Below are 123,201 nucleotides of genomic sequence, written 5' to 3' on the forward strand. Positions count from 1 at the left end.
AAATACAGGGAGTATCATTCAAGCATCAATGTGGATCCTTTCTCTTTTGCAATGGAACAAAATTGCATTAAGTTTGGCTAGTATAGTGCACTGCAGCACAGGTGGGTTGCAAAAGTACATTGGGGTACTATTCATAATGAATGGCATTGCAGCGCACCACATTTAGCATACATTATCGCAGTGCATTAATGTGTATGTGAATAAGATGTAACAAGCAGGTCCTTTATACCCCTTTACACTGTTTATGATGCTATATATATTCACTGTAAACCCTACTGTAATATGCTTTGTGGCATGAAAGAAAAGGTATAAAAATAAAGATAATACCAATAACCTAAATCCTATCATAGACATTCTGTGTCTCATTTTTTCAATCAATTATTTTTAGTGTACGTGTAGCGCTCACCCCCGAAGGAGACGCTGATTAGTTTGGGATCGGTTTACTGAGTTACCTTCTTGACTTGGTCTATGGGTGATTTCTGTAAGTGTGAATAAAGAGCAAGTGTCCAGACATCAATTCAGTTTTCAATGCTTTATTCCAAGGCCCAAAACGGCCAACATCAACATGGCACACGACAGAGAAAGGTTGATGAGCGTAGAGAAACTTTAGTATCAGGCCTTGGATAAGAAGAGAGAGCAAGCCTGCTCTCAGCAATGATATAGCTCAATTTGTCGCCACCCCCATCAGGGTGGGTAAAGTGCCCCCAGACAGGCGGCTATCTCAGGCCTGGGAGCCGGAGCGTCACTTGCGGATCACTGGGAGGAAACAGACCTCTGCCACAGGCCTGACAACTTGGGATTTGTGAGATCAATTTGAGCAAATCCTCCCAGTTAGTTCAATCAGTGTCACCCACTGACAGCTTGAGCATACCTGTCATATGGTGTGGTGACCGGATCCCCGATGGTTCATCTAGGCCTCCTGGACAACCTCTAGTTCTAGGTTCCCCCAAGCCGATCCCCCATCGAAGCCCCCCTGAAAAAATAATTCCTATCCCCTCCCTTACAAAACCTCTAAAACACTGCACCTTGTATGAGACTATAGTGCACCCCTCGCAAATATAGCCAAGGGGCGGACAACACAATGCCCACAGGGGACTAAACCCACCCTACCCAATATAAAACATGCCCTTAAAAATGTCTCTAAGCCAATTTGTCAAGAACCCCCATATAATGTTCCTAAAACGGGGCAGGAATCAACTTTGAAAATTCAAAGGACATATTTTACACTACCCCGTAATGTTCCATCATGGGGTAGTGTAACATATGTCCTTTGAATTTTCAAAGTTGATTACATACAGGGTGCAGTGTTTTAGAGGTTTTGTAAGGGAGGGTATAGGAATTATTTTTTCAGGGGGGCTTGGAAATGTGGGGATTTTGGGGACTGTGCTAGTAAAATAGAGAGAGAAAATAACCGCTCAGAAGTCTTCAAAGAACCTCCTCACTGGAACCAAACCATGGGTGCCGGCAATGCAATAGTGACGCAAAAATACAAAGTAAACTTGGACAGCCGCAGTCCAAAAATGTTCTTTTAATTAAAATTGATCACAAAATAAACATGCCACAGCAAAAAAATTGGAACAAAAGCTAACGTTTCGCACTGTAGCTTCAGTGCTTAGTCATAGCTGTGACTAAGCACTGAAGATACAGTGCGAAACGTTAGCTTTTGTTCCAATTATTTTGCTGTGGCATCGATTTTAATTAAAATACATTTTTTGGAGTGTGGCTGTCCAAGTTTCCTTCGTATCTTTGTGCTAGAAAAATGTTGTATACATTTGTGATATATAAATACATTTTTCAGGGGGGCTTGGATATGTGTTGTAGATAAAAGTTACAATAGAACTGGCAAAATTCATGACCAGAGCACATCACAGTTGAAGACATTTACTTTAATTGCCATAGACACAACATTTACTAATAAAATACATGAAGTAAAAACTGTGTTCACCTGGGACCTTACTTCCAACTAAAAATTGTTACACTTGAGAACTTTTCTATATGTGTTTTTTCTGGTGTTTTGCTGATCTGCATATAAAACATATGCCAGTAGCATAGCTACAAACCCCCAAAAAATGCGGGCGCACATATTTTTGATGTGCATCCAAGAAATATTGTATATACAGGAAGATTTATTATTTTTATGTACATTTATGTATTATTATGTTTAGCTAGCTTCAAATTGAAATTCACCAGTCTATTTATTGTGCCACAACCCAACAGCTTTTGAACAGAATACAGCGGTCAACACCAGTTACACTGCAAACACATTTGGCATAAAATATTTAGAAAACATAATTTGACACTGACGGCTCTGTTGAGTAAAGGGAACCTGTGGTTCCTGCTGAAGGCTTTGTGGCAAAAAAAATGTGTAATGAAACTAGTCAGAACTTAAAGAAGAAGTTTGAGGTATGTAAAAAAAACAAGCATACATACTCACTTCAATGCTGGTAAAAACGAGCAATGAGTGAGTGTGGGCCCCTCTTCCCGTACCAGACCACATGCCTTTCAACTTTGGGGTTGTGCATTAGAAAAGCCTTGCACCTTGCTTAGTGCCTTTTGTTACAATATTGAGGGACAAGTGCCTAATCCCACCTACACTTTCCCAAAATAGGAGCTGGGTGTAATGGGGGGGGGGGTGGTTAATACAAATGTGATATATGTTTTAACCACCTCCCGCACGCCGTATTGTAAAAAGGTGCAAGGTGGCTATCTTGTTCTGGGACAACATCAGATGAGGTTATGCCATTTTCGCCGCTCTTGGGACATGTTACATCACCAATCTCATGAGGCTCTTTATGTTCAGCTGTGTACAATCACAGCTGATCACATATAAACAAGGAAATGCCAGTTATCAGCATTCCTCTCCTCAAACTAACAGCGTGTGAGGTGAGGAGAGCTGATCAGCGACATTTCCTCACAGGGAAGATCTGCACAGATAATCAGAGCACTGATCATAAGGGCAGCCACAACAGTGCCCAACAGCGATGCCAATCAGTGCCAAGCAATGATGCCAATCAGTGCCCATTAGTGATGCCTGTCAGTGCTGCTTTTCAGTGCCAATCAGTGCCACCCATCAATGCTGTCAATCAGTGCCCATAAGTGCCACCTATCAGTGCCCATAAATGCCACCTACCAGTGCCCATCAGTGCTGCATATTAGTGCTTTCTCATCAGTGACCCTCTGTGCTGTCTCACCAGTGCCCATCAGTGCTGCCTCATCAGTGCCGTCCTATCAGTGCCCATCAGTGAAGACGAAAAATTACTTATTTACAACATTTTATAACAGAAAATAAGAAATTTTTTTTTTTTTTTTTTTTTTTACGTCTTTTAATTTTTTTTTTGCAAAAAAATAAAAACCCAGTGGTGATTAAATACCACCAAAAGAAAGCTCTGTCTGTCTCAATAAAATGATAACAAATTTGGTTTGGGTACAGCATTGCATGATGCAATTGTCATTCAAAATGTGACAGCGCTGAAAGCTGAAAATTGGTCTGGGCAGGTGAAAGTGCACAGCATTGAAGTGGTTAATGTCCGCAGAAGTAACTCCACATCAATCTTGCCATTAAGCAATATAAATCCAGCGTCTGTTATGGGCGATGAACTGCCCCCTGCGGACGTGTACACACTGCACTCCCATACCTAAATGACAGAATTCCTGTCTGAGGAACAGGAAACTGAAAGCTGGGAATCATGGGTGATGTCATTGACCAAATTGACATCACATTATAGATCATTTTACAAATTTTCTCTGCATTCCTAGAACATGCAGTAGAAAAGGGCCTAGAAGATGATAGGCTCAGCGATGGCATGCAATGCCAAGCTGCTGCTAACAAAGCAAACGGAATATTGACATGCATTAAAAAGGGGATTAACTCCAGAGATAAAAACGATAATTCTCCCACTCTACAAGACTCTGGTCCAGCCAAACCTAGATTATGCTGTCCAGTTCTGGACACCAGTCCTCAGGAAGGATGTACTGGAAATGGGGAGAGTACAGAGAAGGGCAACAAAGCTAATAAAGGGACTGCAGGATATTAGTTTTGAATAGAGTTGAGCTTTATGTTCGAGTTGAACATGAGTTTGACTTGAACATTGGATGTTCGCCTGATCGGCGAACAGCGAACAATTTGGGGGGGTTCGCGGGAAAAATTTGAAAAGCTGCGGAACTCCCTTTAAAAGTCTATGGGAGAAATTAAAAGTGCTAATTTTAAAGGTTAATATGCAAGTTATTGCCATAAAAAGTGTTTGGGGAACTGGGTCCTGCCCCAGGGGACATGTATCAATGCAAAAAATAGATTTTTTTTAATACAGCTTACCTGTAAAATCCTTTTCTTGGGAATACAAAATGGAGAGTACCTCAGTTTTGTAGCAAAGCAATAAGTGTTCCACATTAACCAGTGATGTATTCAGAAGAAAATTATTTTACAGGTAAGCTGTATTAAAAAATCCTATTTTCTTGATCATACATCACGGGGCACAGAGCCTTAATTACTTAATGGGATGTCCCATAGCAATGCTAAAATTTGAGGGGAGGGAGACACAAATCAGAATAAGACCACCATCGAGCCAGAGGATCTATACTGCTGCCTACAGCACACTACGCTCGAAGGCGACATCCTCGTAACCCTTTTACATCTACCTGATAGAATTTGGTAAATGTATGGAATGAAGACCAAGTAGCAGCCTTACAAATCTGAGCCATGGAGGCCTGGTGATGCACTGCCCATGAAACACCAACTGCTCTAGTCGAGTGCACTTTCACCTGAAAAGGAAGGATCTTCTTTTCTAAATCATAGGCCTGAATAATGACTTGTCGAATCAACCTTGCAATAGTGGATTTTGACACTGCCTGGCCCCTCTTTGGGCCTTATGGCAGAATGAACAGACAATCAGTCTTCCTTATCTGAGCCGTAGCTTGCAGATAAACCCTTACCGCTCTTACAATATCTAAAGAGTGTAGACTCTCTTACTCCACAGACTGCGGATTTGGAAAAAAAGACGGTAGGACTACAGGGAGTGCAGAATTATTAGGCAAGTTGTATTTTTGAGGATTAATTTTATTATTGAACAACAACCATGTTCTCAATGAACCCAAAAAACTCATTAATATCAAAGCTGAATATTTTTGGAAGTAGTTTTTAGTTTGTATTTAGTTTTAGCTATTTTAGGGGGATATCTGTGTGTGCATGTGACTATTACTGTGCATAATTATTAGGCAACTTAACAAAAAACAAATAGATACCCATTTCAATTATTTATTTTTACCAGTGAAACCAATATAACATCTCAACATTCACAAATATACATTTCTGACATTCAAAAACAAAACAAAAACAAATCAGTGACCAATATAGCCACCTTTCTTTGCAAGGATACTCAAAAGCCTGCCATCCATGGATTCTGTCAGTGTTTTGATCTGTTCACCATCAACATTGCGTGCAGCAGCAACCGCAGCCTCCCAGACACTGTTCAGAGAGGTGTACTGTTTTCCCTCCTTGTAAATCTCACATTTGATGATGGACCACAGGTTCTCAATGGGGTTCAGATCAGGTGAACAAGGAGGCCATGTCATTAGTTTTTCTTCTTTTATACCCTTTCTTGCCAGCCACGCTGTGGAGTACTTGGACGCGTGTGATGGAGCATTGTCCTGCATGAAAATCATGTTTTTCTTGAAGGACGCAGACTTCTTCCTGTACCACTGCTTGAAGAAGGTGTCTTCCAGAAACTGGCAGTAGGACTGGGAGTTGAGCTTGACTCCATCCTCAACCCGAAAAGGCCCCACAAGCTCATCTTTGATGATACCAGCCCAAACCAGTACTCCACCTCCACCTTGCTGGCGTCTGAGTCGGACTGGAGCTCTCTGCCCTTTACCAATCCAGCCACGGGCCCATCCATCTGGCCCATCAAGACTCACTCTCATTTCAGCAGTCCATAAAACCTTAGAAAAATCAGTCTTGAGATATTTCTTGGCCCAGTCTTGACGTTTCAGCTTGTGTGTCTTGTTCAGTGGTGGTCGTCTTTCAGCCTTTCTTACCTTGGCCATGTCTCTGAGTATTGCACACCTTGTGCTTTTGGGCACTCCAGTGATGTTGCAGCTCTGAAATATGGCCAAACTGGTGGCAAGTGGCATCTTGGCAGCTGCACGCTTGACTTTTCTCAGTTCATGGGCAGTTATTTTGCGCCTTGGTTTTTCCACACGCTTCTTGCGACCCTGTTGACTATTTTGAATGAAACGCTTGATTGTTCGATGATCACGCTTCAGAAGCTTTGCCATTTTAAGAGTGCTGCATCCCTCTGCAAGATATCTCACTATTTTTGACTTTTCTGAGCCTGTCAAGTCCTTCTTTTGACCCATTTTGCCAAAGGAAAGGAAGTTGCCTAATAATTATGCACACCTGATATAGGGTGTTGATGTCATTAGACCACACCCCTTCTCATTACAGAGATGCACATCACCTAATATGCTTAATTGGTAGTAGGCTTTGGAGCCTATACAGCTTGGAGTAAGACAACATGCATAAAGAGGATGATGTGGTCAAAATACTCATTTGCCTAATAATTCTGCACTCCCTGTATATCTTGGTTCAGATGAAAACCTGAAACCACCTTAGGTAAGAAATTCGGGTGAGGCCGTAGCACCACCATGTCTTCATGAATAATCATATACTGTTCTTTACACGAAAGAGCCGCCAATTCCGAGATTCTTCTAGCCAGGGATATGGCTACAAGAAAAAACAGTTTCCGTGTCAACAGATTTAGAGGGCACATGGGAGACTTAATCGGCGGATTTAACTGCAGTGCACCGTAAACAAAGGCTCTAACTAGGGAATGAGAGGCAAGCGATCTTTGAAAAAATATCGTCAAAGCCAAGATCTGGCCCTTGATAGTGCTCAAGGCCAACCTCATATCTAAGCTCAACTGAAGAAAGGCAAGAATCCTATTAATGGCAAACTTCCTAGGATGTCACTTTCTGGGTTCACACCAGGAAACATATGCCTTCCAAATTCTGTAGTAGATGAGCCTGGAGGCCGGCTTCCTAGCATTAACCAGGGTGGATAGGACTGGCCCTGAGAGCCCACGTTTCCTCAGAATGTGGGTCTCAACAGCCAAACCATTAAATTTAGACTTTGTAAGGCAGGATGGAATATTGGACCCTGCGATAGTAGGTCTGGGCATAATGGAAGAATCCAAGGTCTTTCTCCTGCCATCCTTACGACTTCTGCATACCAGGGTCTCCTTAGCCAAGCCGGGGCGACCAAAATCACTGACTTTCCTTCCTTCTTGACTCTCTGAAGGAATCATGGGAGGAGCGGTACTGGAGGGAATGCATAAATCAGGAAATACCAATACCATGAGATTGTCAGGGCATCTGAGCCTTGAGCATAGGGATCTCTTGTTCTTGACACAAAACTGTCCAGTTTTGCGTTGAACCTGGAAGCCAACAGGTCCACATCTGGGGTTCCCCATTTTTGACATATGATTTGAAACATGGTGGGGTGTAGAGACCATTCTCCTGGACTCAGTTGCTGGCAGCTTAAAAAATCCGCTTGCCAATTTTCTACCCCTGGAATGAAGATCGCAGATAGGCAAGGAATATGCCTTTCTGCCCAGGCCAAGAAGTGATTCACCTCTTTTTGGGCATCCAGACTTCTGGTGCCTCCTTGGTGATTGATATAGGCTACGGCCGTAGCATTGTCGGACTGAACCCGAACAGGCCAGCCTTGCAGTCTGCAAGACCAGACTTTTACGGCCAAATGAATTGCCCGAATCTCCAGAATGTTGATGGGTAGGAGCTTTTCAGCCCCAGACCACTTCCCCTGGGCAGATGCTTCTTCTAGCACTGCCCCCCAGCCCAGAAGGCTGGCATCTGTGGTTACCACTTTCCAGGTAACTGGAGTGAAGGATTTCCCTTTTGACAGATTTTGGGGGAGCAACCACCAATTGAGGCTCTGGCGAACCCCTGGAGATAAGATCATAGGAAGATCCAGGGTCTGAACATCTTTGTTCCAAGCTGACAGAATTCTGCCCTGTAACGGTCTTGAGTGAAACTGGGCGTAATTTCCCAACAATCTCATGCATAGACGAATGGAAGGCCCTATTTGTGCCTTTACCACTCGGACCAAGTCTCCTATGGCTTTTGCCTTTGGCTTGGGAAGGAATACCTTGCTTAGGAACATGTCTACAATCATGCCCAAGTACTCTAGCCTTTTTTGAGGCTGCAAGGAAGATTTCTCCAGATTGAGGACCCAGCCTAGGTCCTCTAAATATTCCACTGTGCTGTGCACATTGTGGCCCAAACGTGCGGCGGACTGATCTATGATCAACAGATCGTCCAGGTAGGCTGTTATCGCTATGCCTCGTGCCCTTAGCCTTGCCAGGGCCAGTATTTTCGTGAACACTCGAGGTGCTGTAGCCAGCCCGAAAGGAAGGGCCACAAACTGAAAGTGGCACTGATCCACCGCAAACCTTAGAAATCTTTGGTGAGCGGTAAATATGGGTACATGCAGACATGCATCTCTAATGTCTATTGATGCCAGGAATTCTCCTCCCGGAAGGGTGGAAACAACTGAATGAACAGACTCCATGCGGAAGGAGCGAATGTTCAGAAACTGATTCAGACTCTTTAGATCTAGAATAGGTCTGACATCCCCGTTTTGTTTTGGAACCGTAAACAGGTTTGAATAGAATCCTGACCCCTGATCCTCTGGGGCTAACTCCAAGATCACCCCTTGGGACAACTGGTGTTCCAAGGCCAACAGTAGAGTCCTTCTTTTTTCTGGATCTTTGGTAATTCTTGATCACAGAAACCGGGTGGCGGAAGTTCTAGCTTGTAGCCTGAGGACACTGTGGCGATGACCCACTTGCCTGAACCTCGTTCCGCCAGGCGTTTGCAAAATGCAGCAGCCTTCCCCCCACTCGGCCGAGCGGGGGCATCCCTTCATAGGGAAGCTTTGGGGGTCTGTTTAGACTTTGAACCCCAAGTTCTTTTCTGCCCTTGGGCCTGGCTCTGGGCTTTACCTCTAGTGTTAGACTGGGGCGGCCGTTGCCACAGCCTGCAGACTGAGTTTCCAGGGACTGAAGAAAGAGTATGTTTAAATGAAGGACACTTACTCTTACTTTTAACCGGCAATAGAGTAGACTTGAATCTTTTGGATGTATTTATCCAGATCATCTCCAAACAGGCATTCTCCCCCATAGGGGAACGATGCCAAGTATTTCTTGCAGGAAGCTTCGGCCTCCCAATGTTTTAACCAAAGGGACCTGCGCATATGTACCTGTAGGAGATTCAAGGAAGATGCTTGTTGAACAGAGTCCATAATCAAATCAATCGCAAAGCACAAGGCCTTAGGAAGGTCTTTATAAACCTCAATCTCCTCTCAAGGGAGAAGGTTAATCATCTGCTTAATTTGTTCTTTACATCTCTACATAATATTGCACCTGCATCTTTAGCGACTCAGAAGTCACAGGAAACCTCTCATCCTCTGAGTCCTCAGACTGCACATGATCCTCATCTCCTGAGAGGGATTTTTCACTCTCAGAAGGCTCATCTGAAAAGAGCCAGAGCAGATGAAGGGGATCTACCGGTTTCTGCTATTTTACAAGGAGGTTGCGACAATATTAGCAATCCTTCCTTCTAGGCCATCCATAGCAACTTTTAAAGTGTCCTCAGTGACGTATACAGGTGCCATAGGAAAAGCTGCAAAACCAGATAGGGTCTCATCCTGTGAGGCTGCTATCAGGCTAACAGAGGGGGATGGTAAACTGCAGGCAAGCTCAGAATCCTTAGCCGTACGTGGGGATTTTCTGGTGCCTTTTTTCTTCGCCCTAGACCCTCTTTTAGGCGACATAGTCCTTACTGCAAAGCAAAGGTACTATCCATAAATATAAATGCAATCACTGTTGTACTATAGTCTTACAATACACAAAAAATATCAGCTCACTGCACAACCTGATGCAGAGTCAGAGTTTTAGGTTTGCCTGTTTTAATCCACAGGGATGCTTACAGCCCACAGCTCTGTGTCCATGCCGCTTACAGAAGGCTCTGGCGTGCTGGGCTTACAAAAAAAATTATCTTCTTACCTGATCCACGTTGCAGGAAAGCTAAAAAAAGTACTTCCAGCTTTAATCCATCACGGCGGGCAAGTTGTGCCAACCTCATATCTGGACCTATAAAAGACTCTGCCAGAAACTTTTCGTGCCACGGATGTATTAGTATACCAAAGTCTGGATCCCAGAGCCCAGACCTCCACAGAGAGACATTACAGGCAAACCTTGTTCCTTCTTACACGAGGCCCGGGTACCCAACCATCTTAGGACTTTGATATCAGCCCGAGGAATGAATCCGGTTATAGCTCCTAGGTCTCCGCAGCCAGACCATCAAAAGAGCATTTTTCTTCTCAGCACATGTTGAACGTGACCAACCACCTTAACACTGGTGAAAAAACTGAGGTACTCTTCATTTGTGAGGGGTTAGGGAGGAACTAATTTTTAATTGGGTTTGCTAGTGTCCAATCACCTGTGGTGACTACATAACCCATTAAGTAATTAAGGCTCTGTGTCCTGTGATGTATGATCAAGAAAGTCATTTAAAACTACTCGCGACTATTCATAAATTGTCGGGTCCCGGCAATACAGATCAAAGTCATTGAAAAAAACGTCAGGGGTCCCCCCACAGTCCATTATCAGGCCCTTTGGGTCTGGTATGAATAATAAGGGGAACCCCAAACCAAAAAAAGCGTGGAGGTCCCCCCCAAATATCAGGCCCCTCAGGTCTGGTATGGATTTTAACGGGGAACTCTGCACCAAAAAAAAATGGTGTGGGGTCCCCCCAAAAATCCATACCAGACCCTTTTTTGAGCATGCAACCTGGCAGGCCACAAGAAAAGAGGGGGGACGAGAGAGCACCCCCCCCTCCTGAACCCGAACCAGGCCACGTGCCCTTAAAATGGGGAGGATGTCCCCATGTTGATGGGGACAAGGGCCTCATCCCCACAATCCTCGAAATCCCCACAACCCCCAAAACCACCAGGCAAGGGTTGTGGGCATGAGGCTCTTGTCCCCATCAACAGCGACAATGGGGACAATCTCCCAATGTTAAGGGCATGTGGCCTGGTACGGTTCAGGAGGGGGGGGGGCGCTCTCTCGTCCCCCCCTCTTTTCATGCGGCCTGCCAGAAAAACTTTTTTTTGCATTGGTACATGTCCATGACCCAGATCCCCAAACACTTTAATGACAATAACTTGCATATTAACCTTTAAAATTAGCACTTTTGATTTTTCATGTTCCATAGACTTTCGTGTCCCATAGACTTTAACAGTGTTCGCATGTTCGAACAAATTTTTTTGCATCTTCTGGTGCGAACCGAACCGGGGAGTGTTCGGCTCATTATGAAGAAAGGTTGCGAGCACTGAACTCTCTCTGGAGAAGAGACACTTGAGAGGGGATATGATTTCAATTTACAAATACCATTCTGGTGACCCCACAATAGGCATAAAACTTTTTTGCAGAAGGGAGTTTAATAAGACACGTGGGCACTTTAAAAGAAAAGAGGTTTAACCTTAAACTGCGTAGAGAGTTCTTTACTGTAAGAGCGGCAAGGATGTGGAATTCTTTTCCACATGCAGTGGTTTCAGCAGGGGGCATCGATAGTTTCAAAAAACTATTAGATATGCACCTGAACGACCGAAACATACAGGGATATACAATTTAATACTGACCTATAATCACACACATAGGTTGGACCTTTCAACCTCACCTACTATGTAACTATGTAACTATGGGCCAGATCCACAACGAGCGGCCGTAACTTAACTTTTCCTATTTAAGTTACACCGCCGCAAAATCTCTACCTAAGTGCCCGATCCACAAAGCACTTACCTAGAAATTTGCAGCGGTGTAACTTAAATTCGTCCGGCGCAAGGCTGGCCCAATCTAATGGGGCGAGTCCCATTTAAATTAGGCGCGCTCCCGCGCCGGACGTACTGGGCATGCTCCCGACGCGATTTTCCCGACGTGCTTTGCGCAGAGTTACGTTGCGCCGAGTTTTGTGAATGGCGCCGGGTAAAAAAAGTTGCGTCGGGAAAAAAAAGAGATGCGGCGGGAAAAAAAAAAATTAAAAAAAATTTGACAGTGTCACGGGAAAGAAGGGTATACTTTTACAAGGTGTACTAACTTTACACTTTGTAAAAGGTACCCTATCTTTGCGTTTGCAAACTAACAATTTACGGAGACTTCACGAAGGGAAACCGCTTCGTGGATCTCCGTAAGTGCTAATTTGCATACCCGAAGCGGAATTTCGACGAGAAATGCCCCCAGCGGCGGCCGCGGTACTGCATCCTAAGATCCGACAGTGTAAAACTATTACACCTGCCGGATCTTAGGGATATCTATGCCTAACTGATTCTGTGAATCAGTCGCATAGATAGAAACAGGGATACGACGGCGTATCAGTAGATACGCCGGCGTATCCCTTTTGTGGATCTGGCCGCATGTATCTATCTAGGCTATTTTTAACTTTGTAATGTACACCTATTTTGGGGGGAAAAAAAGTTTCAAAACTATTATAGCAGGGGTAGGCAACCTTAGAGAGATGGAGATCTACTTAAACAAAACTGATGAAGTCAAAGATCACCATTCACGCCAGAACGCAATGCCAGAAAGACATGTTCCATGTGTTTCCAGCATCGTATTTAAAACGCACTGCCTTTGTGATCTATAGCGGGTGATGATACATGGTTAACCCCAAATGTAGATTCCAAACAAAGTGGACATAAAAAAAAGTATTACAAGAGAATGCAGGGTTTGGGAGTGCGTTTCATTCAGAATGCAAGGTTCAAGCGTGCGTTACACTCAGAATGCAGGGATCAGGAGTGCGTTGCGCTTAGACTGCAGGGATCAGGAGTATGTTACACTCAGAAAGCAGGGATTGGGGGAGTGATGTGAAGGGTGATAGAGAACACTGTGGTAGTGTACGGTTGTAAGAGCCAGTTCACACAAGAACCCAATGCCAAAAAGGCATGTTCCATGTGTTTCCCGCACCGTGTTCAAAATGCACTGCCTTTGTGATCTACTGCGCATGATTATATATTGTTAATCCCACATGTAGATCCCTAACATAGTTGACATAGAAAAAAAAATATTACTTCCGCTCAGAAAGTCTCCAGATACGTAGAGGAACTAGGCAGGGGTGCCCCCTCTCCCCTTTAATATTTGCCTTGGCGATAGAGCCCTTGGCGGCCCTGATTAGGGCTAGCCCTGACATCAAAGGTTTAGAGGTGGCTTCTACTACCCATAAAGTCTGCTTATTCGCAGATGATGCGCTTCTATTTGTCACCTCTCCCCGCACAACTCTCCCGAACCTTATCCAAATCATGGAAAAGTTTGCAGGTATCTCTGGTTTAGAAGTGAACAAAGCCAAATCAAAGGCCCTCAATGTATCTCTTCCCTCCTCGGAAGTTGTCCATCTACAAGAATATTTTCCTTTTACTTGGTCCACCACATCTCTTCCATACCTGGGTATACAGCTCCCATCTGATCCGTCCTCTCTTTACAGGTCTAATTACCTTCCTATGCTGTCACACTTAACTTCTCTCTTGGATTCCTGGAAACCACTCTGCGTTTCCTGGTTAGGACGTGTAGCAGCCGTCAAGATGTCCCTACTCCCAAAACTTTTATATTTATATAGAGTCCTCCCGATTTCTGTCCCCTCTTACTTTCACCGTGTTATCCAATCCAGGGTTTTTAAATATATCTGGGGCCCCATAAAACCCCGAGTTTCTAGATCTGTTCTCCTTCGTAATAAACCTAGTGGAGGTTTGGGGATCCCCAATTTTGCCCGCTATTACCAGGCCGCTCAGCTTTCTCAGATCACACTTTATCACGCTTTATCGGAAACTCCAATATGGGTCAGTTTAGAGGCCGTGGATATTTTCCCTTTGTCAGTGTCTAATCTCCTCTGGTTGCCTCCGTTGGCCCGAGGCCCTATCATAAACCCGGTTACGCGCCACTCACTCAAGCTCTGGGACAGTTTATCTGTACGTTTTCATCTGTTGTCTTCCCATGCCCCGTTACTTTCCTTCCTAGGTCACCCGCTTTTTTATCCTGCCTACGCGGAGCCTGAGTCTTTCCGGCTCTGGCGTCAGGCAGGGTTATACCGGATAGGTGATCTTCTCACAGGCACTACTATCAAATCCTTCACGGATCTACAGACCCAGGCCAAACTTCCTTCCGGGGAATGTTTTCGTTACCTTCAGATAACTCATTTTGTACGTTCAGTAATTGGTGGTTGCTCCTCCCTGGACAGCATGTCCTTTTATGAAAATATTTGTAAGTCGGACCCCCATGCCCCTGGTGTTATCTCTCGAATTTACAGTCACCTCACCACTTCCTTGAATGATCTCCCCCTGTATGCTGCACAGTGGTCTAAGGACCTTCAGATTACACTGGATAGGGAGGACTGGACCGAAATTTGGACCCGCACAAAATCCTCTTCCCAGAATATTGTGGCCCTCGAGGCCAACTACAAGGTCCTCATGCGGTGGTACTTGGTCCCCGCAAGGATTTCTAAATTTTTGCCAAATTATCCGCCCATTTGCTTCCGGGGATGCGGAGGAAGGGGAACACATGAACATATTTGGTGGTCATGCCCGGTAGTGCAACGGTTTTGGGTATTAATATTCCGTATGGCCTCCACCCTCCTCAATGACGAACTTCTTCCTGATCCATCCCTAGCTCTCTTAAATCATGTGCAACAGGACTACACTAGAGCCCAAATTAGGCTTTTATTACAATTGACCACTGCTGCTAAACAATCTATAGCCAGGGCCTGGAAGACCCCAAATATACACATGGCGGAAGTAAAAAACAGGGTGACCCAAGCTATGATACATAGTAAAATAGAGGCTACAATTTTGTATCGAATGGCCCAACACGACAAAACCTGGACCCCCTGGGTGGAACACTTTCTTCCTCCAGACTTTGACACTGCTTTGCTGGTGACGTAGTCATCCGGGGAACGAGAAGAGTTGTAACAGCATAACTAAAACATAACCAGGAACCTTGACCTATTACACTACATCCTTCCGGGGTCCGTGCGACCCGGCCGACTCTCTTCCTTTATCCTTCTCTATCTTTACTTATTCTCTCTTTTGTCCTCCTTTTCCCTTTCGTTCCTTTTCTCTCTCTCCTTTCCCCTTCCCTTTTTACATTTTATTTTGCCTGAAATGCCCTAAGTGAATCCGTTCTGGCACACCAACAGACTAGTGCCTGGATTTATTTTACGGCCTTTCCCTTGTTTGACTACTGAGTACTCTTCCTAAATGTATGTTGATAACGGATTGGCACTCTTACCCTTTCCAATGTTCTCTTTATACGTTTTCTGATGTTGGACCTATGGTCTATCTATTTTGCTTCAATGTATCTAACATTCCATGATCTGACTGTTTGCTGTTCATGGCTTGTATACTGCACTCTTGTTAATATGGTTTTATTTGTCTCACTAAGTCTGTACCATGACATTCTTCTTGATATGACAATCTGAAAATACCTGTTTTGTACTCTGTGTGTGACTACTCAATAAAAATTTGAAAAGAAAAAAAAATATTACAAGAGAGTGTAGTGTTTGGGAGTGCGTTTCACTCAGAATGTAGGGTTCAAGAGTGTGTTACGCTCAGAATGCAGGGTTAAGGAGTGCGTTACGTTCAGAAAGCAGGGTTAAGGAGTGGGTTGCGTTTAGAATGCAGGGTTAAGGAGCGTGTTGCGCTCAGAATGTAGGGATCAGGAGTGCGTTGCACTCAAAATGTAAGAATTAGGAGTGCATTTCACTCAGAATGCAGGGATTAGGAGTGCGTTGCACTCAGAATGCAGGGATCAGTAGTGCAATACGCGTTTAGAATTCAGGGATCAGTAGTGCGTTGTGTTCAGAATGCAGGGATCAGGAGTGCATTGCGCTCAGACTGCAGGGATCAGGAGTGCGTTACACTCAGAAAGCAGGGATTGGGGAGATGGGGTGATGTGAAGGGTGGTAGAGGACCTGCTATGGGGGTGATCCCAGTGTCCACCCCCCCCCCCACACACACACAGTAGTGTCCTCTCCCCCCACCCATTGCAGTGTTCCACAGCATCCCATCTGTGCACACATGAGACCGACAGGCAACACAGTTCTAGACAGGGAGCAGGAGCTGGCCGAGTGACTTTTTATATTAACAACCTGTTGATTGGTTGCTTAGGACCTAGCAACCAACCACCTGTGGGTTATCTAGAAAAGTTAAATTGGCCAGCTCCTCTCCTGCCCTCCGTCCTGAGCTGTGCTGCCCCTCGCTCTCCGCTGTTTACTGATGACAGCAGCAGAGAAGGCTGGAGGGGAGATATAGAGGACTGAAGGAGCGGTGGAGGAGGCTGAGGGCAGAGAGAGGACCGGCAGCTAGCAGTAGGAGGCGGGGGTCAGCGTCAAAGACCAGTTCCCGGTCTATCTATCACCTACCCATGGCCGACGGGTTGCTGACCCCTGTATTAGAGGATAGTGTGCCCAGTCATTTGACTAACTTTTGTGAGAATAATGTGCTTTGCAACTTCCATAATTTTTTTTACAATGATTTTTTATTAGAGTAGAGAAATAAACAAAAAATAAAGTACTTATCTGTACAAATATATGTGAAACAATGGCGTTACAAAGAAGATCATGTCACAACTATACCATATCATAGTAACAGTCTTCGACCTTCTCCACCCAGAGGGACAACATAGAGACCTATGAAAAAGCAAGGAGTGCAGCAGTCTAGGTAGTCCGTTTGCTGTAAGCATAGTAATGTTGATACAAAAATGTTTTGGCAATTCAGGATTATTATGCATATAGGGTTCCAAAATGGGAAAGAAGGAAGGGGGGAGAGAATACCGTAAAGGGACTTCCATATAATAGAACCAAATTTGCCAATTCTAATCCAGGTTGTTGTCCAGGCGCACGCGCATGCGCACGTGTGCGTGCCAGGCGTGGATTAGCAGTTCTCTTACACAGACATTTGCTCTAAGAAGGAAGTTGGTTACAATGTTTCATGTTGTTACAAACTTGGCAGACTGCCCAGATTTTTTCTTTACACACACAGAAGTTTATCCCTTTGATCTAAGAACGAAGCATTAGTTACAATGTTTCTGGTTAAAAACTTGTCAGACTGCCCGGATATTTTCTTTTGACAGCTGAGTGATCAGATAAAAGTCTCTCCACTTGTTATAGGAAAGAATCGGCAAACCCTGCATTGGAGATCGTCAGGGAGTTGAATCGCGATCACGATTTTTTAGGCTCCATGTACAAGGGACGTTTTTACAACTGCTCCTGAACGATTTAACTTGACAGATAGTAACCCACGTTTAAAACGGCCGTTTAGCTACATTTACATGCTGCATTTAGCTGCGTTTAGCCGCGTTTGCGTCTAGAAGCATTTGAAAAAAATATGTTTTTTTTTTGTTAAAACTAAAAACGTCTGTAAACAAAACGCTGCTAAATGTGATTTGCGCTTAGCCACGTTTGGCGCTTCAACTGCCCCTAAACACAGCTTCTGGACGCATTTTTTTGGGTTCAAGAAAAAGCCTCTAAACACAACTGCCTAGAAACGACTATAAATGACCCTGTGTACATGTACTGATAAGATAACATAGAGGAAAGTTCAGGAGCAGTTGAAAAACAATGCCCAACTGCTCCTTAACGTTTGTTTACCAGTAGCAGTGTACATGAGGCCTTAACGATTAATTGTGCATCTCTAGAAATGCTGCTTGGGCTCCTGTGTCTCTTTTATTGGACCCCCCAAAGCATGCAGGAACCTTAAACCTTTGTGTGAGCCTAAATTATACTGGCAGTGAGCTGCAGGTTAGTTTTCTGTATATCGGGGTTATGGACTGATTTTATTAGCTATGCTGAAGGAAAGATTTTTTTGTTTTGCTGTTTTGATCAATAAAATATAGTTTTCTTTCACAAAGTTGGCTGCTGGTGATCCGGAAACCCCACATTATCACAGTATGTATGCCATATTTAGTATATCTCAAACACCTCTATCAATATATCAACTGCATTCTGGTTAACAAAGGAAAATGAAAAGGGAAGTGATATAAATGATAACATGTATATTTGCCTTTACATGTTAAGAGCCCCTTTATTGGCTTTACACATTATCTTTCTTTTATTTCACAAGGGCAGACGAGGAAAAACATTTGCCGCAGAAGAAATCCATCATGAGAACTGTCCTTAGCCTACTTCTGATTGCAGCTTTTCTACAGACCTGTTTAAGTAAGTTTTCATTTACCTTACCTAATGGGAACAGTGCATGTACAATGTATAGAATATTCATTTAATTACCAATTTAATGGCTTGTATAGATGGGGAAATACTGAGTGCTTTTCATTCATTTTCTTTTTTCAAGCAAAGAAAACTTTCAGCAAATATAAAAAATACCTGTTGATCTGACCAGAAATGCAGTATCCTTGCCACTTCCTGTGAGCTGCACCAAAGAATATCTTCCCTCCTAGCTACCTTTTGCAAACCTCTAATTAGCCTGATCCCCATGTAGTGGAGATGAAGAGATATGGACAGGTTTGTCGTTTATATCAAGTGAACAGCCTGGGGTGACAGCAATAGATACATTGGAGAATAGCCTCCCAGGGACAGGAAGTGTAATGCCTCGTACACACGATCAGAATTTCCGATGGCCTAAAATCCGATGGATTTTTTCGTCGGAATTTCTTTCAAGCTGTCTTGAATACACACTGTCAGACCAAATTCTGACCGTCCAAAACACGGTGCTTCCGAGCATGCGTCGACTTGATTCTGAGCATGCGTGGGCTTTTTCTCCGTTGGTGTTCCACACAGACGATAGCAATTTTCGATAGGAATTTTTTTCATCGGAAAAAAAATAAAACATGTTCTATTTCTAAACTCCGACGAAAATTTTTGGTTATTTTTACCAAAGATATGTAGCAGTATAAATTTTGGCTCAAATTTTTGAACAAAAATTACTTATTTGCAAAATGTTATAATAGAAACTAACAAAAAAAGTATTTATTTTTTTTAAAAATTCGCTCTTTTTTTACTTATATCAGGGGGGGGGGGGGCCAGTGGTGATTAAATAACACCAAAAGAAAGCTCTATTTGTTTGAAAAAAATTATAAAAATTTAGTTTGGGTACAGTGTTGCATGACTGAGTAATTGTCATTCAAAGTGTGAGAGCATTGAAAGCTGAAAATTGGTCTGGGCAGGAAGGGGGCGAAAGTGCCCGGTATTGAAGTGGTTAAAAAATACCTGCATTCTTTCCTAAATGTACATAATATTACTGAATACTAATATTTCTAGGTAAAGTTGATCCAGGGAATATCCGACTGCCTCTCGGGGTATCAGAAAGGAATTATTATTTTCTTCCCCTGCTGTAGTAAATTGGATCATGATTTGCTGGGGTTTTTCACCTTCCTCTGGATCAACTGTGGGTATAGGATTGTGTATATGGAATTGTACGTTTTTTTTTTCTTTTTTTTTCTTTTATTAGTTGAACTAGATGGATTTGTGTATTTTTTCAACCTGATTACTGTATTTATTGGCGTATAACACTCACTTTTTTACCCTAAAAATAGAGGGTAAACTGTGCCTGCGTGTTATACGCAGGGGGCTGTGGAAAGTTTTTTTCCTGAAACTTCCCTTTTAGGCCTCATTTCCATGGACATTTTAACAGTCGCTTTTTTTAGCGTTTTTTACAGCTTAAAAACGCCCGTCCATGTTATTCTATGGCTTCATGCGCACATAGGCGTTTTTGAGCTGCAAATGGCATAGGCGTTTTTGAGCTGTAAAAAAAAAAACAGGACCAGGGCGTTCTGTGGCGCCGACGCCAGAGCTGTAAAAACGCCAGACATTAAAAAACGCTAAAAAACGCTAAAAATCGCTACCGCAGCGTTTTTGAGCTCCAGCGTTTTATCAGCAAAAATGTCATTGGTCACTGTAGCCTCTGTAAACACAGGTAATTCACAGCCATGTGCTTGTGGGTATAGCACAGAGAAGAGAGAACTAACTAAGATGGCAATGGCAAGTTCTGTATCCCAACTTTCTCTAATCACTGCTGTTCAAGCACATCCTGAACTGTGGGATGTGGCACATGCTCTTCATGGAGATTATATTAGGAAGGTGAAGGCATGTGGATAATCCACAACTTGTGGCAGGTGACGTGGCCAGTTGACGTGGCAGGTGACGTGGCCAGTGGACAATCCACAACTTGTGGCAGGTGACGTGGCCAGTTGACGTGGCAGGTGACGTGGCCAGTGGACAACCCACAACTTGTGGCAGGTGACGTGGCCAGTTGACGTGGCAGGTGACGTGGCAAGTGGACAATCCGCAGCTTGTGGCAGGTGATGTGGCAAGTGACACGCTAAATACAAGTACACTGCTGCTCTTTTAGCTGGGTCTTATGATGTTTCACTGAAATTTGGTAGTGTATATAGCCTAACGCTAGCGCTAAAAAATTCCAAAAAAACGCGCAAAAACACTAATGCAAAACGTGGCAAAAATCGCGTTTTTTAACGCTGATTTTTCCAGGAGTCCTACCTAGCTTTAGAGCTCGTTTTTAAAAACGTCCATGGAAATGAGGCCTTAAAGTTGGGGTGCGTGTTATACGCCTGTGCGTGTTATACGCCAATAAATACGGTAACTATGTAACTATGTAAGAAGATTGGATTTTATACCGAGTTGCTGGACCTTTGTGTGTATTCTACCTCTGTTTTTGGGGTGGACCCATATATGTTATTATTCCATTTTTTAAATTGCCATTTAATGTTATACAAAAAGCATGTGTAAACTTGAAATTTCACTGCGTTAAATGTGAGATTTAAAAGCCCACAATTAGATTATAGTATTGTTGTAAACAATCTAGCATTGTCATAATTATCTGTACGTATAAAATCTGAACTGTCCATTATTTCTGTGGAGTTGTCCATATAATAGAAGTTGTGGTTAGGAGAACTAAGAGAAGCTCAGCTCTTTCATGTGCACACTTTAATTCATAAATGGTGATCAGTAATAACTCTTTTGTCTAGATGTCTGTTCTGGAATTATAGGAGGAAGAGAAGCAAAGCCACACTCCAGACCTTACATGGCCATAGTACATTCTGGGAAATTCTGTGGAGGCATTTTAATTAAAGATGACTGGATTCTAACTGCTGCCCATTGTATTTTGTAAGTATTCCTTTGTTTGCTAGTAAGATAATATATCTGTAAATATAAAGTGCAACTTGTAGTGGTTGCAGGACACACAGACACAAGATAATGTATAGTGGGGGTCAGTAACATGTAGATCGCGGTCTGGGCCTGCTGACCCACCATGTAAAGTTAGAGCTGTAGTAGGGAGCAAGAGCCGCATAAGCCGATGTCTAGTCTCTAGTCCCATGTGGAGTGATACCAACTGCACTCCATCTCCCAGCTAGTGGTCTCCAGAGTGGTGCCAGCAGGAAAGAAGAGATCTTCAGATCAGTGTGAAGCAATACATCGGGCATAATAGAATAGGGCTGCTTTCACACGAATGCGCTGTGGATTACCCATACTGAGGGTGCAGCGCAGTGTATCTGCAGCTTTTTCTGTTTTCTGCTCTTATGCGTACACACGGTCGGATTTTCCGACAAGAAAAGTCAGATGTGAGCTTTTGGTCGGAAATTCCAACCAAGTGAAGGCTCTATCGGACTTTTCCTGTCAGAATTTCCGCCAACAAAAAATAAACAGCATTGAACTTCATTTTCTCAGCTCATCGTAGTGTAGTAGTGTTGTACGTCACCGTGTTCTTGATGGTCGAAAGTTCAGAGAACTTTTGTGTGACCGTGTGTCTGCAAGCCAAGCTTGAACGGGATTCCGTCGGAAAAACCATCCAAGGTTTTTCAACGGAAAATCCTATGGTGTGTACGCGGCATTAACCATAGAATTCTATTATATCCTGTAGGTTTGGTGCACTTTCTGAATGCAGGAGTTTTGGTGCACTTTCAGAAAGTACACCACACCTGCAATATATAATACAAGTCTATGGCAAAGCATAGCTAATACAGAAAAGTCGCAGATGCAATGTGCTGCACCCGCGGTACAGGTAAACTGAAGCATATTAGTGTAAAAACAGCCTTATAGGGGGTCAGAACAGTAAGGATTTGTTTACATTTGCAGCTTGGGGGGTAAAACCCCATAGTTAAGATGTGTTTTTACCACCCCTGTCCCAACCACACTCCCTTTATCTGCGCTGCCAAGGGGTGTACACATGTCGCAGTCACAGCAGGAGTTATATGTCCTGTCATGGTTGGTGGGTGTAACACCTACCAAGCATGAGCCATTTAAGTGAATGAAGCCGCTCTGCAAGTGCCCTGCAATTTTGTGCAGTACAGCAAACAAGGGGTTAAAGCAGGCAGTGCTGTGTTGCCTTTTCACCAGTTGTGAGAGACACAAGACTCTGGTCTGGAACAACAGATGTTTATTTCAGGTCACTGTACACTGCAACATACATCTCAGGACAGTACATCTTATTATGCTTCCTTACATGTGCTCTCTAAGATGGCTACTATGCCCCTTGATCCTTGTCATCACTCCTGGGTGGAGCCAGCCTTAAAGTGACAGTACACATGGAACCCTTCAGGTATAACACCTTCCATCCATCTCTAAAAAAGACAAAAAAAAAATCACAACAAAATGAGAAAAGGCACAAGACATTAACTAATAATTGTCCAATAACAGTCCTCCAAACACAGGAGATGCACAGGATTTTTCCCGCATCCAGATGGGAGACCAAGCATCCATGGACAGCTGTGGGGATCAAATGGCATTGGATCACTTCCATCGGCCGCGTCGAAAGTCTCGGAGCTGAGTTCAAAAGTTCAGAGTCCCTCCAATCATCAGTCCCGGTGCATCCTGATCCGCTGCGAGCAGATCCTTGAGCCACTGGTGGTTCAGTGGGCATCAGGGATTCGGGCAGTTGAGAACAAGGATGCAGTTGGTCCGCATAACGTCTGCATATGGAACCATCTTCCAGGCGGACCTTGTACATCTTGGGTCCCAAAGTCTCTGCAATGACAGCAGGAAGCCAACAGGTGTTGGAAGCCCCTTAAGATCGGGCCCATATCTTTTGTTGGGCTGTGAATTGGAGTAGCTCATCATGTTTGACAATCTTGTCTTGGGACTGCAGTACATGTTCCTGAACTGTTTGAGGGCAGAGCATATCCAAAACAGTCCATGGCTGCCGACCCAGAAGGAGTTCAGCTGGACTTTTCCCAGTGGTTGTAAGTGGTGTGTTTCTGTATAAGCAGAAAGGAAGGAGTCCAGCTGCTGGGGTGACAGGGACTGTTGATTGGATTTTGAAAATTTGGGTTTTTTAGGGAAACAAGTATTGGTAATAAAGCATCAATGGAGAGGAGACACCTTTTTCCCATATTAACTCTAAAGCCCTGTACACACGATCGGATATCTGATGGAATCTAATCTGATGGATTTTTTTCATCGGATATTCGATGAAGCTGACTTTCATCAGTCTTGCCTACACACCATCAGTCAAAAATCTGACCGTGTCCAACGTGGTGACGTAAAACACTACGACGTGCTGAGAAAAATTAAGTTCAATGCTTCAGAGCGTGCGTCGACTTGATTCTGAGCATGCGTGTATTTTTGACCGATGGACTTCCACACAGGTGATAGTTTTTTTCTATTGTTTTTTTATCCATAGGACAATTTTAAAACATGTTCTATTTTTTTTCACCGATGGAAAACAAACCAATGGGGCCCACACACGATCGGTTTGTCCGATGAAAACGGTCCGTTTTCATCAGACAAACCGATCGTGTGTACTTCCTATTGTCTCCCTCCATTTGTAAGTAGGAGTCGTTTGAAAGTCGGATATTTGAAAGTAGGTGCCTGCCCTATGTACTCTGCAGAAATTTGGTGTTGCCACAACACTGTAATCCCTCACAGTTACTCTTGGTGGTCACTGGAATGCCCTGCTGTGAACCATTATATCAAGCATTGTAATTACATGCCCCTTTTGAACAGGGGCAGAAAAATTGGGCCTTTGGTGGTGGTGGTGCCACAACACTGTAAGTCCTCACAGTTACTCTTGGTGGGCGCTGGAATGGGCCCTGCTGTGAAATATTAGATCAAGAATTGTAATTACATGCCCCTATTGAACAGGGGCAGAAAAGTTGGGCCTTAGGCACTGGTGCTGGTGCCACAACACTGCAACCCCTCACAGATACTCTAGTTGGAGCGCAGGAATGAGCCCGCTGCAAAGTATTGCATCAAAAATTGTAATTACACGCCCCTGTTAAACAGGGGCAGAAAAATTGGGCCTTAGCCACTGGTGCCACAACACTGTAACCCCTCACAGATACTCTAGTTGGAGCGCAGGAATGAGCCCGCTGCAAAGTATTGCATCAAAAAATGTTAATTACACGACCCTGCTAAACAGGGGCAGAAAAATTGGGCCTTAGGCACTGGTGCTGGTGCCACAACACTGCAACCCCTCACAGATACTCTAGTTGGAGCGCAGAAATTAGCCCATTGCAAAGTATTGCATCAAAAATTTTAATTACACGCCCCTGTTAAACAGGGGCAGAAAAATTGGGCCTTAGCCACTGGTGGCGGTGCCCAGAACCAACAATGTTCTTACAAGCTATCAGCAAGATCATTGAGGAGGAAAAGGATATTCACTCAGAATAACAGGATAGTCACTCAGCAACAGCATAGGCAGTCTTGAAGGGATCTGACATTTCAAAAAAAATATTCAGTTACATCAGCATCAGGTGCTTGGTAGCTGGTGGTGATCCAAGCCTGATTCATTTTTATGAAGGTCAGTCGATCGACTGAGTCGGTGGAGAGGTGCACCCTGTGATCGGTTACAAAGCCTTCAGCAGCACTGAATGTGCATTCTGAAAGAACGCTGGATGCAGGACAAGCCAGTAGCTCAATTGTGTACTGTGCAAGCTCTTGCCAGTGATCCATCCTCAAGACCTAGTAAGCCAGAGGATTTTCGGTGGGAAAGGTGTCCAAGTCTGATCTTGCCCCTAGGTATTCCCGCACCATGTAAAACAGACGCTGGCGATGGTTGCTGGAACCGGTCATACCTTGGGGCTGCGGACTAAAAAATTGTCTGAACGCATCGCTCAGACGGCCACCTTCTCCACCGCTCCTTCTGTGACTGACCGAAGCTTCAGCAACACGTTGTCCAGGACCAGGATTTTGTAACCTCCCGGGCTCTGGAAACGCCTCCCGAAGATGTTTCATCCTCTGCTCCCTCTGCGATGACTGGATAAGGTCCGCAACCTTACCCTTGTAACATGGATCAAGGAGGGTTGCCAGCCAGTAATGATCTCTCTCCGTGATACCACAAATACAAGGATCCTTTCACAGGCTTTGTAGGATTAGGGAGGCCATGTAGCATAGGTTTGCTGAGGCATTCCCTTGAAAACTGCTGCTGATGCTGAGTGCTAGGCTCCACCTCCATGCTGACACAATCCTCTTTCTCATCCTCTTCCTGTGTGATCGGTAGGCCCGCAGGAACACTGTCTGGATAAAGGGGGCCTTGAGAGGTAAGTAAGTCCTCTTCCTCCCTCTGTTCTGCCTCAAGTGCCCTGTCCATTATTCCATGCAGCATGTGCTCCAAAGGGTGGACAAGAGGGACAGTATCACTGATGCATGCACTGTCACTGCTCACCATCCTCTTGGCCTCCTCAAATGGTGACAGGACAGTGCATGCATCCCTGATCATGACCCACTGGTTCGGCAAAAAAAACAAGCTCCCCTGACCCTGTCTTGGTGCCATAGGTACTCGCACAGGTACTAATTGATGGCCCTCTGCCGCTGCAGCATGGCCAACGTTGAGTTCCACCTGATAGGCATGTCACAAATTAAGCAGTTCTTGGGCAGGTTGAATTCCTTTTGGAGGTCAGCCAGCCGAGAACTGGCATTATATGACCGGTGAAAGTGCACACAGACTTTCCTGGCCTGCCTCAGGACATCCTGTAAGCCTGGGTACCTGCCCAAGAACCGCTGCACCACCAAGTTAAGGATGTGAGCCAAACAGGGCACATGGGTTAGCTGTCCCTGTCAGAGGACAGAGAGGACATTGGTGCCATTGTCGCAAACCACCATTCCTGGCTTAAGCTGGCGTGGCGTCAACCACCTCTGAGCCTGCCTCTGCAAAGCTGACAGAATCTCTGCCCCAGTGTGGCTCCTGTCCCCCAAGCACACCAGCTCAAGCACTTTATGGCATCTTTTTGCCTGCGTACTTGCCTAGCCCCTTGAACCCCTACGGAGCACCCCTGGTTCCGAGGACAAATCAGCAGAGGAAGAGGCCATAGGGAAGAAGAGGAGGGGGTGGAGGAGAGGGATGTGTCAGAATCACCTCTAGTACCATTTTGGAGGCGTGGTGGTGGAACAACCTCCAACACTACTGCACCCTGTCCTGCATCTTTCCCAGCTGCCAGCAGAGTCACCCAGTGCGCCATGAAAGATAGGCAACGTCCCTGTCCATGCCTGCTGGACCATGAGTCAGCGATATGCACCCTTACCGCTGACCAGCGGGGCCAAGACATTGCCTTCCACATGCCGGTAGAGAGCTGGAATCGCCTTCCGTGAAAAAAGTGGCGTTTTGGAACCTGCCACTGAGGTACCACACATTCCACAAACTCACAGAAGGGGCAGAGTCTACCAACTGAAAAGGCAGCAGTTGAAGTGCTAGCAATTTAGCCAAGCTAGCATTCAACCACTGGGCATGTGGATGGCTGGGAGCAAATTTCTTTCGCCGGTGTAGTAACTGGGGCAGGGAAATTTGCCTGGTACACTCGGACGTTGGTGTACTGATAGCAGATTGCCCGCAAGTACTTGGCAGTGGCACACCTAATTCTACAGCTTCATGCCTTTCAGTGCAGGTTTCTGAGAGGACTGAAGGTATAGTGGGGTTGGAGATCTTAGCTGATGAGGAGCAAGGAGAGGTCCGCTTTGTTCTTTGGTGTGGGTCTTTTATGTACGCTTGCCAAGGGACTGCATGGCAGGTCGACATATGTCTGGTCAAGCATGTTGTGCCCAATTGGCTGGTGTTTTGACCACGCTTGATACGCTTCAGACATATGTTGCAAATAGCAATGGTGCGATCTGCTACACACATCTGAAAAGAGGCCCACACCAAAGAACTTTTAGAAAAACGTAGAGTCAGCAGCGCCCTGCACATGCAGAGCTCTGCGGTGTGATGCAGTCAGTTGGCTGCCCTTAAGCTGACCCCTGGAGGGCACCATGCCTCATTGGAGATGTGCCTCCTCCTCCCTCCTATCAGGCACCCATGTAGCGTCAGTGACCTCATCATCCTCTCCCTCCTCATCACTGGAGCAAACCTGGCAGTATGCTGCAGCTGGAGGAACATGAATGCCAGTTTGTTGTCCTTCTTGGGCTCACGCTACTGCCTTCCTCAAGCTAGGAACCATCATCGGAGCCTTCAAAACACTGCGCATCCTCCTGCAGCATGTACCCAACACTGTGGTCGAACAGTTCGGGGGACTCCTCCGTGCATGATAGTCGGGCTATGGAAGGACTAACTGATGACCTCGAGCCGATGAAATAGGCCGCTTTGGCACCTGCATTGGCAGCCAAGGTAGCCTGGGTGACAGAGGATGAGGAGGATGAGAACGGCTTGGTCATCCACTCTACCAACTCCTCTGCATGTTGCGGCTCAACACGGTCAGCTGCCGAAAAAAAGGAAAATCGTGTCACACGGCCACGTGCTAATGAGGATGCACCGTGTCCACGACCAGCACTGTTGCCTCTAGACACAGAGACTGCTTGCCGTCTTTTATTGGCCTGTGAGTGTCTGCCTCTCCTTGTTGGCCTTCCAGACATACTGTATTTGATGTATTGGAATAGGTACACAAGGAATGGCCTGCAGTCAGCTTTACCTGCACACTGTGCCCAGTATACAGTACACTGACTTAATATACTGCAGCTTAGCTCAATCAAATGCATGCCTGTATTATTAGGAAGAGAACAGGAATGGTCTGCAGTCAGCTTTACCTGTAGACTGTGCCCAGTATACAGTACACTGACCTAATATACTGCAGCTTGGCTCAATCAACTGCATGCCTGTATTATTAGGAAGAGAACAGGAATGGTCTGCAGTCAGCTTTACCTGTAGACTGTGCCCAGTATACAGTACACTGACCTAATATACTGCAGCTTGGCTCAATCAACTGCCTGCCTGTATTATTAGGAAAAGAACAGGGATGATCTGCAGTCAGCTTTACCTGCACACTGTGCCCAGTATACAGTACACTGACTTAATATACTGCAGCTTAGCTCAATCAACAGCCTGCCTGTATTATTAGGAAGAGAACAGGGTTGGTCTGCAGTCAGCTTTACCTGCACACTGTGCCCAGTATATAGTACACTGACTTAATATACTGCAGCAAGAATAACAGGAAGCCTCTGAAGTGAGATCTAGCTAAACTGAATACAGTGTGTATATATATATATATATATATACACACACACACACACAACGCCTGGGATGCATATATATACTAAATACACTGACATCAGCTACCTGAATCGCCTGCCTGCTCTATCTAACTGAAATTAAATGAGACTCTGACTCTATCTCTCTCACAACGCCGCAACACACTACACAAGGCTGACGCGCAGGCGACCTTATATAGTGTGGGGAGTGTACTTAGTCCCCCTGAGCCATGATTGGCCAGAGGCATCATGTCTTTGGCCAACTATGGCTCTCTGTGCTGATGGTGCTGTGATTGGCCAAAGCATGCGGGTCATAGTGCATGCTTGGCCAATTATCAGCCAGCAATGCACTGCGATGACGCAGTGAATTATGGGCCGTGACGCGCAACTTGAATTTGGCGCAAACAGCCCATAAAGTTAGATCTCATAAATGATCGAACAGCCGATGTTCGAGTCAAACTCATGTTCAACTCGAAAATGGAAAAGCTCATCCCTAGCATCCACTTTAATCAAAAAGGTGTGTCCTCTGATCGGGCCTGCAAAGTCCAAGTGTAGGCGAGACCAAGGAACCGTGGGCCAGGGCTGGACGCACCCTCGAGGAAGGTCTAGGTCTGGCCACCACACATTTGTTTCATATGTGTGCCCCCCGGAATGACCAGTATGTAGCAAGTCCAGAATGTGTCTCCAGAGGGTCTGTGGAATGATCACTCGGTCTCCGCATAAACACAGTTTCCAGCCACAGTTAATTCCATACGCCTACGGAAATAATGTTCATAATCCTGTGTGACGGTTGCAGGCCAACCGTACCGTACCCAGGAGAGTATTGTTTTCAGGAAGGTATCATTGGCTGTATGGGCTGCTATCTCCCCAGAAGACAAGAAGGACAGGCTGGTGTAACAACAACTATTGAGGAGAAGAGTCCATTGACCTCCCTGTCAGTCAGGACATTGCGTCCGCATCAGCATTGACATCATGACTGCGATACTGGATTTTGTAGCTGTATACTCCCAAGAATAGGGCATAGCATTGGAGGCAGGCCGCAGTAGTCTGAGAGATGTAGGGATAGAGTATTACCACGCTACCAAAGAAATAGGGAAAGGAGAGAGGGGGAGGTGGAAGAGGAGTACTGCTGCAACACTAAAGGTGTATCAAACCCTAAATAAATGTGATGAATATGTAGCTCTGCGCTGTATGAAATAAAAGGTGATTATAACTAATATGTGAACATCCAAAACAAATAAAACACTTGTTGGGGATGATAATGCAAATGACATCCAATCCAAAATCACAATGGATACAAAGTGCTAAGTGAAACTGAATAAAAACTTGCGCTGCTATACGAAGTCCCAGAAGCAGGAAAAAACACACATAGGTGATAATAGTGAACTAAAATATAACATCAGTGTCCATGCAAAAACAGCAAAAACAAATGCTGCTTAAAAAAATCAATCAAAATGAAGTGCTGGCGCTTGTGCCAAAATATTCAGCGTGAAGGTTGTGCAGGAAAGAATTCCAATTTTCTTTTTGAAGGTAGTGAGGGTGTCCCCTTACCTTACTACTGTAAGGTAACAGCATGTACAGTATATTACAGCCAAACATGTTCCCGTTGTTTCCAAATGTAGTATGTCCCAGTGAGCTGCAATCTCTATTTATGGATAGAGTCCCTCTCAGACGTCATGTCCAATGGATAACAATGACCCTCACCCAGTGAGATAAAAGCGCCAATAGTGCAGTATCGTTTAAAAGGTTTTTAATGTTAAAAAAACACACACTATGGTACTCACATAGATGCAATGTAAACAGGCATAAAAACAGGTGGCAAGTTCGCAAGCGTCACGTCCGGTACCTCTTAGTGGACTCTGATTTAATCTGTTCGATTATGAAACTGCTGCTCCTGTGTCTACATCCATCTTGAGTTTCTTTCCCTCAATGGTTACCTCTACAGTCATTGCAGAGGGTGCTGAATGCATATAATGTATGTCTAATCTGTGGAGCACTTCCTCATCCTCTGACTCAGATGATGATGTATATCTTCCCACCATATGTCTTTGTTTTGGGGTTCAGAGGTTTATCTCGCACCTTCTTGCTATGGCACACTCGTCTAAGATGGCCTGTTATACCGCAATTATGACAGGTCTGATGCTTAAACCGGAGGACTTTGTGGTCATGGTCTGTTTTCCCACAACGGTAGCAAGCTGACTCCCGGCTTGGTGGGGGTCTGTATTTCCAGTTTGCGGCAGTTGGCTTGACTGCTGTTCTGAAAACTTCCTGTTTCACCTCTTCCCTTCTGCCCTGGTTCAATTCCTCTGTATATTTCACAGCCATTTTTATCACTGAAGCTATCTCAATTGCCTTTGTAAGGGTAAGGTCTTTCTCTGTTAACAGTCTCTTTTGGCTGGACTCACAATTCAGTCCCATGACAAACTTATCTTTCAGTGCAGTAGGTAGGTACTCCCCAAAAGAACAGGTAGAGGCTAGTCTGCGAAGGGCGAGCATATAAGCTTTAAAGGGGTTGTAAAGGTTAAAAAAAATCCCGAAATAGCTTCCTTTACCTTAGTGCAGTCCTCCTTCACTGACCTCATCCTTCGATTTTGCTTTTAAATGTCCTTATTTCTTCTGAGAAATCCTCACTTCCTGTTCTTCTGTCTGTAACTACACACAGTAAGATGAGGCTTTCTCCCTGGTGTGGAGAAAGCCTCTTGAGGGTGAAGGGAGCGAGCAGGAAGGTCAGGATGCTCTCTACTTTGCAGATAGAGAAAGGAGCTGTGTGTTAGTGGGCATCCTGACACTGCGCTAAGGTAAAGGAAGCTATTTAGGGAACATTATTTTTACCTTTACAACCCCTTTCATTTCCTCACCTGGCTGCTCCTTCTTCTGATAAAAACGAAAACTTTCTGAAATCTCTAGTGGTTTAGGCTGGAAGTGATCCTCCAATAGTGTCTGGAGCTCTACCAATGTCTTAGTTGCTGGTTTTACAGGGGAAAGCAGATCCCTAAGAATGTCATATGTCTTAGCACCAACCAGTGTCAGAAATACTGCTACTTGCCTTTCACCTGGGATGGCATTTGCACTGAAATATTGTTCCAGTCTCTCAACCCAGGAACTCCAGGATGTCTGTTCTCCATCAAACTCACTTAATGTCCCGATTAATGCCATTTTCCTGCTGGGCTCTGTGATTGCTTTTATCCAGGTGACAATTCACAATGTCTTTGTCTCTCTCTCAGACTGATAGACACTTTGTAAATCCCATCCTCGTCGCCACTGTCACATGCTCTGAGTTGTGAGGGACACAAGACTCTGGTCTGGAACAACGAATGTTTACTTCAGGTCACTGTACACTGCAACATACATCTCAGGACAGTACATCTTATTATGCTTCTTTACATGTGCTCTCTAAGATGGCTACTATGCCCCTTAACCCTTGTCATCACTCCTGGGTGGAGCCAGCCTTAAAGTGACAGTACATGTGGAACCCTTCAGGTATAACAGTCCCTGCAGAAGCATGCATTTGCTGGGAGCTTGCAGGGTGGCCCCATTTACTCGAATGGGTCGCTAATGGCAGGTGGTAGCACCCACTAAAAGCAACAGGGGGTTTCATTCCTGCTGTGGCAGGTGTACAACTTTTGGCTGCTGCCTCAGCAGCTAAAGGGTGTACGTGTGAATGAGCCCTAAGGGTGCTGCTGCCAAATGCAACTAAGGGCTCATTCACCAGTACAGCAGGCACTACTGCTCCTCTGAAAAGTGATCTGAGTGTGTTTGACAGGTGGAGAGGAGGCGATATGTTGCCTCCTCACTACTACTACTACTGATTTAAACCTATAAATGCAATGCATGATTGCAACACAGAAGTGTAGCGGTACCCCTGTAGGGGCTGCTAAGTGTTGCGGCCCACCTGTCACCCAGCCCAGCATTCACTTCCCAGACACTCCAAAACAATGAACAGTCCAATAGCTTTGTTTTGTGTTTTTATTGAAGGATTAGAATTTGGATGTGATTAAGGAATTCATGGGATGCCCTGAAAGATTTGCATAGCTTGGGACAAATTACATACACTCCTCTTCCTCCAGTACAATTCTTACTGCAGACTATTCCTTCCTCTTCCTCCAGCAAAACTCTTCAGGCACAGCTAGCACATGGTTAGGCCTGACACTGACTTCGGCCAGGCCCTAGCAGCAGCCTTTTACAGGCAGGGCCCCTCTGGAGTGGCTCAGAGTAGACTGATGATTCACAGACAGCTTCATCTTTCGGTTACCTCCCTGCTGCTTCTAGAGGCTTCTAGAAGGAAAATAAGAGAGGTGGGGCTGTCTGAGGTGTATCAGGGAGCCCTAGCCAATCCCCAACTAGGATTGGCAGGGACAGGCCTCCTTGAAATTCCTAGGGTCAGCCCAGTTGGGAGGAGTTGTCGGGTGGAAGAACTGGGAGATGTAGTACTAGACTGTCAGGGCCTTTGAGGAAGCTCCCTATTCTGGGGGGGCGACCTTGGGCCTGGGGCTCGGAGCTGGACAGGGGTGTCTTGGACAGTGGAAAGTACTGCCGGGCAAGTCTCCAGGAGGGATCCACCAGGTGTTGGTGGGTGACACACAGCCAGGAATGCTGGGGAGGCATGTCAGAGCGGATTGGGAGGATGCAATCTGAGATGGATGTAGAGCCAGTGAGAACTGTGGTGTCATGGGCAGTAGAGACCAGCAGCTGCAGCCAAAAGGGCTGCAAGAGCCTGGAGAGGGCTGACTGAGATCAGTAGTCCACCTAGGACAACCACCTAGGACAGCTAGCAACAGAACTTTCTATTCTTTGCTATACCAGATCAAAACAAGCAGGCCTAGCTTACTGCTAGACCTGACTAAATGTACCTGTATAACCTATAGCACCTATATAAAGTAGAGGATGCTACAGTATTAAGACAATTAGAGGTTTAAATCAGGTGTGGGGAGGCTACACTGTGCGATACTGTGCCCAGTGATCTTTGGCTTCTCCCATGTTGTTCAGGTAGATCTCCAGCTCTTTAAGGTTGCCTGCCCCTGATGTATAGGATAACAACATCTTTATCTGATCGGCCGGCAGATTGGCTGCATTAGGTACAAAATCCATGCTTAAGTGCAAATATACAAATATTTAGAAGGGTGTATAGGAGGGTTCTTTTGCATGAAAATCAGGGTGAATGAGACTTACTATTGTGTTAACACAACGACTAAACTTATGGGTTGCCTATTGCTAATTTATTAATTTGTACGTTTCACAATTTCAAGATGTGAAAGACCTGGCTTTCTGGAGTAATATTATAAATATCACTATTACGCTAAACATTATAAAATTATGACAGCGTAGGCCATCTATACCTGACGTATACACACCTATATAATTTTTTAGACAAGGTATGCTTGGGTTTGCTATCTTCTATTACATGTGAAGCTCATATTTCTAACCTCTTATTTCCAGAACTGAAAATAAAACCACAGTGACCCTGGGTGCACATTACGGAGACCAGGGATCTCATTTACAGATTATTGATGTAAAAAGATCTATCACACATGAGCATTTTAACTGGACAAACTACCATAATGACATTCAGCTTTTGCAGGTATGATCTGTCTATCTATTTATCTCAATCTCATTGTCGGTCTGCCCATCTATATATATACTATTTTAACAGCGATGGCATGCATGCATAGTTTAGTCTCTATAGTCCCCTATAACAGCAGAGTGTCTAGCTCCGATTTACTACTTTCATAAAACAGTTAAAAACACAAACAGCTACTTGTAATTATCCTCAAACAACATCCCTCCCAGTGTAGTCAATGGTAGCTCTTGTAACTCAGGTTGCCAGCTGTAGGGATACAAGGACAAAGTAGAAATGGAGAACCCTGGTAGCAATTAGGGACCTCCCCACAATATCCGGGTCTTCCAAAGAAGCTGCATGCAATTTGACTGCTCACACACTGGTTCTGGAGAGCCTCCTCTTGCCCAGCTACCTCTTCATCAGGTATGTCCTCTCTCAGAGCTGCTGAGGGAGAAAAGCTGAAAAACGTTTTATCCCTGGTTGTGTTCAGGAACCCAGGGAGTTGTGGGCAATGGAGTTAAAAGGGGCCTTCGCCTGCATTTGAGCATGGTCAGTGAATGGTCACTTAGCTACACCGTAATTATTTTTTTATTAATACCTATCATTGATGAGTGATTCATTTATTTTACCAGGTAGAATCACCCCCTAGAGTATGCATACCAAATCATAGCCCTTTATAAAACAGAGCAACTTCATTGTATGATTTACCATTATAAAGAGAGTCCTAGAGCCGAGAGGGAAACGATAGGAGGAGGGACAGCATGACAGGGTGGGACCGCAGGAAGGAAGATAGTTTCTAGCAGTGGCCGCTTTAAGGCAGTAGGAGGGGCTGTGGGGGAAAAAAGAGCGGCGCCGCTTTAAGGGAGAGGAGCAGCCTGGGGGAAAAGGAGGGGCTGGCTAACACTAGCCTGGAGGGAGGAAGTGACTTAGCGTCACTCCTCCATTTTAGCTGAAAGGGGAAACGTACCACCCACCCTCCCATGTGGTAGGCGAGCGGAAGGGGGTGTTTGGGGCTTCTGGAGAGGAAAAAGGCAGGAAGTTTTATTACAAACGGTTGTACCCATAGGTGATATGGGGGATACGGGTACCTTTCGGTCAACGCGGGTTGACCAGAAAGGAGTTAACGTGTAGGTCACTGTGGACAGGGGTACTGCCTCTGTGTCTGGGGTTTGCGACTGAGGCCGAAGTTAAAACAGTTATTGTCCCAGTGGCCAATTGGAGTTGTGGTATTTCAGACCACCAGGTAGTTTAAAGTTGTGTAAAAGTTATTTTTTGAAAAATGGTTATTTATGTTAAATAAAATAGGCCGTAAGGCCAACTTTACTCCACACTGGTGTCAGTCGTTAAGTTTGGTAATGTGGGAAAGGGTAGCAGTTATAAAAGGGGTGGTTTATAATGGAAAGTTGATCCTTAACATGTCATGGTCAGAGCTATTATGTCATAACTTATTTTGTTCATTGATTTCAGCTGGCAAATAAGGCAAAGCTGGGAAAATATGTCAATTACACAGTATTGCCAAAGACATATGAAGATGTTGCAGATGGAACAGTCTGTGAAACTGCTGGCTGGGGGAAAACTGAACATAGCAGACCGGCTGATAAGTTAATGGAAGTCAATGTCACCATTCTAGACAGAAAGCAATGTAGCAGGAAATGGAAAAAGTATCAAATAACTAATGAAATGCTGTGTACCATTGTAGGGCCTGAAAGGAAAGATGTTCGCAAGGTAAATCTAATTATTTATATTCATATAATGACCCAACTCAGTGCTAAAGACATACAATACCCCAGAAATATTAATACAATGTGCAATATATCTCTGCAGCCTTCAATTCAATATACACAAAATATGTACCACAATATAATAATAAAAAACGCGCTGCAAATTTAGGGCCAGATCCACATAGAAATAGATCGGCGCAGGGTATGTGAGATACGCTACGCCGATGTAACTTACTTTTGGCTGCTTTGAATCCACAAAGAATTTGTGCCGTAAGTTACGGTGGCGTAGTGTATCTCTGGCGGCGGAATTCAAATCGGTGATTAGGGGGCGGGTTTCATTTAAATGAAGCGCGTCCCCACGCCGAATGAACTACGCATGCGCAGTCCCGAAATTTCCCGGCGTGCATTGCGCTAAATGACCATGCTAGGAAGTAATTTTTTTAACTTAGACGGGACTTACGTACATTCCGATTCACAGACGACATTACGCCAAAAAAAAAAAAAATTTAATTTCGAGGCAGGAACGACGGCCATACTTAACATGGCAAGTCTAACTATACGTAAAATACCAGCTTTAACTATACGCTGGAAAAAGCCGACTAGAGATGACGTAAAGGAATGCGACGGCCGCTCGTACGTTTGTGGATCGTCGGAAATAGCTAATTTGCATACCCGACGCAGAAAACAACGTGAACGCCACCCAGCAGACACCGAAGTATTGCATCTTAGATCCGAAGGCGTACGAAGCCGTACGCCTGTCGGATCTAACCCAGATGCCGTCGTATCTTGGTTTGAGGATTCAAACTAAAGATACGACGCGGGTAATTTGAAAGTACGCCGGCGTATCAGTAGATACGCCGGCGTACTCGCTCTGAGGATCTGGCTCATAGTGTGCATTATATCAAATAAGCACCAATGTAAAAACCAAACTGACCAGGTGTATGATGACAAATAAAGATTAGGCTATCCTGCCACACTTGTAAATAAATTTGAAAGTTCAGTCTTTCCATTGTGAATGAAAAGTGCTCAAATAAAGATTAGTCCAACCGTTTTAAAAAAACTTCTCAAAAAAGTTAAATTTCTCCAAATAAAATGTTAATTTACCTTTACATAGGCTACCCTCCCTTCAGTCCATTATGAATGCCACTTCCAGACTTGTACACCTCACCAACCATTTTGTGTCTGCTATCCTTCTCTGACAATCTCTCCACTGGCTTCCGCTAACCCAACAAATAAAATTCAAAATACTAACAGCAACCTACAAAGCCATCCACAACTCTGCAACTAGCAGGATCATCCATTTTGTCTCAAAACACCAACCAAACTGTTCTCTTCACTCCTCCCAAGACTTCCTGTTCTCTTATCACCTACTCCCACACTCACCTCCAGGATTTCTCCATATCCTGGCTCTTCCTCTGTAACTCCCTACCCCTAAACTGTTCTACTGTGGGAAAGACCCCATGACTAAACCCTGTGGGGTGGGGGGTGAAATGTGTCAGGGTGTGGTCTGGGAGGAGCTAGGCTGAAGCCATTTTGACTCTTCTATATACTGGGTTGCTTCTCTGGTTTGCAGCGCTTCCTTCTTGCCTTCTCTACATATCTCCTATTCTATACACATTTAGGTGATCCCTGAAAATCCATCTCCTCAGAGAGGCTTGTCTAGTCTCTAATTAGCAAACTGTACATTTAGTAATTACATTTTGTATCACTAGACTCTTTATTTTATATTGTAAGCCCTAATGAGCAAGGTCTGTGATTCCTCTTGTATTTTATTGTTACTCAACTGTCTCCGTCCGTTTTGTAAAGCACTGTGCAAATTGTTGGCGCTCTATAAAAAAAACCTGTAAAATATTAATAATAGTAACATGACACTAGTGTTGTAATTGCTGAGCGATGTTCTGTTCTTTTGTGCTGCGTACTCTCTCCTGCCGCCAAATGTGCGCCGTCGTATCTTTGGGCGCATTCTTAAAATGACATACGCCTCACTGTTGCCAAGATACGACCAACGTAAGTCTCCTACGCCGTCGTATCTTGGGTGCATTTTTACGCTGGCCGCTAGGGGCGTATACGTTGATTTACACGTCGAACATGTAAATGAGCAAGATACACCTATTCACGAACGTACGTACGCCCGTCGCAGTAAGCTACGCCGTTTACGTAAGCCGTTTTTCCGGCTTAAAGATAAACCACCAAAAAGATGGTGCAGCCCATGCAAGGTATGGACGTCAGAAGTGCCGTCGTATTTTACGTCGTTTGCGTAAGCCATATGTGAATGGGGCTGGGCGTAGGTTACTTTCACGTCGAAAGCATTGAGTATTTGCGACGTGATTCTGAGCATACGCGCGCATGCGCCGTACGAACGGCCCTTCATTTACATGGGGTCACGGTTAATTTAAATGTAGCTCGCCCACTACATGCCTACTTTGAATTAGGCGGGGTTACGCCGGCCCATTTGCGCTACGCCGACGTAACTTACGAAGCAAGTGCTTTGTGAATACTGGCCTTGCCTCACTATGTTACGTCGGCATAGTGCAAATGTGATGCGCTATGCCGGCCAAAATATACACCGATCTCTCTGAATCTGGCCAGAAATGTATGTAGCGCTGCTGAGAATACACATATTCTCCCACAAAAGTACTAATTGCTGCCAGTCACAAGCACAGGTATATGCACACTGACATTACAGGCTCAGTCTAGGAGATATATATTTAGAATTTATTGCTGAATATGAAATGAGAGGAGTTCAGGATACTCCAAAACGATATTAGAATCATTAGGAGGACAAATGTCTTAGCACAAATCCTTATACTAGCAGGCACACATGAAAGTCCTAAAACCAGGTCTTACCCACCTCCATTAGGGGTGCAGGGGCGCTGCCCTCCTATCCCTGCATTGATTCCAATGGTGTTTTTTTTTTTCTTTTTTTGAAGCATGTGATTAGAGCAAGAGGCTCTAATAGGCTACAAAAAGGGGGGGTCTTGGGCAGCAGAGCATATTCACTATTGTCACACTGATTCTCCCCCCAGCTAATCAGGAAGTGGGTCCTGAGACTATTGGATGCCTAGGAGGAGGAGGGGGAGGAGGGGGGAAACGCGTTGTGATGCAGAGAAGGAGGAGACCTAATGGAACCCCCACGACCCAGGTGGGGTAAGTGCAGGGCTTGATAAACAACCGCGCGAGGGGGGGTGCTGGTGATGTGGTGGTGTTGTTTGCCACCCCCCTAAAAAAAAAAAAAACACCAGCCGCCTCTGCTAGGAGCTATCTGTCACCCACTGGTAGTTTATCAGTGAGGGAGATAAAGGATCCTTTACCAGTTTAGGTCTCCAAAGCTCATCCTCCAGCAGTTATTACCTTTTGTTCCACTTGACCCTCCCTTCTAGATTGTAAACTCTAATGAGCAGGGCCCTCTGATCCCTCCTGTATTGTAATTGTACTGCCTGCCCCCGTGTTGTAAAGCGCTATGCAAACTGTTGGTGCTATAAAAAACCTGTATAATAATAATAATAATAATAATAATAATAATAATGATGATGATGATGACAAAGCTCTTAAGATGTACAAAGGCACAAAGCACAACAAAGAAAGCAGAGCCTGTTTTGCCTGTAAAAAGGCCGGTCACTTAAAAAAAGGACTGTTTTATCTGGAAAGCCGAGCAGCAAAAGCTACAGCTATCCACAAAAATAGGCAAAGCAGCCACAAAGCAAACTGCAGACACATCATGGAATGGCACCTTTAAAGTGACAGAAAGCGGCAAGCCACGCGGCTGGTGCATAGACTCAGGTGCGACAATCGACATGACTAGCAGTGAGACCTTTTTCACAAACATTAATTACAGTGCAAAAGACAAAGTTTTCCTAGCTAACGGGAAAAACATCACTACACAAGGTAAAGGCCAGGGCTTCCTGAACTGCATTACAACACAAGGAGGTCACCACAGTTTCCTTGTAAAGAATGTGCTGTATGTTCCAGAACTAGAAGGCAGCCTTCTATCAGTGAAAAGTCTTGCAAACAACGGTCTCAGGCCCCGAACACACATCCGAGGAACTCGACAGGCAAAACTCATAGTTTTGCTTGTCGAGTTCTGTGTGAAGCCGCCGAGGATCTCGGCGAGCCAACCTTCCTCATAGAACAACGAGGAAATAGAGAACATTCTCTATTTGGCTCGACGAGGAACTCGTCGGCTTCCTCGGCCGAAAGTGTACACACGCCGGGTTTCTTGGCAGAATTCAGCTCCGACCGAGTTTCTGGCTGAATTCTGCCGAGAAACTCGGTCGTGTGTACGGGGCCTCACAGTTAAGTTCCAGAGTGATGAATGCACAATTCACAATAATAAGCAATTTCTCGCAAACGGAAAACCTTGACACTCACAAAGCTCCCTCCTAACCGCAAACTTATAGAAAGTAAGTGGACTTTTAACCACTTGCTTACTGGGCACATAAACCCCCTTCGTGCCCAGGAGAAATTTCAGCTTCCGGCACTGCGTCGCTTTAACTGACATTTGCGCGTGGCTCCCAAACAAAATTGACGTCCTTTTTTCCCCACAAATAGAGCTTTATTTTGGTGGTATTTGATCACCTCTGTGGTTTTTATTTTTTGCGCTATAAACAAAAAAAGAGCGACAATTTAAAAAATATATATATATTTTTTACTTGTTGCTATAATAAATATCCCAATTAAAAAAAAAAAAAAATTCTCAGTTAATGCCGTATTTTTCGATGTATTTTTGTAAAAAAAAAAAAATCGCAGAACACAGCTAGGTGACAGAACACAGCTAGGTATTAAAAAACATATTGCAACAATTTACACATGCTAATGCACATACCTTTTTACTTATTTTGCAGACTATACTGGTCTTTGTGGTGCTGGTTTCTGTGGTATGCTGGGCTCCGTGGTGTTGGGCTCTGTGGTATGCTGGGCTCCGTGGTGTTGGGCTCCGTGGTGTGCTGGGCTCTGTGGTGTTGGGATCCGTGGTATTCTGGGCTCCGTGGTATGCTGGGCTCTGTGGTACTGGGCTCCGTGGTATGCTGGGCTCTGTGGTATGCTGGGCTCCGTGGTGTTGGGCTCTGTGGTATGCTGGGCTCCGTGGTGTTGGGCTCTGTGGTATGCTGGGCTCCGTGGTGTGCTGGGCTCTGTGGTGTTGGGATCTGTGGTATGCTGGGCTCCGTGGTATGCTGGGCTCTGTGGTACTGGGCTCCATGGTATGCTGGGCTCCGTGGTATGCTGGGCTCTGTGGTACTGGGCTCCGTGATATGCTGGGCTCGGTGGTACTACTGGGCTCTGTGGTATGCTGGGCTCTGTGGTGCTGGGCTCTGTGGTATGCTGGGCTCTGTGGTGCTGGGCTCTGTGGTAACTTGCAGCAACATCCCCCACCCCCCCCCCCACCTACATACCCACAACGTTTGCCCACCTACCTAAAAAACTCAAAGCTTACCTGCGCCACTGACAGATGATTCCAGGCTTTAAAAAAGAGCGCCTGGACCAATCACGGCTGTGCAGAAACCAGCAGCCAATCCGATCCCGCCGAGTGATGTCATCGGTCCGCGCCTCGGCTGCTGGAATGCAGGAGGCATATTTCACTGGCCCGCAACCGGCCCGCAACCCGACCAGCCCACCTGGAAGTATCCCGGTTCTCCCGATTGGCCAATCCGGGCCTGATGGAGACATTAAGGAAGATCTCTACATGAGCAACCACTAGGGTTTGAACAAGGAGACAACCTTGTGTGTAAACTTCAGAAGAGCATCTATGGTCTTAAACAATCTGCAAGGAGGTGAAATGAGAAAGTGAATGAAGTGCTTACTAGAGAGGGATTCTTAAGAAGTAAAGCAGACCCCTGTCTCTACTCAAAGAATCACGAAGACAGATGGATATACGTCCTTATCTATGTCGATTAAATTATACCATACTATCAGAAGAGAAATGAAGCAAAAAAACTTGCTGCCCAACAATGATATGTATCGCAGAGCAATCGGTAAGCTGCTATATATTGCCACTGTGACAAGAAAGGAAAAGAAAAGAAAAGAAAAGAAAAGAAAAAGGAGGATGCACCGACCTAGTGCATTACCATTTAAACGGTAATGCACTAGGTCGGTGTGCCCTCCTTTTTCTTTTCTTTTCTAGTTTTATGAATTCCCATGATTCTGAGGAGGGCTGCAAGATTCTAGACTTTGGCTTGAAATTGGATTACGTTGCCCTTTAGCGGAAAACACCAGAGTGCAGGAGAATTTTTCGTGTGTTATTGCCACTGTGACAAGACCAGAAATAGCCGCAGAAGTGGGCACACTATGCAGGAAAGTCTCAGCTCCCTGTCAGCGAGTGATGCAGTACCTCAAAGGAACAATTCAGATGAAGTTACGGTTACCAGCAACATCAAATCCAAAACTAGTCAGACATGTGGATGCTGATTGGACTGGGGACTAAACAGACTGCAAATCCACAAGTGGATTCATTTTCCAGTATGGGGAAGTAACCATAAGTTGGTCTAGTCGAAAGCAAGCAACTGTCACTCTATCTTCAACTGAAGCAGAGTACATTGCACCAGTACATACGTCAAAAAGCGATATGGATTAGTCAAATTTTTGTGGATATTGGGATAGACATGTCAAAACCTATTCCCATTTTTAAAGACAACCAGGGATGTATAAAACATAATCAGAAAGGGTCAATCCTAGGACCAAACCCATTGATGTCAAGTATCACCTACTGAGAGACAATTTAGAGCAAGGTGTTATTGACATTCAATACTGCCCATCATAGGAGGTGACTGCTAATGCACTCACCAAGCCTTTGTTGAAAGAACATCATAATTATTTCCAGAAGAAGCTGAATATAATTTGACAAAGCACATGATGTTGAGAAGGGGTGTTGGAAGAGCAATAGCATGACTGCATATAAACGGACTATATACTGTATGCATTATACCTGTGGAAGTGTTTGCTTCCCTCACTGTTATCTTGTATGATTCTGCTTCCTGTTCCTGTTTCCATGTTGTAAAGATATGTTCTGATATTACTCCATGAGGGTAAAGCATATTGCTGTATACAAGAAGCTTCCTGCGCATGATTTCAATACTCTGACAAAAGAGGAAAGAATACTCTGTCCAGGCCTCCCAAAAATGTATCCCCTCCTCAGCCACCTTCTGGGTACCTCTTACCTAAGGATTGGCTGGAGTCTGATACATTTTCATAAATCAGGAGTTGATGCTCCTGCTCTATGTTCTGGAAGTTTTTTCCAGAGGCAGATTGGCGCAATAATCCATTGACCTTAGGAAAACCTAACCAGATCAAAAAGATACATCACTCCACTGAGTACAGTAAAACCAAAAACTAAATTTAGCCTAACTTTAAAGGCCAGCCACTACATGTATCACAAGAATTATTTCAGCCTTATCTGACATGTTGATATTGTTTTTTTTTCCCCAGGAAGATGCAGGGGGTCCGTTAATCTGCAATGGAGTGCTCAGAGGAATCACATCATTTGGAGTCTTTTCATGTGACCAGATTGGGGATGCAAGTTTTTTTTCTCGTCTTACCGAGGACTATCTCTGCTGGATTTATAAAGTTGTCAGTAAATGGTCTTAGGGCTCTTTAACCACTTAAGCCCCGGACCATTTGGCTGGCCAAAGACCAGAGAACTTTTTGAGATTCGGCACTGCATCACTTTAATTGACAATTGCGTGATCGTGCGTCGTGGCTCAGAAAAACAAAACTGACGTCCTTTTTTTCCCACAAATAGAGCTTTCTTTTGGTGGCATTTTATCACCTCTGCGTTTTTTATTCTTTGCAATATAAACAAAAATAGAGCGACAATTTTGAAAAAATTCAATGTTTTTAACTTTTGGCTATAATAAATATCCCCCAAAAATATATAAAGAAAAATGTTTTCCTCAGTTTAGGCCGATATGTATTCTTCTACATATTTTTGGTAAAAAAAAAAATCGCATTGAGCGTTGATTGGTTTGTGCAAAAGTTATAGCGTCTACAAAATAGGGGATAGTTTTATGGCATTTTTATTAATAATTTGTTTTTTTACTAGTAATGGCGGCGATCAGCGATTTTTATCGTTACTGCGACAATATGGCAGACACATCGGACACTTTTGACTCCATTTTGGGACCATTGTAATTTTTACAGCGATCAGTGCTATAAAAATGCACTGATTACTGTAAAAATGACACTGACAGTGAAGGGGTTAACCTGTAGTGGGTGCTGAAAAGGTTAAGTGTGTCCTAGGGAGTGATTCTAACTGTTAGGGGGCGTGGCTACGAGTGACACATTACTGATCACTGCTCCCGACGAGAGGGAGCATTCAATCAGTGACATGTCACTAGGAAGAACGGGGAGATGTTGCGTTTACACTGACATCTCCCCGTTCTTCAGCTCACGACAGGGTTGCAAGCGCCCCACCGGCGACGCGTGCACGACCACACAGTGGCAAATTAAAGGGGACAAACCTGTACGCCCATTTGCCTGTCCGTGCCATTCTGTCGATGTAAATCTGCGTGGAGCGGTCCTTAAGCGATTAAGCTCATGCATTTTTGAAATGTGTAGCAGATGCATTTAAAGCAGAACATAACTGTATCTGAGCGCAACAAACTGAAAATGCTTTTTAATACATTTTTAATATTCCAAGCAAACTCACCCATTCACTCATGTCTCCATGCTTTATTTTTGGCAAGTAATCACTTTGTAAAGCATTCTTAGCTACAGCTATCTTGAGTGAGGGCAGGCAGGCAGGCAGGCAGGAGGGTGTGCTTAGCTGAGAAAGGCCCCCCTATCCTCCTCCAGATGAAAAATGCCCATGAAGACTCCTGGGATGTATGACATCACTTTGGCCTAGGCCAGAATGCAGGAAGCAATCTATCTATTTACTAATGCTAGCAGGATAAGGATTAAAAATAGTTAATTGAGAGAGTTTTTCTCCGCTTTAAGTAACTTTTCGCACTTAGGCCCTTTCAGACCTATGCATCTTGGGCACTAAGGACAACCCCTCCTTAGTGCACCATAGTGCACATTCCTTGAGTTGGTGCACTATATTTTAAAAAGAGTGTGCAGGGCACATTAAGAGCTAAATACCCCACACTAACATGCATGCGGCTACCATGCAATGGACCACAAAGGTCTGAAGAGGGTCATATGCGCTTGCAGTAACATGCATTTATGATGCCTGTTATTACATGCATTCTGCATGCACTTATACACATTTTCAGCTAGATTCAGGTACGGCGGCGCTTCTTTAGGTCGGCGTATTGCATCCCCTTTGCATTACGCCAACGTAAGATAGTGAGGCAAGTATTGTATTCACAAAGCACTTGCCTCCTAAGTTATGTCGGCGTAGCGCAAATGGCCCGGCGTAACCCCGCCTAATTCAAAATAGGCAGGTAGGGGGCGTGTTGTATGGTAATGAATTCACGATTCATTGCCATACATGTAAATGAAGCGCCGTTCGTACGAAGCATGCGCGCGCATGCTCAGTATCACTTCGCAAATACTCAATGCTTTCGACATGAACGTAACTTACGCCCAGCCCCATTCACGGACGACTTACGCAAACGACGTAAAACGTGGAATATTCGACACTGATCCGACGTCCATACTTAACATTGGCTGCGCCATCTTTTTGGTGGTTTATCTCTACACCTGAAAACGCCTTACGTAAACGGCGTATCTTACGGGCGTGCGTACGTTCGTGAAAAGGCGTATCTTGATCATTTGCATATTCTCTGCGTAAATCGACGTACACGCCCCTAGCGGCCAGCGTAAATATGCAGCTAAGATACGACGGCGTAGGAGACTTACGCCGGTGGTATCTTAGCAACAGATAAGCGTATCTCAGATTGAGAATACGCTTATAGATACGACGGCGCCGCATTCGGACTTACGACGGCGTATCTACTGATATGCCGTCGTAAGTCTTTGTGAATCTAGCCCTTTGTGTTTTTTTATAGACATGCCTTTTTGCTTTATTTATTTTTTTCAAATACTTTATTTTTACCTCCTAGGGCAAGTCCAGGTTCTCGTCAGGCCCCGTACACACGACAGAGTTTCTCGGCAGAATTCAGCGAGAAACTCGGTCAGAGCCGGATTCTGCCGAGAAACTCTGTCGTGTGTACACTTTCGGCCCGATGGAGCCGCCGAGGAACTCGTCGAGAAAATAGAGAGCTCCTCGGCGGCTTCAGGGCTGAACTCGCCGAGGAACTCGATGTGTTTGGCACGTCGAGTTCCTCGGCCGTGTGTACGGGGCCTCACAATCATATATAGACAACAACACAACTGATATAATCACTAGTCAATAATTGATCATCCCACAATAAGACACATCCTTCATAGCACCCTCCATACACCCCTGAGGAGGGTACCATGCGGATATTCCACTTATTCTACCCACTTTATTGTCGTTAGCACATATAGATTTGAGCAGCAGTTTGTTTGATTGCACTTTTATTGTATTCTACCCTATTTATTTTCACAGTTGGCTAGTGCTTAAGATTCTTTTTTCTTTTTACCATGCTGATATTTCTGCGAGCTGTGGGGCCTCCCCCATTCGCTGTATCTGGAATCGCCCTATTAATTTTCCATTTTCTAGGTTGTAGACAAAAAAAAATAAAAAAGAAGGGAAAAACACAAACACATTTTTAAAGGGAAAAAGAGGGAAAGGAAAGACTGAGGCCTCGTACACACGACCAAGTTTCTCGGCAATAACCAGCAAGAACCTTGCTGGGAGATATTTTCTTGCCCATTTTGGTCGAGGAAACTGTCGAGAGCCTCGGCGAGTCAAAAAGAGAGCAAGTTCTCTATTTTCTCGACAGGAGTCTGATTTGGCTCATCAGGGATCTCGATGGGCTGGTTTTCAACGAGAAACTCGGACGTCTGTATGCTAAGAAACCCGCACTTGCTCAGATTAAATTATAAAACGGGAGTAAAAGTAGCATTTGTAATGGAGATAACACATTTTTAAAGCTGTAACAGACTGAAAAGTGCAAATCGTCTCTTACCAAACTTTTATTTAACACGCAAACACATGAAATTAGCAAAAGCAACCCCAAGAGTTTAGCCAGTGGAATCAAACTTCCCCTGCCGTTGTATGTGTTGTATGTCACCGCGTTTGAAAACGAGGAGATTTTGGCTTGACTGTGTGTACGCAAAGCAAGCTTGTCAATTTCCTCGACAAGCCTAACAAGGAACTCGACGAGGAACTCAATGTGTTTCGCCCGTCGAGTTTCTCGGTCGTGTGTACGAGGCCTAAGGGATGGGGGTGCCCTGGATAAATAATGTATAACTAGTTATTAGCTATTTTAGTTGTAATACTTATATCTGACCATCATGAGTTAAGCAAAATCAGACCTTCTTCAGAAGAAGAAGTACTTTTCTTGTTGGTTTTGTGCTGAAAGTGTGAGATCTTCCATCTTATTTATCTCTTCTACTTTATGGAGCCATCCTCCGACCGTAGGAGGTAGCGTATTTTTCCACCTAAGTGGAATACATGCTTTGGCCGCATTTACTAAATGTCGTAAAACAGATTCCTTGTATATTTTGACAGGGATATTCATAACATGTAGTAAGAAAAAGGCTGGATCCTCCGGTATCCCATAATCCGTACATTTTTGTGAAATGTTCCGTACTTCCTTCCAGTTAGACTTTTTGCTTTATTATGCAAATCCAGGGAGTCTCATTCAAGCGCCAATGTGGATCCTTGCTCTTTTGTAACGGACCAAAGTTTGGCTAGTATAGTGCACTGCAGCACAGGTAGGTTGCAAAAGTACACTGGGGTACCATTCATAATGAATGGCACTGCAGCGCACCACATTTAGCATACATTATCGCAGTGCATTAATGTGTATGTGAATAAGATGTAACAAGCAGGTCCTTTATACCCTTTTACACTGTTTATGATGCTATACTGTATACATTTACTGTAAACCCTACTGTATAATGCTTTGCAGCAGAAAAATAAAAAATAAAGATAATATCAATAACTCAAAGCTTATCATAGACTTTCTGTGTCTCATTTTTTTCAATTATTTTTAGTGTACACTTTCCAGTTACAAATGATTCAACCATGATAATTGTGAAAGTGTTACAGTTGAGAGATATGTATCAAAAAGACAGATTACCGAGATAAGATTGGTAGTTGCAATGTACAGATCTGTGGGGTATTTATAAGTATCACTGGGTAAAGTCTCTGTATTATGTACAGTTCAATCACATGCAAGATTGGAACTTCCAGCATGAACCAGCCAATAACAGCACACCTATGCTATCTACTCACCGCTGCATGTTTTTTGCTAATCTGTGAAGGTAAGTTCTATAATTAGTGCTTTTTTTTTTATCTGTTTGTTTGTTTTTTGTAAATAAAATAGAACTGGCAAAATTCCTGACCAGAGCACATCACAGTTGAAGACATTTACTTAAATGAGCATAGACACAACATTTACTAATAAAATACATGAAGTCATTTTTTTTTTACTTGTGTTCACCTACTTCCAACTAAATTGTTACACTTGAGAACTTTACTATACGCTATTTGCCTGGTGTTTTGCTGATCTGCATATAAAACATATGCCAGTAGCTACTAACAAAAAAACAAAATGAAAACTCAAGGCGCATACATTTTTGATGCGCATTCAAGAAGTCGTAGGCGGAAAACCTACTTTAACCACTTCATGACCAGGCACTGCTTTACTTTAACTGACAATTTCGCGGTCGTGTGATGCTGTACCCGAATAAAATGTATATCCTTCTTTCCCACAAATAGAGCTTAAATTTGGTGGTATTAGATCACCTCAGCGGTTTTTATTTTTTATGCTATAACCAAAGAAAAAGCGACAATTCTGAAAAAAAAATGATTTTTTACTTTCTGCTATAAAACATACCCATGTAAAAAATCTAATTTCTTCATCAATTTAGGGCAATATGTATTCTGCTACATATTTTTGGTAAAAAAAAAATCCCAATAAGGGTATATTGATTGGTTTTCCCAAAAGTTATAGCATCTACAAACAATGGGATATTTTTATGGAATTTGTATTGATTTTTTCAACTAATGCTGGCGATCAGCGACTTATAGCAGGACTGCGACATTGCGGCAGGCAAATCGGACACTAATGCCGCGTACACACGATCGGAATATCCGATCGTGTGTGGGCCCCATCTGACTTGACTAGAAATAGAACATGTTTTTTTTTTTCCGATGGAAAACAAACCAATAGTAAATTCCTATCGTCTGTGTGCAACTCCGATGGAGAAAAAACCCATGCATGCCCAGAATCAAGTCGACGCATGCTCGGAATCATTGAACTTCATTTGTCTCGGCCTGTCGGAGTGTTTTACTTCAACGGTGTATGCAAGACAGCTTGAACGGAATTCCGATGAAAAATTCCATTAGATTTTAGGCCATTGTAAATTCTGATCGTGTGTACGGGGCATAAAGTGACACTTCCGACACTTTTTGGGGACCAGTGACACCAATACAGTGATCAGTGCTAAATAATATGCACTGTAACTGTACTAATAACACTGGATGGGAAGGGGTTAACATCAGGGGCAATCAAATGTGGGTTAAATGTGTTCCCTGGGAGTGCTTTCTAACTGTGTGGTGGTGGTGGTGGGGGGGGGGCACATGTACTGTAAGAAGACAGAGATCCGTGTTCCTTAGCAGAAACACAAGGGGGGTTATTTACGAAAGGCAAATCCACTTTGCAGTCGCTGTAGATATGAGGGGGGACACGCAAGGGAAAAAAAATAAAAAATTTTAGTTTGCACATGAAAGGATAATAAAATCAGCAGAGCTTCTCCTGATTTCCAATCTTCCCCTCCGCTCTACAGCGACTGCACTCCCAAGTGCACTTGTAGTGCAAAGTGGATTTGCCTTTCGTAAATAACCCCCAAGATCTCTGTCTTCTCCTGACACAAAACGGGGAACTGCCTTGTTTACCTAACAAGACCGCTTTTCTATCTGTCTTGGAAATGGTCGTGGGTCCTGGCGGACATCGGACCCGCTGATTGGCTACCAGTATGTCCAATCACAGCAGGAGCGAGTCACCGTGGCAATAAGCGCGCGCACCCAAGACCTGGAAGAAATCACGTACAGGCAGGGCTTTTTTATAGTTTGAACTGTGTGGAGCTCAGTTCCACCACCTCTGGCTCAGACCCTTTGGTGCCTGCTCACCACAATCACTTGTAAACACAGAAGTCTGGCGTCTATGTTTACAAGTGACAGCTCTGCACTCTGTATTTAATGCAATCCTGGTATTTAATGCCCCTTTAAGACCCTCCTACTGTTTGTGTGTGTGGGGGGGGCAGGGCCAGACTTACCATTGGGCTTGACTGGGCTCAAGCCCATGGGCCCCGCCCAACAGGGGGCCCCCTTTAAAAAAGGCCCCCGGGGGCCCCCAGGGCCCCGGATGGCAACCCCCCCCCCTTTTTTTATTTATTTTTTTATAAAAAAAAATGTTTTTTTATATATTTTTTATTTATATATATATATATATATATATATATATATATATATATATATATATATATATATATATATATATATATATATATATATTATTAAAGGGCCCAGAGGTCTCCAGGGTCCCCGGATGGCAACCCCCCCCCTTTTTTTTTTTTTTTTTTAATTTTTTTTTTATATATTTGTTTTTTATTAAAGGGCTCAGAGGTCCCCAGGGCCCCATGTGGCAACTACCCTTTTTTATTTATTTTTTAGAAATGTTTATTTTTTTTATTTTTGTTTATATTTTTTTATTTTTCATTAAAAAGGCCCAGAGGTCCCAGGGCACCAGATGGCAACCTCCCTTTTTTTATGTACTTTTTATAAATGTTTATTTTTTTTATATTTTTTTATTAAAGGGCCCAGAGGTTTCTTTTTATTAAAGGGCCCAGAGGTTTCTTTTTATTAAAGGGCCCAGAGGTCCCCAGGGCCCCGGATGGCTACCCCCATTTATATATATATATATTTCTTTATTTCTTCTTTATTTGTAAAGGCCCCCCCGCTTCTCAATTTGCGGCAGCCCCCCCGCTTCTCAATTTCAGGCGGCAGCACCCCCCCTGGTTTTCTGCTCCAGGGGGCCCATGCCTTAAGCTGTGTAAGGGGCCCCAAAATTCCTGATGGCGGCCCTGCGCATACCTCCCAACACGCACGGATTCTGCGGGACTTTCCCGCACAGATAGCTTCTTCCCGCAGTCCCGCGAAAGGGTTAATCTTCCCGCACTGCAAGAGGAGGCAGCACAGAAGCAGGAGGAACCGGAGCGGATTGTGGAGGACTGTGGCTGCTGAAGGGAAGAAAGCCGACAGCCGGGCTAATGACAGTCTGTGCCCCCGGCTGTTGGCACAGGTGAGAGGCACTCCCCCCCGCTCAACAACTGCAAAACCCCCCCCGGAGTGGTGTGTGGATGTCTGCTGAAGGGAAGAGAGCTGACACATTCCATGCACAGGTGAGAGGCACCCACCCCCCCGCTCAACAAATTTAATGCACACCCCCCCGCTCAACAACTTTAATGCGCACCCCTCCCCGCTCAACAATTTTAATGCTCACCCCCCCGCTCAACAACTTTAATGCGCTCCCCTCCCCCGCTCAACAACTTTAATGCGCCCCCCCCGCTGCACCCCCCCCCCCCCCGCTCAACAACTTTAATGCGCCCCCCCCCGCTCAACAACTTTAATGCGCACCCCTCCCCCGCTCAACAACTTTTCAATTCACCCCCCCTGCTCAACATCTTCGATCCCCCCCAATTCTCGGCTCCAGGGGGCCCCTTCAACACTCAAGCCCAGGGGCCCCCACCAGCCTAAGTCCTGCCCTGGGGGGGGCGTATGGTTTTGGGGGTCGTGGTTGAGTTCCAGCATTTATTGTTTGAGAAAAAAAGCCCTGCGTACAGGTATGTGATTTTGTGCTAAAGGGCCACCCTGCCGCAGTATCTGTACGTGGGGTCGGTCCTTAACCTTAAGCGGTTAATTATGGATGGGGTATAGGCGTGGTTCTACAAGAGGCGTATTGTAAAATGTTGTTTCAAATTTTGTATATTCAGAAAGGTTTATTATTTGTGTGTACATTTATGTATTATTATGTTTAGCTAGCTTCAAATTTAATTTCACCAGTCAATTTAGCTTTTGAACAGAATACAGCGATAAACACCAATTACAATGCAAACACATTTGGCATAAACTATTTATAAAGCATCATTTGACACTGATGGCTCTGCTGAATAAAGGGAACCTGTTGTAGCTGCTGAAGGCTTTTTGGCAAAAAAGTGTAATAATATTACTCAGAACTTAAAGAAGAAGTTTGTGGTACATAAAAATAAGCATACATACTCCTTCAGGCTGGATTCACACCTATACATTTTTAGTGCTTTTTGCATTTTGCAGATTTGCACTACAGAACATGTTCCATAGGAAACCATGTTAAATAGACTGAGTGCAAATCTGAAAAATGCAAAAAGCACTAAAACTGCATAGGTGTGAATCCAGCCTCAATGCTGGTAAAGAGAGCAGTGACTGTGTGGGCCACTCTTCCTGTACCAGACCACATGCCTTTCAACATTGGGGGGTGTGCATTAGAAAAGCCTTGCACCTTGCTTATTGCCTTTCATTACAATGTTGAGAGACAGGTGCCTCTTCCCACCTACACTTCCCAAAAATAAGAGGTGAGTGTAATCGGGGGGGGTGAAATCTGGATGCGCCCTAGATAATAAGGGTGAGATCCCCACTGCCAGGAGTAGAGGGGTATATTCGTACTTATTACCCATTCCAAAAAAAAGAGTTGAAAGTTGTTATACACACATCAAATAAAAAAGTCCTTTATTTAAAATAAAATGCACTCAGATACTTGTTACTGTTTTAAAAATATATCATAATGTCTGCAGAAATAATTTCACATCAGTCTTGGCGTTCAGTGATATAAATCCAGGGTCAGTCGTGAGCAAAGAACTGTCCTCTGCTCATGTGTACAAACTGCTCTCCCACACAGTGGCGGCTGGTGAAGTTTTAGGATGGGGGGGCGCAAGACCCCGCCCCTCCACATGTGGTCCCTCCCACTTGTCATAAGCCACACCTCTTATCGAATCCACCCACTCCGTCCCCTGTATTCCACTTGCTTCCACCCATAGTGTCAGGAGTATACATCTCAGCATCACAGGACAGAGTATATAGCCCCAGCATCACAAATCATGGTATATAGCGCAGCCTTACAGATCGGCGCAAACAAACTAAAAAATTACACTGTTAGTAATGAAGGACTCTAAATGGGCATGAGATTACCAGAGACTGCGGACATACTGCATGAGATTGCCAGAGACTGTGGACATACTGCATGAGATTACCAGAGACTGCAGACATACTGCACAAGATTACCAGAGACTGCGAACATACTGCACGAAATTACCAGAGACTGCGGACATACTGCATTGGGGGGAGGGATATCTCACATATGGATGTAAAACACTGCACGTCCCTGTACTGACATCTCTCATACTAATACACTGCAATTCATGTCCCTTACTGACATCTCTCATTATACTGATAAAATACACTAAATTCATGTTCCTGTACTGACATCTCTTATCAGGCATGGACTGGGACAAATAATAGGCCCAGGCATTTTAGATTGAGCAGCCCAAACCAGGCACGGACTGACAACTCACGGGGCCCCGGGGCAATAAGATCATAGGACCCCTGTGTCCCCACCCACACTCAACGCTGTACTCAAATAAAATCTATGTCCTTTATTTCCCACAAATAGAGCTTTCTTTTGGAGGTATTTGATCACCTCTGCGTCACTTTTATTTTTGGGCTATAAACAAAGACAGACAATTTTGAAAATAAAAATATATATATTTATTTTTACTAGTAATGACAGCGATCAGCGACTGTGATATTGCGGCAGACATTTGGACACTAGCTGACACTTTGTAGGAACCAGTGACACTAATACAGTGATAAGTGCTAAAAATATGCACTGTAACTGTACTAATGACACTGGCTGGGAAGATGTTAAACATCTAGGGGCGATCAAAGGGTTAAATGTGTGCCTAGCCTGTGTGTGTGTACTGTGATTGGTGCTTTTACTAAGGGAAGTCATGAATTTTATTCCCCGCTGACAGAACAGAGCTCTACCTTGTTTACACAGGCAGGGCTCTGTCCTGTGTAAATTCAAGATGATCGGCGGGTGCACCCGGTGATCGACATCTCCTGTGTTTAGTCACAGTACAGCCGGGTCGCCAGCAGTGTGTATTCCCTACCTGATCTGGAGCAGCGAAGCCACCTTGCCGCCGTATGTCTATGTCTAGGAGGGAAAGAGAGATGGGAAAGTAGGAGAGAGATGGAGGAAGGGGAGAGAGGGAGGGGAAAGAGGGGGGTAAACGAGAGAGGGGGATGGAGAAGAAGAGGGTGGGTGAGAGGAGGGGATTTAGGTAGGGGGAGGGAGAGGAGGGGAGGAGGGAGAGAGAAGGGGGGGAGAGAGGTGTAGGAAGAGGGGGGTAGTGAGAGAGGGAGAGAGGGGGTGTAGAAATAGGGGGGTAGGGGGAGAGGTGGTTGGGGGGTGTAGGAAGAGGGGGGAGAGGGGTGTAAGAAGAGGGGGTAGTGAGAGAGGGGGTGTAGGCATTGGGGGGGTAGTGAGAGAGGGGGTGTAGGCATTGGGGGGTAGTGAGAGAGGGGGTGTAGGCATTGGGGGTAGTGAGAGAGGGGGTGTAGAAATAGGAGGGTAGTGAGAGAGGGGGAGAGGTGGTTGGGGGGTGTAGGAAGAGGGGGTAGTGAGAGAGGGGGAAGAGGGAGAGAGAGAAGGAGAGGGGTGTAAGAAGAGGGGGTAGTGACAGAGGGAGAGAGGGGGTGTAGGCATTGGGGGTAGGGGGGTGTAGGAAGAGGGGGTAGTGAGAGAGGGGGAAGAGAGAGAGAGAGAAGGAGAGGGGTGTAAGAAGAGGGGGGTAGTGAGAGAGGGGTGTAGGCATTGGGGGTAGATAGAGATGGAGAGAGAAGGAGAGGGGAAGAGGGGGGTAGTGAGAGAGGGGGTGTAGGCATTGGGGGGGTAGTGAGAGGGGGTGTGGAAAGTGGGGGGGTAGTGAGAGAGGGGGTGTAGAAAGTGGGGGGGTAGTGAGAGAGGGGGTGTAGAAAGTGGGGGGGTAGTGAGAGAGGGGGTGTAGAAAGTGGGGGGGTAGTGAGAGAGGGGGTGTAGAAAGTGGGGGGTAGTGAGAGAGGGGGTGTAGAAAGTGGGGGGGGGGGTAGTGAGAGAGGGGGTGGAGGATGTAGGAAGATGGGGGTAGTGAGAGAGCGGGGAGAGGTGGTGGGGGTGTAGAAAGAGGGGGTGAGGGGTGTAGCAAGAAGGGGGGTCATGAGAGAGGGGGAGGGAGGTGTAGGAAGTGAGAGAGGGGGGAGGGAGATGGAGAGGGTGGGTTGATCAGTATATCTGCTATGTCCCACACCATTATACTGTACAGTACATCTCCAACTCACGTCTCCTGTCAGTGATCTCTCCCCTGTCTGTGTAGAAGACAGGCTGTTACACTCCGGTTCTCAGCTGCTCGTCTGTCCCTCTCCTCCACCTCCTCACACCGTCACATTCAGTAACACTTACCCTGCCAGTGTCCAGGAAGTGTCCTCCTCTTCCTCGGGCTCTCTCGGTCCCTCTCCTCTCAGGACCAGGAGCCGACCGCTATTTTCGTCCAAAATAGAATTACAGTAAGAAGTTTAATAAGGGGGGGGGGGCCGGCTGCTAGCTTCACTAAACATTAGGCAGCTAGCTTTGCTGTGAAAACTGCTCTGCTGCTGAGGGGAATGTATAATACTGCAGACTTACCTTTCCTTCATGCCCGGCTCACGGAGGTGCGTCCCTCTGGTCTGCAGAGTGCCGACGTCACTTCCTGACGTCGGCACAGGCACAGAAATATACTGGGTGCCGTGCACGCGCCCGACCTCAAGTCCAAGTCAATCGCGCCGGAAGCTGTGGCGCGATGCGCTCCGCCACAAAGGCATTTTTTTTCTGCCAATGTAGCGCCACATCTGCAATCTCGTGATTGCACAGACGTGGCGCTACTCAATCTGCACTTGCCCGGCGCTCGGACACAGTGCACATAAGGAAGTTTTTTCGATTTTTTTTTTTTTTTAAAGGGACATGTTTAAATAAAAAAAAATTTTTTTTTATTCTTTTTTTTTACTGACTTGGGGGAGGGGGGCGGCGCCCAGGCGCCCCCTATGGACGGGCCGCCACTGCTCCCACACCTAAATGACAGAATCCCTGTCCAAGGAACAGGAAACTGACAGCTGGGAATCCTGGGTGATGTCATTGACTAAATGTGGTCAATGACATCACCCAGGATTGATGACTTAATGACAAGCGGTTATAAATCATTTTACCCATTTTCTGTGCATTCCCACAACATGCAGTAGAATGATCAGACATTGACAACTTTATTCTAAGAGCATGTGAGGGTTAGGCTGCCATACATTGATAGATTTTTTTTAGCTCCGCCTCGCAAACCAGTAGTGATTTAGGTTTTGTGCTGCCCTAGGCCTGACTAAACTCGTGCACCCCTAATTTAAATATGACCCACCCCTTCCTGTCAAGGTCACACTCCTTGCTGTTTAAGACCAGCCCTGAAAATTTTGAGTAGGGACACTAGTTCTGAGGGCCTGGGGGGGCCTTCATTTGCATAGATTTCCTCTCACTTCCTGTTTGACTATGGGGCAGGAAGTGAAGGGAAATCTCTGCATGGGACAGGGATGGTAAAAAATAAACTGACTGGGGCTATAATTTATGGGGGCCAGGGCCGGAATTTGGAGTGTGCGAGCTGTGCACAGGGCACCATGGTCAATAGGGGTGCTGTGCGTCTATCCAGAGGCGTACTAAGGGGCGGGTACCACACACTGGGGGGGTGTCAGACCGGCACCCCTCCACGATTGTATTACACCCGCGGTGGCAGCGCCGCGGATTTAGGCAGCACCATACTGGCACAGGCAGGGAGAGGTGAGCTAGCTACAGTGGCGAGGGGAAAGATATAGGAGGAGGTGCTACTGAATCCAACGGTTGTGATAATGGCCACATCCCTGGTATATAGGAAAAGAAAGGTAACCCCCCTGATGGGACTTTGAAGGCCAAAACACAATATGGATGTAAAAAATATTTTATTGGGACAAAATAGACCTAATGACATTGGCTCTGAACGTTCATTCAGCACCTAAGTACATACAAACATAAAACATATTCCATATCCAAATGGAATCACCAAAAAGCAATGCGTGTGCCGGATGGCAAAAAGAAAAAACAGAACATAATACAATAACAACGTAAACTGTAACATCAAAAACACTCTCCAAATGGTAGATGCTGCCTGATGCGTTTCTGGTTTGTATCAAACCATCATCAGGGACTTCAGGAGTGGATATTATGCGAGATTTGACATTCACAGATAGAGTAGATGTGGATCTCCCCAGCGTTGTTCGTGTGCATGAGTTATATGCAGGAGAAGATAGAAAATGATAGCTTCACAACGAACGCTCCCGAAGAATGGAACTCCAAGACCTGCTGATATGTATGCAGACAGGTAGTTGTCCAGATGCCCATGGAACTCATAGGACAAATTTCTATATTAGTCAGAATAGGAGGTTGTGAGGATGGCTAGGGGCGTTATCTACATGTGTGGATGGGTGCCTGGCGAGGGGGAAGGGGGGTGCAGGGTGACACCGCTGCACCTACCATCCATACACTGAACGAGCGGGGCTACACTGAACGGAGGGAGGCGACACTGAAATGGGGGCTACTCTGAATGGGGGGGGCTACTCTGAACGGGGGGGGCTAGGGTGCTGTGTAATGTAAAGGGGTTCAGAGGCGCAGGGTGCTGTTTAATGTAAAGGGGTGCAGGGTGCTGTATAATGTAAAGGGGTCCAGAGATGTAGGGTGCTGTGTAATGTAAAGGGGTGCAGGGTGCTGTGTAATGTAAAGGGTCCAGAGATGTAGGGTGCTGTGTAATGTAAAGGGGTGCAGGGTGCTGTGTAATGTAAAGGGTCCAGAGATGCAGGGTGCTGTATAATATAAGGGGCTGCAGGGGGCTGTGTAGTGTAAAGGGGTCCAGAGATGCAGGGTGCTGTGTAATGTAAAGGGTCCAGAGATGTAGGGTGCTGTGTAATGTAAAAGGGTGCAGGGTGCTGTGTAATGTAAAGGGTCCAGAGATGCAGGGTACTGTGTAATATAAGGGGGTGCAGGGGGCTGTGTAATGTAAAGGGGTCCAGAGATGCAGGGTGCTGTGTAATGTAAAGTTAAAATAAAACAAATTATTTGTTACAAATATTTTTTTCCTCTTTGTGTATGTTTAGGTGACCAGGGGGCGAGGGGTGAAGATGGGGGGGGGGGCACAGGATTAGCTCGCACAGGGCACCTGAACACCTAAAGCTAGCCCTGATGCCTCTCTGCCCACTCCGCCCCATAAGACTGGTACTACACTAACAGTGTAGCACAAGCCAGAAAGTATTCTTTCTGTGCTGCCCCCCTGCAAAGTGCTGCCCTAGGCCTGGGCCTTGTTGGCCTAGGCCAGGATACAGCATTGCCACAAACAGTTTCCTCCATCTATGCTGATGAATCCCCCTGCTGGGCGTTTGAATTTGATGGCAGCTGTCAGAATATCTAAACAGCGGCTGCATCTGATGAGATGCAACCACTGTTCAGGCAACTGTTTTCCAGCTAGCTGAGCTCATTCAATTTTTCAATCAAATGAATGGCGGGCAGCAGGGTGTCAGCAGGGCCACTCACAAAGCAATATTCATCTGGGTTCATCAAGAGCTAATAAATTACAACTTGAGCAATAGATAGAATATGGTTTTCATTCAATCTGAGCTGACTGGTAGTTTAGCATTATATGAAAGGGACATCAAAGTATACACTGTACAACAATGCACAAGCGTAGCCTACATTTTAGTGAGAAAGCATGGAATGCAATGTGCATGTATAATTACAAACTACTAATATGGGAGGATGTAATGGAAGTGATAAACTCTATGTATGAAAGTACATTGAATCCTGATCCTGTCCTATGTCTCCTTGGGTATATAAATCCCAATAACTTGGAACACGATGATGCAGTGGCCATAGTGAGAATGTTATTCTTGGCTGATAAATGAATAGCCTCTCGAAGGGTATCACCTAATCCTCCTACCATTGGGGATTAGGTACGGGAAATGGCAAATACATATCGTTTGAAAAATATACTCCAAACTAATGCATTTCAGAAGTTTGAGAAATTATGGAAAAAATGGATGAACGTTCCAATTTAGGCTGAAAATGGAGAATAGGGAATTCCATGCCTGCTCTCTCTTTTCCTTAACCACTTCCTGACGGCCGTACGACTTTATACGGCCGCAGTGTGGATCTAAATTTCTGGAAATGCTGTCTATATACGGCCTCCAGCCACTGGGGGGCGCGCGTGCCCGCCGCATTGCTGAGATGCCGATGCGCGTGCCTGGCGGCCGCGATGTCCGCCAGGCACCCGCGATCGGCGGTTACAGAGACAAGGATGTGGATCTGTGTGTGTAAACACACAGATCCACGTCCTGTCAGGGAGAGAGGAGACCCATCTGTGTCCCTTGTACATAGGGACACAGATTGGTCACCTCCCCCAATCAGTCCCCTTCCCCCACAGTTGGAACACTATGCAGGGAACACATTTAACCCCTTCCTCACCCCCTAGTGTTAACCCCTTCAATGCCAGTCACATTTATACAGTAATTAGTGCATATTTATAGCACTGATCGCAGTATAAATGTGAATGGTGCCAAAAATGTGTCAAAAGTGTCTGATGTTTCCGCCATAATGTCGCAGTCCCAATAAAAATCGCAGATCGCCACCATTACTAGTAAAAAAAATAATAATAATTCTGTCCCCTAATAAAAATCATAAAAATACAACATTATAGGTATAGGCAATACCCCCGAAAATGTACTGGACATAAAAGAGAACATTTTATTATAGAATAAAAATCCTTAAAGCGGGAGTTCACCCGGAAAAAAATTGTTAACATTAGTTTGACGCTAATTAAGGGGAGCAGAAACGGGTATTTTTTTTAAAATCAATGCCGTACTTACCGTTTTCGGAGATAGATGTTCTCCCGCCACTTCCGGGTATGATCTTCGGGACTGGGCATTCCTATTTGATTGACAGCCTTCCGACGGTCGCATACAGCGCGTCACCAGTTGCCGAAAGAAGCCGAACGTCGGCTTCTGACGTTCGGCTACTATCGGAAACTCGTGACGCGCTGTATGGGACGGTCGGAAGGCTGTCAATCAAATAGGAACGCCCAGTCCCGCAGCCCATACCCGGAAGCGGCGGGAGAACATCTATCTCGAAAACGGTAAGTACGGCATTGATTTTAAAAAAAATACCCGTTTCTGCTCCCCTTAAATAGCCTTAATCTAATTTTAAAAATTTATTTTTTGGGTGAACCTCCACTTTAAGAATTACTAGGAGATCATATCGCCATCTAATGGTCAAAAATTAGTATGACTTCCATAATTTCTAAAAGATTTTGCAGCAACTCATGAAAACATCACCCACCGCTGGTTAACAGTCCACTCCTCACCATATCAATGAATAAATAAACATATCACAATTTTAATATGTAAGTACCTCATTAAAAAAAAGCTAGAGTTGAAAATAATAAATAATATGAAAATTAGAAATCACAAATAAAAAATATCTTTATGTAGAGCAACAATTATTTCTTACAGATCCTCAGAGAGTTCTTTGCCACGAGGTGTCATGTTGAACTTCCAGTGACCATTATGAGAGAGTGAGAGCGATAACACCAAATTGAACACATCTGCTCCCCATTCACACCTTGTAACACTAACAAGACCAATGACACTGGGAGGGAAAATGGCTAATTGGGCCCAATTTGGACATTTTTTACAATTCTTTTATTTTAAAAAAAAGTGCCCCACAATGTATATCCATCTTCAGTCACGGCGTCGACGGTCCAGAGAAAAAAATAAAAAAAAATCGGAAAAACTCTACCTCGATTGGAGGCGTCCCGCCGACTGCAGCCTTTTTTCGTGGAGACAGCTGTTATATAGCCGGTGATGTAACTGGGTGACCCCGCCACTTCTGACGTCATGTGACATCAAAGGGCCCCGACCTTAGCTATATAACAGCTGTCAAAGCGAAAAGACGGCAGTCGGCAGGGGACGCCTCCCACGAAGGCAGAGTTTTTCCGGGGGTTTTTTCTGGACCGTCGGCGCTGTGATTGATGATGGATTTACACTGCGGGACACTTTTTTTTATAAAGGAATTGTCAAAAACTGTCTGCTGTCATTTTTACTTTTTTGGTGAATGAGTAGGGGTTAAATGTACCCCATATCCGTTCACATAGTGGGGAGGGCTTCCAGATTTCAATAAGCTCCCTGCCTGCAGACCCCCACAACCACCGGGCAAGGGTTGAGGGGATGAGGCCCTTGTCCCCATAACCAAAGCACCCTCCCATGTTGAGGGCATGTGGCCTGGTACGGTTCTGGCACTCTCTCGTCCCCCCCCCATTTCCTGCATTCTGCCAGGTTGTATGCTTGGATAAGGGTCTGGTATGGATTTTGGGGGGACCCCCACGTCATTATTTAACAAAAAAATTGGCCTGTAGTTTCCCTTAATATCCATACCAATCCTGGTAATGGAATGGGGGAACCCACGCCATTTTTGTCAATGATTTTTTATGTATATTGCTGAGATCCGGCAATAAATTACAGCCATGAGCAATTTTAACTACTTAACCCCCGGACCATATTGCTGGTCAAAGACCAGAGCACTTTTTGCGATTCGGGACTGCGACGCTTTAACTGACAATTGCGCGGTCGTGCGACGTGGCTCCCAAACAAAATTGGCGTCCTTTTTTTCCCTTAAATAGAGCTTTCTTTTGGTGGTATTTGATCACCTCTGCGGTTTTTATTTTTTGCGCCATAAACAAAAATAGAGCGACAATTTTGAAAAAAATACAATATTTTTTACATTTTGCTGTAATAAATATCCCCCAAAAATATATAAAAAAATTATTTTTTCCTTAGTTTAGGCCGATACGTATTCTTCTACATATTTTTCGTAAAAAAAAATCGCAATAAGCGTTTATTGATTGGTTTGCGCAAAAGTTATAGCGTTTACAAAATAGGGGGTATTTTTATGGCATTTTTATTAATATATTTTTTTTACTAGTAATGGCGGTGATCAGCGATTTTTTTTCGTTACTGCGACATTATGGCGGACACTTCGGACACTTTTGACAAATTTTTGGGACCATTGGCATTTTTATAGCGATCAGTGCTATAAAAATGCATTAGATTACTATAAAAATGCCACTGGCAGTGAAGGGGTTAACACTAGGGGCGGGTAAGGGGTTAAGTATGTCCCTTGTGTGTTCTTACTGTGGGGGGGTGGCCTCACTAGGGGAAACACTGATCTTCTGTTCATACATTGTATGAACAGAAAATCAGCATTTCCCCCGCTGACAGGACCGAGAGCTGTGTGTTTACACACACAGCTCCCGGTCCCCGCTCTGTAACGAGCGATCGCGTGTGCCCGGCGGCGATCGCGCCCGCCGGGCACACGCACGGGAGTCGGGGGCGAGGCTAGTGGCGGCTATACGATAGGACGTATAGCTACGGGCTCTCGCCCAGGAGAGCCGACCTGCCGCCGTATAATGACGGTGGCTGGTCGGCTAGTGGTTAAATGCCATTTTTTCCTTTAGAAATTACATTTTTCTGCGGTACTGTTATAAACATGGGGAAAAGGCGCTACTTTACAGGCAGACTAGGGAGACCCCCCCATTCATGATATTTAGAGAAATATTAAATTTTTATTGTTTCACTTTGAACATTATTAAAATCACTGCTCCTTTTAAAACATCAGTTTTAAAACCTTTTTTTTGCATTGATACATGTCCCCTGGGGCAGTACCCAGGTCCTCAAACACTTTTAAAGGCAAAAACTTGCATATAAGCCTTTAAAGTGAAAATTTTTTATTTTTCGTACCCCATAGACTTTAACAGTGTTTGCGTGTTTGGACAAATTCTTGGGCTGTTTGCATGTTCTGGTGCGAACCGAACAGGGGGTTGTTCGACTCATCCCTATTCAGGAGCTATTTTGGGGCGACATGCATCCTGCGATGCGAGTTGCCGCGATTGCAGCACGCTTTATCACCTGACAATCACAGCAGACCCGCACCACGTTTTGAGGTGTCATTCAAATAAATGGCATCTATAAAAACACGTCCTGCGTTTGAAAAGAAGTTCTCCTGTCCGGCTTGTTAGTGCTGGCAAACCTTCTGTAAGCTATCAGGCCTCGTACAGACGACCCAACGTGTCCGATTAAAATGGTCCGTGGACCATTTTCATCGGACATGTCCGCTGGAATCATTTGGTCTGATGGCTGTACACACCATCAGACCAAATTCCGCGCGGACAGAATACGCAGTGACGACGCGGCGACGTGATGGCGACGATGACGCGGCGACGTGCGCGAACCCGGAAGTTCAATGCTTCCACGCATGCGTCGAATCACTGGGTTCTCGGGCCAGCGGACATGTCCGATGAGTCGTACTGACCATCGGACATGTCCGGCGGACAGGCTTCCAGCGGACATGTTTCTTAGCATGCTAAGAAACAGTTGTCCGCTGGAAACCTGTCCGGTCAGCCGGAAAATTGTCCGGTCGGCCCTACACACGACCGAACATGTCTGCTGAAACTGGTCCGATGGACATAATATTCAAGCTTACACACAAGAACAAAGGCCATAACATAAAAATAGGAATGACATACAAACTCCATGTAGATAGGGGTCTGTTGCTAAAAATATTTTATTTGTTTCTTTTTGATACAATTACATTTTATTATTATATATAGGTGCAAACATAAAAATTATCAATGGGCATGACGTCATCCCCCATTCCAGACCTTACATTGCCCTAATAGAGACTCTGAAAGAAAATAAAAAATCAGTATGTGCTGGAAGTTTAATCAAGCCTGACTGGGTGTTGACCGCAGCTCACTGTAAACTGTAAGTACACACGTTTTTTATTTAATTTTATCATTGCTTAATGTAATGCTTCATAAACATTTTGCTATTTAAGTGGACCTTGCACAAAAAGAACAAGGTCTGCTTAATACATCAGTGGTCTCTCCCCTATAGTGAAAAAAAAAGTACATTTTCTCACCTCACCCCTGGCTTCTGCCCACGTTGCCCAAGCAAAAGGTACAGTATCTGGAAAATCTTTCCTGAGAAATCCCAGGGAATGTTGAGTATCCCAAATCTCACAAGATGCTTTTGAACCGTGCTGGCGTATCTCCCTGTTCAATTTGGAATGCTCAGCATCCCCCAGGATCTTGACAGAACGCTTGGGGGTGAGATAAGTATAATTACAATTTTTCTTACACTTTAACAGCATTACTTATTATAGGATGGAAGGCCCTGATATATTAAGTTTATCCTGAATGTTAGTACAAGGCCCACTTTAACAAACATTAAAGTAGACCAAAAGTCAATGACTTTTACATAGCTAAAGCACTGAGTTTCATTAACATTTTTCTATATTTTTTAAATAAAATACACCTACAATGCCTGGTGTGCTGGGGTAGTATTTCTAATGCCCCGTACACATGATCAGACTTTTGCCCGGCCAAACTCACATCGGAATTCCATCGGAGTAAAAGAGAACATGTTCTCCATCTAAACTCCGACGGAATTCCTCGGAATATCTGATGGAAAAACTCAGATGGGCATACACACGGTCGGAATTTCCGATGGAAAAAGTGTGTCTGCCTTTTTCAATTGGAAATTCCGATCGTGTGTACGGGGCATTAGTGTGGCCAGTTTTCATTTTTAGTAAAAAAACAAGTTTAGGAACAAAATTAAAAACTAAAAGCCTTGGTCCACAAGATGAACCAACAAACCAGAAAATACTGGATGGTTTTCCCTAGTCAATAACATGAGATCTAAACCCAGCTAGTAGTTGTATCACTAATTACAAATTACAATACTATAGCACCATCTGTTGCTCTTATCGGTGAAATACATCCGTTTCATATTAAGTTCTATATACACTGTTATAATAAAGGCAGTCAGTGTTCTGTAGACATGTGCTTTTTATTTTGTAACATTTGTAAAAAAAGATTTGGATGTATTCAAATTACCTAATGAACATAGTAACGAATTTACCATATATACTCGAGTACAAGCCAACCCGAATATAAGCCGAGGCACCTAATTTTACCACAAAAAAATGGGAAAACGTATTGACTCAAGTATAAGCCTAGGGTGTCCATCTGCATGCCTCACTTTGTCCATGTGCATGCCTCACTATGTCCATGCCTCACTGTGTCCACGTCTCACTGTGCCCATGCCTCACTGTGCCCATGCCTCACTGTGCCCATGCCTCTCTGTGTATATGACTAGACTGACGTTTAACATGGGAGTCTATAGAAGGGGTGCCCGGCATTGAAAAATCGGTGCTCCCCAGCCGTAGGCCCCCAGGCAACAAACTTTGAATACTTATAGAGGAGAAATGGAGCTACATGTGTGCTCTGTTCCAGGTCCAGGAGACCTATGACCGGCCGGTACCGGTCATCAAAATCACCAGAGAAATGACCATTTAACATGGGAGTCTATGGAAGGGGTGCCCGGGTTTGAAAAATCGGTACTACCTGGCAGTAGGTCCCCTGAACAACAAACTTTGCACACTTGTAGAGGAAGAGTGGGGGCTACAAAAAAATGTGCTGAAAAAAAATGTACTGAAAAACTTGGCTTATATTTGAGTATATATGATAAATGAAGATGAAAAAAAGTTTTAACAAAATGAATGAATGCATTTCTTTCATTTGTTTTGTTTAGATGACGTCACGTGATTCAATAGTATTTCAGACCCATGGGGAAATTAATAACATTTTTAAATGTATTCGATAATTTGGATTTGAGTATATTTGGAATTTAAATCGAATCTGTAATTGTCACAGTCAGTTCAATTCCACAGTCTAATGCTATTATTAGGTTTGAAAATTTCAGGACAGCTGAATTTTGCATTATCCAAAAATCATTCTGAACAGTTTCAATATATAAATAATCCACCCAGAATATTGAATTCAAAAACTAATATATAGCAAACTTATGGAAAAAACGGCAAGACCTTTTTGGATTCACTCAGACCAACAAATATATGAATAAAATGCTGAATATAACTACCGTAATCAGTTCAATAGGGATGAGCTTCGAGTTCGAGTAGAACTCATGTTCGACTGGAACATTGCCTGTTCGCTGAACAGCAAACAATTTGGGGTGTTTGCGGCAAATTCGAAAAGCCGCAGAACACCCTGGAAAAGTCTATGGGAGAAATCTAAAGTGCTCATTTTAATAGGGCTTATATGCAAGTTATTGTCATAAAAAGTGTTTGGGGACCTGGGTCCTGCCCCAGGGGACATGTATAAATGCAAACAAAGTTTAAAAAAAACTAACGTTTTTTCAGGAGCAGTGATTTTAATAATGCTTAAAGTGAAACAATAAAAGTGAAATATTCCTTTAAATTTCGACCTGGGGGGTGTATAGTATGCCTGTAAAGCAGTGCTCGTTTCCCATGCTTAGAATTGTGCCTGCACAAAGTGTAATTTCTGAAGTATAAAAAGTCATTTAAAATCACTGCTCCCGGAAAAAATTTAATTTTTAGAACTTTTTTATTTGCATTGATACATGTCCTCTGGGGCAGGACCCAGGTTCCCAAACACTTTTTAGGACAATAACTTGCATATTAGCCTTTAAAATTAGCACTTTAGATTTTAAATGTTCGAGTCCCATAGACTTTAATGGGGTTCTAAAGTTCACACAAACTTTTAGTCCATTCGCAGGTTCTGGTGCGAACCGAACGGGGGGGTGTTCGGCTCATCCCTAATAATCAATGTGATAAAGCAAAATTCTTAAATGAACGAATGCATCTTAAACTAAACAAAACAAACATTTTGGCATGTACATTTCTAGTGTGTTGGTAATAGAAAACAAAAGCTCCTAACTAAATAACAGTAAAGTTCAGTTTTGCCAGAAAGAGCCTGATTTGTTAAAACCACTGAAAAAAAAGTAAAAGCAAAATTAAAGAATTCTCCATTATACTAGGTGTGACAATTAAGGCATATGTTCACATTTAAAATAAATAAATAATTAAATGCACATCTTTTTCCGCAGGTAAAATGTTTTCATGTATTATTTGTTTATTAGGAGCCTGTAAAGCATTGCACCTGCGATTACCAGATCGGAGGTGCAATGCAAGGCTCCTGCAGACAGTCAGTGCAAGCTGTCCACGCACCAGTGCCCTAGTAGTTCATTAACAATTACAAAAAAACTCTGTGAATGAATAATGCGACTGTGTGGGCTCTGGGCTGAGCCCCACACAGCCACAGTTTTTTAAATTGTGGGTAGTATAATGTACAATGTATATTATACAAATGTACAAAATTTAAATGAGTTTCAGGTTTAATGTTGCTTTAAACTTTTCATTTCTGTCTTATTCCTTAGGATAGCAAATATAACTACAGTTACTCTTGGTGCTCATTCAATGACACAAAATGAATTTGAAAAGCAGAAGATGCAAGTTATCAGACTCTTTCCATACGGGACATATAACCGCACAGTAAAACAAAATGATATTCAACTTTTGCAGGTAGGAACATAGAGTACTATTCTGTACCCCTTATGTAAATTTGTTGCTTGTATGATTGCATAAGTTCATAAAATATGCATGGTTTCTTATAGTAGCAGCCTAAGGTTGAAAGAAAAATGGTGTCTCCCTAAAATGTGACAAAGTATATATAACGTGTTCAAATAGTATAAACATAAATTATATATAAACAGCGCTAGTGTGTGTATGACCCACACAGTGAAAAAGGCGACAAAATATAATAAATAAATAGACAAATGAGCAAAGCCCGTGATTGAAAGTGTTCATAGGCAAAAAAAGTTCATAGAAAAGCAACAGGGAAAAAAAACGTATTCTCTCTCTCAAAATGTGTAATCTTCAAAGTAATTATTTCAAAGAATTCTTCCACCACACCCGATGAACAAGTGATTCCTCCACCAATAAGATTGGCCACTCACCAGAACGATTTGCCTGACACTCTCGTGTTTCGGCACAATAGCATGTAATAATTGTTCAAACCATTAGGCGAGCCTCCATTTCCAGCCAAGTGATAAATAAGATCCTCATAAATAATGAAGAAAGCATATAATAGTGTGATAACATAAAACCAGTTTTAATAACACACCACATAAAAAATCTGCAAACAATGCACTCACAAAAGGCCAAAGTAAAATTCGTGAAACAAAACACAGCAGAAAATTCCTCAGTATTGTATGGCTGATAAACTACGGTCACGGCGGACCCAGGAAAAACAACCAGGTGTCTCTCACCACTCGATCCACACTGTGCTGGTGGCCCACACAACTGGCATAAAGCAAAATCCAATCGCTGGTCACTAGCGAAGATAAGTCACTGCAATGGCCTCTCACGTTTGGTTAGATGGTCAGAAGTCAAACTGTAGCCACGCCCCCGACATGTTTCGTCATAGAATTGACTTAATCTTGGGTTCGGCTACCCATATTACAAGCACACTATAAATAACCCGATACAAACAAATTATGAACATCACCTGCACCGCACACGAACCGGCCAATCAGAAGGCTCGGGCGTATAGTGTCAGTCCATGTGCGACGCGGCCAACCTTTGGTGCGTCCCACCAATCGATAGCGTCGCCTCTGAGCTGCCCAATCGGGCGTCCCCACCGCGAGACGTCACCTAGGAGCGACGTGTACACCACCTGATGCATTCTACCAATCGCACAGAAAAGTGCTAAGGGCGGAAATACGCAGAGAACCAATGGGGAACACGCAGCTCTAACACAGCATGTAGATGTCTCCAATAGGCGGTGAGGTGTCAGCAATGTATGTAACATTGCAAAGCCTCTACACCGCGAACTAACAGAGCTAATTAGCATATACCTTTCAAACTCAGTAAAGCCTCACCGATGTTTCAATCAGCCACAGCAATACATCAGATTACATATCATCCTGTTAGAACAATGCCATATAATAACCTCATCATTAGTAATTTAAACTAAAAAAATAGTTAAAATATGAAATCTAATCACATACAAATTTAATTATATAAAAATTGTGTAAATACATCTACATATATTTATAATTAAAATTAATATTAAATATGGAATGAATTAATTATTTAAAATAGTATACCCCATATATATACTGTATGTGCATACTAGAGATCAAAAATCTCAATGACCATTGTATTACTTATAAAAGTCAACCTATTATCATTGTTAAAATTAAAAATAAAAAACAGAAATAACATTAATAATATTAATGTTGGCAAATAATGTGTACATATCTTACTACAATTGGGACAGAACACTGGTCCCAATGAGGATTCTTATAAGAGGCGGATGGCCTATAGTAAGCATCTAAGCTCATTGATATATCAATGTGAAGAAAAAATTAATGAAGAAAAATTATAAATTATTGATGAAACTATTCACATCTAATTCAATGTTCAACCCCTGCGGGAAAAGACATTTCAAGGAAAATATCCATTGGGTTTCTCTCTGACAGGTCCCTTACCCTGTTAGATCCTCTCCAGCTAGGGTATACACAGTCAATTCCGCAGAATTGAGCAAGTGTGGGGTCCTGGTTATGCTTTTCTTTAAAGTGGACAGATACACTATGATTATCATAGCCTTTCTTTATGTTGGCCAGGTGCTCAGATATACGTATTCTCAGTAATCGTTTTGTTCTGCCAACATAAAGTAGGCCACAGGGACACCATAAAAGGTATACTACATACGATGAATTGCAGGTACTGAACCCCTTTCAACTTAAAAACTTTCCCATCACTTCCCTGTATTTGTTTTTTTCCCTTATTCTGTACTTTCACTGTCCTACAGCATATACATTTGCCACATGGGAAGAAACCCTTTAGGTCCAATTTTAACCGTTGGTTAGGGGGATCTAAGATCTTTTGTACTACTCGATCCCCAAAATTGGGTGCCTTTCGATATATCAATCGAGGTTGTGTAGGAAGGATTTGATTGAGATGTCTGTCCTTACTCAAAATGTGCCAATGTGTTTTTATTATGTTTTCAATCTCTCTATACTGAACATGGAATCCCGTTAAGAAGCTACACTGATGTTGATCTCTCGTTGATGAGGTATCTTTCTTCTTAAGGCACTCATGTCTCCCTAAAATATTGTCTCCTCGCTTACAGGCAGATATATAATCTGATATCAATTATTTAGCAGAGATGCTTGAAAACACATTGTTTAAGCACACAGAGGTATTTTGAGATCAGTTTGAGTATACAGTAATACCTTGGATTGCGAGCACAATTCGTTCCAGAAACATGCTTGTAATCCAAAGCACTTGTATATCAAAGCAAATTTCCCCATAAGAAATAATGGAAACTCAAATGTTTCGTTCCACAACTATTTATTCATAGGTCCATCAGTTTATAGTTCATATAAAAAGATTATATGATACTGCGCCAACCCTACAGTAATGCTACTATGCAAATAATAGTGTTTAAAGTGAACCAAATTTTAGACTGAAATAAATACCAGGAAAATTATATACTGGAAATGTATAACAAAATATGTACATATGCAAAAAAGGCGTGGGCAGTTAGGCCGATGTAATGACATATGAGGAACAATAGAACACCATTTTAATAAGTAGGGGTATGGGTGGCCAACAACAAAAATGGCGGTATAGGCATTTCCAGTTTTCGGAAACACACCATTGGCTGAATAGATTAGCCCTATGGGTACAAATACCTAAACTAACAAGGCGCCAGTAGCTTCCTGTGAAAGGCGTAGAGGCTTCTGGGTAAACGTTAGACGTCACATGTCACTTCCTGCCACTGACCTGCACGGAACGGAGGCGTAGAGCACACGCCAGCCGCGGTGACTCACACGTCTTTTGTACAGTACTGCTGGAAAGACTTGGTGCCGGTCTGGAGGCACTTATGAATGTGAGTATTGATTTTTACATTTATACTTTTATAATAAAAGCTCAATATATTGCGCAATGATCGGTTCCTTGCTTTTTATGAGAGCTTGAGAAAACACTAATCAGGAACTCTTTGAGAGGAATATTGGCATATTGGTCGAACGAACGGCAGATTGGTACCAGGGAGTGGAGTGATTAACCCTAAGATAAATCAAAGGCGTTTATACCATCTAGTTCTGGTGAGTGCCCACTTCAGAAGTTGGTGGCGGTGGCACGAATTGGTGGAGTAGCAGCTACATTTTTTTTTTCAGCAAGGAGTCACACTTAAGAGGACTGTATTAAATACCTGTGAAGAGGTTTACAGGGATTTTGCTATGGGCACATTTTAATGATTTATATATGTCAGCACCTACTGTATGTTATGGGATTTTTTCACAGGTTGGGGTTTTTTTTTGCAAATATACATATTTTGTTATACATTTCCAGTATATAATTTTTCTTGTATTTATTTCAGTCTAAAATTTGGTTCACTATAAACACTATTATTTTAATTGTAGCATTACTGTAGGGTTGGCGCAGTATCATATATTTTTTATAATTGTTTTTGTTTGAACACTCCACAACATTGGTGGTGTACACTGTACTGCAGCAGACCCATAATATTTAAAAAGACTGTTTGAGGTTTTTATTTTGCGCTGGTAACATACAAAAATATATATTTTTACACACAAAAAATTATAAAAAAGATTATAACAATGTGACCAGGTTGTGTAACCATAAAATGTCCATCCACAAATGGCAGCCTCCACAAGGGGAGTAGAAGCGAAATCCAGCAGGAGCTACAGAGTATAAAAGAGAAGAGAGTGTAGCAAGATGTTGCTAAATGTTGTACCTTCAATAAATGTAACCATATTGTAACACTTAGGCCAGGTACTAACGAGCAAACATGTACGGTGAAACCGGTCCGTCGGACCGTTTTCACCGTACATGCCTGCCAGAGGGCTTCTGTACGATGGTTGTACTAACCATCGTACAGAAGTCCGCGCGTAAACATTACGCGGGGCGTGTCCGCGTCGTCGCCGCGATGACGCGGCGACGTGGGCGGGCCTGCCATTTAAAGGCTTCCACGCATGCGTCGAAGTCATTCGACGCATGCGAGGGACGGCGGGCGCTCGGACATGTACGGTAGGTCTGTACTGACGACCGTACATGTCCGAGTGGGCAGGATTCCAGCGGACGGTTTTAAAACACGTCCAGGAATATTTGTCTGCTGGGAAAAGGCCCGGCGGGCAAATGTTTGCTGGAATTCGGCCCGCTCGCGCCTACACACGACCGAACATGTATGCTGAAACTGGCCCGCGGACCAATTTCAGCATACATGTTTGGTCATGTGTACGGGGCCTTAGAGGTGCCTCTCTTCTCTTTTGTATGCAGTTGTGACATGACGCTACTTGTATATCAAGACTTCGCTTGTATATCAAGTCAAAATGTATTAAAAAATGTTGCTGGTCTTCCAAAATGCTCTCAAACCAAGGTTACTGTACATTGCTTTTTAAGTTTCAATTCAAAGTTTAAATACAGCCCTACATTTATCAAAGATGCTTGACAAACTCATGGTTGATGCAAACGATAACCAAACCAAACCAAACCATAACTCCTTGAGTCAGCTATGGAAGCTTTGCCAGCAAAGGGAGACAGAGGAAAAGGACTAGTCACCAGGCATTTAGCTGCAGCTTACCCCTTTACCATGCCTCTGCAAAGTGTCTCAGATTGGAGGTGGTCATTTTTGTAGAGGCAGCAATGTTTTTCCTCAAATAAGAGCCTCCAGGGACACCATCAGGGGAGTACAGGCATTACACCTGTAAGGGGCCCGAATGTTCCCAGGGGCCCGGCCGCCCCCTTCTCAGCGGAGAGGAGAAAACTTTAATTTCTGTAGTCCCCCCTCCCCCTCTCATGTCGCGGCGAGAGAAGAGAAAACACTGAAGGAAGAGGTGAGTGAGATGCCAGTGTCATTTTCAACAACCCCAGCCCCCCCTCCCAGTTCTCAATTTGTGGCCAGCCCCCCCCTTCCCGGTTCTCAATGCACCCCCCCCCCCTGGTTCTCAAAAGCAAGAAAGGAACAGTTACACGAAAAAACGGTAATTGATGGTCGGATTTTAGAGGCAAGAGGGCAATATAAAAAATTACAAATTGTATTACAAAGTATGACAAAAGACAATAAAGATATAGAATATATAGTACATATGGACAATATCCTCTGTGCATCGTCTACGCGTTTCGCCGTTGGGCTTCCTCAGGAAATTTGACAATGTAAAGATATATTTCATTGTCTGAAATGAAACATATTATTAGCAAGACACCCACAGATAGCCTGCCCGACAATACACGAGTGTACTGCGCTCTGTATATGTCGGCGCAGTATTCAAACTCGGCGCAGGAAACGAGCGGAGAGGACGCGAGGACGCCGCAGAAGGACGCCGGACCCGACGAAGAGGACACCCGAAGCCGCAGACGGACGCCGGACCCGACGAGTCCGCTGATGGACGCCACGCAAGACACCAAAACTGTAAGTACAAAAAAACTTTTTTCCACAGAAATTCGGGGCAACTTTAGGGGTGCGCGCTATACGCGGGAGCGCGCTATACCCCGATAAATACGGTATATATCCATAGCGGGATATATTCGAACAGGCTGGACCCAAACTGACACACATAGACGCAGAATACATATAAATTTATAAAATAACTATACAAATTGACAAATAAAGTATACATATATATTCCCTAATTTTCATAGAGATCTATTAGTATAACATTAATAGTACAGCATATATATATCTATATATCTGCAGGCTATAACCCATATTTCTTTTCGACCTTGATTTGATCTAATAAGTTCATGACAATATAAAGTCAATATCAGTCTGTATGTCAGGCAGTAAAATATTTCGCTTTAGGAAGGTAGTGATTTGTATAGTGTATTTTAACGGTTATATGATAGGCAAAAAGTGGGGGAGGTCCAGTGGGACAAAAGGACAAAGGAAGTCCGATAAATTAGCACAAGGGCAAACATAAAAAAATATAATAAAGAATGCATGGGGACCACACCTACCTCCTGGTTCTCAATTCGCAGCAGGGGGCCTATGCCTGAAGCTGTGTGAGAGGCCCCAAAATTTCTGATGGCTGCCCTGAGAGCCTCCAGAAAGAAGAACTGTAAACAGCCCTGCAGGGACATCGCCAAATCTAATTTCTTTTTTTTTTTTTTTTTGACAATAATATTTATTGAAAATTTTGTAGTTATACAGAGAAAGGCAAAATATGACCAGAGCTATATAATACTGTGATTAGCCAGATCCATAACAGCATAAAAAAAGAAAAGAAACAAAAAACAAGGAGAAACACTTACATTAATGTCAAGCTAAGATGGTTGGTACTCCCATCTCACCCTCCCCCAGAGCCCCAAAAAGGGATCACACTGCCCCAGGAGTGAGCGACCCAGGAATACTCCCAAAATAACATTCACCCTATCAAAACTAACAAGGACATGGAAAGGCATGTTAATTTGTACGAAACTCTGATCCAGGATCAATTTGAACATAACTAGAGGGCCATCAAAACATAGGAGCCAGAAGAGAGGGAATTAAACCCAACACCTCTAAATCCGCTTAGGATACTCAGTAGACCCTCAATGCAAATAGTAAAACAGCATTCAATCAGGAGGGAAATGCCTAAGGGACCTAAAAGGTCCGTAAATGCATCGTTAGCTAAATTAAATAGACTAAGAAAGTATAGCAGAAGGAAGAAAGAAGAGAGAAGAAAAAACAGAACAAAGAGAAAAAATAAAACAAAAAGAGGAAGAGGAGAAGAACAGAAGGCCAGGAAACAGGAGACACACGGAAGGCCTAGCATGCATAGGATTCATGGGCAATCGGAGAAAATCAGAGTAGGACTCCAACATATGAGGCCCAAGGTTCCCAGGTGGATTTAAATCTATCTACATTATCCAGAATAATATTGGAAATCTTCTCATTAGTCATTATCCAGGAAATTTTTCTTTTGGCCAATATAAAAGAAACTGTAGGAGATTTCCAGGCTCTGGTAATAGTCATCTTGGCTCCCAAGAAGATAAAAAATATCAGCGCCTGTGTACATTTGGGAATTTTAGGGATAGGGTTGTTGAGTAAGGCTATGGTGGGATCATGAGCAACTCCCACACCCGTGAGTTTTCTGACAAGGTGGAAAATTTTATGCCAAAAGGATCGAATTCTAGGGCATTCCCACAGTATGTGAAGGAGGGAGCCAGTAAGCCCACATCCCCTAAAACACAAGGGAGAGGATTGCGGATAAAATTTTGCAATGCGGGTAGGTACCAGGTACCAGCGAGTCATGACCTTAAGGCTCGCTTCAACAAGTGAAGCATTCAAAATGCCCTTGAAGGAACGAGCTAAATTAGAGTGCCATCGTTCTAGGGACCAATCGAGGTCAAGGTCACGATCCCAGCCTGTCATGTAAAGCGCTTTCTCCATAGGCTCTGCCAGAGCTGAATAAATTAAAGAAATACCCCCTCTTGTGTCCATGGCCGAAGAACACCACTGCTCGTAGAGAGTCACGGAAGGTTGTACCGGGCAGGTTCTCCTAATCTGGTTTAAAAAGTGGGAAAGTTGAAAAAAGCGAAATTTTTCGGATGGGGGCATTTTTAGTCTAGAGATGCAATAGCTTAAAGTGATGGGTCCGTTAGAGTTGAAGAAGTGGCCAATTCTGTATAAGCCTTTGTCAAGCCACCATTTGAAGGCAACGATGTCTAACCCGGGGGGAATCGGGGGTTGTGGAATATGTGTGCCAAAGGGTGCCAACAGGATATCAGTGAATTCAGTTTGTGAAGTGAGTCGCATAGAGACATAGAATGGGAAAGTGTGGGAGCTAATATCGGGGGACGGTTCCTAGGGTGGGTCCACAAAAGGAAGTCTAGGGTAAACCCTGGGGTAGCGGTTCTTTCCATGGAGACCCAGTCAGGTTTGGGACCTTTTAGATATATTATCGAAAACTGGCTAAGTTGAGCCGCTCGGTAGTACCACCATAAATTAGGTAGACCAAGGCCACCCTTCAATCTAGGCCTAAATAGAACCGTCTTAGAAAGGCGGTTACCCTTCTTGTCCCAAATAAATTGAGTTATAGCGGATTGAAGAGAATCAATATATGTTTTGGTGATCGGGATGGGCAGGGAGCGGAAAAGATATAAGATTTTGGGCAAAAGGGTCATCTTAACCGCGTTAACACGGCCAAGCCAAGATAAATTATAAAGGGACCATTGGCGTAAATCTTCCGTTAACTTTTTAACCATGGGTGGATAATTGTGTTTATGTAGAAGCTCAGTCTGAGAAGTAAGGTTAATGCCTAAGTAGGGAATAGAAGCAGAGTTCCAGGAGAAGGGAAAGTGGCTTTTCAGACTATCAACTTGGGACTGAGGGAGGGAAACGTTGAGGGCTACTGATTTGGACATATTAACTTTGAGACCTGATACGCTACCGAAATCGTTAAGAAGGTGGAACACATTGGGGGTCGAGGTGAGTGGAGAGGTGATAAAAAGAAGGACATCATCTGCGAACAAGGCGCATTTATGTGTCGATTGGCCACAGCGAACTCCCTGGATGTCCGGATGATTTCTGATCGCGATAGCCAAAGTTTCAATGGCTACCGCGAAGAGAAGGGGGGAAAGGGGGCAGCCCTGTCTTGTACCCTTCCTGATTGAGAATTGTTCTGAGAGGTGACCCTGGAACCCAACCCGTGCTACCGGCTGGGAGTAGAGTGCCTCTAGAATTTTGAGAAAATTAGGGCCAAAACCCCATTTACGGAGCAAAGCGAAAAGATAGGGCCACTCTACCGTATCAAACGCCTTCTGTAAATCGATAGAAAGTAAGTAGCCTTCCTGGGGCGAGCCGCCATCCCAACCTGACCTCATAAGTGAAATAATATCTACTGCCCTCCGTATCTGGTCCGGTCCCTGTCTCCCCGGTATGAAGCCCACCTGGTCCTTGTGAATGTAAGAACCAATAAAGAGAGCCATTCTATTCGCTAAAACTTTTGTCATTATCTTCAAATCGTTATTAATCAACGAGATTGGTCTATAATTGCTTACTTCGCTAGGGTCCTTCCCCGGTTTAGGGATTACAGAGATAAAAGCTAGGTTCGCCGAGGGATCCGCCAAGGAATCCCTGCGCAAGGAATTAAAGAACCGGACCAGATAAGGGGCCAGAATCTCAGAGAAAGTTTTGTAATAAAGGTTAGAGAACCCGTCAGGGCCCGGGGCAGAGTCTGTCTTAAGATCTTTAATGACTGCACTAATCTCCGCTACCTGAAATGGTGAGTCAAGAGTAGCACGATGGGAGTCCAAAAGTCTGGGAAGAGGGACATTCTGCAGGAAGGCGTCAAGGTCTGTCTGAGAGTGTCGCGTGTCAGAAGAGTACAGAGTAGAGTAGAATGATTGGAAGGTCTTAAGAATTTTTTCAGGGTTCTGGGTTAACATTCCGTTCGAGGCCTTAATCTTAGGAATCGCATACGTCCGCAATTTGGGGGTGAGTTTGGCCGCTAGTTGAGGGCCAAACTTGTTCGCCCTCATGTAAAATTTACTATTTTGCCATTGAAGATGTTTATCCGCCGAAGATGTGAGGGCCAAGTTGAGCGCTAGTCTGGCAGAATCCAATTTGGTAAGGGAAGACCGAGATGGGTTTCGCTTATGGGACCTACTTAGAAATTTGAAATCTCTCTCAAGTTTTTCTATGTCCACCTTCCGTTCCCGCCTCAGTTTCGATGAAAGCTGGATGATCTTTCCCCTCAGTACTGCTTTATGAGCACCCCAAAGGGAGCTGGGGGAGATCTCGTTATTGTCATTGTTCTCAAAATATTCCCGAATCTCCTTCACCAACATAGTACAGTGTACCGGGTTGGAGAGAAGTGAAGCATTAAGGCGCCACGGGCGGGGCCCGGAAGGGGTAACAGTGTCAGAGAGCTTAACGAGCACCAAGGAGTGGTCCGACCAAGGGACATCAGAGATAGATGCATGCGAAGCAGCATGAATGTCAGAAACTGGTAAAAAGATATGATCAATTCTGGCATAAGTTTTGTGAGGTGCCGAGTAATGTGTATAGTCTTTCATTGTAGGGTTAAGTTCCCTCCAAGTGTCAATGAGACCTAGAGAGTGTAGAAGACGTGCGATGTGGAGGCTTTGTTTAGGAGGTCTTTTGAGGTGGGGGATCCCTGCTGTAGATTTATCAAGGATATTATCAAAAGTAATATTAGAATCCCCACCCAAAATCACCCTACCCTCGAAGTGTGGTGCGAGAGTGGAAAACAATTTGGAGAAGAAGTGGGTTTGTCCACTGTTGGGGGCATAATAAGAAACTAAGGTGTGGACCCTGCCTTCTATCGATCCCTTAACAAGAATGTATCGACCCTCCTTGTCCGTGATAGTTGAGGAATGTATGAAGTGGGTCTTTTTTGAGAAAAGTATAGCCACCCCTCTCTTCTTAGACCCAGCATTAGCTAAGAAAAAGGTTGGGTATCCGCGATGGAGAAAAGGGGGGTTATAAGTGTTGGGGAAATGGGTCTCCTGGAGTAGGACGACGTCAAGGCCCCTAGAATGGTAACTCTGGAAAGCTTTGCGCCTTTTGGACGGGGAATTTAGACCTTGTGTGTTGTGTGAGGCCACCCTAAGAGCAGCTCGTCTAGGAGGTGTTTCAGCCATGGACCAAAGAGGGTGTGCACGAGCACACGGGAGAAAGGCTTACCTTAATCCACAAGAAGCCGGGAACGCGTAGAGAAGAGTCAAGGAAAAAATCGCAGTTGCTTTCTGGATAATGTGAAGGCCTTCCGTGTGAGCACCTGGAGGATCAAAAGAGCACAAAAGGAAAAACATGATGAAAAATATTCGGACATGAGGATAGGGAGAAGAAAAAGGAAGGGAAAGAAGAAAAGAAAAGAGAAAAGAAAAAAAACAAAACAAAAAAGAGACCTAGACAATACTGACTAGGATAACAAGTAACTAGGACTGGTCAGCCCAGTCCTTGACTGGGACCCAACGCAAGGATGGGCCCAGTAAGGTGACAACCCCTATGGGGGTCGTATACCTGCAGTCACAAGAAGAGCAAACTCTGTCTTGGTACCGCAGAGGGAGTGGCATGCTTGACCGCCCCAGCCCAAAGGCCCACAGTAAAACAATTAAGCTATAGGTGGGAGACCTCTAGGTACATGGGCCAAGGAGAAAATAAAAAAAAGGTAGTTAAGATTGTAATTCACTAAGAAATGCTGGAGCTCAAAAAAATATGGCAAATAGTGTAACCTATGTCTATCAAATAGGTCATAACCCCGCCGTCCCCGGGGGGAGGGCTGGGTCAACAAGGGATGACAAACCCAGTGAAAAGACCATTCTTGAGGTCTTTAATAGAAAAAAAAGATAAGTAAAATAATGAAATAAAAATAAAGAAATAAAAATAAGAACAAAAAGGAGCCAAGTGAATGGCACAAACTCGGTGTGTATAGTGAGCAGCACTACACCGGCGGGAACCATGACACCCGAGACATGGTACAATAGTTCCAAGGAGATGAATCTAAGATGCACAGTCATCTTGGAGGACGAGAGTCTCTGGGCCTCTTTGGCTGCTGCTTGTTCCACAGCGGAGTGATGGGGCTGCCGGTGGGAGGCCGTTTAGACGATCCAGGACGGAGAGAAGGCTCCTGGGGGGGCATTTCTTGATTGATGAACCCAAGGCGCAGTAGTAGTTGTTCACCGTCTCGGAAATTCGAGAAACCGTAGGATTTATCTTTATAATCAAACTGAAGACGAAATGGAAAGGACCACCTGTATTTTATGGACTTCTGCAAGAGAACTCCTAAAAGGGGCTTCAGAGATCTCCTCTTCTGGATCGTAGTTGGAGAGATATCTGCGAAGATCTGTATCCTGTTCCCCTGTATGTTAAGGTCATCAAGATTACGGGATCTCCTCATAATTTCTTCCTTAACACTATAGTAGTGGGGCTTAACCACCACATCCCTCGGGAGACCATCTTGACGAGGAGGTTGTAGAACTCTGTGGGCCCTGTCCAGTTCGAGCTTATGATCAGGGATGTCAGGAATAACGGTTTTAATGAAGGATGTTACTACGTCGGGGATATTAACAACCCCCTCAGGGATTCCCCTAATACGAAAGTTATATCTCCTGCTACGGTTCTCCAAATCGTCAATTTTGGCTAGCGCGATTTCAAGTTGGTCCTGCAGAGACTGTATACAGTTAGTATTTTGGTTGGTGCGGGCTGCAGTGTTATCTACCGCCTGTTCAATGGTGTCCATGCGGGTCCCTATATTTTGTAGGTCAGCCTTAATGGAGGATGTAATCTGCGCTGCAGTCTGCGTTAACCCTGCAGCCAGCATGTCAGAAAAGCAGTTAAGGAGTTGTGCCATGTCGGTCTGTGATGGCTGAGGGGTGGTAGGGGGCATCTGGAATCCAGCATGGCTCAAGGGGGTTTGCAGCATAGGGGTATTCAGCATGTCTGCCATAGTGCGGCTAAGGAGTGATTCTGTGGAGGCTGGGGATGCTGCTTGAGGGGGCGAATTACTCACAGGTGTTGCCAGCTGTAACATAGTGTGCTGGATTGGGGACGGAAGGTCCGCGATAGTATCCGGGTCTGCTGTATCTCCACGAGGAGAAGCTGCGGCCGCCATCTTGGAGCCTGGGGGAGCCGCGAGGCCAAAGTCCAGCTGGCGGCTAATACCTCGCCTGTCGCCGCTGCCTGACATCCAGGGGTATGCTCCACTCCTTCCGCTCCCCTATCCGACCTTTCTCGGGACTGTTCTCCCAGCTATCAGCGCTCTGTGGGCCTCGGTGTGCTGAGGCGGCACGGAGCCTCCGTTCAGAGCGTCTTCCCGGAAGTCCCGCGCATGCGCACTCCAAATCTAATTTCTAATCTCCTGAGACAAGCAGTCAGAGGCAGCAGAGCCATAGCTATAACACTGCACATATACATCTATGGTTTTCTGGTCAAAAGGTAACATTTTCAGGGTGATGCTTAGGCATAATTTCTTAATGTTCCATATAACATAGCAAACCTTCACCCTATGAGTCCAGGTCCACTTTATTGGGCTATCAACCACAGTGGCATTCACTGATGAATCCATGGAGCGGAAGAACATTCCAGAAGTGTCCTGTTCAAAAGCCTTGGCAATCAATATTTTTTCCAGTGCTGTTAAGCAACTAAAAGACTTGTCAGCTCCAGTGACAAGTGGCACACATTGGTTATAAGTGAGTATGCATTATACAGGGGCTCAGTGGCGGCCCGTCCATAGAGGGTGCCCGGGCGCCGCCCCCCACTCCCCCAGTCAGTAAAAAAAAAAAAAAATGTATTTAAACATGTGCAGTGTGGGTAGCGCCACGTCTGTGCAATCACGGGATTGCAGACAAGGCACTACATTGGCAGCAAAAAAAATGCCTTTGTGGCGCTCTCCATCGCGCCACTTGTTTCCGGCAAGATTGACTGTATTGTTATGGCTCGGGTGCACACTTTCTGTGTGCACCCACACGTCTCTGTGCTAGTCCCGATGTCACAGGAAGAGCAGGAAGTGACATCGGGACTCTCGAGCTCAGTGCGCCTGGAACTGTTGAACAGGTAAGCTGAGCTATGCTGCCTGCAGTAACAGGTCGGAACCCCCTCCCTGCTTATTCAAAGTATGATATGTAATAGCGGGCAAAACGGACCCCATCCCCCACCCGGCTTGTAAAAAAAAAAAAGCTGACCCACCACTCCACAACCACGTGCATTATACATGGTTGCATGGAGGTTTCAGCGTAGCCCTATCTACTTGAGTGGGTCACGTTCACAGTCATGTTCATGTTAAAAATAATATGCGGTTTAATTTTTGCATGTGTACAGCCCTGAGTGACTGCATACCTTAGGTGGGTGGCCAGGCTACCAACCAGTTTGCAATTCTTGTTTTAAAAAAAACTCTTGAATGCACAGTTACATACAGGAAAATTAAAAAAAAAACTTGCTTTGCATGTGACTGAGTTGTTTAGAGTGAACACAGGTCAAATAGGAGTACAATTATAACAGACTTCTGATGTAGAAGGAGAGATTAGTGAGCAATCACAAGGACCCTAGAAGGAGAATGGAGATAAGTTTCCTCTGTGAAATTAAAGAGTATGTAAACCCTGACAATGAATTTCTCTTATTGGTTTGTTAACAACACTATGGAAAGCTATGTGGCATTTTTGTTAAAGGCATTGCACGCTTTCAAATGTTTTTTCTGTAGTTATAGTCCCAGACAAATGTTTATAGCAGCCGTAACGACATTCAATCCAGCCCCCCCGGGCTTGTTAAAAAAAAATGTATTTAACATTGGGCGAAAATAGCGGCTTATTCAAATGTTTTTTTTTTAATTTATTTAATTGGTGGAAATAGCGGCAGGAAGGGAAATCCCCCCCCCCCCTTGCTTATTCAAGTGTTTTTGTTTTTATTTAATTAGTGGAAATAGCGGCAGGAATGGAACCCCTCCCCCCCCCGCTTATTCAATTGTTTTTTATATTTAATTGGTGGAAATAGCGACTTGGGACTGGAAAGTTGCAGGATAAGTCGGACCTGATGAGAACCGTTCATATCTGTGCAACTTCAATTCACAGCGACTTTGAAGTAGTCCCTGCATTACTTTTGTTCCACTTTGATGTGACTTGAGGTCCATAGACCTCCAGAATACACAGGAATTGCTTCAAGTCGCTGCAAAATCGCAGCAAAAAATTGTGGCAAAATCTTGCGACTTTCAGGCTAACACAGTCTGAAAGTTTGATGCGACTTAAAGCAATGCCTGTGTATTCTGGAGGTCTATGGACCTCAAGTTGCATCAAAGTGCGACCAAAGTAATGCAGGGACTACTTTAAAGTCGCTGTGACTTGAAGTCGCACAGATATGAACGGTTCTCATTGGAAATCATGGGGTACGACTTGTCATGCAACGTTGAAGTCCCAAGTCGCAGGACAAGTAATGCAGTATGTCTGCAGTTTCTGGTAATCTTGTGTAGTATGACTGCAGTCTCTGGCAATCTTGTGCAATATGTCCGCAGTCTCTGGTAATCTTGTGCAATATGTCCGCAGTCTCTGGTAATCTTGTGCAGTATGTCCGCAGTCTCTGGCAACCTTGTGCAGTATGTCCGCAGTATCTGGTAATCTTGTGCAGTATGTGCGCAGTCTCTGGTAATCTTGTGCAGTATGTGCGCAGTCTCTGGTAATCTCGTGCAGTATGTCCGCAGTCTCTGGTAATCTCGTGCAGTATGTCCGCAGTCTCTGATAATCTCATGCCCATTTAGAGTCCTTCATAACTAACAGTGTAATTTTTTAGTTTGTTTGCGTCAATCTGTAAGGCTGCGCTATATACCATGATTTGTGATGCTGGGGCTATATACTCTGTTGTGATGCTGAGCTGTATACTCCTGACACTATGAGTGGAAGCAAGTGGAATACAGGGGACGGAGTGGGTGTATTCTATAGGGGGTGTGGCTTATGAGAAGTGGGATGGGCCAAATGTGGAGGGGCGGGGTCTTGTGCCCCCCTATCCTAAAATGTCACCAGCCGCCACTGCAGGGGCTTAATAAAACTTTTCTTTGCACCATGTTCACTGCATATAAAAGCTAATATTGCTGTCTATGTGTATTATTCATGCCATGAGCAGAAATTTGTAGTATGAAGAGAAATTAGAGACAAAAGGCAGCTGGGTGTATATTTGAATTCATCAGATATACATGCTAAGTAAACTTTTCTAAATGTGTAACAAATGTGTGTTGTATGATTTATGTCCTTGCAGTTATCTAAGAAGGCAACACTTGGGGATGCTGTCAACACCATTCCATTACCAGAGACATTTGAAGACATCCCAGAAGGCACAGTATGTAGGATAACTGGATGGGGAACAACTGAATCAGGCAACCATTCAGACACACTAAAAGAAGCCCATGTCGCAATACTAAAAAAAAAAAAATGCATTAGAGACTGGAGACACAAGTATTTAATTACAGCAGATATGATTTGCACTAATGTGGGTTCTGACAGACAAGATACTTGCAAGGTAAGAGTAACTTCCTTTTTTTTGTATTCTCGCAAACCACTTTCCCTCCAGTGCAAGAGGACAAGAACGTTTCTTTAGCCACTTCTCCTCTGGAGCAATGTGCATTTTTGTCTTTAAATTTGCTTAAAAGCAGAGTTCCAGACTTTTTTTAGGTTTATTACAAGTCAGCAGCTACAAAAAGTGTTCCACGGTCCAGCGACATGGCCGCCTGGAGCTCCGCTCCTCTCCCCCCCTCTTTGCCAGCGCCTCCATTCACTCAAGCTTTTGGCTTCACAGCCGGGCATGCACTGCACATGCGCGAGCGGCGCTGCGCACCCTGAGTGGACAGGCGATCTCCTGGGACCTGTCACGTGTCCCAGGAGATCGCCTAGAGGGAGGGGTCGTCTAAGGTGAGAGGAGGCATCACAGAGGCGGTCCCTGGGTGGAAGTAGGAAGTGGGACAAGAAGTCCCATGCCTACCGAAGCCCCCACTCCCCCCCCCAGAAAAATGGGGTGATGAGTGCTTAAAGCGGAAGTTACATTTTTGGTGGAACTCCGCTTTAAGATCCCTAGAACATGATATATTTTCTGAATACAGAGGCTCTGCAGAATAAAAAGATGGTAGATACAATTTAGTTTTGCACAACTGTTTATCAAATCTATATTTTCAGAAAAAAATCACACTAAAATGAATATTAGTGCACACAAACACTATTTTATCCCCAGTTTTTTGTATAAAATAAAAGATGACTTGGGCGGAGATACAGGGGGGAAGCTGCTACCTAAATGGGGTAAGTACTGAGCTGGCAGGCAACGGGCAAGCAGGCGAGCAACGGGGTGTCCAGGTTTGTTTGCCGCCCACCCAGAAAAATTGAGCACCAGCCGCCAATGTTAAGCCCCAATATTGCATGTGCCTGCAAAATGTCAAAAGTACTTTTGTACTTTTGAACAAAAGTTCATTTTGTTTTTGTTATTTAAATATATTTTACATTTTTAACCCTTTTTAAATGAGCTTTATTGAATTTAGCAGGCGAAAGGGACTCATTATGGAGAAATCATGGTCTTAATAGACCCCTAATGTCTCCCCTGCCCTCTGCTCTAGCAGAACGAGTACAGGACTGTGTTCAATCAGCTTTTTACTCAGCTATTCAGCTGAAATTTTTTTAGCGGTGAACCGGAAATTACCAAAGTTGAGCACTTCCTTTGGGTTCACACTCAACAAAGCAAAACATTAATTCCCCAAGCTATTCTTGCTTGCCGTTCAGACAGCTCCTTCCAAGCATGAGCCCAGGAACCAGGGCAGGGTTACCCTACAACCATCCAGATTACTTGTACAGAAAATTCAGAAGCCTTGTTTTTACCTCTGTACAGACACAAAACCAAATCAGTCATGTCTGGTTCTATTTAAATCAAACATGTCAGAGAAATACAATTTAAAGAGAATTTGTTTTCTGGTAAAAAAAATACTGCATTTATATAGTGTATAACTTTCCTACGGACTAAATAATATACACTAATTTGGGTTATTTTCACCAAAGAAATGTAGCAGAATACATTTTGCATGACGGTAAATAGCATTTCCAAATGGAGGTAAGCAATGGCAACCTTCGTATTTTTTTTAGCACAGGTTTCTTTTAATTGTTGTTATGATTGGGGGGACGTATTTATGAAGCAACAGTGAACAAAAGGCATTTTACCTCCCTGGACTTCACTTTAATCATGGGTTTGGAGGCCCTTTATCAAACGGCAAAGACCAATATAATGATTTTTCAGCAATGTCCATCAATACATAAAAAATAAATAAAGTTCATTGAAAAATCCGGGGGCGTGGCCTGGCGAGCAGCGTGGATGGACGCTGAGTGAAGGAGCTCCGGTCCTAGTGTTGGAACAGGCACTGCAAACACCGTCTTTCCTGCGGAATATGAGCACACGCATCAAGAGGGGGACCCCTAACAGGCAACTGAGGTCGATGGGCACCCCAAAAGGGAAAACCAACCCAGCCAGCCTGAACAAATATCGCTTTAGCAACAATCACTTGAAAGCCAAGATGGCGCTGGCTCATGATCCGGAGAGGAGAGAAGACATGGAGGATGACGAGGTCTCTCTCCCTGCCTCAGAAGACTCTAACAGAGACAACGCTCCTCCCGATTGCCCTCTAAATTATGCCACTATGATGGAGATCGCAGCAGACATAAAGAATTCGTTCTCCGTCGCCATAACGGATATTAAAACTGAACTACTCAGGCTATCAGAACAAATGGCGGTTACCGAACGTGCAGGCAAGAGACGAGATCGCGCTCTCACGAGGCTGGATGACATCGCAGAGGTTCATTCACAGCAACTAATAGACGTCAACCGCCAAATCGAGGATTTGGACAACAGAGGCCGCAGACACAATATCAGGGTAAGAGGAGTCCCTGAGTCGATAACCCCGGATCAAATCAGGCCCGCGCTAGCATCCATCTTTAACGGCCTACTAGACAGACCTGAAGCCTCGCCTATCGATTTCGACAGAGCACACCGAGCACTGCGACCAAGAGCCCCGGACAATACTCCCCCGAGGGATATAATTTGTTGTCTCCCGAATTACCCGCTGAAGGAAGAAATCCTGCAAAAAGCCAGAGTAAGCGACCAGATTATATATAATGAGGCTGACATCCAGCTTTTCCAGGATCTGTCGCCGATCACGCTCAAAAACAGAAGAGCCCTAAAACCTTTACTAGAAATCCTGAAGTCCAAAGGAATCAGCTATAGATGGAAGTTTCCATTCGCCCTACAAGCTGCATTCAATGGTAAACAACATCTACTCAGGATTCCGGACGAGCTGCGACAATTTTGCGAGAGTCTCCAAATAGCTCCGGTGGAACTCCCGGAGTGGTACGCAGAATTCTTGATACCCCCAGCTTTCATACACCAGCCTCTCCAACATGATCCATCCCCGACCAAATCTCCCTATCAGGCTGGCAAATACAAGAGAAGCTCCTACAGAGGGAACCAAGCCTCACCCGCAGCCAAGCCTCCCAGATCCAGGGAACACAGATAAGACGCAGATCCCCCGTTGTGGCACACACTGGAAAGGCACCTGCAAAACGGTAAACCTATTTACATTTTTTCCCACCATGTCTTCACTCTCCATTTATATTCATCTCCCCCCGCAGACTTCTCCTTTCTCCCCCACCAACCTCATGCTAACAACCGGCCGTACGGAAGATATCTCTCCAACAAGTCCTACTGCCACTACTGAGATTTGTTCTTTCTTTTCTTGCAAAACAAAACTGTCAGCCATCGGAACACCCCACATGGATTTGACGGTCCTCCCTGCGGTCATTACCTGACGAACTCTGCCCCGCATCGAGTCTCAGGTCAGATTTACTCTTTGTGTTGTCCCATACAGGCCTCCCCATGCCTACAGAACTGTAACAGTAGCTTTTCTTTGCTGGAACTTACCCGCAGCGACCACAGCATGCATCGGATCCCCCCTGGCCCAGTCGCAGAGACAGATACTTCAACCGCTTACTCCTTCTACATTTTACTTTCCAGTACATTGGTAATCTAACTCCATTTATCCCTCCTCCCCTTTTCTTTCTTTTAAATTTTTCTTTCTCTTTTATTTATTACCTTTTATTTTTAATTTTTATTGTGTTTATGGTATATACCTGCTTAGATAACAAGCCTTGATATGTACTGGTAACGGGAGAGAGGGGGACATCCCTAGGTTTTAGCTACATGGTCTTTGGTTGTGGAACAGGGGGGGTGGGGGCCTACTGCCCAGTATGCCTGCCCACTGAACCTGGGCGGGAGGAGACGGGACGGGTGAGTTGGATGCGGGCCGCGGAGACGGCTTCCATACTGTCCCTACGTCTCTGCACGGACATATGACCCGACGTAGGACACGGGACCCGCGCTTAAACCCACTTAACTAAACACATCAAACGTAACTCCGGATCCAACCACCTGAGGGACCCCTAAACACAGCAGAGAACCAAATTGTACTACATATTATGTAAAATCACCATCTTCCTCCTGTGGTCCATGTATAGCTGGCACATATATAACTTACTAATCACTAAAACACGATGGAATGTGAATTATCTGGCTACATATAATAGGCAACATTGGACCCTCTATAACCCAACTCCCTGACAATTACTACAACAACGTAGATATTAACACTGTTTGGTGAATTGAGGTTGTAATACACTTGTTACACGCTGGACATCATTGGACCATGGACAGGAACCATTGCATGACTTCCATTCCTTTACATCACCTTTTAGTATAATGCTCTAATATTTAAGTCCTCTCCGTCCCCTCCTGTCCCCTTCCCTTTTTTTTTTTTTTTTTACTCTATTTTATGCTTAATTTTTGCCTTGTCACCATTGTATTATCCCACCTACAAGGGGATCCAAGGGGAGCAATGCTAAACGCGAGCCGATGTACCCCTCAGGAGAAGACGAACCATATGCACCCTTCACCACCAATTAGCTGACAGTACATGAGACTATAGTTTGCCTCACTCGGCCAGTGAACACACAGTTAAGCCTCTAATATGGGAAGGCATTAAGGGTTGATGTCAACACACTTGCTGATTGACATATCCGACACACTTACACCCGGGACAGACACAATGAGGTATATGAAGACCGCATGGAATCACCAGCTGGGACTACATATATGAAGTGGTAACTTAAACACATGTTATGATACTGTTATGATATTGATAGTATATCTGTTAGAAAGACTTACCAATAGATGCTCTTATATGATTTAAACGTGTTGTTAGATGCGCCCTCACATCCAATGGTAGTTATTTGTTGAGAATTACCGTGAACATACGCCATTGTTACTAATGAGACAATTTACCTTCAATGTTAAACTTTCAAAGTTCTCAAACAAAAGTCTTAAAACTCCACACTGTTGTCATAAGACCAGGTTGGTTTATTACTACTAGCACTATCACCATAATCTACTCAGTTAGGAACCGCTTAATGCCACTCAAGCGTGACGGACGTCACGATGCTCAGTGTGTGCCACCTAAATTAAACTATGTTCATAAAAGACGGTTATGTTAAACATTCTTATTATCCCTACACTACACAACCCTGTTCCGACCCCGGACCATACTGATACTACTCTATTATCACAATAGTACATATTAGTATATCTCTATTTTTCTTCTCTCAAACAGCAACAACCCACTCCATCCACGAGAAATCCTCCCACGCAACCACCAGAGTCAACTCTTGACATCCCTGTTCTCTGTGTTAACAAGGGTGTCTACAGGCCCTATCCCACGGGATTATAGAAGGGCCAAGACTCACGTGAGTCGTCTGTCATCTATCCACACAGACCTCTCTAATTCACCCCATATTCCACCACCTACCTCCTCCCCCCCTACCCCATCCCAACTACATTATCCTCCCCCCTCTCTTTCTACCCCCACCCTCCCCTTTTTTCCTTCTCCTCCCCCCCCCTCCCTACCCCCATTCCCTCTCCTAGACCTCATACACCACAAATATGGCTTACTCATTCCTAGGCAAATCCCCCACTCTAATTTCACACAACATCAACGGGCTTAACATCCCTGAAAAACGCTCTAAATTTCTAAAGGAAATCAGGAAAACCAAACCCTTACTAATATACCTTCAGGAAACCCACTTTAAGGGTCAAAACATCCCCAAGATAACAGATAACCTCTACTCGGTAGCATACCACGCAACCAACCTTAATGCTAAGACAAAAGGAGTTTCAATACTGATTAATAAAAACGCCCCTCTCATTGTCAAACAAACCTTGATAGACCAAGACGGAAGATATCTCTTCCTGAAAGGCACATGGGAGGGCACACCTGTTACACTAGCTAACGTATACTTTCCAAACAAAAACCACACTGCCTTCTGCGGGACGATCATCACCCAGTTGAAAAGCTTTGCTGAAGGTTGTATACTCCTAGGTGGTGACTTCAACGTCCCACTCTGCCCCTTATGAGACACCTCTACAGGCCATACCCACGTTACCTACAGAATTCTAAAAAAAACTAAAAACCCAACTACAATCACTATCCCTGGTAGATTCCTGGAGAACAGGCTGGACTTAATATTTATCACACAACGGGATCTCCCCAAATTAACTAGGGCAGAGATAGGCATCATCTCCCTTTCAGATCACGCCCCAGTGGCACTCTCAGTCACCTTTGGGGCACCCAGAAGCAACAATTTTAACTGGAGACTGAATGCGGCCTTGTTGACAGATCAAACGATACAGGACAACATTCACACCTCCATAAGAACTTACTTTGAAGTGAACAAAGACTCAGACACAAACCCGTTAAACAACTGGGAAGCACATAAGACAGTCATCAGAGGAGACCTTATCAAATGGGGGGCAATACGGAAAAAAGAAAGAGACAAAGAAATTACCTCACTTTCCAACAAAATAGCACTATTAGAACTACAACATAAGAAAAACCTATCATCCCAGGTAGAAGAGGAACTCGCTGATAGAAGAAAAGCCCTGACCCAACTGCTTAATCTACAGACACAAAAAGCTCTCCTATTTAGGAAAAACATTTTTTATGAACACGGCGACAAAAGCGGCAAGTACCTTTCTAGAGCATTAAAAGAAACAACGGCTTCGAATTGTGTACAAGCCATTAGAAATAAGCAAGGTAATCTCGAACATGACCCAGAGCGTATAGCAACACTCTTCCATGACTTTTATTCAAAGCTATACAACCTTCCTCCACAACACAAACCTACCAACACCACAACCACCAGAGATGAAATTATCACAGAATTCCTGAGAGAAAGTAAACTACCATCCATACGTGAGGAAGATGTAGGACCTTTAGAAGACCCGATAACTTTAGCTGAAATACAAGAAGCCGTTAAATCATTAAAAGAAAGCACAAGCCCAGGTCCCGACGGGTTCACGTCACAATATTACAAAACTTACATACAATTATTATCAACTCCCCTAGTTAAAGCACTAAACTACCTAGCCAAAAACAACCACGATTCGGCATCCCTACTCACAGCGCATATTGCTATAATACCGAAACCAGACAAAGATCACACAGAGTGCGCAAACTTCAGACCAATCTCACTACTGAACGTAGATATCAAACTCCTAGCGAAAATATTAGCAAATAGATTGAAACCACTCCTTTCCCAAGTAATCGGCCCAGAGCAGGTAGGCTTCATGCCGGGCCGGGAAGCGAGAGACAACATCGCCAAAGCCCTGAGCCTGATTCACTTCGCCAAGCAGTCAAAGATCAGAGGCCTTCTCCTGTCAACCGACGCGGAGAAGGCCTTTGATAGAGTCTCTTGGGACTACATGTTGGCCACATGCGCACATGTGGGTCTAGGGAATAGTATGCTCAGTTGGATTAGTGCTCTCTATAAGAACCCTAGGGCCCTAATTAAAGTCAATAACACTTTCTCTGATCCCATTGACATCAGGAACAGCACACGTCAGGGATGCCCCCTATCCCCACTATTATTTATTCTTTCATTAGAACCCCTAATTAGAACGATAAATTCCTCTCCTGATGTCAGGGGGTTTAAAATACAAGACAGGGAATATAAGATAGCCGCCTACGCGGATGACTTATTGTTCTTTGTCTCCAAGCCGCACATATCTATGCCCAACATCCTAAAAAATTTTAACACCTTTGGTTACGTTTCCAACTTCAAAATCAACAACAGTAAATCTGAAGCACTTAATTTGTCCCCTGAAAGTAAAGAATTTGACTTACTAAAATCCAACCACAGCTTTAAATGGGAACAAAAGAACCTCAAATACCTGGGAATAAAACTAACCCCCACGACAGATGAATTGTACTCCGCCAACTTCTCTCCACTTTTACAATCCATCTCCAAAGACCTACAGAGATGGTCCCCTAAACTCTTTAGCTGGTTTGGTAGAGCCTCCATTCTAAAGATGACGATTCCGCCAAGACTATTGTACTACTTTAACGCCTTACCCATCAAACTACCAGCATCTTTCTTCACAAAACTACGCAGTGCCCAATTAAAATTTCTCTGGGCAGGCAAAAAACCAAGACTCAGCTTTGCCCAACTCACACAACCCAAACAAAATGGAGGAATTGGCCTCCCAGATTTCAAGAAATACTATATGGCTGCACATATAACCAGACTTATAGACTGGCATTGCCACCAATCAACTAAAGATTGGGTACAATTAGAAACACCCCAACACGCTAAAACAATCGCCTTCCACCCCTGGACCGACACCTCCAAATCTAAAAACAGATCCACACACCCGCTAATAGCCGCAACACTTTCAGTGTGGCACAATATAGCCTCAACACACAACCTGGCTTCGATACCAGGCCCCCTAACCCCAATAACTGACAACCCAGACTTCCCACCAGGCCAAAATATTCACATTCCAAAATCAACACTGCCTACAGGAAAACTTTTAGCTACACACTGTCTTTCTGGCAATAAAATGAAAACCCTTGAAACTCTGAAAACAGAATTAGGAGGATCGTTTCCGAGATTCGGGTTTTATTTCCAAACTCAAAATTTTCTTAAAACAGCAAACACAAATTGGCATATAATAGGAAACTCTCCCAACTGGAGCAAATTTGCTTGTCAGGCACCCAGATCCTAAAAACAACCTCAATGGCCTACTCCTGGCTCCTTTAAATGAATGAACAGGCGCCAAATAAACATAAAGACCAATGGGAAAAAGAGCTCAATACCACACTGAGTGACGAACAATGGAGAAGAGCCAATATTTTTGCACACAAGTGCTCATTAAGCACAAGATACCAAGAAATTTCTTATAAAGTTCTTACCCAGTGGTACGTCACTCCCTCAAAAATCAAAAAATGGTTTCCTTCGACCTCAGACATATGTTGGCGTTGCAAAAGCGAAATTGGCACATTTTTACATATCTGGTAGTCGTGCTCCCCAATAGCTAATTTTTGGTCCCAAGTCATTAGATCAATCAAATTAATCACAGATACAAGTATTCACCTTGATGCTGCTGCATGCCTCATTCATGCCAATCACCTCTCGATCAGTTCCTACAAAAAGTCCCTAACAAGACACCTGCCAACGGCAGCAAAGACATTGATACCCCTACACTGGAAGTCCACTAAATGTCCATCAATAAAAGACTGGATAGATAGAGTACAATATATGCACAAAATGGACGAGCTAGTCGCCATGAAGAGAGAAAACACAAACAACTATCACAAAACCTGGCAACCTTGGGTGTTATTCCTGTATACCAATGACTATCAACTATTGAAAACCTGAATCTATAGAATGTTATTCCTGATGTCTATCCTAACCTATGTACTTTCACCTGTTTTTGAATATATGAAGATACTGTATTGCCCTCATAACAAACCAACTTATCTACTAAACTTACAAAATGCACCTGAATTGAAATACTCAATCTCTCCCTTTTGTTTTACCTCCTCCCCCCCCCACTATAACAATCCCTTCTCCAACGCCTCCATCTCCCTCCTACCCCCCCTCCTCCCTTCCCACCTTCCCCCCCCCCACCCACCATAAAATGTTATTTCTGGACCCCCTGTTCAATACTATGTACAATGTACCTCTTTTACGCAACATTTTCATTAATAAACGTTTATTGTGAAAAAAAAAAAGAAAAATCCATGTTATTTATTAATTGAGCCCAAGGGGAGATTCCACACATCCATCCAATCCTGCAGCGACCAGGGCCGATCCTAGGGTCACAGATGCCTGGGTGCAGAAATATTTCTGGTGCCCCCACATGGGCGTGGAAATCTAACTAACTCCTCCCCTTTACAAATGTTTCTATGGCTATGACTCAAACACAGAGCTGCTCCCTTAAGAAGTCTTCATTAGTGTTCTCCATCAGAGCCCCCCACAGCAGCTGTCCCCCATCAGAGCCCCCCACAGCAGGTGTCCCCATCAGAGCCCCCCCACAGCAGGTGTCCCCATCAGAGCCCCCCCACAGCAGGTGTCCCCCATCAGAGCCCCCCCACAGCAGGTGTCCCCCATCAGAGCCCCCCCACATCAGGTGTCCCCCATCAGAGCCCCCCCACATCAGGTGTCCCCATAGATCAGTACTTGTCCAATAGATCCATGTAGCTCGGGCAGGCTGGAAGCAGAAGCACATTACAGGGGGGAGGGCATATGTGGCATCTTTGGTTACTTGGAGGGTGGCACTTAGAGAGCATTTCTGAGAGTGCATGGGATGATTGGCAGCAGCTCAGGCCAACCCAGAAGCCTCTCATCACACCGCCTATGGGAGAAGAGCTGACACACGCAGAGGGGGTGGGGCAGACAGGAGACTGCTCCATGCGCACCAGACAGAATTAATTAGTGGAGCCTAGTACCGGAATAGGCTCCGCTGTTGTACCCAGCCTGAATTCCGGGGACAGCGGGAGGTATGCGCTCTTGTCAGTTGCCAGCGGAGAGAGCAAGTAGGATGGGGAACCGCAGCACCTGCTACATGCACTCCGCCTCTGGACACAGACAAGGAGGAGGGAGGGGAGCACTTTGGAGTTTCAGCGCCCCCACCTCTGCGGCGCCTGGGTGCGGAGCACCCCGTGCACCCTGCCTAGGATCGGCCCTGGCAGCGACAATACTTATTAATGATTGATCTGATATTTAGTAACCTTTGTTCAGAGGACCATTCATAACAGATGCCTTTACTTGTTTCAGTGGCTAAAAGTTAGAGAGTGCGGATTCTGGGGCTGTGCTCTCTCCTTTTTAGTTAAAAGTGAGCAATATTGCTGAACACAACTTAGCTTACTAGTAGGGGTCCAAAACAGCCCCTTTCCTGTTTAGTGTCTTTATAAAAACAACATAACTACCGTTAAATTATATAACAAAGAAAATACTGATGTTAAACAGTGGTAAGTACAGTATAAGCATAACAGTCAGTATTTAATAAGATGACACGTGACAAGGGGGCTCATTTTAAAGTTGTTAAGTGTCTATGAACCAGTGAAGAAGAGAGCAACTTTTTCTTTAAAAAAGCAGATATGACAGTGCGCATGCGCGCGGCGCCGAGGACGGTCATGTGCTGATCGAGCTCCGCACAGCCGCGGCCCTTTCAGCTATCAAAAGCAATCAAACGGGCGGATCGACCCCTAGTGAGCACACCCCACAACTCGGGACCGGACCATGCAGCGGAGGACCGCCGGCAACAAACATAACCAGCGCCGACCCTCCCAGCATTCTCGCAAGACGCGCTCACAGGCCCAGCTACACTCCCCTCAGCCTAAGATGGCGTCGGGCAGGGGAGACAATACACGTGGCGGCTCCCGGGACCAGCCGGAGGATCGGGCGGAGGAGGTGAGGAGGGGAGGGGGAGGCACGGACCGGAACAGCACACAGACTCAGGCACATTCACCCTGGGGACAGATGCAGCCGGGTTTAGTAGCTGGAGGAGGGGTTGTTTCTCCCCTGCATCAGACCCCCCTGAGTGTGATGGCGCTGAATGGAAAAGAAGCGCTGATAGGAGGCCAGAGCTCAGAGACTGATACACACGGCCCTGGGAATATAATTTCGATACAGGCTGAAATACACAGAGACCCCTTCTCTTCACAATCCCAGGTTGGGACCCCCTCCCCATGCTCTGACCTGGATCGAGGGCCCCACCAATCCCCCATGTCAGGCTCCCCTGATGGAGCATTGCTGATGTTTACTACATCCCCTGCCTCATCCACGGACAGACAGATGGCTGAACTCGCTGAGATAACATTCAGCCAGGGAAGTTCTGCGCTCCTGATGCCCCCTGCCCTTGCCCCTGCCCCTGCATCCTCATACTCTGGGGATACGGTGCTGCTTGCCAGGTTCTCGGCCCTTTTACAACAAGAACTGACAAAAGCTTGTACAATGATTACCTCTGGGATAAAGTCTGATTTTCAAAATATTGGAGCACGGCTGGATAGCATTGAAACCAAAATGGACGGCACGGTTAAACGTGTTAACCAAAACTCCAAAATGATCACATCTTTACAAGACCAATTGGATGACGCTAAAGCAAAGATTGAAGATTTGGAGAATAGATCTCGCAGGTACAATTTCCGGGTGCGGGGTCTCCCAGAAACGGTACTGAATCTGGAGGAGACCGTACACGCTTTGATGTCACAGTTGATCCCGGACATTTCTCCTCATCAGCTAGAACTCGATAGAGTGCACCGCGCCTTAACGGCCCCCAGGCCGGACGGCCTGCCACGAGACGTTATAGTTAAGCCGCACTACTACAGGATCAAGGAGAAAGTGATGCTGGAGGCCAGGCAGTTGGGTAACGTAACTGTTATGGGATACCCGGTCCAGATCTTTGCGGACATTTCGCAATCAACGATCCAGAAGAGAAGAGCGCTTAAACCCCTTTTGTTTCATCTTATAAATCGCCACATCAAGTATCGCTGGTCTTTTCCCTTCAGACTCTCGTTCTCATACAAAGGCAGATCCTACTCCTTCAATTCGTTTCAATCGGGGGAAACATTGCTTCAAGAATTGGGATTGATCACTATGGATCCACAGACTCCCACAAGTGCACCCGGGGGGGGAGACAGGCCGGTGTCCCCCCTATGGTCCCAACAGGGTCGCTCCAGAGCCAGAAGACCCCCCTTGAACACTTGAAGATCGGGCATGGCCTGTGTCTATCTCTTTATCTGTTTATTTTCCCACTGTGCCCCTCACGGATGTTGGGGGCTGATCCCTCCAGAAGAGGGAGTTACAGTAGCAGGGACGAATAGTTTTGAAGTGCCTGTTTCTGCAAGGTTCATTTTGCTATTTTACTTACATAGGTGTTGCCGCGAGAAGGGCCACGTTTTCACTCTCACTGTTTATTTTCAATTCCATTTTTATCTAAATTTTTTTTTTTCTATTATAAATGTTTAGCTACTATGTGATACAGCCAGGTAAACTGTTTATATTAAGAGACGATCCGGTCCTGACTAGGACTTTAAAATTGTGTTATATATTGCGGGGGTGCGGTCCAATGGGCTGGCTCCGCCGGTTCTAACTGGTCCGCGAGGGTAAAGGGCCGGGGTGGTAACGCGTGCCACAAATAGCGAACTTGCCTCTCCTCTTTGGGTGGGGGCAACTTCGCGCAGGTTAACGGGCATTTTTGTTCTTTCTATGCCCATGAATACGCGCTGTTTTTCGGCGTGTCCGGGGGGGGGGGGGGAGGATGTTTACTTCTCGTTCTCCCCTCTCCCTTCCCCTCTTTTTTTTCATTTTTTGCGTTTTTGTTTGTTTTAATTTTCCTCTCATTTTTACTCTGGCAACGACTGTCTTATAGCTGTTTTCTGTCAGACGATGATGTGATGCAATTAGACTTACTTCTCCAATGCCTTTTCTTCTTTAACCAGACTTTCTTTTCTTTTCCTTTGACTCGTCTACCTTTTGGTGCATCCCCATCCCAAGATAAGATACAATCGCTTGGGTCCGGACCCCTATTTCTTCAGAAACGTGAGTACAGACTACCGAACCATCATGACAAATAGACCCCTCACTAAGTACACTATCCTAACACACAATGTGCAGGGCATTAATTCTCCCACTAAGCGAGCGAAGGCCTTCCAACAATATCACAAAATGGGGGTAGACGTTCTGCTCCTACAGGAGACGCATTTCTCTAAGGCCTCGGCCCCCAGGTACCTGAATGCTAGATACACAACGGCCTATTTATCTAATGGACCTGATAAAAAGAGGGGGGTAGCGATATGTTTCGCCAAAAAGGTTCCTTTTACACCCACCACCGTCATTAGGGATAAGGAGGGTAGATACATTATGGTAGTGGGGAAAATCAATGAGAGCGAGGTCACTTTTCTATCATACTATGCTCCCAATGTGGGTCAATTGACTTTCTTCCGCTCTATGTTGGAGATCATAATGCCCCATGTAGCGGGCCACGTGATCCTCGGGGGGGATAGTAATACTTCTCTTGACCGGGTCCTCGATAGATCTAATCCCGGGAAAGCGATACTGAAACACGCCACTAGACAGAGCGGAGCAATGGCACGTCTCCTACACAGTTATGACCTGATCGACGTGTGGAGAGACGCCCATTCTACTGATCGGGATTTTACGTACTACTCCCATGTGCACAAGACGTACTCGCGCATAGATCATGTATTCACGTTCTCTCCCCTGCTTTCATTTGTTTCGTCCGCTACGATACTCCCCATGTCTTGGTCGGACCATTCCTCGGTCCAAATCGTGCTGACCGACCTCTGGGCAAAGTCAAGCCCACCATCGTGGCGTTTGAATGAGTCATTGCTGAATGACCCTGCCTTCGAAAAAGAAATTGAGCGAGCTATAAAACAGTTTTTTGAGGAGAACTCCTCGTCGGTCTCCTCTCCGGTAACCCTTTGGGCAGCCCATAAGGCTACCATGCGGGGAACGCTTATACAGCTTGCCTCTAAGGTTAAGAGGGAACGTGAATGCACGATTCGGCAGCAGGAAGAAGAATTACGTCGGGTAATGCGTGAACAGAAATCTAACCCACACCTCGATTTTAGAACCCAAATTGACGATGCGCGTACGGCTTTGAATTTAAGTCTTACTACGAAGGCGGAGAAATATCTTCGGTGGTCGCGCCATAGATTTTATTCTTTGGGCGATAAGCCGAATAAACTGTTGGCGAGAAAATTAACCCCTAGGCCGTTCAATCCCGCCCTACCTAAACTGAGACTGAAGAATGGCCAACTTACCCAGAATCCACACAAGATTCTCCAAGAGTTTGCCGCATTTTATTCTAAACTGTACGAATCTTCGGGGGACTTTAGCAACGTTCAGGCAGAGGTATTTTTGGGTAATGTATCCATCCCCAAGTTATCTAGCGACCACGTGGAATTGATGGAGGCAGAATTCACAACAGAGGAAATTGTGGCGGCCATTAAGTCTCTGAACCCTTCTAAATCACCGGGCCCGGACGGGTTCACTGGCCACTATTACCGTAAATACTCGGAAATCCTAGCTCCGCACTTATGTGCCCTCTTTAATGGCTTGCGCAGAGGCTCCCCCCTTCCGCCGCACGAGAATAGGGCGTTTATACATGTCATTCCTAAGCCTAATAAGGACCATAGTGATTGCACAAATTATCGCCCGATTTCGCTGATAAATGTCGACCTTAAACTACTGACAAAAATACTGACCACCCGGGTGAATTCATTTTTAGCACAATACATTCACCCTGACCAGGTGGGATTTGTACCCCATAGACAGGCCCCGGACCAGACTAGAAGAATCATTGACATTATATCTGCGTTAAACTCGGGCTGGGACGGGGGAGGGCAGAGAGGAGCTTTGCTACTTTCGCTAGATCTGCAAAAGGCGTTCGACTCCTTGTCCTGGGAATACCTTTTCTTTATACTAGAGAGATATGGGTTTGGGTCATATTTCATGACGACACTTCGAACAATATACAACGCTCCCATTGCTAATTTGGTGGTCAAGGGCTATAGATCTCGAGACATTTCCATACACAGAGGCACCCGACAAGGCTGCCCTTTGTCTCCGGTGTTGTTTATCTTGGCTTTGGAGCCCTTGGCTACCAAAATTAGAACACATCCGGACATACTGGGGGTTCACTGCGGAGGGCGGGAGCACAAATGTGCGCTGTTCGCGGACGATATATTGATGCTCCTCTCCTCTCCGGTTACCTCCTTGCCAATTCTGAATGTAGTACTGGGACATTTTGCGACGTTTACTGGTCTGCGGGTAAATCACTCTAAGTCTCAGGCTCTAGGTGTCTCCCTACAGCCCCACATAGTTCGAGCCTTGCGCGGACAATACTCTTTTAGCTGGCAAGAGGAAACCCTCCCCTACCTGGGCATTTATTTAACTCCTACTCTTACTACACTATATAAGAAGAACTATCCCCCTTTGTTTCGCAAGTTGTTGGAGGACCTTCAGAGGTGGTCGACTAAACCCCCGTCATGGTTCGGTAGACTGTATTCGGTCAAGATGACCATTCTACCTAAGGTGTTGTATTTATTCAGGACTCTTCCAATAGCTATAGTAAGCGTGGATATTAAGAAGTTTCAGTCCAAACTGCTTGATTATATATGGGATCATAGGAGGCCTAGGGTGAACAGAAAAACATTGTACACCCCTAAATTGGGCGGAGGACTGGGTATGCCGGACCTTCTTAAGTATTTCCACTCAGCCCAGTTGGCCCAGCTGATCCGTTTTCATACGGGTCGATCCAAACCGCTCTGGATGGGACTGGAGTCTTCCCTGAATCCGGACAGAGAGATCAGTCACCTGATGTGGCTGAGAGGACGGGATAGGCCAGCTATGCTATGTCCGTCTCTGTCATTCTCCCTGAGTCTCTGGGATCGCCTAACCAAAACATATCGATTTAAGTCACCACATACCCCGATGGCATCTCTGTTTCATAATCCCCTGTTCACCCCGGGTCTCCGACCCCAGGACTTCTCTTGGTGGATCAATAAGGGCCTATTGAGGATAGCGGATCTCTGTGACCACAAGGGAGCTTTGTCAAAATTGGTTCTACAGGAGAGGTATGGTCTTCCGAATACTGAATACTTTCGATACGCTCAAATTGCTCATTTCTTAGAGACTTTGAACCGTACCTCTGATCTTTCCACATCTACGGCTATGGAGCAACTTTGCAGAACCTTTGACAAACATTCCGGTCACATATCAATAATCTATAGTTTGTTGTCCTCCGGTACTCAAAAGATGGCATATATGCTAAAGTGGGAACATGATCTAGGCATGGAACTGGAAATGACAGAATGGAGTAAACTGGTACAGGGGGCTTCTAGATCCTACATTAATACCTCTTTAATCGAGGCTAATTACAAAGTGTTGTTGCGATGGTACATGGTCCCTGCGCGAATAGCCACTTTCGTTCCGGGGGCGTCCCCGCGGTGCTTCAGGGGGTGCAATGAGGACGGTTCCATGTACCACATTTGGTGGTCATGCCAAAGGGTGAGACGATTTTGGATACGCACTTACAACTTCATCTATTCTTTAACCCAGGTGAACCTAGTTAAGTCGCCTCTACATGCACTGCTGGGACGCCCGGTGGAGGGTGCGTCAAGGTACTTGAGAAAACTGATAGCTTTTATATTTGTGGCAGCCAGAATCTCCATCGCCAAGTCATGGAGATCCCCCACTGTCCCCTTTGGCCTTTTGAAGACGAAACTGTCCTGGATTATGGTGAACGAGAGGTTGTCAGCCATTCTGAATGATAAAGTCAAAATTTTTGACAAGGTGTGGGATCCCTGGATCGCTTATCTCACAAATGCACACTGATCCGAATCAATGCTAGAGCTTTCACCTTCTTGGATTAAGGTGGGGATGCACCATCCCCTTTCTCTCTCTTGCTCTCTTCTCTTTCTTCCTCTTCTATCTTTCCTTCTTCCTCCTCTTCCTTCTTTTTTGCTCTATTACTGTTACGCTACCAATTCAGCTGGAGTGGGCCATTGTATGTTGGCCCTCTGGGCCTAGATAGCGCTCCAATTGGGCGATTCTGTGCTAAATTGACGGTTATCCATGTTTGGGGATGGCCCTAGAGGGAGTGCTCATGGACACAAGACATGTAACTGTTATGTGTATACTTGCAATACTCTGTACTTGTTGAATGGCCCTCCAGATGCTGACTGAGAGTGCCTTCCCCCCCCCCCCCCCCAATTTTCTTTGTATACCCCTCTCCTCATTTTTTTTTTTTGAAAACTTAATAAAAAATATTGGAAACGAAAAAGCAGATATGACTAATTCAAAAGTTATTTTGTTCTTAAATGTAATTAAAAGATAATAATTTTCCATTCCTATTTACAGCCACAGTCATTTTACAAAGCTGTAAAAAAAAATCTAATTTACTTCCTCAAAATATGGTAGCCCGGTGGTGTGATTATCTCACATCTTTCCCCCGAACTCTGCAGTTAGCGGAGAGAGATAAGAGTTAGCAAATGATACGCTTCTTCTGAAAATGTTGGCGTGGTTGTGATGTTTCTTCAGTGCTTTCTTAATCATTGATCAATCAAGTTTGCAGATAAGTCTTCACAGGAAACATTTTAATTTCCATCACTATTTCACCCAATTTGATCAATGTGAAGTAACTAAAATGGAGCTTCAATAATAATAATAAAAAAAAAGGTAATGTTGTATTTAACCTGCTGATACATATGGCCTTCAGTGAGAAATATTCAGATGACAAACCCACTCTACATATCAATTTTTCCTTATTATGTTTTGTTCCAGGATTATTGCTTAATATTTGATCTTCATTCCACACAGGGAGATTCGGGAAGTCCTCTAGTCTGTGATGACGTTTTCCGAGGAGTGAATTCTTTTGGATATGTGCCATGTGGAACCCCAGAGACCTCCAATGTATTCACTCAACTGACCCAGAAATACGTCCTGTGGATTAATAACATAATTAATAATGAAATTGATAGCTGGGGCAAAGAAATCTAGTGCAAAGATTGACATCTTTCCCATGAAAACCAGTCAGATGCTTATATTTTCAATTAGTCCAGAAGAAAACTGCTGACTAGCTAGCTACTCAAAATCCATGTGTTTTTTTTTCTGCTACTTTCTACAGATGAGCCCCCAGGGTTGCCAGCCATTTATGTTGACAGACAGTCCATTACTATAAAGCTTAGAAACCCAGTGAAAGTCTGTGTGCGTTTTTGCTCCACGGTAAAAATAGATAAATAAGTAACAAAATGGTGGTTCCACTTTTTTGCACAGACATTTTTACAGACATCTGACAGCTCCCTATAAAGCAAAGAGAAATGAGGGGGGGGGGGTAACAAAAGCATTGACAGTGTTTAAATGAATCTCAACATGAGCAAAGTCATCCCGCTATTTGTGCTCTCCCCCCCTCATGTTAATGTAAATACTTTTTTCTAGCCTGATCACAAATGTAAGAATTTTTGCTGGTTGATATAAATTGTACACATGGGCCAAATGTTAGACTGTTTCCATTGATCTGGCCGATACTGGCCCATGTTAGGCCTGTGTGTATCAGGTGTAACTTTACTTTTTCATGCTCGTCATGGAAAAAAAATAAAAACATCCAAAAGGTATAGGGAAGATGGAGGCTTTATTGCCTTCCTCCGATTATGCAATAATGGGTGCCTTAACAGCCAATCACTAGCCTGGGCGTACACAGATAATCTGCTGTATTAACAAAATACTCTTGAAATGTTTATTCCCTAAAGGGCCACCGATGCTTGGGTTACCCTGTTTATGGTGATAACAAACCACTAGGCCTCTCCACCAACACTCCACGTGTTCTTCTGTCCCCGCAGCATGGGCTCTTCAACCCTCCTTTCCCTTCCTGTACTGCCCAGCCTCTGGCACTTGTCCCATGCAGTCTCACTTTGATCAAGGTAGGCTTCCAGGTGACTAAAATTCCCAATTTCCTCACAGCTCCCATCTCCAATCTGGCTCTCCTTCTGCTCTGTCTGTGGCTGCAGCCAATTACATTGTACTTTTGTACCTTGCAGTCTAGTGGGGAGGTAGAATTTACCACCGCTGTAGCCAGCAGTAAGGCCTCGTACACACGACCGGATCTATCCGCTGGAATTGATCCGTGGATCAGTTCCAGCGGACAAATCCGGCCGTCTGTACGGCCTAGCGGATATTTATCCACGGAGATTCCTCGGGCCGGACCATTTCAAGCAGATAGAAATTTCTTAGCATGCTAAGAAATCTATCCGCTTGAATCGGATCCAGCGGATTGATCCGGTGGTCTGTACAGACTCACCGGATCAATCCGTCCGCTCCCCTCCCTCGCATGCGTCGTAATGATTTGACGCATGCGTGGAAGTACTTACCTTCCAGCGTCGCGCACGTCGCCGCGTCACCATCGCGGCGACGGCATGACACGTCACCGCGGATGAATTCCGCACGGATTTTGATCCGATGGTGAGTACAAGCCATCGGATCCAAATCCGGAGGAGGAATCTCCGCTGGAAACGGTCCAGCGGACCGTTTCCAGCGGAGATCCCCTCGTGTGTATGGGGCCTAAGTCGTCTTTTACCTTCTCTCTTCCCCGGCTTGCGGTTGGGAAAAGAGAAAGAATACAGTGTCTGTGTCCTGTTATGGGCATGGTAATAGGGAGACATGCCTCTGCAAAAATCGCACTATTTTATCATGTCTGCTATGCTTTAACATGATGCGTTAAGACATTCCAGTTTCGCCATACTAAGTTTTAGTAATGTCTCCCTGACCCCATGTGACAGTGCCCAGGCCTAGTGATTGGCTGATAAGGCACCCAGCATTACATAATTGGAGGAAGGCGACAAAGCCTCCATCTTCCCCATACCTTTTGGATGTTTTTTTACCCTGTAGGAGCATGAAAAAGTAAAGTTACGCCTGGTACACACAGGCCGAATATGGACCAGTATCGGCCAGATCAACAGAAACAGTCCAAAACTTGGCCCATGTGTACAGCAACCTGTCCATCAGAAGCTGGTCCGTGGACCGCTTTTATCAAATGGGCATGCTGGAAAACCAGAAGGCAGTCCCCAGTCAGTACACAGTAGCTCAGCGGTAAGATCGCTGTATTAACATCGCTTGTGCTAGCTGGGTTGAATGGAAAAAAAAACTCCCTGTGTGTACCAGACATTAGATTCTAATCTCCAAAATTGTTCAGGGTTAGTGATGCGGAGACTACTGAAGATATTTAATCAACAGTGATGGAACTATAAGTTTGCATTAATACTTGATACTTTAGCCAATTATTTTACCTCTAATGCCTAGAGGTAAAATAACCGTTTTTTTCGTCGGATAAAAAAACTACGGTTTTCTCGACAGAATTCCTCTCAGCCTGCCTTGCATACACACCCTCAGAGAAAAGTCCGCCTGTCCAAAGCACGGTGGCGTACAACACGTATGACGGCACTATAAAGGTGAAGTTCTATTCCAACGGCGCCACCCTTTGGGCTGCTTTTGCTGATCCTTGTGTTAGTAAAAGTTTGGTGAGAGACAATTCGCGCTTTTCAGTCTTCGTGCTTTTCAGTCCGTTACAGTGTGACGAATGTGATATCTCCATTACGAACGCTAGTTTTACCAGAACGAGTGCTCCCGTCTCATACTTGATCCTGAGCATGCACGTTTTTTTGCCCGTCGGAAAACCATACGGGCGAACAGTTTTCCCACCAGAATTTTTTCCTGACGGGAAAAAAAGAGATCCTGCTCTCTTTTTTTTTTTTGTCCGGCAGTTTTCCTATCGAAAAAAACTGCGATGGAGCATACACACGGGCGGGATTCCCAACGAAAAGCTCTCATAGCAGTTTTCCCGATGGAAAAAACGGTTGTGTGTACAAGGCATAAGGCACATATTATAGTAATTATTGCTTTGTAAACTATTGAGTACATTTTGTAAGTGCTATGAAAAATATTTTATCTTTATAATCCTGTTTCTATACTGTTTGCTCCTTATACTGTGTTATTGTCTGATTCTCTCTTTACTGTGAATTAAAGGATTGCTATACTCATAAAGTTTCCTTTTGTTAATATGCTACTAACAAGTATGTACTAAAAGTCCTGACTATTTAGAAAATGTGATGTTTTAATACCTTAAATTAGATCTCCTGATAAAATGTTTTCCTTAGTTTTGGATACAGTAGGGGAGGACTGGACCCTTTAAGTTTTTTTAACTCTCCGTGTCCCCTCTGGGAAAGTTTCACTTGCTCTATGCGCTGGAGCTACAACCTAAACTGAGAAGGAATTTCTCCAAAGTGTACAAATGTCAAATGTTATATTTCCCTTTCACAACATTCTTCTTTAATATTGTCTGCATACCTATCATAAATTCCTAGTCCAGGTAACCACACAGGAAGCGAGAGTGAATTTTTCCCATGGAGTCACAGACAGCAAGGAAAACATAGCAAAAGTTTTAATGCCGCGTATATACTACCGTTTTTAATGGTCTAGAAAAAAAGTTATTTTCAACCCGATTCTTGTCAAGCCGGCCTTGCCTACACACGATCGTGAAAAAAAATGCTCTAGCAAAGCGCGGTGACGTACAACACGTACGACGGCACTATAAAGGGGAAGTACTATTGGGATGGCGCCACCCTTGGGGCTGCTTTTGCTGATTTCATGTTAATAAAACTTTGGTGAGAGACGATTTGCGCTTTTCAGTGTGTTACAGCGTGATGAATGTGCTATCTCCATTACGAACGCTAGTTTTACGAGCGCTCTCGTCTCAGAACTTGCTTCTAAACATGCACGTTTTTTTCACGTCGTTAAAGCCCACAGACGACAATATTTTACGACGTTAAAAACGGCAACGTTAAAATCGACAACGTTAAAAACAACGTGAAAATTTAGAGCATGTTCTAAATTTTTAATGCCCATTTTTTACGTCGTGAAAAATGCTCTGGAGCCTACACACGATCGCTTTTAACCAGTTAACAACCGCCCTATAGACGAAATACGTCTACAAGGCGGCTGCTTAACTCTGGGAGGACGTCCTCCCAGAATCGCGCTCCCGCGCACCCTCTGGGGCGCGCACACGGGAATGTCCGTGATCACCGGGTCCTCCGGACCCAGCAGATCACGGTAAATCGCCGCTGATAGCGGCGGTTTACCACGTGATCGCTCCGTCCAATGACGGAGCGATCACTAGTAAACAAACCGGCGTCATGTGATGATGCCGGTTCCTCCCTCCCCTCTCTGTACCGAACGGTACAGTGTGAGAGAGGAGAGGGGGGAGAGCGGCAGCAGCAGCAGCTGCTGTGGGCTGGATCTGTGACGCATGCAGTCACAGATCCAGCCATCCATCCCTCCCTGTGCAATACCAGCAATACTCTGCAATACCCCAAAATACTCTGCAATACCCCAAAATACTCTGCAATACCCCAAAATACTCTGCAACGTCGCCTATGGGGATTTGTATGTAGCAAAGTTTGGCGCCATTCCACGAGCGTGTGCAATTTTGAAGGGTAACATGTTGGGTATCTATTTACTTGGCGTAACTTCATCTTTCACATTTATGCAAAAGAATGAAGAAAAAATACTAAATTTGCTAAATTTTATAACAGAAACAAAGAAAAATTCATTTTTTTTTTACAGAATTTTCAGTCTTTTTTCTCTTATAGCGCAAAAAATAAAAAACCCAACGGTGATTAAATACCACCAAAAGAAAGCTCTATTTGTGTGAAAAAAAGGACGAAAATTTCATTTGGGTACAATGTTGTATGACTGAGTAATTGTCATTCAAATTGTGAGAGCACCGAAAGCTGAAAATTGGTCTGGTTATTAAGGGGGTTTACGTGCCCAGTGGTCAAGTGGTTAATGACAGTTTTACATCCCGAAAAACGGTCGTGTGTAACTCTTCCCACTACACCCAAAAATTTAAGGAGTTCCCAGTGCCAGATTTAGAACTTGGAGGGCCTAGCTGCAGCCTTTCAAGTTTGGAGGAGAGGGACCCAACATACAAATGTAATTATATGATAAACAAAAATAAAACAAAAATAAACCACATTTGTTCTAAAAAATATTGTTAGCTTCCAAAGGGTCTCCTTTGGAAGCTAACAATATTTTTTAGAACAAATGTGGTTTATTTTTTAGAACAAATGTGGTTTATTTTTATTTTTTTAGAACAAATGTGGTTTATTTTTCTATTTTTCTTAATTTTATTGACTGTAAGAATACAGGTAAGTGGAACTGGCGAGTCAAACCTCACAGCCTTTCTTCCAGGACTTAGCATCTGCAAACTCTTTAACTTAAACTGGCTATAGATGGATCAAATCTCAGCTGGTCATCTATGAGCAGGCTGGCCCATCTTTTGACTTGGATACAACCAGCCTGCCAGCAATAATCAGTTAGCTAGATTCACATAGAGTTAGGTCGGTGTATCAGTAGATACGCTGACCTAACTCGGAATCTGCGCCGACCTAAGTTTAAGTGTATTCTCAAACAGAGATACACTTAAACCTATCTAAGATACGACGGCTTGCGCCGTCCTATCTTAGGGTGCAATATTTAGGCTGGCCGCTAGGTGGCGCTTCCATTGCGGTCGGCGTAGAATATGTAAATCACTAGATACGCCTATTCACGAACGTACGCCCGGCCGATGCAGTACAGATACGCCGTTTCCGTAAGAGATAGGCTGCCTAAAGATAAAGATGCCCCCTAGGTGGCGTAGCCAATGTTAAAGTATGGCCGCCGTTCCTGCTTTGAAATTCGAAAATTTTACGTCATTTGCGTAAGTCGTCTGTGAATAGGGATTTACGTCATTTACGTCCACGTCAAAATCAATAGGACCGTGCGGCGTACTTAGCCGCAATGCACACTGGGAAATGTAGGTGGACGGCACATGCGCCGTTCCAAAAAAACGTCAATCACGTCAGGTCAAAGCAAATTACCATAATACACGCCCCCTCAGCCTATTTTGAATTAGGCGCGCTTGCACCCGCCGCATTTACACTACGCTGTAAGTTAGGAGGCAAGTACTTTGTGAATACAGTACTTGCCTCTCTGACTTAAGGCGGCGTAGCGTAAATATGATACGCCGCCTTAAAGTTGCGGAAAACTACCTGAATCTAGCTAAGTGTGTTCTGACAGCCAGGGAAGCTCCCCATGAACCCCACCCCCTGGCAGTCCCCCATGAATACTGACTGTGTTGATGGGGGAATCAAGCAATTTAATTTCCTTTCACCCATGATGGTGAAAGAAAGAAAGAAAATTGCATAATCTATGGGCTGCCTAACTCATCAGACTGTATCATCTTGAGGAGAACAGCTAGTAGGCACGAGCACTTATGCCGCGTACACACGATCATTTTTCAGCATGAAAAAAACGTTGGTTTTCAAAAACGTCATTTAAAATGACCGTGTGTGGGCTTCACGTAAATTTTCAGGTTCTGAAAAACGACACATTTTTTTTTTCGAACATGCTGCATTTTTTAACGTCGTTTTAAACTATGTCGTTTTTCAGGTTGTAAAAAATGATCGTGTGTGGGCTAAAACGACGAAAACAACCCGCGCATGCTCAGAAGCAAGTTATGAGATGGGAGCGCTCGTTCTGGTAAAACTACCATTTGTAATGGAGTAAGCACATTCATCACGCTGTAACAGACAAAAAAGCGCGAATCGTCTTTTACTAAGGGTCCTTTCACACGTGCGGACCGTTTTCTAGATCAGTTTTTTATCATCAGTTGATCCGTTTTTTCATCCGTTTTTTTTTTTTTTTAGAACTTTATTTTTATTACATATTTTATTGAAAAACGGATGTTAGCGGATCGGATGTTAAACGGATCGTCCGCTAACATATGTTTTTCGTCAGTTCCGTTTTTTTGACGGAAGAAAAATAGGGTTTTCTTCCGTTCAAAAAAACAGAGCTTAACGGAGAAGGATGTTAACGGACGTTAGCGGATGCTTATCCGCTAACATACGCTATCCCATTGGAAAGCATTGCAGTCCGTAAACGGACGTATGAAAAAACGGACGAACGGTCTGCACGTGTGAAAGGACCCTAACCCGGAATCAGCTAAAGCTGCCCAAAGGCGAATGGAACTTCCCCTTTAAAGTGCTGTCGTACGTGTTATACGTCACCGCGCTTTGCTAGATCATTTTTTTAAAATGATAGTGTGTAGGCAACGTCGTTTTCATGATGAAGTTTGGAAAACAAAGTTTTCTTTAATGCTGAAAAATTATCGTGTGTACGCGGCATTAGTTATTCGTGGGTCATCTTCATCAGTGCCAATTCACTGAATGACCCCTCTCCTGAGCTATGATAACACCTGGAAAAGGTATCGGGAAGGCTTTCATTATGTAATAAGATTGCCTGTAGAGATGACATGACTGGAGCTTGGCAAAAGCTACAAACTGGACACTTTTCTCAACAAACACACTACTGAAGTCTCGAGAAAAATGAGTTTAATTTTTTTATTTATGGTCAAAGCCCTATGTCCGATACGGATATGAACAAGATAGATAGACTTAACATAAGACTTACCACATGAAATAGACCTGAAGTGTGCCCTGATCTGATGGACGGTATGCCAAGATAAGGGGGCATACCCAAGATTAGAGATGAATATTTTGTGGAGAGAAATGAATTTGAGAAATGCCCTAAAAAGGGGATGGGAGGGTGGGTATCGCTCACAGGAAACCAACAATGACCACAGGTGAGTGGGCTGGTTAAATACCCCCGGGCTCCTCCCATAAATTCAGGCCAGCATACTGGCCTTATTACTTATGGTCAAAGCCCTATGTCCGATACGGATATGAACAAGATAGATAGACTTAACATAAGACTTACCACATGAAATAGACCAGAAGTGTGCCCTGATCTGATGGACGGTATGCCAAGATAAGGGGGCAAAAACATTCAGGTAGGGGGTGTAGTTTTATTGGTTTTAGCTTTATTCATTGAGCAAGTTTGGTGAACGCGTGTGCCATTTCCACCTGAGGATTGAGGGGTGTGCTTGGTGAAGCAGGCAGACTTCCACCTGTCAAGTCTCTTAATTGTCATGATCTGGGATGCCACACCGGGATGTGGCCGAGGCCGCTCCAATACGATAAGAGCGACTGGAGCACCGACTGGGGTTGAGGTGTAGGTAGCGTGGAAGAGTGAGTGAGCAAGTGTGAAGGTGACAGGACCCAAAAGTGACCTAACCGCCCCCCCCCCCCCCCCGTTGATCCAGAGGAAGGCGAAAACCCCAGCCGAGTCTAGGCCAATTGCTACAGCAGGGGAGAAAATTCCTTCCTGATCCCCCGAGAGGCGATCGGGTGAACCCTGGATCAATTTCCTATGGTTGGTTGTGCCCCAATGAATTCTGACGTGTTTGACGAACTGGCAGGCACTCAAGGGTTTGATCGGGAAAGGTATTAGGGGACAAGAGTTTGACTGTTCAGGTAGGAGTGACAGAAGGCGAATGAGTGTGGTTACTGCACACCGGACATTGTTTGCTTTAGAGTTGGATGTCTACCCCAGTGCCTGATCGCTGGGTTTAGGATAGTGCCAGGTGGAGAATGAAGTGGTCGTGGTAGCGAACCAAGTGAGGTCTATGTAGAATTTGGCCGGTGGGGTAGCTGTGGGTGAACTCGCTAGGCCGCAAGAACCCACGGTAGGCCGAGTAGATGAGCTATGAGTAAGCACTGATTGTAGTGCGAAACGTCAGCTGTATGCCCCTGTCTTTTCTGTGATGTGTGGTGTTTAAATACTTTTATCAATAAAGGCAACCGATAAGGTTTTTCCAGAGTGAGGCTGTCCAAACATTTCTTTCTACAATTGCTTCGTGCATTTCCGGCACCTGGGTTTCTCTGAGAGGATATGGATTCATCCACATACCCAATTGGAGCGGTGACTATCTTCTCTCTAGGCCGAGTAGATGGTTGCTTGAATGACCAGGCTGGGGAGAAAGCCAAATGGGGAACTAGCCAAGATAGTGGACTTTAACTGGTGCTGTGGGGATAGTTGTATGGGCCTGCGTAGGAAGGACTTGCCTTTACTAATAATGTTGGCCATGGCCTGGTTGTCGGTAGTGAAGGCCACGGTTCGTCCTGTCCAGATATGACCCCAGAGCTGAGCGGCTGCCACGATCGGGAATTGTTTGAACAAGGAGGAAGTCCGGGTAAACCCTGGAATTAAGAGTGTCTCTGGAGGCCATGGTCCTGCAAACCAATAGTGGCCAAAAATTGCAGCAAAGCCTGTGGAAGCTGCGGCATCCTTCACTACCTGCGGTGATGGGGGGCGATATTGATGGTATAACGTTGATACTGTTTCACGTAGTAAGGAACTCCTCCCATATTGAAAGGTCCGCTACTGCCGCGGTGTCTAAGTTAAGGATCTGATCCGAGTCCTGTATCTGGGAGAGGAAGACCAGGAGGCATGATACAAAAGATCGACCCTGGGGAATGATCCGAACTGCAAATTGAGCATCCCCAGGAGAGATTGAAGCTGCTTCTTAGTACACCCCTTGTGCGGGTGAAGTCTTGGAGCACTGACCTGATGTGGGTCAACTTGAAGGAACAATAGGCGTAGTGAATGCAAGTTTGCGTGTGAGCGTGACAGAAAATAGGTGAGCAGCCGAGTTGCTACTGGAGATGAGTGACAGATTTAAGCCACAATTGCAATTAAGCAGCTTTATTAGAAAGGTGAAAACAAAGTTTAGCGGAAATTTGGAGTATGTAGGAAGGACCGTGCGCAACACTGTAAATACAGATGGAGTGAGATGCAAATGTTTATGCTTGACAACAAACGTAAGGCCCGGGATCTAAATCGTAAGTACCACTGTATTCGTATCGCCAACGCGAATAATTCGAGGTGTGAGCATCGGCGGGGTTGTTTTGTGAAGGATCTGAAACGTTGGGCTGGTGCTGCGACTGTACTCGGATCGGTTGGTAAAGTTTGTATTGCAGAGGATCCGAATCGTTGCGCCGATGATGCGATTGGATTCGGATCGGCTGTGGATGTAAGGTGACGGAGGGGCTTGTGTGCCGGATCCGAGTCATTGCATCGATGATATGACTAGACTCGGAACGGCTGATGGGGTTAGTGGTTGAAGGGGTTTGTGGTTACTGAGGATCCGAATCATAGGGCCGACGTTGCGACTATATTCAGATCGGCTGTTGGCGAGGGCTTGTTTTTTTTTTTTTTTTTTTTTTTTGGGGATATGCTGAGACGAAACGGTGCATGAGGATGCGACCGGATTAGAATCGGAACATGATAAAAGACAGTGGAATGTTTTGCCATGACAGAGGCATGAATCGGTATGCCGCACGTGCGACTGACAACGACCAGACTCTGGAGCATGTACTGAAATGAGACCAAACAACTGGGACGAATCGGTGCATCATGGATGCGACTAGATTCAAATCAGAGTGCGGTATGTGACAGTTTAATGAAATTATTGCTATGACAGAGGCGCGGATTGGTCGGGCCGTGGTTGCGACTGAGAATGAGCCGGACTCTGGCGCATGTACTGAAATGAGGCTGAATAGCAACTGGGGCACGCCAAGACGAATTGGTGCATGAGGATGCGATTGGAGCACGTGAGAATGTGCGCGGTTTCAATTTGGATGCTTTTCAGGGAAATTGGGTGACAGAAATTCTCATGACAGAGGCACGAATCGCTGCCCAGCGGATGCGACTGACAGCAAGCAACTCTGGAGCATGTACTGAAATGAGGCCAACGACAACTAGGGCACACTTGAGATAAACCTGCACATGAGAATGCGCGTGGTTTCAAATCAGATGCGTTTCGGTAAAATGAGTGACAGAAATTCCCATGACAGAGGCATGAATCGCTGTGCTGCGGATGCGACTGACAACGAGCAACTCTGGAGCATGTACTGAAATAAGGCCAAAAACAACTAGGGCACGCTTGAGATAAACCTGCACATGAGAATGCGTGTGGATTCAAATCTGATGAATAACCGTAAAATAAGTGACAGAAATTCTCATGACAGAGGCACGAATCGCTGCACCGCCGAAGCGACTGACAACGAGCAACGCTGGAGCATGTACTGAAATGAGGCAACTGGGGCACGCTGGGACGAATTGGTGCATGAGGATGCGACTGGAGCATGTGAGAATGCGCGTGGTTTCAAATCAGATGCGTTTCGGTAAAATGAGTGACAAAAAATTCCCATGACAGAGGCACGAATCGCTGTGCTGCGGATGCGACTGACAACGAGCAACTCTGGAGCATGTACTGAAATAAGGCCAACAACAACTAGGGCACGCTTGAGATAAACCTGCACATGAGAATGCGTGTGGATTCTAATCAGATGCGTGACAGTGAAATGAGTGACAGAATCTTCCCATGACAGAGGTGCGAGTCGTGCAACAATGAGCGAACTCTGGAGCATGTACTGAAATGAGGCCAACAAACACCTGGGGCACGCTGGGACGAATCGGTGCATCGGATGCAACTTGAATTTGAATCAGATTGAAGGGTAGGTGAATCAAACGACTGAAATGTTTGCCATAACAGTGGCGCTAACAGGTGTGCTGCAATTTGCGACTGATAACGGACCTGACTGTGGAGTGTGAGATGCATGAGCCAGAATGAGTAGCACGAGTTGACATGAATCAGTGTATCGCAGATGCGACTGGATTCGAATTGGAGTGAAGGGAAAACAAAACGTGACAAATTAAATTACTGTCAGCCTAGGTTCACATTGGAGCGATCTGTAATGCGATTTGAGAGATCAAATCGCTCGCATGACAAGTCGCAGCCTATTGGAGGCAATGGCACTGTTCCAATCAGTGGGACACAGATTTTGCGGCACCGCATCGATTTGCAAAAGTAGTTCCTGCATTACTTATGCTGTTATCCGGTGCGACTTCAATAGTCAGCTGAGCATGAAGCCGCACAGATGTGTCTGACGTAGCACCTGAAATCCCACTGACCTTGCTACTTCGAGTGAAGTAGTGCGATTTCAAAGTAGCATCAATGTGAACGAGGGCTCAGTGAATGAGATGGGGAAAAAAAAAAAGCAGGGATGAACCGGCGAGTCGCTGATGTGACTAAATTCCACCGGAGGGTAATGTAAGTAAAATAACTGGAATGATAGACAGTGTATTCCTAAGTGACATGGGCCTACTACGTGGCATGTGCTCATGAATTGCACAATAAGATCGTGGCTCAAATAAGGCTGCATACGGAGACTTGACAAATGACTCGCAAGTTCCACAGTGGGGTTTTGATGGCACGGGTTATCTGGCAAAACAGTGCATGAAACAAAGAATTTGTACAAATCCTACCTGCGACAGTTTGAAAAAAAAAAAAAAAAGACTTTATCTACGTAAAGCATGGTGGGTGTGCAAGACATCTGAAAAGCATGGTGTTGCCCCGTGGATGACGCACAAAAAATTACTTTGGTTGGTAAACAAAGAGAGAAAACGTGTGCAAACGATTTGTAAGTTCCACTGTAGGAACTAAAACACACGGCATGGGGGACAACAACGAATGGCAACGGTAGAAAGCATGCAATGTGTGTAACCCGAATCAGTTCGTAAATATATTAAATGAATCCCATACGAATCAGAAGAATTAAATTGATCTGATATGAATTGGTTGTAGAGTGTATGTCACCCCTTACTCTGAAACTGAACACCAACCAACCACCCCTCCCCCCAGGCTAACCCAGTGCAGAGAAGGCATCAGGTGGGCCTAATTATCAACTCAATCAGCCACAGAAACCTGTACAAACAATACATGCTTGTCTCTAAATGGAAGAGACGGCAAACCCATGGACAGTGAATCTTTATATCCAGTGAAATCTACAGCGAGTAATATCGGAGAAAGACCGACCGCGACTCAGAGGTTTGGAATTATAAATTAAACGTATGTTTGGCAGACCACAACTCAGAAGCAAGGATGCGGGACAGGTAGCATAACAAATTGCAAGATCGCACATGATTCGGAAAGTACCTGCGACAGTGAGCGGGAACCGCCGACGAAGAGCACAAACGAAGAAGCCGAAATGCACCTGCGATCAAAATGCCAGGACTCACAAACGTGAGGTGAGCTTGGAAGAGTCAGCCCAGTGATGTGTGTTATCGCTCACAGGAAACCAACAATGACCACAGGTGAGTGGGCTGGTTAAATACCCCCGGGCTCCTCCCATAAATTCAGGCCAGCATACTGGCCTTATTACTTATTTTTTTATAAAGGAAGTCTGGGGTCTCCTCTGGCAGGGAGCCCCCCCCCCTTTTGGAAAGGGGGCCTGGAGCAATTACCCCTGACATGAAAGCAAAACCGATCCACAAAATGACAATTACAGTATCTCACAAAAATGAGTACACCCCTCACATTTTTGTAAATATTTTATTATGTCTTTTCATCACACTGAAGAAATGACACTTTGCTACAATGTACAGTAGTGAGTGTACAGCTTGTATAACAGTGTACATTTGCTGTCCCCTCAAAATATCTCAACACACAGCCATAAATTAACCACTGGCAACAAAAGTGAGCACACTCCTAAGTGAAAATGTTTAAATTGGGTCCAGTTAGACATTTTCCCTCCCCGATGTCATGTGACTCGTTAGTGTTACAAGGTCTCAGGTGTGAATGGGGAGAAGGTGTGTTAAATTTGGTGTTATCGCTCTCACTCTCTCATACTGGTCACTGGAAGTTCAACACGGCACCTCATGGCAAAGAACTTGCTAAGGATCTGAAAAAAAGAATTGTTGCTCCACATAACGATGGCTTAGGCCGGCCGTCACTAAATGGAGGACTGAGGTCCGAGTCCGGCCCCAGTGATGCTTCTGCCCGGACCGCCAGGCGGCCAGTAATGCTAGCAAGCGTTTGCTGGGACCGCTGGTTTCCCTAGAAACCAGTGATGCTGCGTGAAGACTCATACTCGCGGGCCGCGAGTAGTGGCATGACGTCACCTGCATGCTCGGCCCCCTGCTGCTCGCAGTTCCTGGGTCCAGGCTCTCCTTGCGAGTATAGGCGTGAGGTCGTGTGCACGCCCCACCCCCCTGCTGCTCGTGGTTTCCGGTGTTTGGCAGGACACCTGGTCCTCGCTCTACTTGTGAGTAGGGGCGTGACATCACATGTGCGCTCTGCCCCCCTTCTGCTCGCGGTTCTCGGGTCCTGGTTCTCCATATCCCGCAGCTTCCGCCCCATCAGTGTTTTACTTGTGCCCTCCTGCATTCAAGGTATGTGGGCAACATGTTGACCATGTATTGTGCACACTGCTGGGCATATTTTGTTAAAGGTCATGCTGATGGGCACCTTTTTTTATGTTAAGGTACACTCTGATGGACAAATTTTGTTTTAAGGTGCTCTCTGATGGACAAATTTTATTTTAAGGGGAACTCTGATGGACACATTTTATGTTAAGGGGCACGCTGATGGACACATTTTGTTGTGCCCATCAGAGTGCCCCTTAACATAAAATGTGCCTATCATGCGTGCACATTTAAAATATACCCATCAGCGTGCCCCTTAAAATAAAATGTAAAGGGGCACTGTGATGGGGACACCTGATATAAAGGGGGAATTTGATGAGGACACCTGATGTAAAGGGGCACTGTGATGGGGACACCTGATGTAAAGGGGCACTGTGATGGGGACACCTGATGTAAAGGGGCACTGTGATGGGGACACCTGATGTAAAGGGGGAATTTGATGGGGACACCTGATGTAAAGGGGCACTGTGATGGGGACACCTGATGTAAAGGGGCACTGTGATGGGGACACCTGATGTAAAGGGGCACTGTGATGGGGACACCTGATGTAAAGGGGCACTGTGATGGGGACACCTGATGTAAAGGGGGAATTTGATGGGGACACCTAATGTAAAGGGGCACTGTGATGGGGACACCTGATGTAAAGGGGCACTGTGATGGGGGAACCTGATGTAAAGGGGCACTGTGATGGGGACACCTGATGTAAAGGGGGAATTTGATGGGGACACCTAATGTAAAGGGGCACTGTGATGGGGACACCTGATGTAAAGGGGCACTGTGATGGGGGAACCTGATGTAAAGGGGCACTGTGATGGGGGAACCTGATGTAAAGGGGCACTGTGATGGGGGAACCTGATGTAAAGGGGCACTGTGATGGGGAAACCTGATGTAAAGGGGCACTGTGATGGGGACACCTGATGTAAAGGGGGAATTTGATGGGGACACCTGATGTAAATGGGCACTGTGATGAGGACACCTGATGTAAAGAAGCACTGTGATGGGGACAAATGGGGACTTGAGATTGGGACCTCGGCCCAATGAAAATTTTAGTGACCCGACCTCCTTGAATTTTAATTCAAGACCCCTGGCTTAGACTATAAGAAGATTGCCACGACCCTGAAACTGAGCTGCAGCATGGTGGCCAAGACCATACAGCAGTTTAACAGAACAGGTTCCACTCAGAACAGGCCTCGCCATGGTCGCCCAAAGAAGTTGAGTGCAGGTGCTCAGCTAAATTTCCAGATGCTGTCTTTGGGAAATAGACGTATGAGTGCTGCCAGCATTGCTACAGAGGTTGAAGGGGTGGGGGGTCAGCCTGTCAGTGCTCAGACCATACGTCACACACTGCATGAAATTAGTCTGCATGGCTGTCACAGAAGAAAGCCTCTTCTAAAGATGATACACAAGGAAGCCTGCAAACAGTTTGCTGAAGACAAGCAGACAAAGGACATGGATTACTGAAACCATGTCCTGTGGTCTGATGAGACCAGGATAAACTTATTTGGTTCAGATGGTGTCAAGTGTGTGTCTTGGCAACCAGGTGAGGAGTACAAAGACAAGTGTGTCTTGCCTACAGTCAAGCATGGTGGTGGGAGTGTCATGTCTGGGGCTGTATGAGTGCTGCCGGCACTGGGGAGATGCAGTTCATTGAGGGAACCATGAATGCCAATATGTACTGTAACATACTGAAGCAGAGCATGATCCCCTCCCTTTGGAGACTGGGCAGTATTCCATCATGATAACAACCCCAAACACACTTCCAAGATGACCACTGCCTTGCTAAAGAAGCTGAGAGTAAAGGTGATGGACGGGCCAAGCATGTCTCCACACCTAATGCTTATTAAACATCTGTGGGGCATCCTCAAATGGAAGTTGGAGGAACGCAAGGTCTCTAGCATCCACCAGCTCTGTGATGTCATGGAGGAGAGGAATTGGACTCCAGTGGCAACCTGTGAAGCTCTGGTGAACTCCATGCCCAAGAGGGTTAAGGCAGTGCTGGAAAGTAATAGTGGCCACACAAAATATTGATACTTTGGGCCCAATTTGGACACTTATGCCCCGTACACACCATCACTTTATGTGATGAAAAAAAATGACGTTTTTAAAAACGTCACTTTAATTGACCGTGTGTGGGGAAAAACGTCGTTTTATGTCTTCTAAAAAACGACCAAAAAAAATTGAAGCATGCTTCAATTTTATGTGTCGTTTTTCAAAACGTCAACTTTTACTTCACAGAAATTGACCGTGTGTAGCAAAAACGTCGTTTAAAACGACGTTTTTTCACCCGCGCATGCCCAGAAGCTACTTATGAAGCAAGCTTCAATGGAAAAACGTGGTGAACGTAACCTCGCTTTGCTAGAACATTGTGAGAAAAACGATGGTGTGTATGCAACTTCGTCTTTGAAAATTGAAGTTTCAAAAACGTCATTTTTTACTTCACAGAAAATGTCGTTTTTTTTCATCACATAAAGTGATGGTGTGTATGCGGCATTAGGGGTGTACTCACTTTTGTTGCCAGCAGTTTAGACATCAATTGCTGTGTGTTGAGATATTTTGAGGGGACAGCAAATTTACACTGTTATTCAAGCTCTACACTCACTACTTTACATTGTAGCAAAGTGTAATTTTTTTAGTGTTGTCACATGAAAAGATATAATAAAATATTTACAAAAATGTGAGGGGTGTACTCACTTTTGTGAGATACTATATATATTTCATGGCCCTTTAAGGAAAATGCCAGAGTGGGCATGTGTCATATGGCAGTTATAGAGTTATCAAACAATCATGACTTAGACCCCATTCACACCTGAGCGACAAAACGCCCGACGCCGGACGCTTCTGTCGCTCGAGGGGAGAATTCCCATTGCTGTCTATGGAGATGGTTCACATCTCATAGACGCCGAACGCCTGTCGCCTGAAAAAAAGTCCCGGACCCTTTTTTTCAGGCGACATAGGCGTTTTCCCATTGACAGCAATGGGAAGACTTTGAGAGAAAAAAAAAAAAAGTGAAAGTTTTGTACTCGCGGCAAAATACGCCGCTACACGCGATCGCGGCTGTCGCTCAGATGTGAATGCAGCCTTATTGTGATCATGAGACACGCAAAGGAAAGAGCCTTTGTATTTTCAGAATTACTCAAAATCACATGATTATAAAACCTAAATCATAAACATGTTGCTTCACTAGCCTATTTATTGGTATTCATTATTCGATACTACCATCTTTCTGGGGACAAAAGAATTTCTTCATTGCCTAAATTATACACTTTCCATCCACCTATCATTTCAGACAAAAAAAAAAAAAACACACTGGTAATACAGTATTACATTAGCTAGATTCAGTAAGAGTTAGGCCGGCGTATCAGTAGATACGCCGACCTAACTCTGAATCTGCGCCGACCTATGTTTAAGTGTATTCTCAAACAGAGATACACTTAAACCTATCTAAGATACGACGGCTTGCGCCGTCCTATCTTAGGGTGCAATATTTAGGCTGACCGCTAGGTGGCGCTTCCATTGCGGTCGGCGTAGAATATGTAAATCACTAGATACGCCTATTCACGAACGTACGCCCGGCCGACGCAGTACAGATACGCCGTTTACGTACCGTTTACGTAAAGTTATTCCATCTTATAGATTGAATAGTAATGTTAAAGTATGGCCGCCGTTCCCGCTTCGAAATTCGAAAATTTTACGTCGTTTGCGTAAGTCGTCCGTGAATAGGGATTTACGTAGTTTACGTCCACGTCGAAATCAATAGGCCGTGCGGCGGACTTAGCCGCAATGCACACTGGGAAATGTAGGGGCACGGCGCATGCGCAGTTAAAAAAAAAACGTCAATCACGTAGGGTCAAGCCTCATTATCATAAAACACGCCCCCTCAGACAAATTTGAATTAGGCACCCTTACGCCCGCACGCTTTAAGCTACGCCTCCGTAACTTAGCAGGCAAGTACATTGTGAATCATGTACTTGCCTCGCTAACTTACGGCGGCGTAGCCTAAATGCCTTAAGCTACGCCGCCGCAAGTATGCGCTCGCCATCCTGAATCTAGCTAATGTATAAAAAAATAAAATTTTCATGGATTTCTAGACACATACTGAAGGATCAGCAAAAAAAAAGGAATGCTACAAAGCCACCAAAAAAGCCACAGCTCATTTAAGATATACCGTTACCGTGGTTGTAAAAGTTTTTTTTTTTTTAAATAACAAACATGCCTATACTCACCTGCTCTGTGCAATGTTTTTTCACAGAGTAGCCCTGATCCTCTTTTTCTGGGGTCCTCTACCAGCACTCCAGGCCCCTCCACTTGATCAGGTGCCCCCACAGAAAACAGCTTTTCATGGGGGCACCTGTGCGGGCTCGCTCCCGAGTCCCGCTGCTGCATCCATTGACAGAGACAGCGGGGCTCGGCCACCCGTATCACAACTCTTGATTGACAGCAATGGGAACCAATGGCTCCGCTGATATCAATCTGTCCAATGGGGAGAGCGACAGTGGCTGGAGCTGCTGTGCTCGAGCATATCACTGGATTGGATCGGGCTCGGGTAAGAAAAAGGGAGGATCTGGGGGGAGCGGCAGCACAGAAGGTTTTTCACCTTAATGCATAGAATGCATTAAAGTGAAAAACCTTAAGGCTTCAAACACTTTAAATATAATAGGTAAATGTACTTACATATTCATAATTCAGTCTGCCTTTGTTCCTTAAAGCGGATGTGCCATGGGAAAAAAATATTAAAAGCCAGCAGCTACAAATACTGCAGCTGCTGACTTTTAATATTAGGACACTTACCTGTCCTGGAGTCCAGCGCTGATCGCAGCAGAGGACGAGCGATCGCTCGTCTCTCTGCTGCTCCCCCCGCCATCCACGCTGAGGGAACCAGGAAGTGAAGCGCTGCGGCTTCACTGCCCGGTTCCCTACGGCGCATGCGCGAGTCGCGCTGCGCCCGCCGATTGGCTCCCGCTGTGTGCTGGGAGCCGAGTGTTCCCAGCACACAACGGGCGACAGACGGGAAGTCAGAAAAACCCGTCTTTTGCCCGTAGCGTGTGGCCGGAAGTGGGTGCAAATACCTGTCTTTAGACAGGCATCTGCACCCCCCTCCCCCCTGAAAGGTGTCAAATGTGACACCGGAGGGGGGGAGGGTTCCGATCAGCGGGACTCCACTTTAGGGTGGAGAACCGCTTTAATTTCACTTTCCCACTTTGCAGAAGTACCCTGGTGGTACCATTTTCTTGTGCATGCTCACTAATACCCAGGACAGGTGGGGCTGCAGTCATGTGGAGATCAACATAAAGGCAGAACCCCGAATTAGAAGTGAGCCGTACACCTCATACAGCTGTGATGCAATATACTGATGCTTTCTGTGAAACACTCTGTCCCATATCGCTGCACACTGTCTTTCAGAATTTAGCATTTAGAGTGGGACACCACAGAGCCTGTGTCCGGCTCCACCAGTCCAGCTTTCCTTTGCCACCTCACTGCCAGTGACAGAATGGGGTCTTCTTACCACAGGTTCCATGCCGATTGCTTTTGGGGAACTGACTGCTAAAGAGGGAGCCAGAATACTGTACCTCCCCCTTGCTACCGGAGGACCAGTCACCCATGCCAAGTACCAATCTTCTCTATAACTAAAAATAAAAGGTGCTGTCGCTCACATCAAAAGGTGAACAATTTTAATATGTAAAGGATATACAACGGTGAACATTATTTCATATAATGTGCAAAACCACAATGAAAAGTGCAAACTAAAAAAAAAATGTATAACTATAAAAATTATATTAATTCATATCTGGAAAGTGAATACAAATAAATTCAAGCAAAAGTTCATCATTCTAAAGTGAAAAGTCATCCAGGTCCTTGAATAAACTGCTCAGTGCCAAAAAGTGCTTCTTAGACCAATATGATCTCACAATAAGAAAATCAATAGCGTTCAGTATATTCCACTCTGGAGATCCGACGCTCTTACCATTGGATCTCACAGGAGCTCTGTGACCCCATCAGGTGTTTCCAACAACAGTGTCCCCACCGTGAAAGAATAACACTTGGCCTTAACTCTATCATCAAACTCTGGCACAAATGTGTATTACAAGCAAAGTGTAATGCCTCGTACACACGATCGCGATTCCCGAAGAGAAAAGTGCGATGTGAGCTTTTTGTCGCAAATTCTGACCGTGTGTATGCTCCATCGCACTTTTTCTGTGAGAATTCCGGCCAATAAAAGATTGAGAGCAGGATCTCAATTTTAGCGGCAGGATAAATTCCTATCTGAAATCGCGATCGTCTGTATGCAATTAGGGCACGGAAAAAATGTGCATGCTCAGAATCAAGCAGAAGAGCCAAACTGCCTATTGAACTTCATTGATCTCAGCTCATCGTACGTGTTGTACGTCACCACGCTCTTGACATTCGGAATTTCATCCAAGATTAGTGTGACCGTGTGTATGCAAGTTTCAGCCATTTTCTGAAAAAAAAGAGTTTTTCCTGTCGGAAATCACGATCGTGTGCACGATGCATAAGAGAAACACGGGCGACAAGCGCACATTGGCACGCAGGCGTGGGCATACCAGAGTATGCACAAGAAAAGGCATGTACTGGCGCAGGCGTGAGCGCACACAGGCGTGTGCCGGCACACATACACACGTGCGCACTTTGATGCACGTGTGCGCATTGGCGCCAGTCTGCCTATTTAAACTAGGCAATGACACTCATATATTGCTGAGTGGTCTTTCAGCTT

The 123,201-nt window shown here is 44.7% G+C and overlaps 2 protein-coding genes across 3 annotated transcripts; both read left to right on the top strand.

Annotated features, from left to right (window-relative positions):
• Window positions 1-17,987: 17,987 nt before the first annotated feature.
• Window positions 17,988-43,396, top strand: LOC120928307 (mast cell protease 1A-like). 2 transcript variants are annotated; one of them, XM_040339408.1, is made up of 5 exons: window positions 17,988-18,270; window positions 21,054-21,192; window positions 33,913-34,054; window positions 35,501-35,758; window positions 43,174-43,396. In XM_040339408.1, exons 1-5 carry the CDS (start codon window positions 18,216-18,218, stop codon window positions 43,330-43,332), a joined length of 753 nt encoding a protein of 250 aa, XP_040195342.1. In that variant the 5' UTR covers window positions 17,988-18,215; the 3' UTR covers window positions 43,333-43,396. The 2 variants fall into 2 exon arrangements, with proteins under 2 accessions (XP_040195342.1, XP_040195340.1); XM_040339406.1 differs by lacking the exon at window positions 43,174-43,396 and having other exon boundaries at window positions 35,501-35,929.
• Window positions 43,397-47,784: 4,388 nt separating this feature from the next.
• On the top strand, window positions 47,785-103,562 carry LOC120928310 (granzyme A-like). Its single transcript, XM_040339411.1, has 5 exons — window positions 47,785-48,048; window positions 63,610-63,763; window positions 67,259-67,403; window positions 83,596-83,856; window positions 102,096-103,562. The coding sequence occupies exons 1-5, from the start codon at window positions 47,940-47,942 to the stop codon at window positions 102,273-102,275; spliced, it is 849 nt and encodes a 282-aa protein (XP_040195345.1). The 5' UTR covers window positions 47,785-47,939; the 3' UTR covers window positions 102,276-103,562.
• Window positions 103,563-123,201: the final 19,639 nt, after the last annotated feature.

The sequence above is a fragment of the Rana temporaria genome, chromosome 1, assembly GCF_905171775.1.
Source record: "Rana temporaria chromosome 1, aRanTem1.1, whole genome shotgun sequence".
Lineage (NCBI taxonomy): Eukaryota > Metazoa > Chordata > Amphibia > Anura > Ranidae > Rana > Rana temporaria.

What these genes read in the sequence shown, in the direction of transcription:
- LOC120928307 (XM_040339406.1), top strand. Translation starts at nt 18,216, where the DNA reads ATGAGAACTGTCCTTAGCCTACTTCTGATTGCAGCTTTTCTACAGACC. An exon ending in TTTTCTACAGACCTGTTTAA is followed by an intron (nt 18,271 to 21,053) that starts GTAAGTTTTCAT and finishes TCTTTTGTCTAG; the next exon opens with ATGTCTGTTCTGGAATTATA. An exon ending in ACTGCTGCCCATTGTATTTT is followed by an intron (nt 21,193 to 33,912) that starts GTAAGTATTCCT and finishes TCTTATTTCCAG; the next exon opens with AACTGAAAATAAAACCACAG.
- LOC120928310 (XM_040339411.1), top strand. Translation starts at nt 47,940, where the DNA reads ATGTACAGTTCAATCACATGCAAGATTGGAACTTCCAGCATGAACCAG. An exon ending in ATGATATTCAACTTTTGCAG is followed by an intron (nt 67,404 to 83,595) that starts GTAGGAACATAG and finishes ATGTCCTTGCAG; the next exon opens with TTATCTAAGAAGGCAACACT. An exon ending in ACAGACAAGATACTTGCAAG is followed by an intron (nt 83,857 to 102,095) that starts GTAAGAGTAACT and finishes CATTCCACACAG; the next exon opens with GGAGATTCGGGAAGTCCTCT.